Below are 125,059 nucleotides of genomic sequence, written 5' to 3'. Positions count from 1 at the left end.
CTCATCTCCTGAAGTCCTTTTATATTTTCCCATCATGCCGTTCTCTCTGAATCTCTGATGCAACCCTCTATCCTGTGCTCTTTACGCCTGTGCTTCATAGCTTTGTTTTGTTTCTCTCAGTTTTGTTTCCGTTTCTTTTCTCCACTCTGTCATTCTTTTATTATTCCAGCATTTCCCTATGCGTGACAACGTCGGACAGTCTTGTGTGTCTTCTCCTGACTTGTATGTTGTCATTGGTTCAAATTTTTACATTTGTGTTCTCATTTTTTTTTTTTTTTTTTTGGACTTTTGTTTCAGTGTGTTTTGTCACTGTTGTCATCTCATCCTTTATGTGTCTGTTTATTATGATGAGCTTCAAGAAAACATGTTGAGGTGAGACTGTTGGTCTCTCCGTTTATTTTATTTTCAAGACACCTGTATGCGGAATAAATGACGCAAATAACAGTCTAACTGATTTGAGCCTCTTTAATTTTCCACGGCCGGGGCGTATTCCAGAAAGCGGATTTAGTGAAAACTCTGAGTTTGTTAATCCTGAGATGAGGGAGAAACTCTGGGTTTTCCGTTCCAGAAAGATAGATATCATGGTAACTGACTCTGTGAACCTCGCCTGCTCGCTGGCAGGTTTTCTTTAACAAACCCTGAGTTTCTCTCCGTCTCCTCCCTCCTGCTGAGCCTGAAGCAGATGTCGGACATGGGGTGTCCTTTCCTCGGCAACCCGATAGATGTTGAAGCCGAATTGATTCGCATAGCCTTACGTCGGGAGAGGATTTTGAGAGTCCGATTAGATAACAATAATAATAATAATCTTTATTTGTATAGCACCTTTCATACAAGAAATGCAGCTCAAAGTGCTTTACAACAAAGAAATTACATGCACCAAGTGCTTCACATAAAACTTGTTAATATTAAAAATAAGATAAAGATGAGAATATAATACATAGAATGCACCTTCACATGAAATAGACATAGAATGAGCATAAAAACAGGGATAGAATGGCATAATTAATTTAACATAAGATGGAAAACAAAACCCACTGAATAATAGGCTAATAAAAAATAAAGTAGCCTACATAGAATGCATAAAATCAAGTAAAATACAACATTTTAAAAGAAGTGCAGCAGTGCATAAGTGCGATGTACAATCATTTCCTGATCTAATTGGACGTTACCGTTTTTCGTCACACTATCATTTATCTGAACACTGAATCTGATCTGAACACTCTCCGGCCTTACATCTCCAATATTACACACCGCGGACGTGCTTTCAGATCAGAGCAAATTCTTTGTTGTTCTACGTTTTTTTTTTTGCCAACGGGAGTTTCCTTTATAACATTGGCGACGCAGAGCACATCGGGAAACCAACTGTGTGTAGAGCATTAGGAAGTGTCCCTTGCACTTAAACGCCTCCTGCACATGTTAGTGGGCACAAACCTCGAAAGACCATCAAAGAGGAATTCCACAGGATTGCAGGTGATGATGTAGAAATCATTCAGTTGAAGGTTATGACGATATTTTAAATTAGATTCTGTTAATGACGTTCTGCTGCGACCTCAGACTGGGATCAGTAATTAATTGTTATTTTGCAGGGCTTCCCAATCTGATAGGCTGCATCGATGGCACACATAGCCTATCACTGCTCCTTCAGATAATGAAGGAGAGTATGTGAATAGGAAGTCTTTCCACAGCATTAATGTGCAGGTACATTGCCTACTGTCTTACAATAACAGAGACTATAGCCTACATCACAATATACTGCAACTAACATCTCTGTCTGTCAAGGTCATATGTCAATAGTATCAAAAAGTTTGTGCTCTTGACTCAAGGCTTACCAAGGAGTGGGCCAGGTGCGAGAGGCCAGCATAACAGTACAATGTAATCAGAAAAGCCCGCACACTGACAAAAACTATTGAGGCTCATTGGATGCAAAAATAGGTGATTTATTTACATAGTGAAAAAAAGTGACTAAGTGAGAAAAAAAAGGTGAACGTTTCGATCCTCAGACCATCATCAGCACTATTTCCATGTTTTTCATGTTGGCTCTAAATAGGCAACCAGCCTATTAACGGTAGCCAATAGGAATGAGGCTGATGGGTGGAATCAATCAGTCCATCAGCCCATTAGCCATATTGTGGCCTATAAGGAAATACACACAACCCATACAAATATATATATACAGATAATCATAGATTAAGAACAGATCAAACATTGTTATACTATCTGCTAAGAAGAAATAGGTTGGCTTATAGAAGAATGTCAGATACAATTCACATACAGGACTTACTCCATAAATACATATTACAATAGGCAGCTATAGAAGTATACAAAATAATCTATGACAAATCCACAAGGATGGAGGGCACGGCTACAGAATAAGGCCCTATTGAGAGCCAACATGAAAAACATGGAAGTAGTGCTGATGATTTTCACCTTTTTTCTCACTCGGTCACTTTTTTCCACTATGTAAATAAATCACCTATTTTTGCATCCAATGAGCCTCAATAGTTTTTGTCAGTGTGAAGATCATATGTGATGCAGCACACATGATCACGAACGTTGAAGCCAAGTGGCCCGGCTCCGTGCGTGACTCACGAATGTGTCGTGAGTGTAGCCTGAGCAACAGATTTGCACATGGTAAGTAAAGCTTTGTACAAATATCATTCCCTTGTCTTGTCTCCCTCTTTTAACACACTCAAAATGTATCCATTATATAATTACAGGAGAGTTTGATGGCTACCTGCTTGGTGACAGAGGGTACCCATGCCAGCCCTCTCTGTTGACCCCTGACCCTGACCCTGACCCCGACCCCCATCCGCGGTTCAATGTGGCCCACTGCAGGACTACAGCCCGGGTTGAGATGACAATAGGCATGTTCAAAGCCCGGTTCCAGTGCCTACGTAGACTCAGGGTAACCCCAGAGAGGGCATGTGACATTACTGTGGCATGTGTTGTTCTCCATAATATTGCCACAAATTAAAGGAGATCAACACCCTGCTGTACAAATGAACGACCCTGAGGAAGACCATCCCATCCACCCTGCAGATGTCCAGGATGGAAGAGCTGTCCGAGACATAATATGCCGGAATCACTTCACAGATTAAGCTACCACCACCCCGAGCAGTCAAATAAAGACAAATCATTCACATTTCATTTGGTCTTCTTTATTTCCTACAAATACAAATGCAACAGTTAGTATTTTTATATTGTTCCAACACTTAATATATTTCACCTGCACCCACCTCTAACTTGCGTCCCAGTGATTCAATTTCAAGATCTGCCTTTCTAATCTGCCGCCCCAAGTACACCATTTCTTGGTCAGTGTTTGCCGTCTTCTTGATGAGATGCATTTTGTACAACTCCTTTACCGGATGGCATTAAATTCTCCACCTACATGCAGAATTAAGCTGGCATTTACTGAACGTCTCACTGTGTCGATCTGTGCTGTGGAGGTTGATGGACCCTCCTCCTGGTAATGCCCAGCCACGCTCTGTTAAAAAGGATAAGAATGTGCAGGTTATTTGTCCATTCATTATTTATTCTCATCACTTCAGTGTAAATGTCAAACTCCAAATTCCACACAAGAATGTAAAGAAATGTGAATGGGGAGAGAACTATCAGTAGCTACCATACATAATATTAAGATGTATACCTATGTAGGTCTCTCTGAATCCCTCTCTGTGGCAGCAGACAACGTGTCTTCTTCGTCATCATCATCATCATCCTGTGATGAAGACGAGCATTCTGTTTCGGTATACTTTAAACTACTATATGTGGCAAGATCTGTGGAGTATTGAGTACTTACAACTTCAAGGAGTCTATCTCAGGGTTAATCATCTCAGAGTTCAGGGTTAGACTCAGAGTTTGTTGAACCTGCTTTCTGGAATGGACCCCTGGATGCAGATCAGAACATGGGTAAACGTAAACTAATGAGGCAAACGGACACATTCACACACACACACACACACACACACACACACACACACACACACACACACACACACATATATATATAAATATATTTTTAACCATATTTTTATTCAGGGATAGCAAAGTATGCACATACAGTATATAATGGAAGAGATCAGGCATAAACTTACCCCCATATATTTTAACCCATATATTCACACACATATATTCTGTAGGCCTATATAAATATAGTTTAGTTCAGTTGACCCACCATTTATTTGTGGAACAGCGTTTACCTCAAGGCTGACATAAATCTGTTACGTAAATTCATAGCATTCATCATAGCAAGCACACTGATCAAAATTATGGAGTATTTTAAGGGAAAAGGTATAAATAAATGTTTTTTCTGAAAAATATAACTTGTTACTATTGTTTGCCTAGCAATGGTCAGTAACAGGAGGTCAGAGGTTACCCTCGTTTTTTTACCACATGCATTTTCTTTATCAGTACTTACAATAGTAGGCCTGTATGTGTAGCCTAATATGTATAGGCCTCTCTATATTTGAATATTTCTATATTTAAGTGTGATGCAATACAAATAGTAGTAAATGAGAACATTTCCAGCGGACCAAAGAAAGAGTATCCGGTTTTATTCATATACTTTTGGGCGTCATTTGAAAAATAGAGTCCACTCCCCATCCTGAACAACAGACCAATGAAGCAGACAGGGCGGATCCCTCTGCTTTGTTACGAAGACAACTTCTGCTCGTCGCCGTCGGTCGCCATTTTGAGAGGAAGGACGACCTACGTTCGACCAACACCGGAAAAAAACGGCCGCAAGACACACGAGTCTTAACGTTTTTCGTATTTTAATTCGACAGTTCGGTAATTTAAGACATCCTAAATGTCTCGGGATAGGTTTAACAGAGGTCGCGGCGGTGGTATGAATAGTTTCCAGCCACGCAGGGGCGGCCCCGGCGGCCCGATGCGAGGCGGACTGATGGGAAACCCAAATTTCAGGAGTCACCCTTTCCAGAACCAGAACAGAGGAGGACATATGGGCAATAATTTGAACAAGCCCCCCAATCAGGGACCACAGACGACCCCACAAAAGCCACAGCAGCCTCCGTCCTCTGGAATCATCCCCCCGCCGACTCCGGGCCCGGCTCTCACGATGAAAGGCCCGATGCAACAGCAGCAAGAACAGCAACAACGAAAACCGCCGACCCCCGCGCCCCAACCGAAGATCCAGTCTCCCCCGCCGAAACCAAATATATCGTCGCCTCCACCGGGCCAGGCAAACAAGAACCAGAATCAGAATCAGCAGCAGAAACCACCGATGGGAAATGTTAACGGACAGCAGCAGAAGCCGATGCCCCATCAAGGCCAGAAGTCAATGCCCCAACAAGGCCAGAAATCAGTTCCCCAACAAGGCCCGAAGTCGGTACCGATGATTAAACCAGAGCCGAAGCCCACAAATAACGCTTCAGCCACGGCAGTAGACCAGTCAACGGTTTGTTGTGCTTTAATTATATTTTTGTGCTGCGTGGGGTGTCGACATTATTTTTGTTAACAGTGTTTTGGGATAATTACTTTCTTGCAACAAGCTAGCTAGCATCGCTGTTGTACAGTACTCGGGCATGTAGACAAAGCAAGCTAGTGTTGGAAAACCAAGAACACGCAGGTTTGGAGGTCGGAGCAGCCCGAGCGGGCGGAGTTTCACCATAGGGCCACTGAAACGGCTGTAGATGTGTAGTCGCCTCGCTACAGTGTTTGACGGGACTAGACGGAATTGAAAACGTGCGCCCCCAATGTGAGCTAGCTTCGATTATCCGCCATCTTGTGTTAAATCCCTGCAGTCGCAGTCTAGCCACATAGCCCCCGGTTTTTCTGTTGTAAACTCAAGAACACAGCGGTTGTAGTTGTTGATTCTGAATCGTTTTCATCAATTTTGTTGATGCGCATCGTGCTGGCTTGCCAGAGACGGTGTTTAAAAATATCGGTCATGTTTATTGTCCCTATTATCGTATGGGGAATAGGGGGTGGCCCTATTCCCCATACGATAAGGGGACAATAAACTTGACCGATATTTTTAAGGGAGTAGGGGGCATTGTTGTTAAACATGTATGTTTGAGGATCACAGCTGGATTTGGCAATTGTGTGTTGAAACAAATCTGGCTTTGCAGTCTATTGTCTGTTTAATTAACTCTTAAAATGATATAGATAAAAGGAGGCCAGACAATTCAGTGACTTCCAACACGTTTTTCTTTCATTCATCTCCAGTGGACATTTCCTGTTGTATTCAAATTGCCTGTTTTTGTGTTCTTGCTATCTGAGTATGGTGTTGTGTGTTCAAGTCTGGGGATTCATGAGTTGATTCTGAAATAGTTATTTTAATTCATTAGCAGGAACTGAGGGCAACATTGTCCATGCTGCTGAAACCTGGTGAGAAAACATACACACAGCGGTGCCGTCTGTTCATTGGTAACCTGCCCAACGACATCAGTGATGACGAGTTCAAGAGGCTCTTTGCAAAATATGGAGAACCCAGCGAGGTCTTCATCAACAAAGGCAAAGGCTTTGGCTTCATCCGACTGGTAAGACACGTTTAAATTTAGCCTATTGTTGTGATGATACCAAGTGTCATAGCTTTGGTTCTATTAGAATTAAGCTATTACACCAGTATTTACAAGCATGTCTGTTGGTGAGTACAAATTTTACACCACATAACACATAATACCACTACTGGAAATTCATTGTAACATTTCTGAAATCCGGTACTGTAGTGTTTTTATATATAGGGGCCCTGGGTAATGATAATTCTCTATTTAGTTTGTTAATAGTTTTTTTCTTTGTTGCAGGAGTCCCGCGGACTGGCAGAGATCGCAAAGGCAGAATTAGACGATACGCCGATGAAAGGCAGGCCACTGCGCGTTCGCTTTGCCACACACTCTGCAGCTCTGTCTGTGAAGAACCTGTCACCGTTTGTTTCCAACGAGCTCCTGGAAGAGGCCTTCTCACAGTTTGGGATGGTGGAGAGGGCGGTCGTCATCGTAGACGACCGCGGGCGCTCCACGGGGAAGGGCATCGTCGAGTTCGCCTCCAAACCTGCTGCCAGAAAGGCCCTGGACCGCTGCAACGAGGGCGTCTTTCTGCTCACCACGTAAGTGCAGTTGGAATTCGGGAAATATGTGTTTTTGTGTCGCCTATGCCATGAACACGAGACCTGCTAAATCTTTAGATAATTATAATAACTAATATATTTTGTTCCATGGGATTGTGTTTGAAATTATGGCTTTGTGTCTGTAAACTAAAATAGAATTATAGAATCCTTGATCTAAAATGGATCTATAAAAAAAACAATGTAATGTTCAATAGAGCTACAACGATTAATCGATCAGTTGTCAACTGATCGATTAATCGATTATCAAAATAGCAGCTATTTTGATAATCGATTAATCGGTTTGAGTAATTTTTTAAGAAAAATAAGTCACAATTCTCTGATTCCAGCTTCTTAAATGTGAATATTTTCTGGTTTCTTTACTCCTCTATGACAGTAAACTGAATATCTTTGGGTTGTGGACAAAACAAGACATTTGAGGACGTCATCTTGGGCTTTGGGAAACACTGATCAACATTTTTCACCATTTTCTGACATTTTATAGACCAAACAACTAATCGAATAATCGAGAAAATAATCGACAGATTAATCGACAATGAAAATAATCGTTAGTTGCAGCCCTAATGTTCAATGTATCAATCAGTCGACCACACCGTAACACATTTCGTACACGAATAAAAAGATCAAGTAAAATCTTGCTTGATAATGCCTAAAAACCTTGATTAACCATTAACATTTTCTTTGTCTTCACAGGTCGCCCCGGCCGGTTGTCGTCGAGCCTCTAGAACAGTATGACGACGAGGACGGTCTTCCAGAGAAACTGGCACAGAAGAACCCCAGATACCAGAAGTAAGCATATCACTGCCCATTAGTTTCTTGCATGTGCTTAGTGTGTCTTAGTTGTTAGATCATTTTTGTGCTTCTGTTGAGTGTTGTGTGGAGGGGGTTTCACTGTGGCCAGGTGCAGAATGACCCCTTTTTGGTCTTTGTTATGCAAATGATTCAATTCAAATCACTGCTAGGTGACCAGCAGATGGTGCGATGTGGAAGTGGGGGGTTTTGTGGTGGTGGTGGGGGGGTGGTTGGTTTTGCAGCTGTTACAAATCAATACACTCTTCTCTACGGAGCAGCAGATGTTGATCTATGTGGATGAAAGGAAGAATTGATACATGACACTGGCAGAGTTTGGAAGAAATTGACTTCATTGATCCCTGAGGGGAAATAGAGTCATTGCAGCAGAAAAGTGAAGAGATGTAGGTTGGTGACACATCATCTGCTGGTCACCTAACAGTGAAAAAATATGGTTAAAATAAAGGATGGTAAGAGTTAATACTGGCTGAAAGAAGTCTTACGCTGATGGCCAATTACAACGGATTTGCTGCTGTCCCAGGGCTAAAAAAAAAAGTATGCACTTGTGCTACTACATGGTGCTATGTGGTCCGTGAAAATCCTTGAAAGTTTTGGGATTTTAGAAAAATAATATAAGGCCTTCATCCAAATTCATCATTCCTCTCCATCCTAGGATCAACAGGAAACCATCTAATGAATATTTGTGGTGTTTGACAGAAGTTTTAGAATAGATGATTTCGCTATGAGTTCTTGATTTGACAATGTCATGAGTAATAAATTAGGCCTCTGTGATGTTTAATATTGGTCAATATCATGTCTTACCCAAAAACATGCCAATTTTAAGCCCTAGACATATGCCATACAAGACCTTGAAAGTCACTGAATCCTTCTTTATCCCTTATCATAAAGCCCATTTCAGCAGTACCCTGATGTAAAAAAAAAGTCTCATATATGGCTTTTCGACTGTCTGCAGGGAACGAGAGGAGCCGCCCCGCTTCGCCCGTCCAGGCACTTTTGAATACGAGTACTCCAAGCGCTGGAAGTCTCTCGATGAAATGGAGAAGCAGCAGAGGCAGCAGGTGGAGAAGAACATGCGTGAGGCCCGCGAGAAGCTGGAGAGCGAGATGGAGGACGCTTACCACGAGCACCAGGCCAACCTGCTGCGACAAGGCAAGTGTGCTGCTGCAGCTGTCAGGCTGAAAAGAGGAATGACTCAAAAGACTGCAACAGTTACATTTAAAGAATCCGATCCAGTTTTGAACACTGCATGTCAACAAGTTGCGCTATAATGTTTCCCCTTGCTGGTGTGCTTCATAGAAGTCTTGTTGTGCTAGTTATGAAGGTTTTTATGTAGTATTTCTATTTTTGTGAAAAGATAAATTGTCAGTCACCATTGTATCCTTGTATGTGATGGACTGGAGTTTTTTGAAACGCATATTTCCTACTGTCACCATCACCAGGGAGGATGTGTGTTACCGGACACGGGGGCATGTACCGTTCTAGAGCTATAATTAAATTGGTTGGTTTCATGTTTCCGTGCAGATCTACTGAGGCGGCAGGAGGAGCTGCGGCGAATGGAGGAGCTTCACAGTCAGGAGATGCAAAAGAGAAAAGAGATGCAGATCAGGTATTTATGCGTATTTGAATAAAATTCTTATCTGGTTGTGCATTTGGAGAGAAAACAGCCATTTATGGATCTTGTCGTCAACACAATGCTTCTCGTTACCTCAGTGTTAAGGATGCTGTGTAACTCCCATATGCAGGCTTTGCTTCCATAAATTGTAAATTTGTTTGACAAGTCCTCCCTTTTTTTTGATAAGCTTTTTCAAATCCATTATCATTTTTGATGTTCAACCTGGCTTATTTCTAATTGAATATTTCCTGTTGGTAAACAGACAGGAGGAAGAGCGTCGCAGGCGGGAGGAGGAGATGCTTCGCAAGCGGGAGATGGAAGAGCAGATGCGCCGCCAGCGTGAGGAGAACTACAGGATGGGCAACTTCATGGATGTGAGTTAAACTGCACGATGGAAGAAAAAGCACTAAATACATAATGAGTGAGGTGATCTGATACCTTGTTCATATTTGTGTGGTTGAATAATGGTTTTCTTCTGTTTTTTTGTTGCAGAGGGACAGGGAAATGAGGATGAATCCTGGTGGAGCCATGGGCATGGCTGGTAAGTAATCCGTTCAGAGTTATTGTATTCATTTGATGCTTAAAAGGGAAGTTTTATTAGATGCATTTTTTCCAAAGCCATCTTTTATAAATGATTCAGTCTGCTTGCTTTTCACATGCTTACAAGCTTCATGACATTCTCAGGTTGGCTATATTTCCATTAGATGACTTCATTGCATTATGTTATTGATGTCAAAACATAGTTTACATTATCACCATACACCCATACGGTCCTATTGGTTGCACATAATGTTGACAGTGAGAATTTATTTTTCTAATATTGCACTCATAGTAAGTTGCAAGTGGCTAAGATGTACTGCTGTTTTTCATTTTAAATGACACTATAAGGCAAGGCAGCTTTATTTTTATTGCACATTTCATACACGGACGCAATTCAAAGTGCTTTACAGAGTAATAAAAAAACACAGTAAAGGTAAAAAATTTACAATTAAAAAGTGCAAAAGTACAGACAAGATCCACAAGATCAAAGACTTAAAAAGTAAACTAGTGCAGTTCAAATCAAGTGAAATAGAAAGATAAAAGAAAAGACAGTGCAAGAGGATTAGAAAAGTGCATTAAAATCACATTTAATCCCTATTTAATGTCACATAGAGTTAGATCCAAACTTTTTTGACAAAAAGGCCCCATAAGGACTTTCTCTGACATCTTTCTTTCTCTGACATCTGTTTTTTCAAATGTGTGACATGTAGTCATGTTGTCCCTGTTAGACATGTCCTTTGGTACGCCCAACCAGAAGTTCCCCATGGGCGGAATGGGCTTTGAGGGACAGCAGGGAATGGGGGGACCCTCTCCTGGAGGCATGATGCCCAACGAAATGGTAACGTATCCCACTGAAGGGAAGATCAGTAGTTGACTGTAGTAGTTTGTGGTTGGCTTTCCGTCTTGTTGGAAAGGCTGATTTTTAACCGTGAAGGCCAGCTGGCCGAGCGGGAGAGCTGTGAATATGAAGGATTTGTGCTCCCAGCTGTCTTCAGACGGCTTGCTCCTTGTTGAGTCTGACAGATGTGCTGCCTGCCTGATAGGGTTTCAGTGGCGAGCCGAGCCCCCTCAGTCTCCTTCACCAGAATCTTGCTGCTGTCCAGCTAAGAAACCGTCAACCTGCACTAAATCATAGGGAATTGCTCCCTGCGAGCTGTAGACAGACTTCAGTGGCTCTGCTCACTCTTGTAAGACACAGCATTTGTGTAGTGGACCGCTATTGCAAGCCCTGTCTCCTGTGAGCTGGACAGGCACTTCTCCTAGCAAGAGGAAGAATGGCATCTACGTGTGTTTTTTCTTTTTCTTTTTTTAACAATTCGTTGAAAATATGGGTATCTAGCTGTAAAACCACTTTTCCATACTGTGCCAACACCGTCATGCATCAGCTGTCATGAGAAGGAATCAGGTGGTATATGAAGAAGCTATGTGTATGTTAGGGTGGCAATGTGAAATCCTTTGCAAAGCTCCTCTGTGATATGAAACTACTTTTGTGACATGAAGTAGGGATTTAGCTCACCTCCTGCACCTTTTCACAAACTTCTTTTTTGCACCTGAGCAATTAAAATATTTTTAGTGCAGGTTGACAGTTTAAGGCATTACATCTTATATTTGAATAAATTGTTTACAAATTGCAGACCACAACATTTTTAACTGATGGGGGCAGGCATAGCCTTGTGACTGTTCCCGTTGAGGCCTATGTCATTGTATACTGGATATGAATTCTTCTAATTTCATATGCAACCTAAGTCCTGAGTTAAAGATCTGTGCTACTGGCAGGATCGTAGTACTAATCTTGGCTTCATTGCCGGTTTACAGTTGACAGTAAAGATGGCAAGATGTGTGTTTACCTCATAGGTCCTCATTATTTCCACAATTGTGTTTACCTCATAGGTCCTCATTATTTCCACAATAGTTCTGACCTTTTGAACAAACTTTGGACAAAACGGACCAGCTTTTATTTTACTTTGTTTTGTCTTTGAGAAAATAGTCTGCTTCACATTTGTAGCTTTTGACAAATAAAGGCTAATATTTGGTAATATTAGCTTGGTATAATTCTACAGACTTGCTTTGGATTCAAAGCAATATTAACCCATTTAGTGATTTAATTTTAATATTAAGGGGTTTCACCTCAGACTAAAGCCTATAAGAACAAACCTTTTGAATTGATGGAAGCAATGCAACACGTCTACAACCCATGAATTTGCAATATGTGTGGAGCGAGACACACTGTGTAGCCTATATTCACTCTTCTGTGAAGCTCAGAAGTATTTGATTTATTTATCAGGCTAAGCCAGTTGATGTTTGAAGTTCCAGTTCATGACATCCTGTTCTTAGTTTAAAACGTATCTTTAGTTTTACAGTTCCATTTGAATTGTGGCCAAACCTGTTGCCTAGTTGTGTTGTCGAAGTCTGCCGCCTCCAGTGAATTTGGGTGGTTTAAGGGATTCACTTGGACTCAAGCTAATCCGGTTTCACAAAATGTGTGTGTCTGTGAATTAACATACAGTGCACATTCATAAACAAATGACTGTTGGAAAGGGTGTTGTGCTGAATGTCCTGTGTAATGTTAAATTTCGTTTTGCCAAAGTGCCTATATTCTACAGATGTGTTTCTGGCGCAGTCACAGTATTTCCATATTAAAAGATCTCTTGCTGTTATTAAAAACATGAATTCAGCAAAGACCCAGCATTATTTCAGTTAGTCCAATCTAATTGAAGCCTGTCAATTCTTCCTCCCTAAATTATGTTCAGAAAACATTTGAAACCCAACTGCATAAAGTCAGGCTCTAATTTGTTGCAGTGAGACATAATTTATTTTGAACCATTTTTTTTTCATTTTGTAAATCCTAAATGTTAATGTAAATACTTAAATCCTAATGTTAACACAAAGCATAGGGATTTTGTTTTGCTGGGGCTTGATATACTTCACCCACCCAGAAGTTTTGGCATTTAACTGGTTAGCATGCAAAATGCTACACCTGATGCCAGTAGTGGAGGAATATAGACTCATCTTTGGCATGCACTGGAGGCCATGCTAGGGAGGCACTGACTAACGAAAGCATTACCCTTTCTTCCTTCTCCGTATGTAACCTGTGGCACCTGTGGACCTTCATATTGGAACGAACGGTACCTTCGGCTGTGTCTCCTGCTGGTTGTGTTGTAAATCTGCTGACAAACATAAAACAAACCACCTCTCTTGCCATACCTTATACCCCCCTCCCCTGCCTATGGACATGAACTGTGTGCTCACGCACTCGCCCCATCCCACTCATAATTCCCCTCACCAATTTGCCTCCTTGGCAAATCGCGCCCCACAGCGCAACGAGCGCTTCCCCCAGGGCGGTCCTAGGGGAATGGGTCCCGGCAACCCCGGGTTTGGCAGGGTCCGCGAGGAATTTGATGGGCCTGCCAAGAAACCCCGCTTTTAAAAGCAGCTCAGTGTCATTCTCCTAGCAGCGCTATTTGTGTAGATTCTCGGAAACAAACATGTCGAGTCATATTTGTTGTATTTAAGTTTAAATTGTTGCTGCATTTTAGCCTCAAGAGTTACTCATTTTATGGCAAGTTCGATATTTTCCATTTTTATTTTGTTATTTTGAGTAGTGTGGAAAGATAGATCACCCACTTGTGATCGATTAGTTCTTTCTGACCCATGTATATTTTCTTTTCTAGTTGTATCATGCTCTGTGAGTCGTCGTGAAATGATAATTGTAACATTTTTCTCACCTTTCTATCTATGGCTGTGTTTTGTGCCAGAAGTTTGAAGTAAAGGCATGTATTGCAATAAAGACAAATTGGTTCTATTGGAAAAAAACCTTAAACATTTATTCTTAAAACAAGTTAAAACGTTCCTACCACAAGCAATGTACTCTTATCTTCCAACAAGAGGTTATTAAAAGGAAGGGAAGGAATTGTACAAATGAGGATAGCTGACTACATTAGTTTTTGAATGACCTGGAGATAAAGTGTGCGGAGAACTGAACTACACATTCTTTTCACTACGTCACATCACAACCTCGCAGTCAGTCACTTGCACACACGCTGTACAGTTGTGTGTGTGTATATAGACTTTTGGAGACTGGAGTCGGGTATTAACATTGTTAGTCATTCTGATTTGGGATTGGTAGTAGAATTTCAATCAGTTCAGTTAGACTTACTTTTTGGTACAATATAAGTTTACAAAGATAAAAATATAAATGGCAGGAACCAATAAGGGAGTCTTTAAATAATCAAATCTTGACGAAGGAATTATTAAGGAATTGACGTCAGTAAACTGGCATGGCCTGGGGCAAATTCCCAATCCCAATAGGTTGCTGAATAAATTTGCTGTAGTGTGTTTCCAATCGGCAGAGGCCGAATTTGACCACTGCAAAAGGTACTTAGTAAATGGTCATTCATGCAGTATTCAAGGCATTATCAGTCACCAGAAATGGAGCCAAAAAAAATTGGGAGCTGATGAAACCACAAAATCCCAATCCCCCTATTTTTGTTAAAAACACCACTATGGTAGAAAGAAGCATATGTTGCACCTGATTGCGACAAACAGACCATCCCCAAAAATTACGTATTACTTATGTCAAAGTGCCCAATTACTATGCATATGTTTCTACTTGTCGTTGATTGAAAGTATTATGCATTTGAAATTTTACAATGGCATCTTGTAGGCTACATGTTACACCAGTGTAATATTTGGGAGGCAGCTTCCATTATAGCCAGTGTTGGAATTGATATCAGAAAGTGTTATGGGCTTTTTAGACGAAACACAATAGTCGCATGCAGCCTTGCACCACCTGTGTAGAGAAACAACACCTGGTGCTCCACATGTAACCATAGAAACATCCGCTACCCACAGCCGTGTAGTCGCTACAAGATGCTTCTAACCAGCTAACGTTTGCATATGTTTACATAGCCATATATAACTACTAGATTGTAACGTACGTACCTGATAGACCCACTCATACAGTGACACTTTGCCATGCAAAGGCTCTCTTGTTAATGTCCCTTGACTGCTGCTTTACTGCTTTAATGCAAGCAGTCGTTTGGGGAAATCACAGACTGCTGGAATTAACTTTTCCTCCATTTTCCTCCAACACCGTAATGCTGTAACTGCCTGTCATTGAAAACAAATCATTATCAGGCAGCTGTCACGTCTCGTCTAAAAGCCTTTAATCCTAATCTCCTGTAGAGGCAGCACTTCACCACCACAGCATTTATTGTGCTGGAAATGTTAGAAGAAGAACATGGGAATTACAAAGTTTTAAAAATTGTTGGTGCGTAGTGGATTGCCCTGGCTTGCAGATACCTGAGCAGGGAGAAAGGCTTGGAGATGACCCTGTTTGGATTGGAGTGTATTCCTAGTCACTACCGATGAAACTTTTCTTCACCTTTTTTCCATTTTTGTGGTACTTACTGTCAAGAAACACTGTTGGATTTTTTTTTAAGTCACATGGAATGGAGACAAGCCAGATGGGGGAGGGTTTGGATCAAGCTTTAAAAAAGTGGAAATCTGAGCTTGATTTTTGATGAAATGGCTCTGTTAAAAAGGAGTTTTTTGAGTTCAAAGATGGGCTGTGCATTGTCTTGACAAGGGCACTTGCCAAACAATACCGTACCATACAAAGTGTTGGAGAGGGGGCAATAAAATGTAAATACACAGCAATTGCATTGAAATAGAATGGTTATATGCATTTTTTGAATTCACAAGCTTGATGAATTTTGTAGAGAACACGCTTGAAAGAATTTTGTGTACATTTTACCTTGTAAACACAAATCCAGCACAGCACCAAGTCTGGTAACAAATGTCATTCAAGATATAAGAAACTATTATGTTTAGGCTGCAGAACTTATTTTATGGCCTCCTTGTAGTATCTTTACATATACATTTATTAAGTGGTGGAAATCCGCAAAGACCTCACAATTTGATTTCATATTACAGGGCTATGATTTGATTGAAGAATTCTCAAAATTACAATTTTGGATATGATTAAGAACTAAGAGCAATTATTATTTTACTGCATCATTTGACTGCATAATACCTAACGGCATAATTATTACACTTCACAGCAACTTCATCTGACTGAAATCGTAGATTGAATGATGAATATGAAAGATAATTTTGACAGATTTTAGTTTTCAATGAAAATGTTTGCGCTTTAATCTGAGTCCAGTTTTTCCTAGGGCCACTTTTTCTCACTTTCTCAAGATGGACAGTTAGTGGCTCTGTATTAATCAGAGTCAAATTAATTGAAGTCACATTTTTCCTTTGGCCACTTTTTCTCACTTTCTCAAGATGGACAGTTGGTGGCTTTTCAGCTAAAAAAAAAAAAATTGAATCACCTGTATAGTGCTCTTCTATTAACAATGTAGTGCTCTTCTATAAACGATGACTCCAATGGCTAACTTTTTGGACATTTGGATTTATAAGATGATTTCGTTGATAAAATAAAAACATCCCATAGTAGTGATTTCTGTAGAAAACTAGGCAAAAGGCCAAAGACCACCAATACATTGGAGTCTGTATTGCAATTGGATAGGATTTTAAAATGTGTAAATCTGAAAAAGAAATAAGTGGCTATGCATCTAAGAAACTTTTAAATTAGTTATGTATACAGTGAGATAATATACAATGTACAATTTCTGGATAACAGTTGGCTATTTTACGATTTTTACCTGGCTAGAAAAAGCATCCCATAGAAGAGATTTCCTTCTTCACATAGCATCTGAAAACCCTGCAAAACACGGAGGACTACAAATACTTGGATGGATTTGGTAACACAATTGGATACCACGAAGTGTAAATCTGAAAACTTGTTATGTTATGTCTGTGTGTTGGTGTTATGTAAATTTTTTCTTTAACAGGTTTGACCATCTTGAAAGATTTTGGACTATGAGAAGGGAATTTCCAAACCAAGAAATCCTAAGTCAATGGTACCCACAGGTTTAATACGATGACCATTCAACTTAAGTACTGAAAAAGACTCCTGTTGGTGTGGGTTTGTTGATGAATAGCAATCCCTCTAGAAGACTGCATAGGGCCTATGTTTGAAAATTTTACATTTATTGATTGATCGTGGTTTTATAGGTTGGTCTTATGGTAATTTTGGATGTTAGGGACAACATTTGGCCATTCTACTTTTCGCAAATTTCACCAGTTAACAAGAGTCAGCTGGCACTGTGCCAAACATAGAGAAGGACTACAAAGGAACTATTACAGAACTTGAATGGATAGAACGGTCAATCCCATTCAAATCAACGTTCCAGGGCAGTCGGAGCGGCAGACATTGTTATTTGTGCTGTTGTGCTAGCTTCCATACGAAATAACTTGCGGCAAGTTACTGAGGCGAGAGGTTTTGCAGTAAGGACCAAAGGAGCTTCTCCGTCGCCTTGCTGCCATGGATTGCTAATATGCTAATGTTGACTAGAAGAGAAGTACAATCTTTGATAATGCTACATTAGCCTTGTCGCTAACGTCACCTTTCAGTTGAGTTTTGACAGTTTGCTAAGCACTCAAGCAACAGACTTATCTACACAGTTCTCAAGCAAGTGTGACACATGTTACGGCCTTAATGCCCAGACTTGCGTTGTCACTATAGCAACTAACCCTTAAAATTCCATAATCGCCATTTTATGCTGTGCTAGCCAAATTACCATGACAAACAGTGGAAGGACCGTTCTGTCCATTCAAGTTCTGTGGGAACTATATACAGTGGTACGGAACAAGGATGTCCCTTATTGCCAACACATTTTGACCTAGTTTCAGTGGCACACACATGAATGCAAAGGTACAACACTGAGGTTTCTGTAATAGAAACTCCAAACTCAAGATTATGTTTTTTTTTAAATGCAGCCACATGGTATTTATTAACACCCCTGCTCCTTTATATTATGTGAACTATTCTTACATAGATTAAACGCTGCTGGGACAAACTGCATGGGGCGGGGGGGGGGGGGGGGGGTCTCTTCTTTTAGTTGACCTTTTAAATGAATTCTTGCACTGAGCCAGTTTTAAGTGAAGTTGAATTTTGATGCTTTTGGTAGAAAGAAAATAGGTGGCTACTTCCCTGGTATTATCTTACCTACCTCATCTCTTCAGCAACCTACCAAATGCAGGAGTCCCATGCACCTTACCGTTGAGGAGAGAATGGCGTGCTGTGCATGTGTGTTTGTGCGAGTGTGCTACATGTCTTTAGTTACATGAGGGGTGCGGTAGCTGCTGTCAGCCAGCTTGTCACAGACAGGCTGCCCCATTCCACAGTAGAGGCTCTTCCCGGCATTTGGGTTACGTTGACGAGTAGTTCTGCAGAAGTCAGTGGACAGTAAAGCCTGGACTTGTTTGCACTGCAGCCAGAGGTATGCTTACACAGATCAGCTGAACAAGTAAGGTAAGTGTCCCATCCATGTTTACGATTTAAGATGCACAGATCCCCTACAACTTAACTCCTCTCTCTGTCTCTCTCCTTTCAAATACTGTCACAGCTCGAAGTGACACCTACAGGGCTTCTGGCATCACACTTATGAAGAATGGAGTCACAGTGCAGATCTCTGTTCTTCTACCTCGTGTGTGGACTTGTGGCAAATCGATGTGCGTTTTTAGCTCGTATGGTGTGTGTGTGTGATTACAATACTTGGGCTTCCATGTATGTATGAAAAGCATTGTTGTGGACGGCTGAGTCACTGGTTCATCACTGAGTTGTGTAGACAATGGGCCTCATGCAAGAACATTTTCGTATTCTTATACTAAATTTCTCTTACTTTTTTCGTGAGGTGGACTCGTACGAGTGTGCCACGTCAGATTCACCAAATGCTCGTATCTTCGGAAAATGATGATGTCGTAAATGACCTGGGTAAACATTATGAATTCCACCTGTTCTAAATGAACACGTGAAAGGCCCTGCTAAAGCCAAGGAATGGGGAAAAATAACTCTGTGTGTTCCCTTGCGATAAACTATAGCATTCCTATACATTTTAGATGAACACTAAATAAATATGACAACAAAGCTATAATTCCCTATCGGAATATTATAGTGATAGTACAGAAGACAAAAATACCATGATAAGGTCACTCACTCACTATTGAGTACCACAGACACTCTTAAGTCTCTATTGGAGTATTATAGGACTATAGTGATTTGTCGTTAGGGCGCCGTCACAGAAATAAAAAAAGAAATGGCTTAACATGAAATTAGATGCAAAAAGCAAGGCGATCCATGACTGCAACAGGAGGGCCAGGAGGAATTCGGATGAAAGAATAGGCCTATACCTGCCATAATTGGCGATATAGCAGTGTCATGTGTCCAGCGGTGTCGCCCTGGACAGCGACTTGCACCTCAACCTGGTAAGACCTAAATTTAGATTCACTTGCACTTACCCACATTAAAGTTATCAACTGGAGTAAAATAGCCTATAAATCAGATTTATCTCCCTCTATAATGTATTTCCCCCAATATAATCTAACCTTGCCTTTGTCTCATCTGAGTGTTTGTCAAATAACCTGGCAATTATTAGTGTTTTTTGTTTTGTCTTTGTATTGAGCACACTTATAGGCTACTAACCCACATTGATACTTCTGAGATTTTATGTGGCTCAGGTAAAATAAATTACGCACTACCTTCTTTTGAAAAAGCCATCAATGCTCAACATGATTATACATTACTTTACAGTGTCATTTATATATTCAAACTCAAAGTGACAGAGATACAATCCATTAGTCAGCAACAAAGTTGTTTTTTTTGCTTTGGAGAATGGCAGGTTGATTGTACATGACTCATACGACAGGTCTAGACACTCGGACATTTTGTTTGTACCTAAGAGAAAAGTGTAAATAGGAGAAAATTGGTGAATGCGGCAAGTTCTCTTAAATCGCGCGTACGAGTGATTTTAGAACAAATCTGTTCGTACGAGTGGTTCTTGCATGAGGCCCATTGTATTGACCTTGGCAACACAGAACTGCAACATCTGTTGTCAGTACTGTTTTATTCCCTCTATCTTGGGGTGTAAAGTGGCGCTAATCGTGCAAAGACACTGATTTGGTAGTGGGTTGGGATTTCTTTGCAGTTTATAAGTGAAAAATGTCACATACCTTTTGGGTCGGTCTGGGTGGGATTGTGAACATTCATGAAAATCCTTATGACAGGAGTCAGAGATGCATAGTTTTTGAAACGCATGCATCATGCAGTATACCTGTACTTTGGTCCTAACACCACAAGCTCTGCAACCTTTGTGTTTTTTTGTAAATGGGGTTGGGGGTGGGTCTGATGACTCTTGAGTAATGCTTAATTACTTCAAAGGGCTGCTCATTTCACAATCTAAACTGGTTTTCTCAGTTCATAAACTAAACTTTTTCATGCACTTGGAGCAGTACTCAAATCCATGGGTCATTTGATGAGTGCATTTCTTAGGGTTTGAAGGTTGGCAGTTTCACTGCCCTAATAACTATTATCTATAGGCTCTAGGGCTGTCAAATTTGAATTTGCTTGATATTGTGAATCACCTTAAGCATCAACATTGAGCCAGTTCCTTTTCAGGAAGGCCTAGATCCTGGTATTTCATCAATAGATCGGTTACCACAGTCGAGTCTTGTATGGGGGGGGGGCATGATTAACTTGGTTTTCAATATTTTCCTCAACATTTTCCTTTCCTCCATGTGCAAACAGGAAGTTATTTTGAATCGTTTATTTTGTATTTTATGTAGGCCAGTACAAGATATTGGGCACCTATAGGGGATTGACTACAATTTAGTGGGTATTTAGAACAGTTTCATTTTGGTGTGATGGTTGGTGGCCGGGCGAAAACCTTCAGACATAAACCTCCCCAGCAGCCACAGGCTGATGCATCCCAACACTCTGCAGCCACTCTCAATATTTTACCATTCAACTATAACTATACAACTCAGAATCTCTTTTCAAACAGATTAAAAAAGATATTTCGCTGGTGTTAAATTCCCATCCTACTTGGCAGTCAGTGGTTTGTGGGACAAAGGCAATATATTTGTAGTTTTTTCCCTGCAATTACATTTTGTGGGATCAGTCAACTCACTGTATGTAGAGCCATGTGTCAAAAAAGACTTTTCTGCACTTACCAACACTTAATTAGCTCAAAATGGCACTTGGTTTCTTTTCCTCTCTCTTTTTAGTACTTTGTTCATATGTTGATTTTCTACCTGTCACATCTGAATATCCTTGTCATGCCAGTGACCAGCCTGCCATTTTGTAAAGAGTACTCCGCAGTACATCAGGACTGTGGCGATTCCCCTCTGTTGCTTGTACATAGGAACTGTCTTGTAGCTGTAAAGAACAGCTTCCTGGAGTATGTGGTGCTCAGCAGCTCTGTTGGACCTTCTTGTGAAAGAGCGAACTACAGTATATCCAAGCAATGCACTGAATCCAGCCCTCGAGGCTGTCAAGATGTGTCTGTCTGCACTGTGATCCATTTTCCGATTAAATCCTCCGTCCTGATTGGCCAAACTGTTTCTCCATTTGCTGACTCGGAGTGTGATGCCAGAACTACCCTCTCGGCCTCCTGCGGCCTCTTCAGGGACGGCAGTGCCCAAGGTCTGCAAGCCCGACACTGCAGATGACTAAGTCTACTCCTGTAAAAGGTTACTGTCCTGTTAAGGTGCGACTCCCAGCTCACTGGGGGTTTTGCAGTAACATTCCTGACGTGTCGAGTACGAAGTCAAGATTACTTGGCTTTGTCACAGAAGTTCCTTCCCCTGAGGTTTGCAAAAGATTTGAATGTCGCGGTTGTCATGCATTTGTCTTTGTCCCCTCTGCAGTTTCAAAATGGTAAATGCACCTCAGACTGCTAGATGGCTTCTTAAACGACTCCTGTATTTGAACTTTGTCACACTATTCATACCACATACTTCTCTTTACATTGAACTACACATTAACAGTTGCTTACATACATTTAATGCATGTCCATGACATAATCTTATAACCTGAAAGTATTTAGAATTGAAAGTTGTTTTTTTTAATCTCCTTTCTCCACATGATCAAAGGTCACTGCCTACACACACATAGATGCACACACACTGTTAGCCTTCTCAGGATGGCAAACTCACATTAGTAAAAGTACAGAACTGCTGACCAGTGCTCTACCAGGCTCTCATTGTGTGTCTCTCACTACAGGAGCCTCGACCAATAGAGGGAGGCTGAGAAACCGCTTGCAGTGTAACCATGGTAAGATCATTCGCTGTTAAAACGCAATACATAGGCATTGTTCCCAAAATTTGAGTTAAAATGAATAAATTTTAAATGGCATTATTCTGTTAGTAACCTAGTGACCTATTCTCATTTTTTGTAAAGTGCCATAGGTTGCTTTGATTTTCTGTCATCTTGCAAGAACGTGTCACCTTTTTTAATCTAATTTCCAAATGAAGAATTTCTCTTTCTGGAATGAAACAACATATAGAAACCCAAATCCCCCCCACATGTTCTTCTCCCTCATATTAACACCTACTACACTGTTACAGGCCCTGGCAGTGGGGAAAAACATTAACTAACTAACAGCTTCTTCTCTGTTATATTCTCCCTCATGTAGGTAAAATGAAGACTGCTGTCTGACATAAAGCCAGAGCTGCAGGAGCCCGAGGGACCACACTGTGCTGACGCCAGGATGACCTGCATGGTAGTTTCTCTGCAGTTTATCATCCTCATTTGGGTGTGAAAGTGTGTGTGTGTGTGTCTGTGTCTCGTAGAAGTAGGCCGTCACACTTGAGAAAACAGGCCACATTTGCATTATTGCACAAGAAATATGTCAACTAATGCAAAAATATGTCAACTAATGCAAAAAGCTTGCCTTGTAAAGCGGTGTCTTGTAGTGTTAGATTCAGACTAGTTGGAATAGACGGTGTGGCTGTGGCAAAAGTATTTCTCCTAAAAGATACCAATAATTTTTACAAACGAAAGACTCATTTATTTTAATAATCTCCACCTATTAATTTCCTGTCTTGTCTGCTTCTGTCTGACAGAGCTGAAGGTGGCAGTGCAGATGTAATACAGGAGCCGTCCAGCAGAGGACAAGCAGCCGGTCGTCCAGTGGATGGACTGTTTTCTCTTGCTTTTCAGTTTAAAAATAAATGCTTTAAACTTGAGTTTTGTTGTGTTTGGATTGATTACAAACTTGGTGCTGATGATCACCTATTTATGTAGTTCTGAGATAAGTGTCCGTGGGGAACTTGCATTTTAAATCAGTAGATCCATCTTTGTTAATATCAAATTTGAAGTATATTACACTTTATATTTGCATACAATAAGTCAAATTTAATAAAACAGGCATGTCCACAAAGGGCAGTACAGAGCAACAAGGGACAAAGGGGCAGATTGAACAACAAGAACGAACATAAGTTTTAAGATATTTGGCCATATTGACACATGCCATTTCATATGCATTTATTCATAATCCTCTAAAATTATGCAAATGCCCCAGCTTGCCACAGAGCAGTTGATTACCCAGCACCACAGCTGGCCCGCTCACTTCCCTCTCTGCCCTGGGTCGGAAGCTCCTTGAGGACAGTCCAGTTACAATTAAGGGTAAAGGTGCAATGTTTCCACTGCCGGATCACACATGCATCCTGCCGGCTGGCTGTCAACCCTGGAGCAGCTCCAGCCCCGAAGCAGCAAGACGATCCGCTGGAGGCTGGAGGCATGGGCCGGCCAGGGGAGGCTGGATGTTGGTCGGTGGTGTTTTGTCTGATCCGTCCTGGCACTCGATAAACTACAGAAACAACTTTACAGTACAAGTCAAGTTTATTTCTACAGCCCTTCATCACAAATCATATCTTAAAGGACTTTACATGAATGAACCTACCTAGATCTAATGAATCAATCGCAAAACAAAATGATGCAATGCAATATGAGAAAATATGACAAAATTAAACACAAGGAGACAAAACAAAGCACAAGACACAAAACAGCATGTTGAAAAGACTAACGAGCCAACTTAACCTACATAGCCTAACCTAACCAGCACCAGCAACCTTAGACTCTCAGTGAAGACTAGGAAAAACACCCAAGAAAACCTTGGGTGATTGGGTAATTCAAAGAGGGATTCCCCACCAGAACGGCTGAGCGTTCAGTAGGTGCTGGGACAAAACAATAAAATGGACAACAAAGATGAGATAAGAACGCAAATGAGACGAAGAGGAACAACTACCTTCCAAAACAACATGAACATGCCTAGGAGTTTATATTGCTTTTCTTTAGGGGCAGTATGGCTATTTTAGACATTTCCAGTATGAAAATTAATATGAAACACCATGAAATGTAATGAAGAGAATAAAGAATAGGCCTGTAACCCACAACGGTGACTGCACCAAAACCACAAACACATCGAAAAACAAGGCGTGCCAGTGACTCTTTTGTCCCAGTGGCCATAAACAGACTAAATCTTTTAATGTAATGTGAACTGGTTCTCCTTGACACTTGGCACTTTATATTGTAGCTCTTTACTTGGATTGGGACTTACTCATATGCTTTTAATACTTCAGTGTGGTAGGAGTGACTCTTATTTTGGCCTTGATCTGTTGTTTTCTCTGAGTTATGTGTTGGTTTTTATGTCTTTTATTTATAGGATGTCTTTGTTTTTATGTGTTCTTGTGAGTATTTTAAACTCTGGCTGCAAACCGAACTTCCCTCGGGACAGTAAAGTTGAAAGTTGCTGCATATTCAGTTCCATAACTGAGTCGGGACGCTTGCTGGCTAACGCTCACTCAGTATCGTGTCTACATTTCCTGGAGGTTCAACCAATACTCACTTACCCCTGTCCGTTTACCACCTGCTCCCCCAGTCTGTAAGCCGACCTGCGGAAGAGGGAAAGGGAGGTAAAGTAAGGTGCTGTCCTACCTGACCAGCCCCGGCCATGCATCATTAATGGATATGCATCATTGATGGCGTCCGCTGCCCACAGGTAGCGAGGCACCCCCCGGGGCTGTAGCTAGGGACTGTGTGTGCAGACTGAAAGAGCCACTTCTGCGATCAGACCGAGGGCGAGAAAGAGGAAAAAACACTCCATTTACAGCATCCTTGGTGTGATTTTGCTGTCACTTTAGAGGCAGGCCACATGTCTGGGAAGATAAATCAAGAACACCTGTAATAGTTGAACCCTAAGAGGTGATTTTCAGGTGTATTCTCATCCAGGTGTGACTCAGCAGGAGACCCATGAGCGGCACAGCTGGGACCGTTCCCCCGCCGGTCGTCCTGGGCCTGGGCTTGGACACCGGCGGGCCGTGGCACCAGAGGGCCGTGCAGAAGAGCCGGGCGCTGGTCCGGACCTACCTGCTGTCCAGCTCCGTGCCCCCGCTGCCCGCCGCAGGAGGAGGAGGAGGAGGAGGAGGGGGCAGCAGGAGCACCAAGACCCCGCTGAGGCTGCCTTCACTGGCTGCACCCAAAGGCCCATGCAGGCACAGCAGTGTGACTCCTCTGAGGTAAGATGATCGACCCATGGCTCCAGAGGAAACTATACATCAGACAGATATTTGCAGATAGTTCATAGTGTTTGTTTCAGTATCCCTGGTTTTAGCAGAAAGTTTACACAGTCACAGGAAAGACAGTCAATTTAGTCTACTGTTCTGAGATTGACAAGTTGACATCAAGTTGACATGACCCAAATTGTGTTGCAGTAAACCCCCACCCATCCACAACTAGGTTAAAAGAAACAAAGAATTATCATCTTTGTGTTTTTGTTTGCAAGAATCATCACAGATTAGCAGTTCTTTATTTATGAATGTGGTTCAGGATCTTTCACATGGAGCTTTAGGTTTTTGATTTTCTGGAACTCTTTCCCCTCATTTCAATGCCTGACGTGCATAAAATGGCTGGATAACGTAAATCAATCAATTTCAAAAGATGTAAAAAAAAACACACAGTGTGTTCTCTGGCCTACAGTGGATGCCATGTAATTGTGACATGGGTTTTGCTCTCCCGTCCACCCTGTCTCTCCTGTATAATAATTCTAATTCAGCAAAAATGCCTTTCAAAGCCCAGCTTGAGTGGAATTACACTGTAACTGTTTCCTCTCTGGTCTGCCCCAGTTTGATAGCGTTATGTAGGGCGCTTCTCCACTTCCCCCTGGTTTGCTCTGCCTGCAGAAGGCCAAGGACCAGTGTGTCATAAATCTCAGGTGTGGAAGCTGATATCCGTCGCCTGCTGCAGCACCCAGGGGTGCCACACTGGCATCACTCAGTCTGATAGACTTGTTGTTCTCAGAGGAGAGAGAAAGAGAAACCTGAGTGAGATGCCAAGACACGCACTGTGCACATACTTCAGGCTTTGATCTCTATCGCACCCACACACACACACACACACACACACACACACACACACACACACACCACCTCCCTCACTGTCCTTCAGAGTATTTGATGGCATCGCCTCACCTAAGGAGAGCAGGTTTTGAATAACCAGCAAATATCTGAAGAGGGAGAACGAGTTTGTGAACTGTGAAATGTCCTTTCTGTGTCTTGTCTTTACTACTAAGCATCCTGAAGGCGGCCATCTTTAACGCTATACCCCCCCCCCTCTGTCTCTCTCCACAGCCTCAGCGAGCCGTCCCTCCTCACCCCGGGGGAGAAAGCCATGTTTGAGGGCTTCTCCCGCAACCGCCGCCCCAGCATTTTACGAAAGCGACCCCCGGCCCCCCCGCCACTCTGCAGGTCGTCATCCTTGACCCCCTGCTGCGAGGCCTGCCACCCGTCCTGGAATGGCCACACCCATCCGAACCACCACCCGGTCCCGAGCTGCGGCCGGCCCGTCTACATCCACTTCTCCCAGCCCATGCAGCCCGGATCCAGGCCCGCGCCGGCGAAGCCTTACTCGCAAAACCCCAGCCCGAGCGCAGAGGCGGCACAGGGTGACCTCCGACCTTTAGTGCTGCAGCACCGCCGCTCCTCCTATCAGGGAGAGGCTCTGTCTGTCGTGGGGAAGCCGTGTCTTCCAAGCTGCGGTCGGCGGCCCGCTCTGGCCGCTGCCGCCTCCGCTCCGGCTCGCGCTCAGCTCCACGTGTTCCTGCCCACCGAGGGCGAAGGAGAGGAGGTGGACAGTGAGTCTGTGGATGAGGGGTTCATGGACGAGTTGGACAGTAAGATCACTTCTCTGAAGCTGCAGCAGGGGGCGCCGCCTAAGACTGTTATGTACCACTGATGCACAAAAATAAGCGAGCGCAGGCCCTGTTGTTCCTTCGCAGAGCCTGTTTCTGACACAGCAGTGGTGTTATGGGTATTGGAGTCAAGAGCCTGTAGTCAGCTCTGCCAATTAGAAGTAATGTAACACTATTAACGTCAAGCCTGCAGTCAGACGTTCAGGAGTAATGTTTTAACACACAGTCAACCCGACTGGTTTACTCTAACATGGCAGTGAATGATGGGCCACTGCTCTACTTTAAACCATTAGATCATTGAAACAATGAAATGTAAAACTCTAAATAAGATAAAAATCTATGTAGGTAATTATATCCCAGGTGATTAACTCGCTAACTTGTGCTTTTGCCAGCAGTAGATTTGCATTAGTGTGTGTTGGCTATGACTGCTGCTGTCGCCCCTGCTGCAAACTGCTGAGGAGGCTTTTCACACTGGAGGGTGAAGTCGACGAGGCTTCAGAGTGCATTTACACCTGCTTCAAGTCAAGGAAAATGTGCAAAAGTTTGACCCTGGACTTGGACAATATGCACGGCAGGTACAAATGGGACGTTACAGTGACTTTCAGACACACACGTCACCAAATCTAACTATAGTGGGTGTACAGTGGTTCCTAAGACTTTATACTCCATACATCCTGATCCATGCCCCATATATATATATATATTTATACTGTATATATTGGTGTAATACTGTGCAGCATAATCAGGTTAAATGGACAAAAGAGCTAATCTCTCTCAACAGAACTACCAGCACTAAGCTTATTCTACTCCATGCTGAAATTTACTTGTCATTTCTTGTGATGTTGAAAAAAAAATCTCATCTAATGTCTTGCCATTCTGTTTTGCAACTACGATGATGTCATTCAGCATCAAATAAATAAATTGCTCTTCTATGAAAATATTGGTGATGTGATGGTGCACAGTGGATTCCATGTGGTGAGAATAAAGGGACTTGAGAGTAGGTGTGGTTATACACTATGTACAAAGCATTAGAAACACCTGACCAGGTGAATATATGAAAGCTATGATCCCTCATTCATTTCACGCGTGCAGATGTAGATTAAGGGAAGGAGACAGGTTTTAAGCCTTGAGACAGTGTTATTATTGTGAGATTATAACCCAAGTATGTAGAGGAACTGTGGGAAAATGAAGAACTCTGATAGTAAATTATTGCCTGATATCAGACAGAATTGTCAACTCGTTACACTCCATTTCCATCTTCAGTCTGACCTCTACCAGAGACGGTTCAGAGCAGTGATTCTCAACCTTTTTCATATCATGGACCCCTAATTTAGTCCACATTAGGGCCACAGACCCCCATTTGATGAGATTTTGTCTCTCGGATCCAAATCTGAGAATATTTTTATTGTTAGATATGATTTTGTACAGAAGTCCATGACTATCTGTATTGTAGGTAGAGAGATAACAGTGAAACTATGATCAAAATAGTCATTCTTCTACATTCTCTAACTGTGTTAACTTTCTTTAAATGAAATAATGCTGAAGTTTAACAATTCATCAACTTGCTGGGGACCCCCTGGAACCCACTCAAGGACCCCTAGTGGTCCCCGGACCCCACGTTGAGAACCACTGGTTTAGCGTGTATAGAGCAGTGATTCTCAACCTTTTTCATATCAAGGACCCCTAATTTAGTCCACAGTAGAGCCACGGACCCCCAATTTGATTCGATTTTGTCTCTCGGACTCAAATCTGAGAATATTTTTTACTGTTGGATATGATTTTGTCCAGAATTTCATGACTATCTGTATTGCAGGTAGAGAGATAACAGTGAGACTATGATCAAAACAGTCATTCTTCTTGTTATAGATGAAGTAACAGAGAAGTTTAACACCTCATCATTTTGCTGGGGACCCCCTGGATCCCCCTCAAGGACCCCTGGTGGTCCCCAGATCCCACGCTGAGAACCACTGGTTAAGAGCATCTTTGCCTCCACTCTAACCGATTTCCGTGAGGGGAGGGGGTTCGATTTTCCCTAACCAATCACAAGAGACCAACGTATCCGCCTGAATCTAACGTCATTTTAAGTCGACACCGACGCTTAGCCATGACAACACCAGAGAAAGAAAGTATAGAGCATCTTTGACAACACGGAGCGAAGTAAAAACAAAGTACGATGTCGGGCGATATTGAGAAGACATGCCGTCTATGTAAAATAAATCTGTTATACAAGGGGGTCATATCAAATTCAAGATTATTATTCAGCAGCCCAAACGCGAAAGAGAGGCCATTAAGCGAACGTTTCCGAGATGTCGGGGTAATTCTCCCATATAGACCCGGCGTCTATTCTGGGAGGATTTGTGTAAAATGTTTTCGACTACTTGTCAGGGTTGAAGATTCGCAAATGAGTCTAAAGAAATGGCAGTCGGAGCTTGACGTTACGGACACAAACGAGGAAGGCTCGAGAAGAGAAGTGAGGGACCGCGATACGCCGACAAAGACGCCACGGAAAAAGAAGCTGTGCCAGAGTCTCGACCCGGCGTCTCGTAGCAGTACGACAGAGGTAAATTAACACACTGGCACGCTGAAAAGTGGCAAAATAACCCAACTTGTTATACTGTAGTTACGTTACGTTAGCATGTAGTCCCCATAACTTCATGAGTTGTTATGAAAAAAACAAATCTGAGTCACATATGAGCAAAAAAAATAAGATTTGGGCCACTTTTACCTGCTGTCTGTGCGCAGGGACCGTCTAAAAAGTGCAACACCGAAAAGAGGTACTACAAAAATATTCAATAACTTCACTCTTATACAGTGTCTCAGTGTCACCAAAATCACTTCACACATCAATGGTCTCCTGTTGGTTATACTACAACACTTAGTTTGGAAAAAATTTGCTTTTGCATAATTTGGGGGAATTTAAATATTCAATAACTTCACTCTTATAGGCTACAGTGTAGTGTCACCAAAATCACGTCACACATCAATGGTCTCCTGTTGGTTATACTACAACACTTAGTTTGGAAAAATGTGCGTTTGCATAATAATAAAGACCATTGATGTGTGACGTGATTTTGGTGACACTACACTGTATAAGAGTGAAGTTATTGAATATTTTTCCCAATAAAAATTCCCCATAATTATGCAAAAGCACATTTTTCCAAACTAAGTGTTGTAGTATAACCAACAGGAGACCATTGATGTGTGACGTGATTTTGGTGACAAGGTTATGAATTCTGTTGCAAAAAAACACACAAATCCAGGCTCTGTGGGGCCTCTCCATCCTCTCTGTTTCTCCCCTCATTAACTATGCGCTGTTCTGAGTGGGCGGGGATGCCATGATAATGAGGGGCTGCTCTGATTTGCTGCCTGATCGGCTGGGTGAGGGGGGGGAGGGTGCAGACGCGGAAAAACTCCAAAACCAACATGGCAGCTGCTTGTAGAAGAAAACTCTGTGACAGAACATGTAAAACCGTACATGTTTGAGAAGGAATCTGTCAACCGAGCAAGAGGAGGCAGCTGCCGAAGTTTTACAGACACGGTTACAGCAGGATGTCTCTGACTGGTAGGTTGAAATTTCACTGTTTTCGGACTTTCTCACCGTGCGTGTGTATGTGGTTGCGTCGGCTATGTTGTCTTTCTGGACAGCTGTAGTGGACAAATTTGTATCCCATAAAAACGATATCTAACGTTACCTGTGTCTTGCACTGTAACTATACCGTATGGTTTGTTTGGTTCATTTTTAGCCTGACGTTCACCGGTGCCGGTGGTTTGAGGCGGTCTAGTAAGCTCGTCGACACAGTAGGTGTCGGTAGCTTTTCGCTGGCTAATTTGATAGCTGCTGTAATGTTATTCCATGAAGTGTCTTACAATTGCCGTTGTACTGGCTAGCGATAGGAAACAAATCCACACCAGACATTATGTAGTTATTACGTTCAATTACATCAAATTGATGTGAAGACGCAAAAGAAGAACCCATCTGCAGTGGATACAAATATTGTCACGACACCGGCAAACATATGGTTATGTCCCATGCTATCTACCATTTGGACATATGACTGTCATAATTTATGCCAGTGTTATTCAGCTACAGCTCAACAGTTTCAGAACTATAGCTGAAATATTAAAAAATCGCATCTTATGGAGGCCTGCTGGTCATTCACCCTGTACATAAGATCTTACCTCTTTTAGAGTTGACACCTTTATTGTTTATGTCGTATGTTACATTAGTTTGTACAGTACTCACATCTACTCTGCATTGTCTGTGCTAAATGATAAACATATAATATGAACGTGATTGTCAGTGTAATGTTCTTATAAAACTGGAAAAATTCAATAACAGTTACCCTTCCTCATTCCTTAGGTTACCAGAAGAATGAAGCAGCTTCAGGATCCACCTACATGCATGGTGGATCATCCTGGTCTGGAGCCTGTATGTTTGAATGTGTTCTCACTACAGAACGCAATGAACATTTATAAAGCAGACTATGGGCCCTTACAGCTTAGAGGTAGAGAGCAGTAAGTTTATTATATGCATTCTGTGTATGAATTGATTTGCCAAATAATGATATGGCCAACATGTGACTTTGGATAATACTGTACATGAAAATAAATTTGAGTAAAATAACTGTGTGTTGTTATACTTTATTACACATCCATGTAGAGAAACAACTGAAAAGCACACCTAAAAGTCTTTTAGTGACAGGGGCATAGGACAAAAGTTACTGAAAAAGTAATATACACTGTCTACACTTGCATGGTGCTTTATTACATTTCAGTCATTGAAATGTAATAAAGCACCATGTAAGTGTAGACAGTGTGTGTGGGGTTATATATTTTTTTCTTTTCCCTTTACACACCCATGTAAATTAAATGTGAAACTAATAAGTAACCACAACACTGACTGTTCATACAGAATAAAATTTTATTATAGAAAAGGCATAAAAAGGCACATGTAGAAACATAATGTACTGCTTATGCAGGACCATAATGGGGTGCTGTTATGTTATAAAATCTACCCTACCTACCCTAACCCTCTACTGTGTACACAGGGGAGTGTTCCACTGTAGCAGTTACTGAAGTGTAGTAAAGTAGTGCAGTATCAATCACAAAAATGATTTATAATTTGATGTTTTTAGTTATGTTATGTATTCGTGAAACACACCCAACTACAACCTGACCTCATGCCAGATAACCAAAACAACAAAAGAAGAGACTAAGTATTCAAATGAAATATATTGACAGTATGTGTACCTTCCTCTCAGTGTCTAGCCTACAGATCCTTTGTCAGCTAGTGCTGGGGGTTTCTAGGTCGCAGGGTCAGAGTAGTGATACCAGTGTGTGTGTGTGGTGCTGTGCAAATCCTGTGAGCTCCCTGATGCTGCCAGCTGCGGCGGGTTCAGACTGCCTCTTGATTGAACCGAGACACGTGGCTGCAATGATGTCCTCCTTGGCTGGCCTGTCAGACTGGGCGCACGGGTCTTCTGGGACAGGGATCTTCAAAACCTGGCTCACATAAGGTGCAGGGTCCTGGAACACGTGATCAAAGATGAGGTCCATCATTGACGTAATCTGTGGAGTACAGAAACACAGAAATCATCAGTTCCATTAAAAGAGTGTACATCACATACTAGTGTGTAGCAAATTTGCAATTTTCATTTATAGATTATACTATAGTTTATACTTTATGACATTTGTGTATTTATTGAATTTTCATATTTACAAAGTTTTGTGTGTGCAATAAACGTGTGTTGGTAAACATACTGAAAGTTGGCTCAGGGGGTCGGCTAAGCAGACCCAGGGTCCTCCTCATCCTCTTCCTCCTCCATTAGGTCAGGACGGGTCTCCTGGATGGTCTCTTGGTAGGTGGGGAGGTCAGGCTAGGCTGTGGAGGAACAAAGGGGACAGCTGAAGAGCCAACTGAAATCTCTGCATCTCTGCAATCCAAAACTACATTACCACAAACTACAGCCTCAATAATTACTATGTAGTTGATTCTAAATGTCTGCAACACAGTCTCAAGGAAATTGGGCATTATAATCTCAAGAGAGGTAGTATTTCTTGCAGTGTCATTGTTCAGGTTTTCTAGGTTGCCACAACCCCAGCTGATTACAAGACTAGACTTACCAGACTATACTAGGTGCAAAGACAGAACGTGAAATGTTAACATCTCATCAGCCAGTAACTCCCTTCCATTCATTTGGTGTTAGAAGTGAAATATTCATGGTGACAAGAGTCCCTGATCGACAAAGTACTTTTCGAGTTTTGCCATGTTACAGTTGCGGTTGTCTCGTGTAAGATGTCCGCAAAGTGAGCCAGAGGAGCTAACCTTAGCAAGCGCTAACGTTAACGCTAGATTAGCTTGCTGCAAGTGGCACTAGCCCAGCCCCCAGGCGGCAGGTCTAAGCCTTGCTGCCAATTTGGCATGGTGGCCAACGGTGGTACTGCAGCCTAAAATTCACCTGCGGCCCAAAAAGCGTTTTTCCCATAGACGGCCATTGTAAAAGACAGTCCTCTAAAACTGTTCAGAAGATTCCTACAACACCACACAAGACCTTAAAACACTCTTTCAATTATGTATTTTTTAATCATGAAGGCCGATTTCTTTAAAAATCACTCAGAGCCGTATAAAAGGCTGGTTTTTGTGTGTGACGTCACCCCAGGGTACGAGCCAAGCACGCGCCTCTGAGCTCTGCATCGGGGACGAGCGTCCTGCTTCCTCTGCTGCTCCGTCTGTCAGCTGTGTTCCTACAGTCCGGCTTCGCTTTTATTAAGATATTAAGTATTTTACATGAGTAGCCCACCGGTGTTTAATATGTACAGATAACAACTGATCACCGGAAACTGAGGTTTGGGATTAGGTGTGTTTTCTGTGCTTGGTCATGACATGGAGATGTAGACAGCAAGCTAACTGTTAGCCTTGTTTTTAGCCTAGGCTACTTGACATGTACTCCACAGTCTGTCTGGCGAACCCAGCTAGTCTGACATTACATGCTATTCATCACTTTTGTATTTCGTTGTGAATTAACGTTATGTTCTTTTAATTTTTTTTTAAATAAACGATTTTAAATAACTTGCCCTGCACGTGATTTCTAATTCAGTTTCATGGCAGTATTGTATGGTGCTGTGTGGTGAACCTGCTGCATGGTAGTGACTGTGAGTCCAGCTGCCAGTCAGAGTTACACTGTGTTTCTAAACAGAAGCGTCTGTGGCTGCTGTGAACCAGGTCCACATTTAGTTTTGACAGATGAACTAACTGTATGATGACATCTTGTCAAACTACCACGGCAAAGTGCTGTAAATGTTTGTACAAGGATAGCTTACAGGGCCAACTCGTGATTTTCATTACCTAGTTCTGCTCAGTAACTAAAATAGCAAGGAACTGAAGCTGCATTTAAATGTCAGAATGTAATGTATTTTCGATTGGATTGGATGCCTGTTTGAGTCGAAGATAACAACTCCATCTTGTATATAATTTTCTAAATCCTCTTACAAAAATTGAATAGGTTATTTAAACTAAATTAGATCTACATGTTGACGCTGAATGAACATTAAGTATTGAGGGGCAGACGAATATGAACTTTAGGAGATTCCTTCTCTCTCTGCTCTCTCAGCCGCCCCTCCCCCACCAAACTGTCCGTTCCCACGCTCCCACCTGCACCTGCTCGCTCCAAGGAGGTTCTATATTGCTCGCTCCCGACCTGCTCACTTGATGACGAGAGCGCGACTGGGCTCGCTCGTGGTCGCGCCACTCCTGGCGGGAATACGTAAGCAGACGCTACTGCGCAAGTTCCGTGGGCCGCACATCACGGAAGTAAACCAGGAAGTAAAAAACTTTTTTGGCGTATGCGCTGGGTGAGCAGCTTACGTTCAAATGAATGGGCGGCCATTTTTCCGTTCAGCCTCCAGTTAATATAGAACCTCCTTGCACTAGCCCCTAACCTTGATTATAGTACGTGTGTCCTAACGGCACCCGGTTAACGAGACGAGGTGCTCGTTTTGGCCGGCTGAGGTAGCCTACAGTCGACTCTGGCTGCACATGTTTTTGCCCCTATTGCTAACTGTTGTCGTTGTGGCCAACAGGCTTTCTCATATTCACAGGCCCGCATCAAACTCAGTCTCATCGGGACTGGAGCTAAATCGCTACCCGCTGCGAATCGGACTGAAATACCATAAACTACTGTATCCGTTTCTCATTCTCAAGTTACGTTAGCGGACACGTCTCTCCACACAAGGCAGCTGATTTAGCAACAAAGCATCATAGTGTAAAATAAACAAGAACACAATGACGCAAACAAGCAAATGGAACATAACTTTACACACATTAGCAAACCTCGACATGTTCTCAAGCCCAGCTGACTGTACTTGGAATAAACTGTAAATATAATCACAAAGTGGCAACGCTTACCGATTGCACGTTTGCTGTTGGGTCACGTCCAGTTAGGATAGATCCATCTCTCAGGTGAAGTTGATTGTTTTCTGGACATTTTTCTGTGCTACACTGCGCTACAGAGAACAGGGTTTGGTCTTCCGCATTCAGTTGCCAGGCAATGGCGGACGGTGCTGTAGGCGGGCATATCAAATGAATGTACCTTTGTGACGTCACAAATTTACGGAGGTCCAAACGGCTCGTTTAAGGGCATATTTTCCTTACATGGATGGTGCGGATTTAGCTGGGGACCATGTGTTTTGATACTTCCATGATGTTTAGATAGCACATCCAACTCCTTTATAATCAAAGAGACAAGGGAAATCCTGTTTTGCACGTTATGGGACCTTTAAACTGCGCACTGGTGTTCCCTTTGTTCTCTCTTATGCAAATACAGAAATTCTGATTACTTGTGTGTGCTTGCATGCACGCACAATATTTATTATTACATGTAGAAGTTTTAAAGACCTTACATTCCCTATAGTTAACTCAAAAATGAAAACACAGGTTTGTTTGTCCACATAACACACAGGGAGATTGCCAGCACAACTCGTAGCAGCCTTCTCCAAAACAACTAAAGTCAATGGGGACCAGTTCTTTAGAGTTACAAAAAGGGCAAAAATGACCATAAAATTACTCCATACAGCTTGTCTTCTTTTTCTTCTTCTTGTGGGTTTCTGGCAGGCTGTTGGTGTATTGCTGCCTCTGACAGTTTGTTATGAGTATTACACTTTCTTCTTACCTCCATTCCAGACCGGAGAAAACAACATCAGGCACTGCTTTGACAGTTGCGTTGTGCACTGGTCCGCGCAAATGTTCCACGGTGAACGATGATACACCGTCATCCAACAGTTCACCGCTTGCTCCCTTGTCTAACAGAAGAGGGAACCGAATTCCACTTCGTCAGCCATTTTTCATCCTGGGATTCTGGGGATTCCCCCCTTGATTCAAGGGAGACAGAAGAAAGCAATTCAATTCAATTCAAAATAATCTTTTAACTTGATCTTGAAATACCCGAGTACATGTTGCCAAAGCAAAAATATACAATACAGAAAACAAAATATAGAATGATAAATGGCTATGTTACATTTACCCTTAAGCTTTTTACGTGGAACTGAATGCAGCCCGCGCAACCGTGTTCATTGTTTGTCTTCTGGGTTCGATTTTGACAAAATAGCACATGAATGCAACACTGTTTAGGAGCCTTGGACGTGGAAGTCCAGGATGTCAGACTTTCCCACCAGTACTTGAGCCCAAAAGTGCTTCTCTGACCTATTTTGTTTTTTGGCCTGTTACTTGGCTGTTGTGGCTCCTCTCCCAAGCACCGATATATAAAAAATGGTCTGAGTCTGTGCTTTCCTGGATGCTTCAACAGAGAGAAGCCTATCAGACTCCGTGACCGGGCATCATGGTGGGATTCAACGTTGACTTTTCTCAAACTACTGCTGCATGACCCAGAGAGACTAACACGGTGGATGATCGCTCTTCGCCTGGATGTCAACTCTTCCATTGAGTCCCTATCCAGTCCAGGTGTGCAGTGAACATTTCACCTCAGACGATTACCATCCAGAAGTCCCAGGAATAAAAACAGAAGTACTTCTTCTGAGGCAGACCGCTGTTCCAGCCGTGTGTCTCTACCAAGGTCTGAGGTGTGTGAAATAATTTACATAGTGTTAGTGACCACTTGCCTCCGTTTTTGGGAACAGTTTGCAGATTTGGTGCAATGTTCCTGACTGGCACTGTAAATGTCCAGCGTTTCCCACTCTATGGGCGGCGTACATGTATTACTTTATTACTCCCACTACTTACTGAGGGGGCGTATCTTTCCCGTCAGATTTCACAAAGTAGGCAATTAAATTTATAAGTCACATACATGCAACAGTTCTAGAATTGGCAGAGGATGTGGGAGTTCACTGAAAAACTGTATGGGTGTTGCTTGGTAACAGTACTCTCATGAGGACGTGCGCTCTATAATACTCAAATACAGTTGATTGGGAATGACATTGAAATCACTGAATCACTCAAACTACTTTTGCAGACTCTAGTAATACTAATGATGTCTGGACAGGTAGTTTGATCCGGTTGAGCTTTGTTAAAACAGTCCAGGAGCTTTCCAGCACGACTTCGTAGCAGCGTTCTCCAAAACAACTGAAGTTGTTAGGGACCGATCTTTAGAGTTAAGAAAAGAGCATAAAATTACTCCATACAGCTCTTGCAGCATATTCTAATGCTCTCTTGTTTATTGTCCATCCAAACCCAGCAATATTTGAGTATACTTTCCAGTTCCTTCCAGTCTAACCCAATATGTTAATGAAAATGTATTTCTACTTAAATGTAATTCAGTTTCAACAAGTGCATTAATTGTTCTGATAGCACCTGTACATAGTCTTAATGCCCTTGCATTTTGTCCACTTTTTCCAAAGTTGTATTAATGAACATATTAACGGCAGATGTGATAGTTGTGGACTAGAAACACGAAATCATGATATGTAGTTGTTGTAAAGATAACAGAGAAATATTAACATCTAGTCTTCAAAAAGTGGGTTACGGGCTTAATGTAAACAGATTTGAATAAAGAGTAACATATCTGATAGGATTTGAGATTAGGTTTCTTTAGAAATGGAATGTTTAGAAATGTTAGAAATGTTTTAAATCCCCAGTATACACTCTAGATCAGTTGGGGCGGTAGTGCACCCTTTAAGTTGTTTGCCAACACCCACAAAATAAAACTAAAGAAGAAGATGACAGTCAAGAGTGATTGGCCAGGTTGTCCTATGGGTGCCATGTTGCTGCTGTCTCTTAACTCTCTACACCTAACAAGAAATGTTAGTTGCAACTCTGTTGCAATAACCACATTACACTGCCACTGATATCGGCTCTTTATTTTAAAAGTCAGTTTGCACTGAGTCACAGATTACTTCCCCAAATCAAAGGAGCAGGTCTGTGGAGCAAACATGGCGGCTACGGAAACTGGCAATGGACAACAACTTCTGACCACCAATCACTCTTGGTTGCCCAACTCGCTTGCGCGGTAAATTTCTGCATACAGTCACTCCGCTCTTTAGTGTTTGAAAACCTCGACTCGTTTAGCACCAACCAGAAAAGCAATATTTGGGCGTCATGATTAGTTATTACGCCGTGTGTGCATGTTAGCACAGCAGAAGCTAGCTACCAGCAGCAGCAGCTGGCTGTCTGATACTAGAGACAGGCGTGCAGAAGTCTGCTAAATGTGAGCACGTTAGCTTAGCGAGAGCTAACGCCAGTTGCCCTCTTGTTTACTATTGTGTAAGAGGTCGAGTAAATAGTCAACTGATGTCAACAAGTCATGGCTGAAATTAAGGAAACGACTCGGCCAGAGGTAAACCAAACCAAAGTCTTGTTCATTAGCTAGCTTGCAGCTACTAGCTAGACTGAGCTGCGTGCAGCTGTGCAACACTCATTGTGTTTACATTGCAAGTCCAGTGTTGCTAGTTCAGCTACAAGCTAGCTTGTTTTGTTGTGGTTATTTCGTTAGCATTTGTTACAAAATCTCAGAAACACTGAACTGACTCAAGACGACACCAGCGTTAGTTTGGTTTATTCCTCAGAATGCACATGTAAACTTTAGTTAAATGTGATAAGGCAACTAAACCCCTTTTTCCCTAGGATATTCACCTGCCAGCAACTCTCCTATATGCTAGTGTCACTCTGGAAGCAGTGTCAATAGTTTAGATACACAGTGTAACATTTTCAGGATAAATACTACTTATTTCAATATGAGCAATGGGCTGCCCCCGTGGTCTGCATACGATGTGAGGCTGCGGGCTGCTTGGGATTGTGGAAAGCTTTTTTTTTAAATTATGGCATCAACAAAATTCAAACAGGCATTACAAGAAGTAGTCACTGAAAATATGCACCTGCACTTTTTCATCCAAGCAATTATAATTAGAAATGTTTAATCTTGGTATTATCAATGAGTTGGATTGTGGAAGGTGGAAACTCTCTGGTGCTGGGAACCTCACCGCCTCAGACTTCAGCCGCACAGAAAAAAAAGAATGAGATCATTGGAAAGTCTCCATGCAAAACAGGAAAGTGTTAAGCGCTGCAGTAAAACAATAATAAATATAGGCACTTGTTTTACCCAATGGAAAGGCCCCAAGGAGCGGGAAGGCATCAGAACCAATTAGAGATGGATTATTTTTTGATGAAAAGGTAAAAAAAAATCTGATATTTGCAGCTGTTGATTCTGAAAACCATTAGCAATGTGAATATTTGGTCTGCCTCCATCAGTTCAGTTGTATATTGATAAGTCTAGCAGCAGTAGCAAGCATAGTGTTGTTTGTTTCTGTGTTCAGCGTGCAGTTTCATCTAATAAAGTTCCATCTAATATTGGATATTAGGCGGATATTAGTTTTAGTTTTTCCATCTTCAATAAATTATAAAGCAAACAAGTAAAAATACACTGGATATATTTGTGATTACTGAAAGAGGAAGAACAATTTACAACCACTTGTTTCACTATTTGAGAAAATATTTTTCTTATGTATAAACCCATCAATAGCTCTTAGAATAAATTCATTATCATCTTTGACATCCACCCTCTGATTTTAGATTTTTTTTTAATGTATTTATATATTTACAAACGTTTACACAGCATTTTTTTTTTGGATACACAGCATGTAAGCTATAGTTTTTAAGTTGTCACAATAAATTGAATATTTTCTAGGATAGAAACACTTATTTCTCTAAATGTTGGAAGGCAGGCGGTGTCCTGGTGGCTCAGCTGGCTGAGGTGTACCGAGCACCGATCCCCAGTTTGAATCCAGCCTGGGACTCTTGTTGCCTGTCAGCCCCTCTGTCCCGTCTCTCTCTGCTGTACTCTGTCCAACTGAGCAGAAATGCCATAGAAATAATCTTAAAAATTGTTTGGAAGGTAAAATTTTGAAGAAATAATTTCAGGCAGAGGATTTCAATGATGAGAATTAATTTGATGTGAGACCTCCAGTTGAGACACATTTGAATGTGTTTTTACACGAGATAAAAAAAATTCTCACATATTGAAACCAGTAGTTGTGTTTTGGTCTTCCTCTCTCAGTAATTAAAAATATACTCATTAATGTGCTTAAGTTAATGTAGATGGAAAAACGAATTTCCACTGAATGTTCAATATCGAGCTAACTGTACTCCAGTGTTTAAGCATGCAGAAAACAACAACTCCACATAGTGGCACTGACTTCTTTTGTCAGCCACATATCAGGCTGATTAGCAAACCAGCCAGTTAGCATTTATGTCCTGTACTGTACCTCATAACATTTGTAAACTAGTCGTAGCTAGCCAGCAAATACAGGGCTACAGAAATCTTTTGAATTGTTCTCTGAATTTGGGTTCAGATGCTAATTTTAGGGCTTGTAGCCCATATGGGCATTTTAACTTGTCGAGCTAATGGGAGCATGTAAGTTTATGGAGTAGCAGTTCAAAAATAAATTATGCAAGTTTGTTTTTGTTTTTTTGTCTAAAGTTATGTCCTGATTACAACAAGAAGATGAGCACAGTTTGGAGTGGGGCCCTGTCAGATATACTGCTATGTGCACACCAGAGTGAAGGGAAGGGCATTGTTAACTAGAAAGTGTGCTCAGTAGAGCACAGACCGCCATGTCTGACAACACCCTGCAAGGAAGTTATGCACCTTTTGGTGATATGCCACGCCCACTTTTGGCCAATCGACATGAAAAGTTAATCAGTTCTTCCTTGGCCCATAACAAACCTTCGTGTCAAGTTTTGTGCAAATCTGTGCCCAACTTTTTGAGATATCCTGCTAATAGACGGACGGACAAACACACAGCAGGTGAAAACATTAGCCCCTTGGTGGACGTAACAATACTGATTGCTTTGTGAATAGTAATAGGCTATTGTTTGGAGTGCCTGACTTAGTCATTGCCATTGTTTTGTTGAAGTGCCTTTCTAATAAAAGCAGTAAAACTACATCAGAGGGTTTTCTTTTACAAACACTGCAAACATCACCCAGAAACTTTATTGCACAAACAGAAAGTCAATTTCAATGTAAATATCAATCATATACATTGAGATTCTGAAGATTCTGAGAAGTATCTTACGTAGTTTTGCTTCTTAGCAGGTACCAGGCTAGAAGTGAGGTGCAGTGTAAAGTCCACAAGCTCTATGTCTTTCCACTGCTGTGGACATGCAGCCGGACACGCACGGCATAGTGATAGTTACAATGTTAGGCAGATAGCTGCCAGTGTTCCTGAAATAAATAAGTAATACATGTTGTAGCCTTTTGCTGAAATCTACTGGGCTAAACATTGACTTTCCAGCATGGATCATTTGCGATTGGGGTAATGTTTTAATAGAACTGCAGATGCCACCATTGTAGTGTCCAGAAGCATTGGACTGGGGCCAGTATTGGATTCTAGCTATATTGTTTGTGATTAGTAACAGGAAAGTTACCTGCTTAGTAACAGGAAAACCTGATTAGTAACAGGAAAGTTACCTGCTTAGTAACAGGAAAACCTGATTAGTAACAGGAAAGTTACTTGGCTTCATTTCTGTTTCTGTAGATCGTTGACATCACTAAAGCAACGGGGAAGTATTCATGGGAATTGGACACAAAAACAATTGAGCAGTTACCACTCGCAGCCACAGGCACTGCCAAACTGCAAAACTTGGAGTCTGTTTTTAGCCCCGCGACAGCAGGGGCCCTATGGGTGGTTGTCGCTCGCTCTGTTCACCACTTTATGGGTCACGTGGCCCGCAAGGAGTTAGACTGCAGACTCTCAAGCCCGAGACCCGAGTTCGATTCCCGGCAGCTTCCACAAAATTCAACGTTGCGGGGCTGTTAGACTCTTAGTCTTGTTATAAGATGTCTCAATGTTATCTCCAGAGTTATTTCCAAATTTGCAGCCCCCTCTCTTAATCATTCATTCTCTCATTAAAGCAAACAATATTTAGATTTTGCTCCAGGTTAGCCTAGCCTTTTGAAATTCAGAATACCAGCTGTTTTTGGAGATTGCCCTACACCTCTGATATTCAAATTTCAAATTCAAATTCTGATATTATCCTCTATAAATACACAGGTGGGCCCATGATTATGCATTGGCAGAACTTGGATGTAGATTTGAATGCACTGATTTTTTTTGAGTTTGTATGAGTATTCCATGACATCACCACACCGCCATCTTGGTAGACAAACAGATTGTCATTGTCATTGTTTGTAATAAACCACAACCGATGATCAGTGTTTTGGCAATGTATGGTAATTGTTTCTTGTCCTATGCAGATAACAGAACAGCCAGACGGAGAGCCTGTGGACACTCTTTGGGAGCCAGGTACATCAGTACACACAGGAGACCCAGAGCGTCTTCTCAGAGATTCTCCGGGACTTTCTAAACATGGAGCGGAGGGTGACTTTGGTGCAGCTGCTGTTTCGCCTGTAATTCCTCTGAACGTAAAAGAAACTGAACAGGAACAAATGGAGAGGGAAGCACTGAGGACAAATTCTCCCCACCCTGCTCAAAGTTTGATTGCACCGGCAGCAGACGAACCTGGGGATGGAAAAGATGAACAAGAAAGGGAAAGGGGAGAAACTGGGGCAGAGGAGGTCAATTCTCACGTACCTGGATCTCCTCTTGATCCGTCCCCCTCAGAGGATTCTCTCTCTGCGATGGAGTCGGTCAGAACAGTTTTATCTGTGAGTGGAGGCGAGCCAGGCAGGACCACTGACTGTGAAAAAGAGGTAGCCGAGGTGAAGACTGAGAAAGAAGAAGGTGATGAGTTGAAGGCAGATGAGGAAGGAGAGAAGGACAACAGCTTAGAGGAGACGCCTGTGAAAAGTTCTGTCAGTGAGGACGGAAACATGGACACGACTTCTGGCAGCAACGAGGAGACAACAAACATTACTGATGAGCAGATGAACATGGACACAAAGGAGGAAAATGAGGGAGATAGTGACTCAAGCGACTCGGCAGGAGTGCCTGTGGTAACAGTTGTCAAAGATGCGACAGAGGAGGACAAAAGTGACACTAAGGAAGACAGCTCTCCTAATGTGGAGTCTGTTGGCTGTAAATTGATGGATACCACTGCCACTGACCTTGATGAGATGATGGACATCGGTACGGTGGATCAGGTGGAACAAGAAGCTCAGATGAAAGAAGAAGAACAGAAGAATTCAACAGAAATGGATAGCAGCAGTTCCTCTACAGGTAAAACAAGTTTGTATGCTTCACATGAGCATCTTGGCTTTCATCTCATCGCCGATTTAATCACCAGGTACAGTAAATATACAGGGATTTGCTTTGGTGACGCAGTGATGCAGAGAAATATTAACTAGCTAATGAGTTTCCCATTGCATACTGACACACATGATCCATTGGATGTTATTGCTGCTGCTAAATTGGTTTTGGGAAATCGTGGAGCACAGATGAACAGAATAGACACATTCATATGTTTGTTTGAAGTAGAGAGAGACAGGAAAGACTGGGACCGATGGATGCAACTTCAGGATCAATAAATGGTTGATCAAAACGCAGCCAATTAGGATAGGATAGGGGGAGGAGCTTACATGATATCACCAATTGATAGGACACTCTCGAGTCGGACAAACCATCACCCATGTCAGGATCAATAGATAGGTGATGAAAGCTATAGAAACGGGAGAGCACATTACAGTCCAAACTCCCTGCAGTCCGTCCCTTCCACCAATGATCTTCCAATCTTTAATATGTAAAATTTATTTAAAGATTTTGTTGGACTACTGTACTGAACTACTGTAGGACATACTGCTCACAGGCCTGTCAGACCTTCCTGGAGCTGGTAATCTTGCTTATGGACACTATAGCAGGGCAGATGCTTTCCAACACTGAGACTTGAACCTGGGTCCTAAGGTGGCATTGGTCTAAATCAGCGGTTCCCAAACGTTTTAGGCAACGCGCCCCCTTCTACATCCCGACCGGGTTGATGCACCCCCAATCCCCCACACCTTAAAAAAAAAAAAACACAACATAGCCTATTTATAGCCCTATTAAAGGCATCAAGTTTAATCATGCACAAATAATCAGAACACACGTAACAAAATATTCAAGAGATCGCAACAATATGCTCTCACATTCAAATGAAACTGAAACTGCAACAAAGTTTCAATAAATTGCAACAAAGTTACGCACAAGCGTCACTTTTAAAGAGCAAAGAGGACGGGTGAGGGCGAGGACACGCACAGGCTCAGGGGCAGATAGGCCCATCATGAGAGAAGATGGGGAAAAATGCTGTCATATTTTCAGCCGCATTAAAGAAAAATTGCATCAAGTTTAAATTACAATTGACCATACATAACCTAGCGGTTACGGAAATTAGAACACCAGTAATTTGAATCAAATTGCAATAAAGTTACACATGATCCACCACGTAAAGAGAGGATGACACATGCATAGGCTCAGAAACAGATAACATGGATAAAAAGAGGATCCCACAAAGAAAATCCCACTTGAAAAAATTACAGTGTAATGGTGTAAATATTATACCGTTACACCACCATTACATTTTTCCTCTCGCGCACCCTCTAGAGACAGCTTGAGCACCCCAAGGGGTGCACGCACCACACTTTGGGAATGCCTGGTATAAATTATCGCACTAATGATTGTATCAGAATCAGAATCAGAATCAGAATCAGAAATACTTTATTGATCCCCGAGGGGAAATTGGGTTACATTGCAGCTGCTCACATTGTAGAAGTGAATATATATAAGCATAGAGAAATTATAAGAAAAATAGAAATACGAAAGTAAGAAATATGTAAAATATGTGCATTATACTACAATATATAACAATGAGAATAAAAATAATAATAATAATATAGAAATAAGAGAAATAAGAATTCTGTACAATATGCATCATACTCCCAATATATACATACACCAGTGTAAATAATTAAATCATTAATAAGTATTGCACAGTTGAATTATTGCAGTTGAATTATTGCACAAAAAAATTGGTGGCTCACGGAGTAGGGCGCGTACCATAAGGCTCAGTCCTTCCCGCAGCGACCCGGGTTCGAATCCGGCCCGTGGGCCTTTGCTGCATGTCCTCCCCTCGCTTTCTCTCCCATACCTTCCTGTCTCTCTCTTACTATATCTCTCAAATAAAGCATAAAATGCCAAAAATAAATCTTTAAAAAAAATAACTGCTGACAGGGTGAAATAAGTTCAAGAGCTAGTCTACTGACTCAGAGTGTCTGACACTCTGAGGGAGGAGTTGAAAAGTTTGATGGCCACAGGCAGGAATGAGTTCCTGTGGCTCTCTGTGGTGCATCTCGGTGGAATGAGTCTTGCACTGAATGTGCTCCTGTGCTTGACCAGCAAGTCATGGAGCGGGTGGGAGACATTGTCCAAGATGCCACGTAACTTTGACAGCATCCTCCTCTGTGACACTGCCACCAGAGAGTCCAGCTCCACCCCCACAACGTCACTGGCCTTGCGGATCAGTTTGTTGAGTCTGTTGGCGTCTGCTGCCCTCAACCTGCTGCCCCAGCACACCACAGCAAACAGGAGAGCACCGGCCACCACAGACTCATAAAACATCCTCAGCATTGTCCGGCAGATGTTGAAGGACCTCAGCCTCCTCAGAAAGTAGAGACGGCTCTGGCCCTTCTTGTAGAGAGCTTCAGTGTTCTTAGCCCAGTTCAGTTTATTGTATGTTTCCCTCACAGTCTCGGCGACAGACGACATGAGGTCGCCTGCTGTGAGCGACACTGAAGAGAAACCCAGTGTATTTCCACAGCACATGGACGAGGACCAATCAGAGGACAAGAAAGTGCCGGTAGATTTTGTGCGGCTCAGCTCATCTCCATCTTGTGAAGCCACAGGTACAGGTGACGGGTGTCTCCGGGGGAAGGGAAATTAGTTATTTGTCTATCGACCACAAGGTGTGGTAAATCTCAATATTCACCACAAGCTTTTACGATTTTGCCAGTCAACAAGGTTTTTAGAATATAAGCTCAATAAGCTAAGGTGTGTACTACTTAATCAGGACATTGGTGGGAACTGAAGTCACTAATGCTTATGGGAAATTTACTGAACGTTTCAGCTCTATATGTCAATACTGTAATGATTTGTTTGAATAAAGTGGCCTATGGTAAAAGTTGGTCATCAATGTAGTATTAGTACATTACAACATTATAGAAGAGCTGACAATTAGGTTAAGATCAAACAATTGCGTGTGCATGTAAAGATAACCACTGTCAGTGTTTTCTTAATTAATTTCTGGCTGCAAGTCTTGTCTGTTTTGTACACATATTGACAGTTAACCTAATCACGTTCCAATAGGAAGAGATGGTGCATCATCAGCTGTGTTGAATGGGATGAAAGTAGTCAAGCTATCGATACCAAAATTGGACAATGTAAGTATATTTTTTTTTTAGCAATGTTACTGCATTAGTGTCTGCTGATGGGTGATATCACAAAAACAGTAAAGCCGTAGCCAAGTTTTCCACTCTGGCAAGCAAGGAGACTGGTTAAATTTGGGCAATGTTTCTGTGATTGCAGAAAATGAATAGGGTGCCCGTGGGATGTTAAAACTTAAAATAAATTATTAAAATGGTCTTTAAGTAGCTAGATTGTACAGTTACGAATTTCACACCAGAAACGAAAATGCGCATAGTTTGCAGAGGTTTGTGCGAGGTAGAGCGCACGCGTACTACGTCAAGACGAGCCAAGTTGACAGAAGAAGCGGGAACTTGTCATTCATTCTTCTGCAACATGGATTTGAGCCTGAAGCAGAGAGAAGTTCTCGCCATCGCCCTGCTTTATAGTCGGTGGAAAGGGCAAGGCCGGTGGCGGGCAGCGCGCGCTCCTCCGCCGTCTTCAGTCAGTCAGGCAGGCACGGCCGAGAGAAAGGTAACCAAGTGTGGACGTTAGCTAAATTCAACATGAGTAACGTTATATTTAAATCTCCCTTGGTCGACGGCAATATCTATAGTACAGAGAGACGCACTTAAATTGTCATTTGGAAGAAATTGGCATGTCTCTTCCCCCACAAATCTCGCGCTACTTTACTTCAAGTCTTCAGTTGGTTTTGCGAACGTTTAACGTTAGTTTTCAAGAATTGGAAAAGATTAGCTAACGTGATTAGCTATCAGTTACTGATAGCAAGCTTTGTGTAAAACTTAATGTTTGGTAAATTGAAGACTACTGTAGGTCACGTTTCCTCACATTAAACCTTCTTGGCTAAGTCAGATAAAACGGACATCTCCCCACTTAATCTTTCAGATGAGTTCATCGAGGTGTTTCTCAAGGAAGAGAAAGACAGGAGAGGAGGAGAGTCAGCTAAAGTTGGATAAGTTAGATCTGCCTGCTGAAGGTTTAGATTTATATAGCTTAATCATTCTGGGGCGCTATGTCAGAATAGGCTCACATCAGCAATGATGATATCTTGCTAGTTAAATCCTTACTAGGCTAATTTTGTATTTAAGTATAAATTGACACTGAATAATTAGACGCCCCTCTTAACCTTTGCGAATCGCAGAGACAGAGAGAGGGGAAGGAAATGGAAGGATAAGAGAGTAAAGAGGGAGAGGAGATAAAGGCGAGGAAGAGGAAAACAATGATTTTTTATTTTTTTATCTTCCTGCAAGAGGTGGGGGGTACCTGGGTCAGCATCTCACACCACCACATTAAAAAAATGTATAGGTGAAACACTGATCCAGAACATGGCTTGTAGTACAATATACTTTATATCTGCTTTGCTTAACACAATTGGACTTCATGTCCCTCAACAATTAATTTCAGTTGTGCTTTTTCTTGTACCAACTTTTTATTCATAGTATTCTGTTACATCACCACACAGCCATCTTGATAGGAAAATAACAGGTGATTGTAATAAATTAACAGGTGATTATAATCATATGACAGCCACAGCCAATGAGCTGTGCAGATGGTAAGGCACCATATTGGTAGGAAATGCTTATGACATGGGAATACGATGAATAGTTTCAGCTATGTTCAAAACCACCTGTTGGGTTTTTCCAGCTTTGGTTCTTTATTTTGGTCTTTAAGTTGATTTTAACTTCAATTCCAGGAAGCATTAAAAGGGTCTTAAAAAGTCTGAAGTTTGGCTTTCTGAAACCTACAGCTACTCTGAATGAATTGACAGTTTAAACAATACTTTGTCCCTTTTCACATAAAGTGTTGTCATCAAGTTATACATCAATTACAAACACTACAGTATTCCATTCAGACTTGCTTCCTCTTTCTTAGGAGAGGTTGCAGGCTCCATCCCGGACATCGTCTTCATGTAACGCAGTCAACCCATCCGTCTCTCCACCCCTGGTCAAGGTGAAGGACGAGCCCTTGGACGAGGAGTACGACCGGGCTCTAACGTCCTCTACAGCTACAGCGAGCATTAAAGATGAGCCTAACACTGCAAAGGTAGGGCACACACTTCTTTTTCCACAAGGAGCTCTTGCCCTGGGTACTGGTCTTCTGTGGTCCCCATAATCTTAATAAAAAAAAGGGGTCAGGGTCAGAGGGGCTATCAAGCAAATAGGGCACAGGTGCGGGGCCAGGTAAGTTGTCAGTCTCCGGTGTGGGCAGCAGAGGGAGCTAGCGCGCAGGTCAGTAGCAGCCAAACACCACCATTCCCCTCAACACTTCCCTGGATGTGTCACAGCATGTATCCAGTACAGTATACAGCCACATAAGGTTGAGGTATGACATAATGATCTAAGTTGGTCATTGATTTTTTTTCATCATGAAGTTGTTTTTCATGATACTAACATCTGAGCTGAGTATATGCAAATGTTGAGGTAGTGGAGTGACTACTTTCCGGTGTTCAAGTGTGGACTCAAGTCTTGATGAGGTAGAGTCGGACTCCAGTCACAAATTTGATGACTTGGAACATTTGGAAATTACTTGAGACTTGCTTGTGACTCATACGTGATGAATGAAGACCTCCTTGTGACTCGAGGACTCACATTTTTTATATGTATATGTGCAAGAAAATTCTAACATTGTTTATTGCTCATTGTAGCCTGCTCCGTTTCACTCTCTTACTCACCCACACAGCTACAAGCTACTGAGTAGAGCTGCAACGATTAATCGATTAGTTGTCAACTATTACGAATTTATAACCCATCTCGCCTTGAAAATGATGCTTGATTTAAAAAAAAAAAAGAATGTTGATTTCAATTGGAATTGCAGATAAATATGAACGTCTAAACATACTTTTTTTTTTTTTTTTTTTTTTTAGACTGGGTAGAGGAGACACCGTAGCAGAGGTTCTGTCTGGATTTTATCCTAGTCCAGCAGGGTTACATGTAGGTCCAGAAACAGGGTCTTAACCTCTACACTATCACTGTCTCACCGTCTCACCATTCTGCTGTTGACAGGACGACTTAAAGATCGGTTCGGTCTTCTCTGTGACGGGAAACTCCACATCTACAGCGACCGAAATGCAGACCACGCCCCCCCTCCTCCCCCCAGCCTTGCACATGGTCTGCTCCCACTGCAAGAAGAACCTGATGAAAGGACAGACAGCTTACCAGAGGAAGGGCTCCCCAGCCCTCTTCTGCTCCACTTCCTGCCTCTCCGCAACACTGCCTCTGATCAAACCAGTCACCAAGAACTGCCACTACTGCTTTAAGTGAGTTTGGTAGAAAACTGTATTTTTTTTCTTGCGTTTCCAAGCTGTCTGTATCTCATCTTTCCACCTTTTCTTAGGGTGATTTTAAAGAAATACACTTTATTTTAAGTGTGTGAGGGAGAAAGAAGGAAAGGAGAGAGAAAGAACATACACTCACCCAGCACTTTATTAGGAACACCTGTACACCTGCTTATTCATGCAATTATCCATTCAGCCAATCATGTGGCAGCAGTGCAGTGCAGATCATGCAGATACAGGTCAGCAGCTTCAGTTCATGTTCACATCAAACTTCAGAATGAGGAAAAAAAGTGATCTCAGTGACTTTGACCGTGGCGTGGTTGTTGGTGCCAGACGGGCTGGTTTGAGTATTTCTGAAACTGCTGATCTTCTGGGATTTTCACGCACAACAGTGTCTAGAGTTTACACAGAATGGTGCGAAAAACAAAAAACATCCAGTGAGCGGCAGTTATGTGGACGGAAACGCCTTATTGATGCGAGAGGTCAGAGGAGAACGGCCAGACTGGTTCTAGCTGACAGAAAGGCTTCAGTAACTCAGATAACCTCTTTACAGCTGTGGTGAGCAGAAAAGCATCTCAGAATGCAACACGTCCAACCTTGAGGCGGATGTCACTTTGGTAGCCGGTTGACACTGAGCTGAAAGCTGATGCCTACCCAGTATTAGTAAGGTGTTCCTAATAAAGTGCTCGGTGAGTGTATCTGAATCAGCTAAAAATGTACACAGTTAAATGCATTCCAAAATCTCATGTTGGAGGAGAGGCATGCCTTGGAAGTTGTTTGAAGTGATCATAGAGCTATCTGGCTTATAAGTCTCCCTTTCCACAGACATTCAAACGGTAACCCAGGTCTTTCAGATGGATCAAAATTTTATCCTCATTGAGGCTCATCAGGTTACTGTAATCTGACTGAGGTTGTTACTGTAAGGAGCTGGTGCTCAATAAGTCCCACTCACTGAATACCAGCCTGCATGTAAACATGATTGTCACTGATTTTGGATCTTTGCTCGATCTCCTCTCTCCCCGTTCTCTCAGGGTTATACTGCGGCCTCAGGACGTCATCCTGGCTCCGGTGGATGCTAATGGCACTATGAAGGACTTCTGCGGCCAAACCTGCCTGTCCTCCTTCAACTACAAGAGGAACATCTCCACCAACATACCCCTCCAGCAGATCGCATCCAAGTCACTCTGCAGCATTTGCACCAGATACAGCATTGTAAGGAAAATGGAACAGCATCTTAAAAATCTAAATTGCCTTTTTTTTTTCTTTTTTTTTCTTTTTAAGAATGAGCATTAATAAAGTTAGTCATAAACTTTATTAGTAGAGCTGTTTTTGAAAAAGATAAATAAATAAAAGCCTGTATATGTTTGTTTAATGTTGATAAAGATTTTTATGATGGTATGAATTCAAAAGCATACATTTCAAATTGACTGATGAATGTATTCTGGGGTGATGGCCATCAGTTGATATGAGATGACACTTCAAGTTTGTCCTGCCTTGTTAGATAATGTTTGGCTTCTTAAATAAAGTTTCTGTTACAATGTTATGATTGAACATATATACCACATATCAAAGGTTAAAAGGAAAATATTCATGTCAAGATATAAATATAGAGGTTGTACATACAAATGAACAACTTTTTAACTCACTGCCCCTATTACCTTTATTTACATAAAATGAAATGATGTTTTCCTGAAGTAACAGCCACACTGCTCATCCCTCCTGCAGAGCAAACATGAGGTGATCCTGAACGGTGCTGTCCACAAGATTTGCAGTGACGCCTGTTTTGGCCGTTTCCGCACGGTCAACAACCTGTCCATGGCTAGCTGTCAGAACTGTGGCTCCTACTGCCAGAACAAGCCCTTCGTGCTGAAGATGGAGGACGGCAACAAAACCCTGTGCACGGCAGAATGTCTGGCCAAGTTCAAAGAGGTATGGAATTCCCAAATCAAAATTGGCATCATTGGGCAAATAAAAATCAAGATAAGATGCAGCTTTAAAGGAATGGTTCACTCCTGCCCAGTGCCTAAAATGTAAAATGCAATGGGTTGGATTGATTTTGTGATGTGTGTCTTGTATTACTTGGCAGAAAATCAAGACACCCCAGCCATGTAGCATGTGCCATACTTCCCGGCTGGTGTCGGACATGACCGAAAACAAAAACAGCGAGGACGTGGTGGAGCTCTTCTGTACCAGCAGCTGTGTGATGGCATACAAGGTCCAAACTGTCAGTGCATCAGGTACTGGACATTCATTTTGTCAAGAAAGTGTCTCTTCCTCGCTCTGTCCTGCACATGTAGACAATGGATGAATAAAACGTCCCACTCTAAACTTGTGGCCACTGGAACTCAACAGCCTGTAATTCTTGATACCAAAACACTCAACGCACTTGAGGAGGTGCGGATCGAGAACGTTCAGCCTGTGCTACTTTTTCTCCTCTTTGTCTCTCTCTTGCTTACCTCCATCTCTCTGCCACCCTCTCTCCTCACTTCTCATCATATATCAATATTTGGGGAATTAAAGAGAAAAAGTAAAGCCTGTAACTTTGCTTCTGCAGTCTTGGTCATGTCTCTTATTAAACCCCCCTCCCTCCTCACAGGTGCTCCATTGTCTTGTGACAGCTGTGGTAAGACCACAGTACCAGCCTACCACCTAGCCATGTCAGATACCTCCATCAGGAACTTTTGCACTCTACCATGTGTCATGGCTTTTCAGGTAATATGGCCTTCAGACTATACAACTTTTAAAATCCCAACAGACTGTGAAAACAAAGTACTTCATGGGTCTACCCGGACCCTAGGATCCGAGACCGGACCCGGGACCCGTATGGGTTCAGGTCCACGTTTTATTATGGTCAATCGGGTCCGGGTCGGGTCCCATTCTATTACCGCGGGTCCTGGGTCTGTTTATCATTATGTGTAATACCCGAGTGGATCCGAGAAGACCCGTGATCAGCGCTGATCACGTCACAAGACGAGAAACGCATGGAAGGGCTGTGTAACTTGCGTGATGATTAGGCTGACCTAGGATCAGATTACAAGAGCGAAAATAAGGTGAAAAAAACCTTGAGCAGCGCCAGAGAGTTGGAGCGGAGGAAAGGCGCAAGATGGATACCTTCTTCACTGAGGTGAAAAATAAGCTAAAAGAAAATTAATATAAAGAGGTCAAACCTAGCGGCATCTCTTCTGTTGTAGGCTACGTAGCTGCTAGATTCCATTATGGAGTCTCACTGTCATCTACTGGACAAACAGTAGAACGGCACAACTTGGCAAGTCTTTCTGTTATTTTGTTATTTTATTAGGCTACCATATGTTGTATCCGACATGATAAACGTTTTTAGCAGTAGAACAGCATTTTTAGTAGCAATTTTAATTACCAGGTTTGTTGGGTCCATAAAATAGACCCAAGACCTGTCTCGGGTCTCGGGTCTCTCTCCTCTCGGACATGCGTCAGGTCTGTAATATCTGGGGCAAAAATGGGTCGGGATATATATATATTTTTTTAAATAATCGGGTCCAATCGGATCTCAGAATGAATTTCCCGGGTCCATTAGGGTTCAGGCCATCATTTTGGACCCGTGAAGACCTCTATTTCACACTGAACACTCGCAGATTTCTAGTATCTCTGCTGTATGGCCACACAAACTTAAAAATGAGTTGGGGATAGGGATCACACATTTGATGATGAGGAGCATCACATGCTACAAGACTCAAATGTGATGGGGTTTACCAACACTCAAATGTCACAGAGTGCTCATGTAGCTGCAAAATAGTGCAACACTAAACATGAACAGACATTTGCCTTTTTTTTTTTTTTTTTTCTGCATCTCAAGCTCAACTACAACCATGGTTACTTTTCATGCGCAATATCTCAGACACCACTGATCCGATTTAGCCAAGGGGAAATGATGCATCTCACCGCCACATTTAGGCATTCAAAATTACACTGATTGGCCCAAGGGGGAGCTACAATTACAGCTCAAATCAAGGCGACATATTTGTTACTGATTGGCTTAGATGAGGACTACATTATTTGTGGCGGAAGACAAGTTTACTGCAGCCTGGATTTGCTTTGCAGTCTTTGTTTACTCTATACTAGATACTGTATCTTTTTGGCATAGGTTTTCAGTCATTACTTTTCGCTTTTCTGTGCTACAGGAGAAATTCAAGAAGACGCAGAAACAGGTGAATGTTTTCACTAAGATGCCAGTGGCCCCCATCCAGTTTCAGGCCGCCGCCACCCCCAACCAAAACCAGCTCGACGTTCCCAAAGGCCCAGCGAAACTGCCATGCTTCCAGTGCTACCGCCTCATAAGCACTAAACCTGAACTCATCCAGATCAAGGTAACCTGTATGTGGGAGGAATTACTTTTAAGAAAGACATACAAACATGGCGTTCTGCCTTGAGAGCTGAAATTTTGTGGATGTAGAACTCTGACTTAGCTAAAACAAACTCTGTGTGTTTGTGTGCAGGACAAGCTGGTTTTCGTGTGTAGCTTGGCCTGTTGTCAAGAGTATAAGAAGGTCAACTGTGTGACGGGCCTGTGTGAATACTGTAAGATCGAAAAGGTCACCAGAGATGTCAAGAGGATCGACAACAAAGACTGCCACTTCTGCAGTGACGGTAAGAAGACAGGCAAAAATGTCCACAGGGCTAATGCAGGGTTTTGTATTGACATGTAAAAACAGTATGGAAATGCGTAGGGACACTGAGCCTCTCCTGTCTCCCTTCCCAGGCTGTAAGCTGCTGTATAAACACGACCTGGCCAAGAACTGGGGGAAACACTGTCGCTGCTGTGCCTACTGCTTCTCCATCTCCAAGGTGCTGGTGACGGGACAGTATGGAGGAACGACCGAGGAGTTCTGCTCGGACGACTGCAGGTCCAAATACACCATGCTCTTCTGTCATGTAAGCAAGCCTGAATGCTAGAGTTGGTAAAATCATAGTAATAGTAAAATAATGATGATGATGATGTGGATGCCCTGCTCTGCCTACACATTTATTCTCTTCTTTCTCTTAGGTTGCCCAGTGTGACACCTGCGGTCGCAAGAGGAAACTGATGCAGACTCTTCCCATGCTGGGGGAGGTCAAACACTTCTGTGACCTGAGTTGTCTGCTGCACTTCTGCAGCAATAAGATATTCACTCAGGGCCAGATAGTCACCAAAGGTACGTCTTGTTGCTATTTTATATTTGCCTGTTTTGTTCCTTTTAAGATTAATCTCAGAATTCTGACTTTAAACTCAGCTTTCTGAGTTTAAAGTCTCTGAAAGTTCTGACTTTCTTCTGAGAATCTTGGAATTTTGACTTTAATCTCAGGACTCAAATATAAAAATAAAGTCAAAATTCTGATAATCTCAAAACTCAAATACATTTTTCACGTGGCCCTAATCCTCTTCCGTAGAAGATGATTAATACAATGAGATTATTGAGACCCCCCTATTCGCCCCCCTTTTGCTTTTGAAAAATTTCTCACACCAGAGTTTTTATGTTTTTACACATTGGTTTGAGCCTCCTGTTACGATTGTTTTTTTTTAGCAAAGTAAATGGGATATGAACCATTACTCTCAAAATAACATGAGGAAGTTCCTGACTTAATAACCACTGAGGCAAATCTTGATTATCATTCAAATTAGATTTGCATTATCTCTGTTCTTTGTTTGTTCTCTCCCTTCCTGTTTGCTGCCTCCATCTCTTCGTCCCCTGGATCTGCAGGTACATTGGAGGCTACTCCTGTCATCGCTAACGTTGTCTCACTTGCTAGCGCTCCGACTGAGCAGCCCAATGCCTCTGCCAGCACTGCCCGGCAAGGTATACACACACACTCGCCTATGTATTTATTATATATTTGAGATTTACATGAGAGAGAGAGATGGCGCATATACTCTAGATCAGTCTGTCCTAACTCCCAATTTCACCCATGTGGACGTCAGTGTTTATTGTGCAGGTTTGCTCTTTTTTGCTGACTCATACTCTGTCATTGTCTCCACAGGCACTGTCCTTAACGTTGAGACAAAGATCCTTGGACATGTAAGTTGAAGGAATGAAAACAGGCTTATTGCTGCAGTGTCCTTGAGCAAGACACTGAGTCCCTAACAGTGTCTTGGTCAAATGGTTCAGTTTTATCAGTGGTGAAATGATCAGGTCCCAGTCAAAAACAGCACAAGAATTAACCATGTCTGTTCAATACTGCTGAAATGGCCCTGCTGAAGTCGTCCATTTAGAAACACAACCAGCTGTTCACAGCTCCTGTTGCCCAAGAGCTGAGGACCTCCAATATGGCGGCCACAGGGTCATTATTATTACTTTATTATTGTTTGTGGTATTATCATTATTGTTAATATTATTTTTCTGTCCTTCAGGCCAGTACTCAGACAGATGCAGTGAAGGCTCCTCCTCCTCCTCCTCCCAAGGTGCTGAAGAACAAGGCCCTGCTCTGTAGACCGTTAGTCCAGAACAAGGGAGTCTCCTGTAAAATACACACAGTCGACACTGAAGCACAGACAGGTAACACACACACACCCAGACAGGAGTAAACTAGTAAACATACAAATTAAGAAACATAGGATCCAAAACAATTTTTCTTTTTTTCCCCTTTTTTTACAGTTATACATCAATGAAACTGTTTTTTCAGTGTTGATTGACAACTAAAGAGACACCCTGGCTCCCTAACTTGGTCTTTACTTTAGTATCAGAGCCCACATGCATATCCATGGCCACTCATATGCACAACTATGTGCTGGAAGTTTTTAAGTTTATCAGAAAGTGTGCATTCTAGATTTGCACATCCAGATTAAATACTTGCTTTGTTATCATCTTAAAGCTGAAATCCGGGACTTTTTTCCAGTAATAAATAGTTATCTTATCCATCTGAACCATGGAGTCGGGTTGCACAATACCAAATGGTCTGCTATAAACTAACGTTAGCTAACACAGGTTACCTGAGCTGGGTAGCCAAGTGCCACTAGCTAGTTACCATACTAGCCGACCCAAAGAGCTTACATTCAAAATAATTTTTGGCCAACCTGACTGATATGCTAGTGGCACACACTGTAGGCTGCTGTTACTGTCAAGTTGAAATATGTACACTATCAAAAGTGATGTTATTGCCTAATTTCATTACAGAAGTTATAGTTGCTGAAAGTCGAATGACCTGGTCCAGGGAAGCCATTTTTACTAGAGTGGGAATTGATGGCACACGAGCGACACTGGCTGCTAAACCTTCTTTGATAATATAATACTTCTGTGGCTGCTTGGTTATTTACTCCATCGCAAGTACTCGTGTACACACACAAACACATACACTCACACTCTTTTGGACTCAGATCTCTGATATTGTCTCTCTCTGTCTGTTCTCTAAAGATGACCTCTTCCCAAAGGTGATAGTCCTGCCTGTCCCAGTGCCAGTGTTTGTGCCAGTGCCTATGAGCATGTACAGCCAGTACACCCCCAAGCCCATGAGCCTGCCCTTACCGGTATGTCAAATACCCCCAACACCCTAGGGCCAGATTAGGCTAATTCCAGTTATTTTCAATTTAGGCCTTGTCTTGCTAGTTTTTGTGCTTTTACACATGCACTCGTCTTGTCTCCTCTTATTCCTCCGACCCCCATTTATATTACACTACTTCATTTGGTTGGTCTGAAAAAAGACTCTTCTATGTTCGCTGTTCCAGGGAAATACAGAAGTGCAATGAATGGTTTCAATTTATCCACAGACATATCCCACATTTTATGTTCGGGAACTCTGCGCCGCATGAAAAATACTTTTTTCCCAAACTGTCTGTCACAGCTGCCTGTGCCCATGTTCCTTCCTGTGACGCTGGACAGCGCTGAGCGCATCGTGGAAACCATCCAGGAGATCAAGGAGAAGATCCCATCCGACCCCTTCGAGGCAGAGCTCATCCTCATGGCTGAGATGGTGGCCGAGCAGGATGAGGGTGATGACAAGAAGAAGGAGGGGCAGAAGGATCGTTTGGTGGAGAAAGAGAGAGACAGGTCAGAACCTCAAGCCCCAGATGGTAAGAATTTTAATTTGATTACATGAATATTTCAAAGCAAAAGCACAGTTTTGGAAAGTCTGGAAAAAATATTGCTGTCCAGTCCTGATACACATGGCTGCACATTTTATTCAGTTGTGATATTTGTTGATGTGAAGAACAGTCACTCTCTACGGCCTAGTTGATCATTACATTACCCATGCTTTATCAGCATACTTTGTATTCAATGATTGCCTACAAAAATCTTCAAATCCAGTCAAGAAATAATGGTCTGGCAAAAAGGATGTTTTTTTATGGAACTTGCGTATGAATCCTGGATCAAGAGTTCCTCTGATGTCTCCATTTTCCAGATCACACCAGTAACTACAGCGATGACTTGGACACAGATGACCTGGCCAGCTTCCTCAACAACTGGGAGGACCCCCCCTCTGACGCCGGCTTCAGGTCACCCAGTCGACCGTATGCCCACGAGAAGCTCCACCCAATCTTAGACGTTCCTGTGGGCATGCCCAGTGAGCCTTATTCTGAGCCCCCGCCTTCAGTCCCGCCTCCCATGGACATCGAGGCCGACTTTACTATTGGTGAGAGGACGAGCTGTACAGATTTGGTGTTTCCTCACTTATTTTATGTGTTCCAAGTCTGTTCCAAGATGTTTTCTGATGTTTCATGTGGTGTCATTGGCAGAAACTCTGGAGCTGATGGCCCAGCTGAGAGAGCAGCCCCAGCGCCCCCCCAGCCCTCCGCCTGCCGCTTCACGACGACGACAAGCTCACAGGAAAGCCAGGGACAAGAATAAGGTAACAAACCTCCTGGGGAAGGAGTTTAGATGCTGCTCATGTCTCCAAGATTAGAATCTGTTTTATTTGCAAAAGAGAAATTTGGGGCTTAGATACTGCTAATATGTTAAGTTCCGCCTAATGTGCCCAAAATAAAAGTAGATTGGATTTGCACAGTATCAGTATTTGTCTTGCCCTGATCTTACCTGTGGTCTTCTCTATCCTAGGGTCGTAAGTCGAAACAGTCGGCTAAGACAGCTGAGGCAGTGACATCTCAAAAAGGCTGTTCCAACAAGGCCGTGTCCAGGGAGCCCCCCAAACTGAAGAGTCAGTATGGAATTGATGCCTGGAAGAGCTGGATCCAGTGGAGGGAAACCCAGCCCAACGTGGAGAAGCCACGCTTCGGCTGTGAGTCTGAACAAACAACAAATACCACTTGGTTGACACTATAACCTCCTGGTAGACCCTTTTCTCCCACAGACCCAGGCCCTCATAGCTTTAGAACTTATAACTTTGCCATTTGGTGAGCACTTTTGTCCAAAGCACCCAACAGTGGCATGAATGCTTTAATTTTGATCGGCCTCAGTTGAAATCAAACCAAGGGAATGAAACTCCTAATCCTGGCAGTATTAGTGCTATACTGTACCCATTAAGTTAGACAAGAGATGAAACCCCTTACCACCCATGCTTAAAATGTATGTACTCATAGTAATGTAAGCTGGTTAGGATAAAAATCTCCACCAAATGTCCTATGTTACGTTGTCACAGCTGGGGATAGTTTAAAGCCCCTGGAAATTATTGGGCTGTATCAGTTTTTATATATCTTCACAAAGATTCTTGAAAAGTTTGACTTCATATATCAAAAACAAGCTTTTTGCAACTTTCATAACCTTAACTGTACTGTAAGTCACTTGGGATAAAAGTGACCACCCAAAGGAATGTTATGTTTGATAAAATCTGTCCTCGTTTTATCTTTGTCTTAGCTCGTCCCATGGAGTTGAAGGAGGATGTTCTTCGCTGCACCACAGCAGAGCTGAGCTACGGCCTCTGTCGCTTCATCACCGAGGTGAAACGACCCAACGGAGAGCCATACTCACCTGACAGCTTGTTCTACCTCTGTCTCGGCATACAACAGGCAAGACAGACAACACTGTGCCTGTGTACATACACACAGCCTGTTCTACCTCTCACTCGACATATTACAGGGAAGACTTAAAGCACTGTACAACCATGCATATACATGTATGTTTGAAAAACTAGCACACTGCCCAAAATCACACACACACACACGATGGGGAGAGTAGCTGCTAGACCACCGATTGCCCCTGCATTGGTTTTAAAGGCCCTTCTCTTTGCCCAGGAAACTGTAGGCCCTTCAGAGACTGTTTGTACGTTGACAAGTAACACCAAGCATAAATAAAGTCTCCTACACTACCTGACCCTGTACCTACTCTTATCCCTAGTTCCAAACATTACTCAATTTCTAACGTAGCGATTGATTTCAACAACAATCGAATGGGACAAAAGCGAATGGGACAGCTGACATTGCTGACCTGAAACACCCCATTCTGCAGTTCAGAAACCAAACTGCATCAACAATTATAGGTTAAAGGGACGGTTGATTGTGCTGGCTTGAAATGGCCCGCTTGGCAGTTCAGAAGTCGAATCTTACTTTGCTGTTTTCATCTTTATGGCTAAGGCAATCTACAGTGAATACCATCCAAAATCACAATGGGACATCTGTATACACTCACACCATTCTTATTGCTCTGTCTGACTGTAACCTTTTGTCTCTTCGTAGTACCTGTTTGAGAACGGCCGTGTGGAGAACATATTCACTGATCTGTTCTACAGCAAGTTCTCCATGGAGTTCACCAAGATGCTGAAAGATTTCAAACCCAAAATCACAGCCAGTGGTAAGAAATCATCCACATCTGCTTTTGTCTTTCCAGCACCACCTCTCACATACAAATATACCCACATGTACTTTCGTCTGAGCGACTCAGCTTGCTAGATTTTTTTCTCACCCCTTTCTTTTCCCTCTCCCTGTCCCTCCCTCTGCAGGCTACGTCCATTCCCGTGTGGAGGAGGAGTACCTGTGGGACTGCAAACAGCTGGGGGCCTACTCCCCCATCGTCCTCCTCAACACCCTGCTCTTCTTCTGCTGCAAGTACTTTGGCTTCACCACAGTGGAGCAGCACCGCCAGCTGTCCTTCGCCCACGTCATGCGCTGCACCAAGACCAGCGCCAACAACACCAAGACCACCTTCCTGCGCTTCTACCCTCCCATATCCATGGACGAGCAAGAGGAGCAGCCGCAGACAGGTACGATTAGGGCCGGGTGTCAAAAAACATTACCCATTAGTACTGTACCAATGCTTGATGTCAAAATCGATTTCACGGTATGAAAATGCATAAAAAATCTTCTAAAAAAGAAATTTTGTAGTGGATTCTTACAATTGGATTCTTACAGTGACTATTCTAGTATATGGACCTTGCCGATGACTGTGGTCTGATAGTGGCCAGAAAAACATTGTATATACTCTTCAGATGCAGATGGTGTCCCGGCCAAGAAGCGTAAGGAGGAGGAGAGTAAAGAGGAAATCCTGGAGATGATAGAGAACAGTGAGAACCCTCTCCGCTGTCCGGTTAGACTCTACGAGTTCTACCTCTCCAAGTGGTGAGTGCATCACCCCCCTTCTCTTTCTATGGCGGGTCCAAGATTTAAGGTTTATGCTTTTATGCTTCTTCACACACTAAAGTTTAATTTAAAGCTGTTGATTCTATTGATTCTAAGGCTATCTAACGTCCTCCTCACTTCAGCTCCCTTTGGGAATACATCAGGAATTTAACTAGCCACTTCAATTTTCGTGTTTTTTGACTTCACATGTTGCAAATGACTGCTGATGGACACACATTGGCTGTTACACTGACCAGTTGTGTTTAGCAATGATGAGCAGCATTTCATGACAGAAATTCAAACTATTGACTATTGTCCACTATTACCAACTCATGTTTGTCCGCAGGGTATATGTAGTGATTTGTTGGATTTTTGTCTGTTCATCGTTTTTATCGTGTTTCTATGCTAAACCATGTGTGCTAAACAAAATTTTCTCATGGGACACTGCGGATTGAATTGAACCTCACTGATACAGGTCGGTCTCGCTGATCACTAGGCTTCCTCGTTGACGCTAACATCTTCCTGTTCCCTTTTCTCTCTCTCCATCCAGCTCAGAGACGATCAAGCAGCGCACCAACCTGTTCTACCTTCACCCAGAGCGCTCCTGCGTTCCCAACAGCCCCATGTGGTTCTCCTCCACCCCGCTGGACGACAGCACCATGGAGGCCATGCTCATCCGCATCCTCACCGTCCGAGAGCTGCACGTCAAGACGGAGAAAGGGGGAGGGGGGCAGCAGCAGACACCAAATAACCCGCTCTTTATACCTGACAAGAAGGACGAAGAGGAGGATTCAGAGTGATGAAAAGAGAAGTGACCTTTTTGTGCTTGTTTGAGCATCAGTTTATGATGAAAAATATATGGAAATTGACTCAAATGCACATTTAAACGTTCCAATGAACAGAAATTCAAGTCAGACCTCCATTACCACAAGAGGATCCTGTAACGCACATTTTATTGTTTAGCTGTACTGCTGAGACTTTAGGACTCACATGTAAGACTGGGCTCAGCATTCAGACTGTTCTTTTACTACTGCTCAGCAGGACACAGAGCTGTTCTACTGCGTTTTGTCTGCTAAGTGGTAGCTTCTGAAGAGGAATACTACTCTGGTGAAATGTTTTCCAAATATGTTCAGTTCCATTTGTTATGATTCCTTCAATCCCTGTGCAACCTGGACTCAGATTATTTTTTGTTTTATACAAGGTTCATACCAGCCTTCCCCCAAGGCAGGGTAGATCTGTTTGGAGGAGCTACCACCAAAATCGCCCAAAAAAAATAAATATTTCTGTTGGATTCCGTAGAGAATTTTAAAGGAAAAATCCACCGTGAAACACTTTTAACACATATTTTTCTTATTCCTGTGGTCAACTGGCCAAATGTGGATGACATCATGTCACGTCGAGATACTTGTAATGCAGCTACAATGGAGGTCAATAGCAGAAAATTTTCTAAAACATCAACGGTAAATGTCAGGTTTTGGTGTCAGTTCCTGGCGGGGTGTACACGCAAGGACTTCTTTCTAGACCCACCATTTTGCACCGACATTCAACTGTCGTAGAGAGAAATCTGTCTTTGAAAAGGCAGAGAAACCAATTACAGGAGCCTCAATAGACCAGAATGCAATGCAATGAGTAGTGCATTGAGTAAAGGGCACAACTCTCACTTTTTCTCAACTGGAAGAACACACTCATGCTCTTAATATGGTATCATTATTGCTCTCCACCTACATATATAACCCTCAGCTGAATACAAGAAGATACGTACATCAGGCCCGTTCTCTGGAGGTTGAGGAAAGTCATTCTGGGAAATGTAGGAAAGCACTAACTGAAGTAGATTGGAAAAGTGGGTACAGCAAAAAGTAAATTACAACACTTCCTCACAAAATAACTGAAATGCATTGAACATCAGATTGATGATACATAACAGTGTAAGAGTATCTGAGGGTGGATTTTTCCTTCAATATTATGGTTTAATTGCTTTTTAAGCGGCCTTTCCACAGTGTGAGCAACAGACTAGTTTACACACAAACTTCTTAATTGTTTGTGCGTTGAGTCTTTCGTTTCCCACTGTCACTGTTCCCATTGTCAGATCACTTTAGTTCGAAAGGTTTAGTCACTTGAATGTTTATGATTGCAGATGTGACTCAGGATTTGTTGGTCTTCTTATTTTTGTTTTGTTTTTGTAAAATGTAAGTATTAAATAATATTCCTTGTATATTCTTTTTGCCTCGTTATTCAAAATGAGAACGAGACTAATATTGTTGATCTGACCTGTTGCAGTTAGTGGGAGGAAAAATGTGATGATTGGGGTTTTGATTCAGTCCAGAATATGATGCTGTTGAACATTACTGTAAGACACATGACAAGGTTGACAAACTTTTCATGCAGTTTCAAACACCAACTTGACATATTTACCGTTTTATTGGTGACATTCACAACATGAACAGACATCTTGAATTGAGTCTTTATGATCGACATGCTAGCTCACTCAGTTTAAATGCTTCTTCTGAAACACTGACTCTTGTATTTCTGACTTAATTTTTGCATATCCAAGACCCCTGTGTTATGCATTTGAATATAACAAGATAAAACTTTGAAATGCTGCCCCCTACTGTTCCATTAATGTATATCTTGGCTGTATACCTTTACCTTCAGTCTTCAGAGTCTGCCTGGTTGGCAATGTTCTCACAATATTTTTTGTATTGTACATTCTTTTTGAATAAAAAAAGTTCAAAACAAAGTTGTATTGCTGTTGGCTATGCAGGTATATGAAATACTGCAAATGTTCTCTTTGAAAAAGGTGTAGCAAAGTTCAGGTCTCTAATAGGTACAGTCAGATAATATATAATAATATATATAATAATATAATAATATATAAACTGCAAAAAACAGGAGCTCTCTTCATGGAGCAGTCTTACGATGATTTGGTATTTCTTGTTTTCATTCAACAATATTACACCGCAGAATTTATTTAATTTAAATGTAGCGTTAAATATTTAAACACTACATTTTATTGATGCAATATTATATGTTTTATTGATGTGATGTACGTGGAAGTGATGTGTTTTAACTGGCAAGACCAAAGACGATTGTTCTGCTTTGGCTGGACATTATTATATTCTCTTTATTTTTCTGTTCTAACAAATTAAATGGAGGTTTTCAAACTAAACATCAGCATCCCACCGAGTGGTGATGTGATGGATTAACTTTGCTCATTCACTCACATTTACTTTCCTTCTCATTCACCACTTGCTCATTAATTTCTGCACTCATAAATTCATTATTATTCATTATTCATTATTCATTCACTCACTAGCTGGGTTAGAAAGCTGTCGGCTTGTCCTTTGCTTGGGAAGAGTCACAGTTGTAGGTAGATTACGTTCTTCGATGTATGTATGTGTTTCTGTGTGACTGTGTATGTGTGTCTGGCTCTGTGTGCGCGCGTGTGCATTTCACCTGACTGTGTACTGTGAAGTATGTAACGGATATCCTCCCGTTTTTTTCTCTAGGCCTACATGTCCTCATAAAGCATATAAACCAGTAACCGAGTGTGTACGCTCGCTGCTTGTACGCCCCCGCCACTGAATGAGCGCTATTGATTGGCTGAAGATATCCACGATCACCGATTTGATGCTTTTGAAGTCAATCAAGAGAGTTACAATCACTGATTGGCTGCTAAACCAGTCATTCAGCAGAGTGCCGTGACGTCACCGTCGTGTCGGGCGGGCACGAGAGGACAGAAAACATGGCAGCAGTGCAACACTTCTAACATTGTGCTGCTGATTTGGGATAATGAAACAAAGGTGGGTTGTCTGTGTGTTAACAAACTAGCTTGCTAAGTTTATATATTCACTAAAATCAGATGCATTGCACAAGCACCAAGTGTCAAGCACTATTAAGTCATGTTAGTAACTGTTTGGATTGTTAGCGCTTGCTACTAGCTAACATTAGCTTTCTAGCAAGGAATGTGTATCAACAGCAAATAGCTTAGTATTAAAACAAAAGTGTTTCTACTGTCAAGAGATGTGGGTATTAAATGATAAAAATGGTCAATGATGAAAGTGTCAATGATAAAATTTCAAAACCTTCAGAACAGTGAATGTTCTGAATAATTAGCTTATTCATTTGACTTGGAATGGACGTAAGTAGCTACTGCATGTTTTTCAGTTTTAAAGGAAGGGCCATTTACATTTACAAAGTATAAAGTAGCCATAGCCACACTTTCGCCATAAGCAACAGAGGTCTGGAGAAATTTAAATCCAATAGCTGGATAGAAAAGGGCAGCGATGCTGTGGACTGTTGTCATCATTCAAACCAGTCAAAGTTTACTAAGATGGAGCATGGCACTGGTGCTCACTTGTTTACTGTTGTAGGGACCACAAGGAAATTGCTGAAGTTAGCTAGCTTGCAAAAAAACAATAGACAGCAAAAAGCCTAATTGACAGTAAATACACCATCAAATCACTTAGATGTTTGTTGTGTTTGCAGTGAAGCGCATACTGCAGACAAAAAAGCAAGCATTACCTTTTGCAAGGAAAAACATATAATGGACGACCAGACTTCTTCAAGGCTTTAGAAGAAAAATATTGCACCACATCAATTACAAAAGCCTCAAGATGAAGCCTGAGCATCACAGATATGAAATATTTAGCAAAATTTCCCCCTGTACTTTACCCCCCTTTATTTTTTTTAAGATTATTATTTTTTGTAGTAATGATTTTATTATGATTAAAAACGCATTTTTAGCATTACAGTGTGAGTGTGAAAGGTATACAGCTAACATGATGTGGTAAAACAATGGTGGCTCACTGAGTAGAGCGTGTACCATGTAAGGCTCAGTCCTTCCCGCAGCGACCCGGGTTCGAATAATTTGCTGCATGTCCTCCCCTCTCTCTTTCCCATACCTTCCTGTCTCTCTCACACTATCGTTGTCTAATAAAGCATAAAGTGCCTAAAATAAATCTTAAAAAAAAAAAAAAATCTTTAATGACAGAATCGCGACACATCTATCCTCCATCACTGCTCCTTTAGTCAATATGGTGAATGTTAGTCAAATTAGAAATAGTTGTTTCATTAATGATATTTTGCTCCCACCATAGATGCTTCGAAATAGGATGGGACCCTTGGAAGACGTGAATGATGATGACAGCTACTACAAAACTACGAAATAAAGAAAATCTTTTTTTTTCAAGGAAAGCCACACCTGTGATTATTAGCAATGAAAAAAATATCGCCAGGCAACGAGATGACTTCTAACTATGGGGATTCCTCTTGTCCGTGGCGCTCAAGGGTGAGTTTATGCTATATTAATTATATACTTATATAATTAAGTATAAGTATATACTTAAGTATAAGTACTTGGGCTGTTGACATACAAGCTGATGGACACCATATATTATAATCAGTTTTGACATGATTGCTCTGGTCTTTTAGCTTGCTGTGTTTTTCTTATCTATACTTCTAGTAGCTATATTTGCCTATTGTGAAAAATGTCTGTGTGCAACAGGTTACATCCTGAGATGAGATGTGTTTCATGCTTGCTATGAGCTCATAATTGTAGTGAATGTGGCAGTAGATATTTCTTCAGATATTTTTCTGGGATATGTTGGCTATTTGTTCAGAGAGCTGAACAAGCTGCACACGAAGTCAAAGAGGGAGAAAGAGAATGTGTGTAATGGAGGGAAACTGAAAAAAGTGAGCAAGGAATGAAGCTATAGTACATCAAGTAATATAAAAATGTCAACAGTTAACATCAACTTATTAATGGCATACTGGGGCGTACTATCAAGCAATTGTTTCAGCATTTGTGTGTGTGTGTAACATTTGTTGTTCATATTTCCAGCCAGAGGAACTTGCCAGTTCTGAAGAATCCTGCTCCTATGAACCCTACATACCTGACAGTGCACCAAGTAGTGATGGTTGTTTCACCACCATCAATAATCAGAAGCATCCACATTTTAAGAAACAACATGTCACAGAGTCATATTCTTCTAAGGAGAGGACAGTGTCTGTGCCACAACCCAGGGATACTTCCTGCTTCCAGCAGGAGGACAAAGCTGCTTACAACTCTGACGAATCCGGCTCAGATAGAGACAGCATACCAGATGAGATTGTGCCAAAGCCCAAAGGCTCTCGTTGCACCAATAAAAATTACTGTTATGTTTGTGGGAAGGCTCTATCTAAAATTGCTCGTCACCTTTTAAAGCATAAAGATGAGGAGCCTGATATTGCTGAAGCATTCGCATTACCTAAAAATTCTAAGGAACGAAAAATGTTACTTGAGAAGTTACGAAACAAAGGTAATTACCAACATAATCAAGAGGTTTTGCAGTATCACAGTGGACAACTGAAACTGAAGAGAAGACCAGCAAAATCACACACCTCATTGAGCGCCAAACAATTTGTGCACTGTCTGTATTGTAAAGGCATGTTTCTTCGTAAGATACTGTGGCAGCATATGCGCAGATGCCCCTTCAAGACTGCCATGGCCACACAAACAACTGGTAGGACTAAAGTGTTAGCTTTGGCTACTGTTGCAGAGTCAACATTCTCCCAACAAATTACTTCTGGTGTGTGGAAGATGCTCGTAAACATGAAGCAAGATGACATCGCATCTGTAGTTCAAAATGATTTCCTTATATTGCAGCTGGCCCAATCTCTCTACAGCAAGTATGGACAAGATCCAACAAAGTATGAATACATCAGGCAGAAGCTCAGGGAAATGGGAAGGCTCTTGTTAACCTTGAGAAAAAATTCAATATGTAGCTTTGAGGAGGCTATAAAACCTAACAATTTCTCCAAAGTCATTGAGGCTGTCAGAGAGGTTTCCGGTTTCGATGAAGAGATGAACTCCTATCACAAACCAAGTCTTGCACTGAAGTTGGGACATTCACTCAAGAAAATTGGTGACATTGTCCTCTACAGGGCCCGCAAAGATGATAACGAGCAGATGATAGATGAAGCACAGACATTTACAAGACTTTGCTCAGAGGAATGGGCTGAACTAATTTCCCATACTGCTCTTGCTGCTGTGAAAAAATCAAAATTCAACAAACCATCTACCTTACCATTCACACGAGATGTACAGCTTTTCTACCAGTGCATAGAAACAAAATCAGCTAAAGCAGTTGAAAGCCTGACGATGTATGAGTGCCCACCGGTTTATGCAGCACTTGCCAAAGTGACACTCGCAAAAGTAATTATCTTCAACAACAGGCGTGGACAAGACATTTCAAAAATGACACTCAAATCTTTCAAGGAAAGGGACCAGACTGAGCTCCATGAAGACAGAGGTGTTTGCCTGTCACAGTTTGAGCAAAAGCTATCCAAGGTAGAAGTTATGAGCCAAGGTGACAGAAAAGTTGCTGTTTTGTTAACCCCTGAAGTTGTCAAAGCAATAACATTGCTTGTAAACAAAAGGGATGCATGTGGTGTACATGGGGACAATCCCTTCTTATTTGCAAGGCCCAGTTGTCCTACTAGCTTCTACCACGGACAGTCCTGCATCAGGATTCTGACAAATGAGTGTAGTGCACAGAACCCGGAGTATCTCAGGTCTACATGTCTTCGTAAGCACATTGCAACACTGTTCCAGATCCTTCACCTCAAGAATAACGAGCTTGAACGACTAGCAAACTTTTTGGGCCATGATATTCGGATTGACAGAGACTTTTATCAGCTGCCAGAGGCAACTACAGAAATTGCAAAAATCTCAGAGCTACTGCTGGCAGCGGAGAAAGGATCTCTTCCGAAGGTCCAAGGAAAATCTCTTGAGGAAATTGAGATTGAGGGTATGTGCCCGATTTAATATATGTGTTATCTTAGTGTGTGTGTGTGTGCCAGTAAGAGACACAGCATTTGTACACATATTTAGCATATATATATTTGCACATGCATATTTAGCTTTTTGTCAAGATTAATTGGAACCAGATGTGGAAGGGGGCAAAGCTGAAAATGGCATTGATGAGGAGGACAATGAAAAGTCTTATCCCGCTCGATTTAGGGGTATGTAATGAACATGAGCTCTCTCAGTATCCACTGGTCAATAATGCCTATTTCACAGTTTTTCTTTTTTGCTGAAATTCAAACGAAATGTCAACATAGAAAACTTACCCTCTCTACCTTTGAGTAACTTAAAGCCCTTTTCACGCATAGAACCCATAAGATTGCTGTGTTAACTTTCCCGGCAACACTAGCGGTTTCCCCTGTTCACACTGTAGCTACTGTCCGTAAAGTTTCCATGTAGATAGGTGAGACAAGGCGGATTGTGGCGTTTAAGGTATGCGACGTAAAATGTAACTTAGATTACAGGATTACAATTTAGATTACAGATGTTTATTTCTTTCATAGGAAAAAGGAAAAGCAACAAGATAACCAAGGATGAGGCCACCAGCTCCAAAGGTGAGGTATAGACACCATAGGTGGATTGTTTTGTTGTTGCTGATTTACTGGTAGTGGTACTGTTCACATTACTTCAGGAGGCATGTAGAGTGACCTAACTTTCTCCAGTCAGATTGGTGTTAGTCAGAAAGTCATATAGTTCTAATTGTCAAGATAGATTTTGTCCAGCAATAACATACTGTAAAGCTTGCAGGGCAGACTTGGTTGCATAACTAAATTCTCCCCCAAGCTCATTTGGTTCCAAGGTGTGATATCAAACTCTTTTGGTGTATTGACCTATGAATGTTAAAGAAACTGAACTGGAACAAACAGAGAGGGAAAAATTGAGAACAGATTCTCCCCACCCTTCTCAGAGTTTGATTGCACCAGCAGCCGACAAATCTGGGGATCTAAAAAGTGAACAAGTTTGGGAAAATAAAGAAACTGGGGAAGAGGAGGTCCGTTCTCATGTACCTGTATCTCTTCTAGATCCATCCCCCTCAGAGGATTGTCTTTCTGCGATGGAGTCGGTCAGCACAGTTTCATCTGTGAGCGGAGGTGAACCAGGCAGGACCACTGAGTGCGAAAAAGAGGTTGCTGAGATGAAGAATGACAAAGGAGGCGAGGAGTTGAAGGCAGACGAGGAAGGGGAGAAGGACAACAGCTTAGAGGAAACGCCTATGAAAAGTTCTGTCAGTGAGGACACAAACATGGACACAACATGGATGGACATGGACACCGATGAGGACATTGCCACGATGGAAGAAAATGAGGGAGATGGTGACTCTAGTGACTCAGCAGGAATGCCTATGGTAACGGGTCTCGAAGATATGACAAAGCAGCAGGAGGACAATAAGGAGATGACTTCTAACTATGGGGATTCCTCTTGTCCGTGGCGCTCGAAGGTGAGTTTATGCTCTATTAATTGTTTTGTTTTTGTTTTTTTAATTAACAGGGCAGCTGTTTTGCTATTTGTGTTCAAGTACTTGTGCTGTTGAAATAAATGTTGATGGACACCATATATTATAATCAGTTAAGTTTTGACACATGATTGCTCTGGTCTGTTAGCTGTGTTTTTGGCTGGACCGCAACAGCGGGGCCAGCCCTATAAACTCGAATGTCTGTGACTGACTGACTGAGTGATGAAGTTACACCATTGGTAGGCTGTGGCACGTGGCACACCCATACACGGTCCAGTCATATACTAGGTTTTGACCTAGTCTTGTTCTTTTCTATTCTCCTAGTAGCTATATTTGCCTATTGCAAAAAAATGTCTATGTGCAACAGCTTACAACCTGAGATGAGATGTGTTTCATGTTTGCTAAGGGCTCATAATTGTCGTGAATGTGGCAGAGTAGATAGGCCTATTTCTTTATCCTTTCTTCTGGGATATATTGGAATATAGGCTATTTGTTCAGAACAAGCTGCACACAAAGTCAAAGAGGGAGAAAGAGAATGTGTGTAATGGAGGGAAACTGAAAAAAGTGAGCAAGGAATGAAGCTATATAGTACATCAAGTAATATAAAAATGTCAACACTTAACATAAACTTTTTAATGGCATACTGGGGCGTACTATCAAGCAATTGTTTCAGCATTTGTGTGTGTGTGTGTGTAACATTTGTTGTTCATATTTCCAGCCAGAGGACTTGTCAGCTTCCAGTTCTGAAGAATCCTGCTCCTATGACCTCTACGTACCTGACAGTGCACCAAGTAGTGACTCTGATGATTGTTTCACCACCATCAATAATCGGAAGCGTCCACATTTTAAGAAACAGGTCACAGAGTCATATTCTTCTAAGGAGAGGACAGTGTCTGTGCCACAACCCAGAGATACTTCCTGCTTCCAGCAGGAGGACAAAGCTGCTTACAACTCTGATGAATACAGCTCAGATGGAGACAGCATACCAGATGAGATTGTGCCAAAGCCCAAAGGCTCTCGTTGCACCAATAGAAATTACTGTTATGTTTGTGGGAAGGCTAATTCTAAAATTGCTCGTCACCTTTTAAAGCATAAAGATGAAGAGCCTGATATTGCTGAAGCATTCGCATTACCTAAAAATTCTAAGGAACGAAAAATGTTACTTGAGAAGTTACGAAACAAAGGTAATTACCAACATAATCAAGAGGTTTTGCAGTATCACAGTGGACAACTGAAACTGAAGAGAAGACCAGTAAAATCACACATCTCATTGAGCGCCAAACAATTTGTGCACTGTCTGTATTGTAAAGGCATGTTTCTTCGTAAGATACTGTGGCAGCATATGCGCAGATGCCCCTTCAAGACTGCCATGGCCACACAAACAACTGGTAGGACTAAAGTGTTAGCTTTGGCTACTGTTGCAGAGTCAACATTCTCCCAACAAATTACTTCTGGTGTGTGGAAGATGCTCGTAAACATGAAGCAAGATGACATTGCATCTGTAGTTAAAAAAGATTTCCTTATATTGCAGCTGGCCCAGTCTCTCTACAGCAAGCATGGACAAGATCCAACAAAGTATGATTACATCAGGCAGAAGCTCAGGGAAATGGGAAGGCTCTTGTTAACCTTGAGAAAAAATTCAATATGTAGCTTTGAGGAGGCTATAAAACCTAACAATTTCTCCAAAGTCATTGAGGCTGTCAAAGAGGTTTCCGGTTTCGATGAAGAGATGAACTCCTATCACAAACCAAGTCTTGCACTGAAGTTGGGACATTCACTCAAGAAAATTGGTGACATTGTCCTCTGCAGGGCCCTCACAGATGATAACAAGCAGATGATAGATGAAGCACAGACATTTACAAGACTTTGTTCAAAGGAATGGACTGAACTCTTTCCCCATACTGCTCTTGCTACTTTGAAAAAATCAAAATTCAACAAACCATCCACCTTACCATTCACACGAGATGTACAGCTTTTCTACCAGTACATAGAAACAAAATCAGCTAAAGCAGTTGAAAGCCTGACGATGTATGAGTGCCCACCGGTTTATGCAGCACTTGCCAAAGTGACACTCGCAAAAGTAATTATCTTCAACAACAGGTGTGGACAAGACATTTCAAAAATGACACTCAAATCTTTCAAGGAAAGGGACCAGACTGAGCTCCATGAAGACAGAGGTGTTTGCCTGTCACAGTTTGAGCAAAAGCTATCCAAGGTAGAAGTTATGAGCCAAGGTGACAGAAAAGTTGCTGTTTTGTTAACCCCTGAAGTTGTCAAAGCAATAACATTGCTTGTAAACAAAAGAGATGCATGTGGTGTACATGGGGACAATCCCTTCTTATTTGCAAGGCCCAATTGTCCTCCTACTAGCTTCTACCACGGACAGTCCTGCATTAGGATTTTGGCAAATGAGTGTAGTGCACAGAACCCGGAGTATCTCAGGTCTACATGTCTTCGTAAGCACATTGCAACACTGTTCCAGATCCTTCACCTCAAGAATAACGAGCTTGATCGACTAGCAAACTTTTTGGGCCATGACATTCGGATTGACAGAGACTTTTATCAGCTGCCAGAGGCAACTACAGAAATTGCAAAAATCTCAAAGCTACTGCTGGCAGCGGAGAAAGGATCTCTTGCGAGTTTCCAAGGAAAATCTCTTGAGGAAATTGAGATTGAGGGTATGTGCCAAATTTAATGTGTTATCTTAGTGTGTGTGTGTGTGTGTCTCAGTAAGAGACAAAACACTTGCATATTATATATGTATACATATCTTGCTTTTCTTTCAAGATGAATTGGAACCAGATGTGGAGGGGGGCAATGCTGAAAATGGTGTTGATGAGGAGGACAATGAAAAGTCATTTCCCTCCCGATTTCGATTTAGAGGTATGTAATGAACACAAGCTCTCTCAAAATCCATTGTTCAGTAATACCTATTCTTCTCTGTCAAATGTTTTTTATTTGAGCATGTTGACATATATACACATACATGAGCACATATATCCATACAAATATACATGCAATTAGAACGGAATATGCTCTTTCATTTTCTTTGAACAAATGTATATAATACAAATAACAAAATGCAAGAGAAATAGAAATAAATAAAACGCTCTCTGCTCTCTCCTATTCCTGAATCCCCCCCCCCCCCCCCCCCAGTCCTACCCTTCCATCAGAAAAATGCCAATTTCAGTTCATGAGTGTAAGATAATGAGTGAGAGGTGACCACACCTTGTCAAAATATGGGAGCTTGTCCATACGAGTGTACCTTATTCTCTCTAAATGGAGTGTGTTTGTAAGGTCGCTAAGCCACATCTTTCTAGTGGGGGCTTATGTCTTTTTCCAATGCGTGAGAAGCAACTTCCTTGCAATGATGAGACTATAGGATAGGAAACATTGCTGGGCGTTGGTTAATTTTATAGCATCATCAGATACTCCTAGAGTAACAATGAGTGGGTCTGGTTCTAACTCTAACTAATATTAATTTGAAAATATTGATCCAATAGGTCTGAACTCTGGGACACAGAGCGAAGCTGTGGAGTAGTGTGTCGTCTGCTGAAAGGCATCTGTCACATGAAGGGGAAATCTCAGGATATATTCTGTGTAACCTCTCCTTAGAATAATGAAGACGGTGTACAATTTTAAATTGGATTAAACAGTGCCTTGCATTATTAGAGCATCGATGGATGTGCTCCAAGCTTTCTTCCCTTACTCCCTTACTTCTTTCTTCCAAGCTTTCTTCCCTTACTCCAATTTATTCTATATCCAGAGAAGGTCCCAAATGAATTGATTTTTTCTAGTATCTTTGGAATAGTAACTTCTGGCTGAATAATATATAACAGAACATCATCAGTATATAATGATATCTTATTTATAGATTTTTCTGTGTCATAACCATGAATTAGAGGGTCTGAGTGGATACTCTCAGCAAGAGGTTTGCCAGGGTGAAGATCAAGGGAGATAAGGGGCACCCCTGTCTCGTTCCTCTATATAGATTAAAACGGGGGGACAGCGTTGGATTTGTGAGGATTTGTGCACAAGGGTTGTTATAGAGGAGCTTGACCATTGAAATGAATTTTTCCCCAAATTTAAACCTTTTTAAGATTTCAAACAGATAGGGCCATTCGACTTGGTCGAATGCCTTTTCTGCGTCAAGTGACAGAATGGCTAGTTCTTCTCTCGGTCTGTCAGTAGAGTACATGAGTAATACCTATTCTTTTAGGGGTTTTTTTTGGTTTTGTTTTTTTTTTTGCTGAAGTTCAAAGCAAATGTCACTTTAGAAAACCTACCTACTGTATCTCTGAGTAACTTAAAACCCTTTTCACGCATAGAACCCATAAGATTGCCGTGTTAACTTTTCCGGCAGCACTAGCGGTTTCCCCTGTTCACACTGTAGCTACTGTCTGTAAAGTTTCCATGTGGAATGTCTTCACACATGATGGTCCTGGATAGGTGAGACGAGGCGGATTGTTGCGTTTAAGATATGCAACGTAAAATGTAACTTAGATTACAGGATTACAACTTAGATTACAAATGTTTATTTCTTTCATAGGAAAAAGGAAAAGCAACAAGATAACCAAGGATGAGGCCACCAGCTCCAAAGGTGAGGTATAGACACCATAGGTGGATTGTTTTGTTGTTGCTGATTTACTGGTAGTGGTACTGTTCACATTACTTCAGGAGGCCTGTAGAGTGACCTAACTTTCTCCAGTCTGTTCAGATTGGTGTTAGTCAGAAAGTCATATAGTTCTAATTGTCAAGATAGATTTTGTCCAGCAATAACATACTGTAAAGCTTGCAGGGCAGACTTGGTTGCATAACTAAATTCTCACCCAAGCTCATGATATCAAAATCATTTGGTGTATTGACCTATGAACAGGAACAAATAGAGAGGGAAAGATTGAGGACAGATTCTCCCCACCCTTCTCAAAGTTTGATTGCACCAACAGCAGACAAATCTGGGGATCGAGTAAGTGAAAATAAAGAAACTGGGGCAGAGGAGGTCTGTTCTCACGTACCTGTATCTCTTCTAGATCCATCCCCCTCAGAGGATTGTCTTTCTGCGATGGAGTCGGTCAGCACAGTTTTATCTGTGAGCGGAGGTGAACCAGGCAGGACCACTGAGTGCGAAAAAGAGGTTGCCGAGATGAAGAATGACAAAGAAGGCGATGAGTTGAAGGCAGATGAGGAAAGAGAGGACAAAAGCTTAGCGGAAACGCCTGTGAAAAGTTCTGTCAGTGAGGACACAAACATGGACACGACATGGATGGACTTGGAGATGGACATGGACATGGACATTGACACCGATGAGGACTTTGCCACAATGGAAGAAAATGAGGGAGATGGTGACTCAAGCAACTCAGCAGGATTGCCAGGTCTAAAAGATACAACAAAACAGCAGGAGGACAATAATCATATTAAGAAAGACACCACTCATAACATCGAATCTGGTAGATGTAAATTGCTGGATACCAGTGCCAATGACCTTGATGAGACCACAGGCATTGGTACAGAGGAACAAGAAGCTCAGATGAAAGAAGACGAACAGAAGAATTTGATGGACGAGGATAGCAGTGGTTCCTCCAGGCCCTTCATCTTAAATACAGGTAAAATAAAACTGAGTTTAGAATGTTATTATGTTAAATGCTATGCTTCCTAAGTGCATCTTAGTATTGATCTCAACATTTATTTAATCACCTTGTGCAGTAGATATGCAGGGATTTGTCTTGGCGATGATGCAGAGAAATATTGACAACTAATGAGTTGCACATTACATACTGAGACATGGTTCAATATTGATTCCTGATTTGTAATGATTCTTCTTATCTCTAAAAAATAAAACCTACATAACGTCTGATAGGAAAACCATGGTGGTGCGTCGTCAATCACAAATACAGGTTGCTTGCCAACTCATTACTTACTTCTGGTCAGGCTACCAGCCATGCACAACTTGGAGCAGATAACATTTCTGTGGTAACAGTGACATCTTCGATTGGTGGGAGCTCTCTGAAGCTTGTGGGTAGTGTAGTATTTCACATGGAACTCAGGAATCAAACATGGTTTCTCAACAACAAAACTGAAATGAGGTTGACTAATGGCCATGAACATATATAGTCATTTCACAATCTGATAGCTCATGGTTAGTCTACCTTACAACAATAAAAAGTTACATCACATTCCCAATTGGAAAAATGAATATGAAATTTACTTCCAGAATCCAATGTTTCAGCTCTATAAAGAACTGCTCATCTGGGCCTGGTAATGTACATCCTATAATGTCTTTTTAATAAAGTAGCCTATGGTCAAATGTCGGTGTTCCATGGAAAACTGGCAACTCCATTGCACAAACCAATTATTAGTGCCTTCAATAAAATAGTGTACTGCCATTGGAAAAACATGTAACATTGAAATACATAGTATGGAATGCCAATCCTGTAGTTGGTCCGCAGGAGTGGAGAGCAGGGTTTTACTTATTTTGTTTGTTTTGTGCCCATATTCACATGTTGCACATGTTCCTATAGGAAGGTATGACGCATCATCAGCTGTGGTGAATGGGATGAAAGAAGTCAGGCTGTTGATCCCAAAATTGAACATTGTGAGTATTCTATTTTTTGCTGTCCTCCTCCATGTAATAATTGTAAAAACTGCTTCATGGTATGAATTTAAACTAGCTTTACGTTCACACCACTAGCAACCACGTCGCTGAGCCGCTATGTGATGGCTGATTTGAGCTTGTGCATTCCTAGCTGTAGTACCTGTAATTTTGCAGCAATAGACAAGACCAAGCAATGTTACTGCATTTGTGTAAAGTAGTGGCCAAGTTTTCCAGGCTGACAACAAGGAATCAAGGAGACTTGGTGGTTAACAATGGGTAGTGTTTCTGTGATTGTAGAAAACGAATATGCTTCTGGTCACTGGTTTTCCAAGTCGTTTGCTGTGTGAACGCATGGCCAGAGATGAAAAGGGTCAAGAATAGAGAAGTTTAAACAATACTTTATTGTCCGTTTTCACTTAAGTATTGTCATCAAGTTAAACATCAGTTACAAACAGACATTCCAAAACAGACTTGCATTCTCTGTCCTAGGAGAAGTGGCAGGCTGCAAACCGGACATCCCAGGCATCGTCTTTGTGTAGCACAGTCAGTCCATCCATCTCTCCACCCCTGGTCAAGGAGAAGGATCAACCTATGCATGAAGAGTGCGACCAGGCTCTAACATCCTCTACATCCACAGCAAGCAATAAAGACAAGCCTAGTACTGCAAAGGTAGGGAACACACTTTTCCGTTGCACATGTTGTACTTTTACAAGCAAATGCAAAGCATGTACCTAAGGATATGGTATGAGGTAGATATGACGTAATGGTCTAAGTTGGTTGTTGTGTCGTGGTTTCCCCAGGAGACAAAATAATCTTCTCTCAAGGCATAAGAATGGTATAATATGAAGATCTTTATTGGCAACAAAGACCTGAGTTTTTCTGCAGAAGAACTGGCTTCATGCCAGATTACAATAGCTTTTATACACTTTGATCAGTATGACACCCCTTTAAGTTAACCACTTCTTCCCATGGGGTTTGTCCATAAGATCTCTCTCTATTCAGTGTCCCTTCTGGGGGGGGCTGAGCATCATGTGAGGATCGTACCATATTGATAGACAGTCTCCTGACGTTCCTATCAAGGTCTCCTCGTACCCTCCCAGACGTCTAGCGGCCTTGTGGGTTATCTGGGGCCTACTCGGAGCTGTTCATTCTGTTAGTATATGGCTTCTGAGATCTCCTGTTTTACAGGCCTTTAACTTGATCTTATGCGTATTAGGATATATGTTTACTCTATGTATTTATAAGCTATAAGCATGATTTTCTACTACATAATCCCCCCTTTGGGACTTCAAAAAGTCCCAACAAGTTATAATTGAATACAAATATTAACCCATGAGTATATACTAAAAAACAGAATACGCACAAAAAATTTGGTCATGAGTATATACCAAAAAACCGAATACACACAAAAAAATTAGGTCATGAGTATATACGAAAAAACAGAATGCACACAAAAAGTTAGGTCATGAGTATATACCAAAAAACAGAATGCACACAAAAAGTTAGGGCTGGGAGATGATTCAATATTATACACACATTGATGATGACAAGCAAATTCCACTTTTTGTCATCATGAAATTATTTTGAATTATCGCATCATCTGAGCTGAGTACGACAAGAGATGAGATGGGCTACAGCTTGACGTCACTCGCACAATCATTTTCCTGTCTGTTTGAAGTGGCTCTGTACTATAGATCAGTGGTTGTCTTGGTTGAGTACTGCTATGTTTGTTTTTATCATACAAGGTAGGTAATTACATTTACCTGGCACTCCACGTGTAAATCAGGCTCTGATGAGATTGCTAGAATGAAAACCAGCAGGGTGGTGGGTCCTGAGGACTGAGGATCATTCTTGCAGTGAATCTTGGGGCTTCCCATGCGTTCTTGTTGGCCAAGTCAACATCCGGTGCATCCTTGGTTGGCAAGTTAGCCTCCGGGATTTTCATCCCTCCATCCTCCTGTTCTTTGGACATTAGGTTGCATAAAATGCATCATGGAGGACACAAGAATGGAATTTGAGAAGGGACACCTACCTTATATTGGCTACACCTGGGGCACGAAAGGAGAAGGAAAGAGAGCAATGCACAAAGAGAGAGTTTGCAGAGGACCACCTTGAACACCTCAAAAAGGTGAAGATGACACTATTGGAGGTAGCTAACAGCCTGGAAAAAGATTTGAACAGCTTGGCAAAGTAAGCTGAGAGCAAATCAGGGCCACGACAAACATACTCAGGGAGAAAAACTCACAGAGCTGAAAGAGGTTGATGCAGAGTTGGAAAATAACTCTAGCACCTTCCATGATGTCCAGTTTTATCATTTTCTCTTTTTTGCTGTGTCATCGTCTCACTGTTCTGCTGTTGACAGGATGACTTAAAGATCGGTTCGGTCTTCTCTTTGACGGGAAACTCATCATCTCCAGCTACCGAAACGCAGACCACGCCCCCCCTCCTCCCCCCAGCCTTGCACATTGTCTGCTCCCACTGCAAGAAGAACCTGATGAAAGGACAGACGGCTTACCAGAGGAAGGGCTCTTCAGACGTCTTCTGCTCCACTTCCTGCCTCTCCGCAACACTGCCTCTGATCAAACCAGTCACCAAGAACTGCCACTACTGTTTTAAGTGAGTCTGTTTTTTGCCTTTCCATGCTGTCTTTATTTCATCTATCATTTTAAAGAAATGCATTTCATTTTAAGTGCGTATATGAGAAAGAGAGAGAGCAACCCAAAATTTAGACTGTTAAATACATGTTATTGTAATCTAGTTTAATTGTTTATATGGCATTATCATATGGAATTTAGGCTCAGTCAGTCCCTCTAACTGATTACCAGCCTGTGTCTAAACATCGTCACTGTATAAAAGTTCATGCCCCTTTTATATAGAGCTGAATAGTTTTCCAGATTTTGGATGTTTGCTTGATTTCCTCCCTCCCCATTCTCTCAGGGTGATAACGCGGCCTCAGGACATCATCCTGGCTCCGGTGGATGCTACCGGCACTATGAAGGAGTTGTGCAGCCAGGTCTGCCTGTCCTGCGTCAACTCCAAGTGGATTGACTCCACCAAGAAAATGTCACTTTGCAGCATGTGCAACCAATACTGCATTGTAAGGGAAAAGGGAACGGAAGCTAAATTTAATCTTTTTTTTGTTTTGTTTTGCTTAATAATTACATCAATGCAACAGTAATAATACATTTGGTCATTAAAGGTATTTGTTGAGGACTTTTCAAAACAGATAAAAAGTGTGATACAGACAAAACGATAAACAAAAGCCAATATGCTTGTTTGACAGTCAAGATTTTCATGATGTATTAATTCAATAGAACTTTATGGCTTATTCTGGGGTGAAGGCCATCTGTTGATATGATATGACACTGGAATTGAAAGTTTTAATTATAACATATATAAAATATATCTAAAGCTGAAAAAAAAAAATATTTATGTGATGATAAAAATCGAAAGGGTGTCCACTCGCTACGCCTATTATTTATATTTACAGGAATTAAAATGATTTTACCCTGAAGTAGCATACTGCTCCTTTGACATCCCTCCTGCAGGTCAAATGTGAGGTGATCCTGAACGGTGCTGTCCACAAGATCTGCAGCAGCGCCTGCTTTGTCCGCTTCGGCACCATTAAAAGCCCATTCCTGGCTAGCTGTGGGAACTGCGGCTCCTTCTGCCAGAACAAACCCCTCATGCTGAAGATGGAGGACGGCAACAAAACCCTCTGCACTGCAGAATGTCTGGCCAAGTTCAAAGAGGTATGGAAATCCAACTTCAAAATTGCACAGTGATGATGCAGCAGCAGAGTGATGGAAAACGGTGGTGAAATATGATGATAAGCAGAAAATATAGAAGAAATATAATCAACAGTCTGCAGGTGAAACAAAAAATACATCAAGGGTGTTGCACAAACATCACAACAATCAGCAAAACAAAAGGCAGGATAAGCTCTAGATACCACTTTAAGAATAAGTAAGCACTTGAATATTTGACAAAAGATACAGCTCATAAGCAAAAGAGAGAACAAAGTCCTTTATTTTGAAATCCTCCAAAAGGCAACATTGCAGCATCTTGGCCTGGTGATTGACTAACTGAAAGTTCTCAGGTTCAATCACCTCAACAGCCAATGCCTCCTATCAGTAGTTAAACATCCTGTCGAAGTGTCCTTGAGCAAAACACTGAACCCATACCTGCTCACTCATTACAAGTTGCACTGGATGAGACGATCATCTAAATGCCTAAATTGTAAAATGCCTTGGGTTGGACTGATCTTGTAATGTGTGCACATTGTCCCTTTTCTGTTTGTATTACTTGACAGAAAATCAAGACACCCCAGCCATGTACCATGTGCCAAGCTTCCCGGCTGATGTCGGACATGGTCGAAAACAAAAACAGCGAGGACGTGGTGGAACTCTTCTGTGCCACCAGCTGTGTGATGGCATGCAAGAACCAGACTGTCTGTGAATCAGGTATTGCAGTGGCTTTCTGTCTTGTGCCATTGAGGTCTAAGAGTATGCAGGGTTTCATTCCCCAGCTGATATCACTTGTTAGCAGTGCTTCAACCACAGAGAGGGGTGACTTTGTGAGTCCTGTGTAGTGTTTGATTGGTTCATACTGTGACGGCACATGATTAAAAAGGCAGAGGAGGTACTGAGATACAGGAACATTACTTGGTCAGGATAGAATCTCTGTCTATCCATGAATTAGAGCTGAACAATTAATCAAAATGATTAATGATTGTTCATATTGCAAATTGTGATATGACTCATAATATATGAACCATATCCCTGATGGTAGTATTGTGCATTTTTTCCTCATTCTCGGTGACAGGAGACAAGAAGTCCCCTGTTGTGAGTGACACTGAAGAGAAACCCAGTGTATTACCACAGCACACGGACGACTACCAATCAGAGGACAAGAAAGTGCCGGTAGATTTGGTGCAGCTCAGCTCGTCTCCATCTTGTGAAGCCACAGGTACAGGTGAGGGGAGTCTCCAGAGAAGGAAATTGAGTTCTTTGTCTGTTGACCACAAGGTGTGGTAAATCCCAAAATTCACCACACGCTTTTACCAGTTTACCAGCTAAGTAGGCTTTTAGAATAGCATAGGATCCCCAAAGGATGTTTATGTACCTGCTGAAATGGCAGGTACAAAAGACAAACAAAGCATAACCAAATATTTAGGAGCTTTGGCTCTAGGGGGATGAATGTTTCACTTGTTTAGCTTTTGTACCCATATTCATTATTCACAGTAAACCTGATAACATGTTACATTTGTGCTATAGGAACAGATGCCGGATGGAACGGGATAAAAGAAGTCAACCTATCAGTCCCAAAATTGGACATTGTGAGTATCCTGTTTCTTCCTCTGTCCTCTTCCATATAATAACTGCAAAAATCTGCTTCAAATTATGAATTATTAAAGTAAGAAATGTGGATTTCTCTTTGGTGGGGTTTTTGTAAACACTGTTTTTTTGTTTTGCCTCATGTTGTAAAATGGAAAAGTGTGTGATGTAAATATTATAGGTCACATAGCCCTAAAAGGCTTATCTCACAATACGATTTATGGGGTTCACGATTCGATACAACCACGATATAACATAATAAATAAAAGTTCAATGACAACAAAGTCTGACAGAATTAAAGCAGAATTATGCTTTATTTCTTAAAAAATATCATTACAAAGTGAAAATAGTTTGGGTGGAGAGCTTGTGAAGTTGTGATAGGAAAGTCATCTCATTTGTGATTACTACAGTAGCTAATAAAATGTAGCTAATATTGCAATTCATTGCAATCTGTCGTATTGTCACATATTGGTATTGCGATATATTGAATTTCGATGTATTGTCCCATCCCTTATAAACACAATAAACAGAAGAAGTCCCAGGTATGTCTTTTTAGACATCGGGTGTCAGGCCCTGTCTCACTGCAAGAGAGGGCATAAATAGGTTACTGACTCATCCAGCCCGTGCTCCAGCCACACTCCACTGCCACAGAAAGTTTAACATGAATTACAAGACAATTGTCAATTACAAGCATCACAATATTCTAACCAGACTGGCTTCCTCTGTCCTAGGAGAGTTTGCAGGCTCCAACCCAGACGTCCGAGACTTCATCTCCGTGTAACACAGTCGAGCCATCCCCCTCTCCACCCCCAGTTAAGGTGAAGGAAGAAGTCAAGGATGAGGAGTATGACCAGGCTGAGCCTAGTACAGCAAAGGTACGGCACACATTTCTTTTCACAAGGAGGTGGAAAGATGCACTGTTCTCTAAGTAAGCATAAAGCATGTGTCCAAGGATACAGTCAAACAAGGCAGAGATTCGAGATAATGGTCTAAGTTGGTCATATCCTTTGTCATCATACAGTTTATTTTTAATGATAATATCATCGGAGCTGAGTACATGTTTTCCAGCGTTCGAGCTTGATGTAAAAAAGAATGTTGATTTGAATGGGATTGTGGATGAACATGAACAAAGTCCAAACACTGTTTCACTATTCTGTTGTTGACAGGACGACATAAAGATCAGTTCGGTCTTCTCTGTGACGGGAAACTCCACATCTACAGCTACCGAAATGCAGACCGCGACCCCCCTCCTCCCCCCAGCCTTGCACATGGTCTGCTCCCACTGCAAGAAGAACCTGATGAAAGGACAGACGGCTTACCAGAGGAAGAGCTCCCCAGACGTCTTCTGCTCCACTTCCTGTCTCTCCGCAACACGGATCAAACCAGTGACCAACAACTGCCACTACTGCCTTAAGTGAGTCTGATAGAAAACAATTTTTTCCCTGCTTTTTTAGCACAGTTTTGAGGAATATACTGTTTTAAGTGTGTACTGTATACATAATTAGACAGTCAAGAGAAAGAAAGAAAGATTTAGATGGTTAAATAAATCCCAAATGTTGATGTTGGAGGAAAGGCATACCTCAGAGTTATGTGATCATCCATTTACACAGAGCTCATCCTAAAAGAATCCTGTTGCACAGATACTGAAACAGTAACCCAAGTCCTTCATCTGGATCAAAATTTGTTCTATTAATCGATAATCAGCCTGCATGTAAACATCGTCACTGTATCAAAGTTCATGCTCCTCATATAGCCAACTAAAGTTTTCCTGACTATGGATCTTTGCTCCTCCCTCCCCGTTCTCTCAGGGCGATACTGCAGCCTGAGAACATCATCCTGGCTCCGGTGGATGCTGACGGCACTAAGAAGGACTTCTGCAGCCAAACCTGCGTGTCCTCCTTCAACTACAAGAGAATCATCTCCACCAAAATACCCCTCCAGCCAAAAGGACCACAGTCACTCTGCAGCATGTGCTCTAGATACTGCATTGTAAGGAAAAAGGGAAAAAAATGAAAATTATATTTATTTTATATTTTTTTTATGATGACATCAATACCCACAGTAATGATAAACTAATAAAAGTAATGAGCACTTTTCAAAATGGATGAAAAAGTGTGTCACAGGCAATAAAACAATAAATAAACGCCAGTGTATTTGTTTGATGTTAAAGATTTTTTTATAATATATAAATTCAATAGCATATGTTTCAGAATAACTGTATTGTGGGGTAAAGGCCACCTGTTCATACATTACACTAAGAACAGAATTTGACCTTAATTGGCCACCTTGTCAAGTAAAGTTTTAGTTATAACATGCAAAGTATATCTAAAACTAAAAGGGAAATATTCATGTTAAGACGTATATATAAAGGTTGTACACACACACACACACACACACACACGTAAAGAGCCTTGTAACATATTGTCTCTATCATCTATATTATCTTTGTTTACATGAATTGAAATGATTTAACTATGAATTAACATACGCACTGCTCTTTTGTCGCCCATCCTGCAGAGCAAACATGAGGTGATCCTGAAAGGTGCCGTACACAAACTTTGCAGCAGCGTCTGCTTTGACCGCTTCCACAGGATCCACAAGCTGTCCATGGCTAAATGTGGGAACTGTGGCTCTGTCTGCCAGAATGAACCGCTCACGCTGAAGACGGAGGACGGCAACAAAAGCCTCTGCAATGCAGAATGTCTGGCCAAGTTCAAAGAGGTACGGAAATCAAAAATCATAATCAGCATCACTTAAGTCACAAGGACAGTAAATTTATGGGAAAATATACAGGAATTTGTCTTGGTGGGATTGGTACAGAGGCATATCAACATATGACACACATGGTGTAGGGACAACAGGGCCGCACATATAAATTATACAGTACTGGAGACCATACATATTACTCTACAAATATAAAACAAATATAAAGTCGACATCCTGTAACTGAAAGCTCTCAGGTTCAATCACCACAGCAGACAGTGCCTCCTATCAGTAGTTAAATATTCTGTCTTTCAGAAAAACATTGAACCCCTCCCTGCTCCCTCATTACAAGTTGGTCTGGATGAGCCGATCAGCCTAAAATGTAAAATGCAATGGGTTGGACTGATTTTGTGATGTGCCTGTTCTCTCCTCTGTTTGCATTACTTGGCAGAAAATCAAGACACCCCAGCCATGTACTGTGTGCCATACTTCCAAGCTGATGTTTGACATGGTCGAAAACAAAAACAGTGTGGATATAGTGGAGCTCTTCTGTACCAGCAGCTGTGTGATGGCATACAAGATCCAAAATGTCCGTGCATCAGGTACTGGACATTCATTTTGTCAAGACTGTGTCTCTTCTTCTCCCTCCACTTCCCCAACCTCTCTTTCTCTCGTCCTCTTTGTCATGGCTTACAAGATCCCGACTTTCAGTGAATCCGTTACTGCAGTGCTTCTGCCGTCTTGGTCAAGTCTCTGATTAAACCTCCTCCTTCTCCATAGGTGATCTGTTGTCTTGTGACAGCTGTGGTGAGGCCACGGTACCAGCCTACCACGTAGCCATGTCAGATACCTCCATCAAGAACTTTTGCACTCTACAATGTGTCACAGCTTTTCAGGTAATGCGGCCCACAGACTATACAACTCTTTCTAGTCTTTTCTAACTAAAAAGCCCTACAGTAAACTAAGGGATGAAATTTTGAGCAGTCGTCATGATGGCAAAAACTAGGAAAATAAGGTCCAGGTTGAAAACAACCAGAATTATCCATTGAACTACATTGTGAGACAGTATCTAGAATACACTGGATACACTGCCTTACCTGCCTTTTTAGGAGACCAGACCTGTAGGGCCTGGTATTATTCTCAAGTTTGGTGCCAATTCTCCTATGCTATAGCAGTATGCTATAGCAACTGTTTAAAGTTCAAAACTTTTAAAAGTCATTAAAAATCAGCCGTACGTGCTACGGCTTTGAAACTTTGACCAAAATGTAGGCCCAAGTGAGAAAAACCTTTTATATGCTGCAACCTAGTGCAAATTATGAAGTCCATCACTCTGATTTTTTCAAAAACTGTAAAACTAATTAAACCCAATTACTCTCACATTTTTTGTTAAATTTGCACCAAACTTGGTACACAGCATCTTCAGATTTAGGATTCGGATTTTTGATACATCAAAAACTGAGCCCACAGTGCATTGAAATGTTTTACTGTAAATGGTACATTAAATATTTTTCTTAATAAATCTGGCAATTTTTTCTGAATCGTCACAAAAATATTTTGGCAGACAGAGGACATGTTGTAGATTACATGTAAAATTTGTAATTTTGGCAATTTTTTTAATTCTGTGGTTTAAATAGAAATATTTTCAAAATGATTAAGTATGCATGGGAATTTTTTAAATCTTTAATATGCACTAAATCATTCTATTACTTTTTTTCTCCTGACTAAACTGTTTTGCCATTGTTTTAGATTTTATATAGACTTACAAAGAATTCTGAATGAAAACCAAAAAAAAAAAATGTATATACAGGTATATCTATATATCCCAAAAACTAATAAATGGCTAAATTGAGCCCGGTCACCATATTGCTGCTTGCAGCTGTAATCTTGATTATCATTGTATTTCCTTCACAGTCATCATTTAATCTGTGGTCGATACTGTACCTTTTTTGCAGAAGTTTTCAACCATTACACTTTATTTTTTGCTTTTCTGTGCCACAGGAGAAGTTAAAAACGACCCAGATGAACACCCCAGTAGCCCTGACCCAGATCCAGACCCCCACCCCCAACCAAACCCAGCCTGACGTTCCCAAAGCTCCAGCGAAACTGCCGTGCTCCCAGTGCTGCCAACTCATAACCACTAAACCTAACCTCATCCAGATCAAGGTAACCTGTGTGGGGGGTATTTTTTTAAGGAGAGTGGGCAGTCCACTCACCTTCAAAGGTTAGAGAAAATAGGGCTGGGGATTGACAGGAACCCATTGTGGATAGGATGGCTGACTATTAGCAATAATAGCAATAATAGTATCATTATCGTTGTTTTTTTGGCATATTAGCCTCCTGTCTTGAGAGCTGAAAAATTGTGACAGTTGGTGATGTTCTTACACTTGACTAAGTTCAAGCAAACTCTGTCTGTGTGTGCAGGACAAGCTGGTTTTCGTGTGTAGCTTGGCCTGTTGTCAAGAGTATAAGAAGGTCAAGTGTGTGACGGGCCTGTGTGAATACTGTAAGATCGAAAAGGTCAGCAGAGACGTCAAGAGGATCGACAACAAAGACTGCCACTTCTGCAGCGACGGTAAGAAGACTGGCAAAAATGTCCACAGGGCTAATGCAGTTTGCATTGGCGTATCAGAACCAAGGAGGTTCTTGTTGCGGCCCAGATGCAGCACAGCAGTATAAGCTGCTATACCAGCTCCATTATTGTTCTGTCCGCGGTCTGCCTGTTCTGTTGTGCGTATCTAGGATTTTACCTGTGGGTAAGTGAACACAGTTATCTAGTTCTGCTTATTGTTCCATAAACAACTCAAGTTGTACCGTGAGGAACATTAATGTACCATAGAGGAGTACTTATGTCTGTGGATAACGTCATTTCCAACATTTATTTAAGCGACGTCGGTTCATATATCCTCTATTTTGTTAATGACATGGTGATAAATGACTACAATAAGCAAAATATCCGACCCAAATGGACGGAACAGAAATGCAACCGGTGTAGCGGCCACATCACTGTCATGTCAATTGTTGTAAGCTTTGGATAGAAAGTGTTTATGGCCCAGTTTACAGTCATTTTGCCCAAAATTAGCTTTATTGATCCCTGGGGGGAAAGTGGGTCAATGCAGCAGCAAATCAAAGGCTACAGATACAAGGCTAAGTACAAAAGAGATTAAATATGGAGCATCATCATGATAATGATAATACAGAGTTTCTACTGGCTAACTTAAAGATTTACAGATGTATCTGGAATCAGATCAGATGTACATCCTATTGAACATCGACCAAATCCAGTCAAGAGATTAAGATCTAGAAATTGTGGAAATTGGAAATTGTGGAAATTGGAAATGTGAAATGTGTAGGGACCCTGAGCCTCTCCGGTCTCCCTTCCCAGGCTGTAATCTGCTGTATGAACACGACCTGGCCAAGAACTGGGGGAAACACTGTCGCTGCTGTGCCTACTGCTTCTCCATCTCCAAAGAGCTGGTGACGGGACAGTACGGAGGAACGACCGAGGAGTTCTGCTCGGACGACTGCATGTCCAAATACTCCATGCTCTTCTGCCAAGTAAGCAGAGGTGGAACTGAAAGATTTTGTGTGCCTAATCATTTCTTCAGGTCTTTGTTGCCAGGTGATGTCACCTTCTACAGAGATGTCAGGCTTCACCACAAATTTGAGTTTGGGGTTTAGTTACTCTTTAAGTAAATATTGGTGTAGATCTGTTCTGTTGCCCAATTGGACTCACCAGCTGGGCTAGTGCTCACTTTTCTGGACTCACCCGCTCCCTAAATTACTTGCTTGATTGATTGTGTTCAAAATTTAGTCGTTTACTTCACTGTAGAGCTTCACGTACCTCCAGTCGCAGGGAGTGCTGCTCTCCAACACACAACCACAGGACCAAAACAACAACAGTTGAACCCAAAAAGCAATTTAAAACACAACCTTGCAACACAATAACATTCACACTGCAGTTGCACATATCTTTAAATACCTATGATTTAACAATGACATTTCAGTTCTAATGGGTATGTAAAGCTCTACAGGGAAGTAAGTGACAACATTTTGAACACAATCAATCATCATGATGACTAGGAAATTAGGAAAATAAAGCCCAGAATGATGAAAATAACCATAACTATAATAACTTTCGCTCAGGTTGCCCAGTGTGACACCTGTGGTCGCAAGAGGAAACTGACGCAGACTCTTCCCATGCTGGGGGAGGTCAAACACTTCTGTGAGCTGAGTTGTCTGCTGCACTTCTGCAGCAGGAAGACGTTCACTCAGAACCAGGTAGTCACCAAAGGTACGTCTTGTTGCAGTTTTATATTTGGTTCCCCCGTTTTATTCCTTTTAAACCTGTTTGAATTCATGTCTGACTTTTTTAAATGATATCTCATGGGTCTGACCCCCCTCACCCCCCCCAATTTTAAAACATTCAAAAATGTTGTTTGGTCTCTCTCTCCCTTTCTGCTGCCTCTATCTCTTCGTCCCCTGGATCTGCAGGTAAATTGGAGGCCGCTCCTGTCATCACTAACATTGTCTCGCTTGCCAGCGCTCCAACCGGGCAGCCCAGTGCCTCTGCCAGCACTGCCCAGCAAGGTATACACACACATACACACACACACACACACACTCTTATGTATGTATGTATATTATATATTTGAGATATATACGAGAGAGAAAAAGAGAGAGAGATGGCGCATATACTCTAGATCAGTCGCTGTCCTAACTCCCAATTTCCCCCATGTGGACGTCAGTGTTTATTGTGCAGGTTTGCTCTTTTTTGCTGACTCATACTCTGTCATTGTCTCCACAGGCACTGTCCTCAACGTTGAGACAAAGATCCTTGGACACGTAAGTTGAGGGAATGAAAACAGGTTTATTTTGAAGCTTAGTCCCTTTAACCCACAAAGGAGGACTTCTGACCTGATTTGTAAAGTCCCTCCCTCTTTAGAGTCCCACTCGTGATAACTCGGTTAACAACAGTTGCAGTTGTCTATTAGAAATTAACAACTTTATTTAAACTCTGATTCTCTAGACACACCTTGAGCAAGACACTGAATGCTCCAAGGCCGCTGTTTCATAGCTGACCCTCCACTCTGACTGCAGAGGGGGGGAGAGCAGAAAGAGAGTTTCATAAAGAGTCAACTGAGTTACTCTGAGCAAACAGTTGTTTTTTGTTTCGTTAGGTATTTTCGAGCACAAGAGTCATTATTTCTTTTATGATGCTGAAGTGTTAGCCTGGGGGAGTTCAGATGTGCAGGTGCTCCTATCGCTTAGAAACTTGGAGGTTAGGTTATTTCCTTGGAGAATAATGAGTGTGAATGAAAGAGTATGTTCAACAATTGTTACTGGTTGGCATAATGAAGAAGTAACCTTTAACCAATGTTAGTGATATAAATTACCTGAATTATCATAAAACATGAATATTCAACACTAGTTTGTCTTGGCTTCCAATCTGCATCTTGAATAAACTGTCGAACTACCAGCTCTCTTGTTCTTGAGATTTCTTCAACAGTATTATCATTATTGCTGTTATTATCTGTCTGTCCTTCAGGCCAGTACTCAGACAGATGCTCCTCCTCCTCTTTCTCCTCCTCCCAAAGTCCTGAAGAACAAGGCCCTGCTCTGTAGACCGTTGGTCGAGAACAAGGGGGTTTCCTGTACAACAGAGACAGCCGACACCGAAGCACAGACGGGTAACAAACACACACACACACACACACACACACACACACACACACTTTTTTTTACTGCTTTGTTGGGTTCACTTTATTCACCAACTACAAAAATGTAGAAATTTGTTGCAGTTGCGTTGGTGTAGAGACGTATTGGCAACCTGCATAGCAACACAGTACAAACTGACACACATTGTTAACAGTCTGTCTGCTGTGTTGATGGACAACTAAGGAGACAGCAGTATTTTGCCAGCTGTATTTGGTCTTGACTCTTGAATATCAGCAAATATGAGCCTGCATCCCTCTCCATGACCACTGATGTTTAAAACTGTGTGCTACCTTTACATTTTATAAGAACATGTGCATTCTACATTAACACATACATGCAGATTAAATACTTGCTTTGTTATCTTCTTAACTGAGTATAGTATCTTTGCCTGCGGTGAAATATTTACTCCATCGCAAATACTGCACACACGCACACACACTCCTGGTTTCAGCGCTCTGATATTGTCTCTCTCTCTGTCTGTTCTCTAAAGATGACCTCTTCCCCAAAGTCATCGTCCTGCCTGTCCCAGTGCCGGTGTTTGTTCCATTGCCTATGAGCATGTACACCCAGTACATCCCCAAACTCCTGGGCCTGCCCATACCGGTATGTGCAGCACCTCGAACATCCCTGATGTTCTTTGGACCTGGATTTAGCCAAGGGAGATACTGGGGAAAAAAATCTGAAATTAGAATGTGTTATTGCCCTTTATTATAGAACAGTTGAGGGAAAAAATTAAAGATATACTTAAATCAGAGAAATCCTTCTTTCTCAAGCTTTGGGACCCAAGAGGGTGGTGTCCCCGCAAGAGCAGAATTTACATTTATTTTCATCATCCTGAACCCTGGGGTGTCTTCTCAGGTTAGGGTCTCAGACTGTGTTTTTTCCCAATCTATGTCTGTCCCAGCTGCCTGTGCCCATGTTCCTTCCTGCGATGCTGGAGCGCATCATGGAAACCGTCCAGGAGATGAGCGAGAAGATGCCCTCTGACCCCTCTGACCCCTTCGAGGCAGAGCTCATCCTCATGACTGAGATGGCGGCTGGGCAGGACGAGAGGGATGAGAAGAAGAAGGACGGGCAGAAGGATGGAGCAGTGGAGAAAGAGAGAGACAGGCCAGAAGCTCACGCCCCGGATGGTAAGAACTTTAATTTCAAGACATGAATTGATTATGCTGTTATATGACTGTGGACTATATGACAATAGGCTGTCAGGGCCAATGTCACTTTTTCACGTAGTGATGTTGAGGTTTTTCCATCAGTGTAATATTTTGAAATTAGTATTTAGCTTTTGCAATGTAGCCATCAACTAGAACAACAAAATCATTGAATATGAGGCATTGAGAACAAAGCTCAGCCAAGTCAGTGGAGGAAAAGAGACGAGCCTGAAGTGACACACACACACACACACACACACACACACACACACACACAAACACACACACACACAGCCCTACAGCTCACACACCGTTCCCAAGAGGCAGTGAGTGAAGCCCTTTCTCTTCTTTTAAATTGTTTTAAGTTAGTGAAAAGTGTGGCAAGGCTAGTTTGGCCTGTGTTTTTGAGCGCAGTTATAGGGAATTTTTTTTTACCTGAAAACAATGTTGTTCTCCCCAAAATGCGAACCAAATTTCACAGAAAGCCTCTAAGCCAGTGTTCACCAGACATGTTTTCTATCCCGTTTAGACATTAAGACGAGTTGACACAGAGCCATTGTATTCAGTGTTTCTGTGTCCTCTGGGTGTGGACACTTTGACGCTGCATATTGTGTACACTTTATTGTGTATCTATACACAATAAAGAAATAGCAAATTAATATATGATTTCTTATTTATTCAATCTGGGAAAATTTCAGTTTCCCCGATTGAAACCAACGAATGAATGTCGACAGTCTTTTTTCCTGTGAGCAACTAAAGTGAGCAAGTTTAAAAGTTACACAAGTGACTATAAGGACAACAAGGTTTATACGATATGACTTTATTGTCAGATTTCTCTGAAATTTGTCACGCATCATAGCAGCTCATTGATATCATTGATAAAACAGTAAGCAAGTCTGATTCAAGGAAACCCCGCTATCACTTCAGAATCCAGCACTGAGTATGTCACGGATTCAGAGCAAGATGCAATTCAGGATTTTTTAGAAGATGATTCAGGAAGAGAAGAACACCTTGCAGATACAACACACAAGTTTGTACAGTACTTTTTGCACCTTGACCTTTATATTTAGGGCATCTGTGATGAAAAATAAAAAGAAACATATTTTTTTCTATGCCCTTGTGAAAAGGATTTTTTCCTGGAGTTCAGCAGTGTGCGGATTCTTCAAGTCTGGCTACATTTCTTACAACCCACACTTCTTTATATTTACACAGTTACACGAATATAAAGTATCTCTGTGTGAGCACACTGTGCTCTAAGGAATTTGGGAGGTTGTTATTCCGGGATAGAAACAGAGAAGGACTTTTGCTTGTGTCTTTGAGTCAGCCAGAATAATGTCAGCCAGAATAATGAGATTGCTGTTGAAGAAGAAACAGCTGTAACTCAAAGTAGACAGGAGATACACGAGTCCTGTAATTATTGGCTAATGTTAGACTGAGGAGATCACCAGCCAATCAGGATACGATGTGTACTTTGTCTGGTAAATATCTAGTATAAGAGAGAGTGCAGAGAATGTCTTGCTTTGAGACTGTGACGATAAACCTCTTACCCCTCGTCCAGTCATCTCACTCTCAGTTAAAGAACCCAGGATTTCTTTTAAATCCAGCAACTGGTGATGAGGATGGGATAGTTCTAGACTAAAAGACCCAGTAGTTCCCTCAACTGCACACAAAGGTAAGGACTTTGTTTCCTTATTATTTTGTCTGCTTGTGGGTGGGATTGGTCTGATCCCTATTGCCCCAAACTAGCGTCAGGAAGTGGGAGTGGGATTGGGAGTTTGATGAGAACGGGGATTTGGACAGTATTGGGTGGCGTTAGAAAAGGGTTTGCGTGAACCTTTTATGAGAAAACCCCCAACTGGACAAAAGTTGCATCCTGTGTTCAGAAGTCCCATGAATTGGTGGACGACTGGTATGAAAGATTCAGGTTGGTGTGAGATGACTCCTCGGGGTTGAGTGGGCTTGCAGGGAGCGAAGTAAGTAAAATCACTGTGGGGAAATGGGTCACTGAGTTTTCCTAAAAACCATGACTTTAATAGGGAAGCCAAGAAAACAGGGAAAACTATTTTTAAATTTGACCCCAGAAAAGCAATCCCTGCTCCTTGGGATGGTGGTGAGACAGTGACAGACCAAAGGAAACTGCACCCCCAACAGATGTGGAAAGTAACTATGTACATTCACTCAAGTACTGTACTTTAAGTACAGTTTTAAGGTACTGGCACTTTACTTGAGTATTTCCATTTTGTGAGACTTCATACTTTTACTCCACTACATTTCAGAGGGACATATTGAACTTTTTACCCCGCTACAGCAGCTGTAGCTACTAGTTACTTTGCAGAATAAGGTTTTACATGCAAAACATACAATAAGATCATAAAATATGTTGCACTGTTAGAGTTTAAACTCCCCAACAGTATGTGGAGCAGTTAGACCGACAACATCAAAATACTTCTTACAGGTTAATGCATCAATAATTTAACACTCTGAAAGAATGAGTACATTTACTTTTGATACTTAAGTAAATTTTACTGCTAATACTTCTATACATTTGAATGCAGAACTTTTACTTTTAATGAAGTATTTTTCCATTATGGTGTTGCTGCTTTTTACTTAAGTAAAGGATTTGAGGACTTTTTCCACCACTGCCCAACACACACTGACTTGGGGAACCTCAGAGCTATTAAGGCATTTACTACACAGAAGGCCGATGGGTTAATGGGTTCAGTGTCAGTGGCTGAGCACACATGCATTCCCAAGTAGGACTTTCTTTTAGATCCAACACTTCTCATGTCTCCATTTTCCAGACCACACCAGTAACTACAGTGATGACTTGGACACAGACGACCTGGCCAGCTTCCTCAACAACTGGGAGGACCCCCCCTCTGACGCCGGCTTCAGGTCACCCAGTCGACCGTACGCCCACGAGAAGCTCCGCCCAATCTTAGACGTTCCTGTGGGCATGCCCAGTGAGCCTTATTCTGAGCCCCCGCCTTCAGTCCCGCCTCCCATGGACATCGAGGCCGACGTTACTGTTGGTGAGAGGACGAGTTGTACAGATTTGGTGTTTCCTCACTTATTTTATGTGTTCCAAGTCTGTCTGATGTTATTGAATCTTTACCTAAAAAAAAGATATAGAAAGAGATATTCCTTGCCAGTAACGTAAGACACATGTGAGGAAGTAAAAGCATGGATTCCCCCAAAAAACTGTGACCCTGACGAAGACCAGTTCTTATGTGTCTTATGTTACTGGCAAGGAATATCTAATATTTTTTTAAGTATTGTTGCACCTGCTAACCATAGAGCACCTGTTTTTGCTGTCCTCTACTACCTCAGATACAAGAAGCGCTCCTTTCTTATTCTTTTTTCAAGTTATTGAATCTTTGTCTGATGTTTGATCTGGTGTCATTGGCAGAAACTCTGGAGCTGATGGCCCAGCTGAGAGAGCAGCCCCAGCGCCCCCCCAGCCCTCCGCCTGCCGCTTCACGACGACGACAAGCTCACAGGAAAGCCAGGGACAAGAATAAGGTAACAAACCTCCTGGGGAAGGAGTTTAGATGCTGCTCATGTCTCCAAGAGTAGAATCTGTTTTATTTGCAGAAGAGAAATTTGGGGTTTAGATACTGCTAATATGTTAAGTTATGCCTAACGTGCCCAAAATGAAAGTAGATTGGATTTGCACAATATCAGTATTTGTCTTGCCCTGATCTTATCTGTGGTGTAACCTCCTCTCCCCTCTCTCCTCTCTATCCTGGGGTCGTAAGTCGAAACAGTCGGCTAAGACAGCTGAGGCAGTGACATCTCAAAAAGGCTGTTCCAACAAGGCCGTGTCCAGGGAGCCCCCCAAACTGAAGAGTCAGTACGGAATTGATGCCTGGAAGAGCTGGATCCGGTGGAGGGAAACCCAGCCCAACCTGGACCCTGTTCCTGGTACATGAATAACTGAGTTAGCTGGATAAGTTTGTTGACAATTTTACATGAGCCTGGGACTTGTGTTCTTTGAAGCAAGCTTAAGATTTAGTCTTAATTTGTCACCAGAACAACATGCAGAAAAGCAGGCTTAGAGTTAGCCAGGCTTTTTTAAGCACTTTTCCTGAGAGATGTGACAATACATCAAGGCGCTAATATAATTAGACAAACTTTGGGCGCCCCGGTGGCTCACCGAGTAGAGTGCGTACCATCTAAGGCTCAGTCCTTCCTGCAGCGATCCGGGTTCCAATCCGACCCGCGGTCATTTGCTGCATGTCCTCCCCTCTCTCTCTCCCATACCTTCCTGTTTATCTCTCACACTGTCCCTATCTAATAAAGCATAAAAATGCCTAAAAGAAAAAAGAATTAAACATAAACATAATACATAAAAGAATTAGACAAACTTTTTGAAGAAAAGGTGCATGGAGAGATCTTCATGGTCCTTTGGTGTTTGAAAGATACAGGTTTTGTTGAGAAGGGATTATTTACACCTTATCAGTTTGAAGAATAGTTTTATATTTAATTTTGACTTGCTCTCAGATTCTCTTTGGGCCAATGCCACTGGCTCTGAGAATGGAAGTCAAAAGAAATTATAGTCTGTGAGCTCATTACATTTTGAATAATTGTCACAATGAAAAGTATTCAATACCTATATACATTAATGCATTATAGGCTATAGATGCAATTTGAAATCGCCTACTTGCACATTGTATTTATCGGCTATTTTCTGCCACAATTGCTGTAATTTTAGAACATTTGGCAGTGTTGCATTTCATAGATATGTTTTTATTCCTCATTGTCTTCATGAGCTACAGTAAAAAAGGGGCTTCCTTTTTGGCCATGTTGCCTTGCCAGCCAATCATGTGATTGGTGATCATGTTTTTGACTTTCTGCTCATGTTCATGGAAGTTAGCTGGAGGATTAGCAAGATCATTTGAAACACCAGGCATTACATAACCTTTTATCTTTGTCTTAGCTCGTCCCATGGAGTTGAAGGAGGATGTTCTTCGCTGCACCACAGCAGAGCTGAGCTACGGCCTCTGCCGCTTCATCACCGAGGTGAAACGACCCAACGGAGAGCCATACTCACCTGACAGCTTGTTCTACCTCTGTCTCGGCATACAACAGGCAAGACAGACAACACTGTGCACACAGGCATGAACATCCATATGATGCACACTTGCCACATCAGGGTTAGAAATTAACAGGGTTTTTTGTTTGTTTTTCAGAAGGCATTTTTGCCCCCTTGATCTTATTTTTAAGGGCATTTTTATTGATTTATTTATTATCTGTCTGACTGTAACCTCTTGTCTCTCTGTAGTACCTGCTTGACAACGGGTGCATGGAGAACATATTCACTGATCTGTTCTACAGCAAGTTCTCCATGGAGTTCACCAAGATGCTGAAAGATTTCAAACCCAAAATCACAGCCAGTGGTAAGAGATCATCCACCTCTGTTTTCGTCTTTCCAACAATATTTTGACTCTTAATCTTTCAGTCTGTGTCTCTTTCCGTCAATCTCTCACACACAAATGCACCCACAGGTACTTTCCTTGCTAGATTTTTAACAGAACCTCCTCCTCCTCCCCCCTCTCTCTCTTTTCCCTCTCCCTGTCCCTCCCTCTGCAGGCTACGTCCATTCCCGTGTGGAGGAGGAGTACCTGTGGGACTGCAAACAGCTGGGGGCCTACTCCCCCATCGTCCTCCTCAACACCCTGCTCTTCTTCTGCTGCAAGTACTTTGGCTTCACCACAGTGGAGCAGCACCGCCAGCTGTCCTTCGCCCACGTCATGCGCTGCACCAAGACCAGCGCCAACAACACCAAGACCACCTTCCTGCGCTTCTACCCTCCCATATCCATGGAGGAGCAGCCGCAGACAGGTACGATTAGGGCCGGGTGCCAAAAAACATTACCTGTTAGTACTGCATGTCATCCCTCCTCTCTGCCTCACTTTCCTGTCAATCTATACTGAAACTATCAATAAAGCCACAAAAGCCCTAGCTATGACACACTAATGCTGCTGCTACAATCCCTAAATGGTCTAGACTCGACCTGTTCAACTAGTGATATTTCCTGTGAGGCTTCCAGTGAACATAAATACGGACAATATAAGAAAACATTGAATATAGTCTAATGAAAATTCTGGGGTCGTTAATATTTCCTATTTCTCTCTACTGTAAAAAGTAACATAATAAAGGCAAAAGACAAAAAAAACACATATTGATTATTCAGGATTTAAGTGGTATCCAGTTCTCTGTACCTAGAGCAAATAGTTGGCTAGTTCTTTAAAACTCTAGACTCTGCCATTTTTTAATGTATTTACTATTCGCTGAAAAAGGTTGAGCCCACCCACTACAGCAGAGTACTGTGTGTCACAACTGTCAATCATTCAGTCAACTTTACCTCCCTCGTCTATACCTTAGCAGCTGATAGATCCCTGTCCAATAATAATGTAAGGCGATGGTTAGAAACATGTTCCAAAATTTCTCTCGTGGTCAGAAAGGAGGAAAATTGCTGATGAAAATCACTGTTTTCACTGCTTCACTTGCTTACTCTCCCCCCATCTTTCTTGGCTGTTTCCTCTATATCTACCTAATAAAGCAGAAATGCATTAAAAATCTGCATCACACACATGCTTGTGTTATTGTATTACTTCAGATTTAGGGGTATGTGGCAAGGCAAGGCAGCTTTATTTGTATAGCACATTTCATACACTGAGGCAATTCAAAGTGCTTTACAGAGTAATAAAAAATACAGTAAAAGATTACAATTAAAAAGGCAAAAGTACAGACAAGAGATACAAACGATAAAAGACTTAAAAAGTAAACTAGTGCAGTTCAAATCAAGTGAAATAGAAAGATAAAAGAACACAACAAATATTCTCACTTTTAGATGCACATTGTGAGTGAACGCATATGTTTTTCTTTAATTTTCTTATCCCCTGTCCTTCCTGTGATATGTGTGTGTGCTTGTATATGCTCTTCAGATGCAGATGGTGTCCCGGCCAAGAAGCGTAAGGTGGAGAGTAAAGAGGAAATCCTGGAGATGATGGAGGACAGTGAGAACCCTCTCCGCTGTCCGGTCAGACTCTACGAGTTCTACCTTTCCAAGTGGTGAGAGCATCACCCCCCTTCTCTCTCTCTGTGGCCGGTCCAAGTTTTAAGCTTTGCGCTTTTATGCCTCCTTAAGTTTAAAATTGTACTATTGATAAATGTTTTTAGATTGAAGTCGCTGATAGCCAAGATTTTGTGCCGACATTCAATATCTTGAAATTTGATCATTTTTATGCCAAAAAAATCCAAAGTACATAAAAGTATTCAGTGTTCATTTTTTCTTGTCATGGTGGAAAAGCCTCTGAAACAGCATTTAGGCCAGCAGCATGGGACACTAAAACTCTCCATTGAAACCCAGACTAATGAAAACTGCACCTTTTCGATGGTAGAGGAAAAATGTATTTGCAAAAAACTGAATTGAACAATTAATCATTAATTAAATTTGTAAAGGAAATATAATTTTGTTTATAAACGTTTAATGTAGCTGTGGTCTGAGAGAAACCTCCATCATATCAGAAGTTGACAACACCGATTGGCCGATATCTGATACTTAATGAAAGACTAATAACGGGCTGATATATCGGTCTAACCTGGTTTCTGTGCTAAACCATGTGTGCTAAACCAAATTTCCCTTATCGAACCTCACTGATACAGGTCGGTCTCCCTGATCACTAGGCTTCCTCGTTGACGCTAACATCTTCCTGTTCCCTTTTCTCTCTCTCCATCCAGCCCAGAGACGATCAAGCAGCGCACCAACCTGTTCTACCTTCACCCAGAGCGCTCCTGCGTTCCCAACAGCCCCATGTGGTTCTCCTCCTCCCCGCTGGACGACAGCACCATGGAGGCCATGCTCATCCGCATCCTCACCGTCCGAGAGCTGCACGTCAAGACGGGGAAAGAGGGAGGGGGAGGGAGGCAGCAGACGCCAAATAACCCGCTCTTTATACCTGACAAGGAGGACGAAGAGGAGGATTCAGAGTGATGAAAAGAGAAGTGACCTTTTTTGTGTTTGTTTTCGGAAGATTGCGTTTGAATTCGGGCATCAGCTTGTGGTGAAAGGTGTGTGGAAATTGATTCAAATGCACATTTAAACACGTTCCAATTAACAGAAATATACACAACTACAATGTGCTGAAATGCAAAGAAATTCAAATCAAACCTAATTTCCCACATGTTTAGCAGGATTTGAAGACGCACATGTTTATTGTTGTTCTTGAGGACTGACATGTTAAGACTATGCCAACCTTTCCCCAGATCAGGGTGCATCTCCCTGTTACGCTACCTCGCAAATAATTTGACTTCTAGGTTTCAGTAGAGACTTTTCTCATGGTTTCACTGTTGTTTCAGAGGCCTTTCCACTTTGCCACAGAAAAAATATTCTGAGGGTCGGACTAGTTTACGCACACAACTCCTCATTTGTATTATGTGTCAAGTCTTTGGGTTCCCTTTTGTATTGTGAGCTCTCGTCACTTGAATGTTCAGTGACTGCAGATTTGACTCAGGATTTGATGGTCATTTTTTAGTTTTTTTAGTTTTCATATTTCCTTTTTGCCTCATTATTCAAAATGAGAAACAGACCAAGATTGTTGATCAGTTGCATATTAACAGTTAGTGGGAGGAAGAATGAGATGATTGGTTAGTTTGATTTCAATCCAGAACGTAACCCCTCATTGATATTTACTCAATTTGAACCAAAGAGTCTCGAGTCTTGATTTGAATCTTTATGATCGACATGCTGTGTTATGTATTTGAAAATGAGATTTAAAAAAAAGAAATGTAGAAATGCTGCCCCCTACTGTTCTGTTAACGTACATCTTGGCTGTACACCTTTACTTTGAGTCTTCAGAGTCTGCCTGGAAATGTTCTCAGAATATTTTTCTACTTCTTTTTGAATAAAAAGTTTTATGGTTTTATTGTGGATGTCTTATTAGCGATGAGATGTGAAACGCGGAAAAATTTTCTCTGAAACGTTTAGCGAAGTTCAGATCAGGAGAAGAACAGGAGCCGTCTGACTATAAAAAGTATCTGTTTTTATTCAGCAGTATTACACTGTATAATGACTAAATATAAATATGACGTTATTAAACTTACCATCAGCATTCCTCTCAGAGGTTTGATGCACAGCTGAAGTCATTTTCAGAGGAAGACATTTTTGATTTACTTCCTCTTGGCTGGTAATAATTTCAGAGTGCTGATGGCCCAAGGTTCGACAAAACACTTTAAAAATAAGAACAGTTTTCACACATTACCCTGTGATGGCTGAGCATCACATTTTAGGTTTAAACTTCTTTATTCTATTTTTGACATAAGTCTATCTGTGTATCTGCGACAGTCAAACAACAGGATATATCAACAGTTTAATCATTTAGATTGAAGAACTTCAGAAATTGTCCAGTGTTCCTCTGTTAGTTTCACTAAATAAAAAATGATTTAGAGGTGTATGATGGTGTGAAATCTGCTGCGACACAAACTCAGTCATGCTTTTTGAATTCAAAAAGTGTGAGAAAGTATTTTTATTTATTATAAATTCACCTGATAAATCAAACACTACATATTGCATTGACCCGATTTATATTGTAATACAAAGTAAGAAAACAGAAGTGACGAGCCGGGCTCAGTCTGGCTAATCTTACATGATCACTGAACATAAGAAGAGTTTCCTTTCAGATCATTACAGTGTTCTCAACATCAGTCTTCAGTATTTCTAATCTCTTCCTGAAGTGTCAGTAACCACTAAGAAACTTCATATTGAACTTCACTGCTCCTTCTCTGTGAATGTCAGCAAACTATCAATTCTTTGTTTTGAATCTAAGTTTTGGGGATAATTTCCAGTTTGTTAAAATAGGCTCTCGAACTGAACTGGATTTCAGACGCATCTAGACAAAAGTATTCCTTCTTCTGCTTGTTTCTCACATATACTTTTGTGAGGCACTTTGCAGGATTTGTCAAACCAACACTTCAAGTTTTCAGCACCACCTTTCTCCCCCATCCTCACACAGTCTTCTCCTTCAGGATTCTCCCCGTTGTTCGTCCAGTTATCAGGCTCCATTTTGTAATCTGTGCCACTCCAAAAACTAGAACCAAGAGATGGGGAAATAAAATAAAAATTTAAGTTTTGATAATGGAAGAGGAAGAGAAATGTTTGTTCATAAAAACAACCGAACCTCATTCCCAAACGTGAGTCATCCACCCATAACCAATCAGACTCTGTCTTTGAATCCGTCAGTCCAATCCAGAACTTGTCTTCATTAGCTTCCATTTTCCCTCTGAGTGTCCCCTCCAAGAATCTCTGGACAGGAAGAGTTGATGGAAATGACGATAGGGTTTACACTAAGAGTTTGAGCTGTGTTTAAGTGCAGATGAAACACATTTGAAGCCGTAAAAATGTATTGATTGAAACGCAGGACAGCAAAGCCAGTCTACCACACAACACTATTTCAGTCCCACCTGTTCGTCTTCACTGTCTATCTTGACGAGGTCTCCTCCTAGACCTTTGCAGTTTTTCCTGCTCTCATCCCAGGTTAACGTCTTGTTGTAGAAATGGTAGCACATTCTTCCATGAGACTCCCAGCCATGTTGACATTTTGAACATCTGTTACCTTTGAAGAGATCACAGTAATCAATCATCAAACGCTATGGAACCAAACCCACTTAATTTTATCCCTGAAATGTCCTTAATTTTTCATTACATAAACACTAATTATCCATTAAAAATAACATAGCTTTAAAAAAAAAAAAAAAGTAAGATTGGTATAATGGGTTTTTAAGAGCTTTATTCATGGGTTGATTTGTGGAGACACTAGTAATTAAGGGATTTTTCATGCCTTTTGTGCATGGTTTAGAGGGTTATTCATGAGATATTAAGGGAAAGTGCCTGTCTCCCTGAATTTTACATTAAATTAAAAAGTAAGGAGTCAAAAATGAAGGGGTGTTTACAGTAAGATGGTTTTGATGGGGTCTCCTGCATGAATAACTCCCTTAACTAATTTTTAAGGGGATTTTGCATGAATTAAGGGGTGAATTCATGTAAATATAAGGTTATATTAAGGGATTACAGGTTGGTAGAGATAAGAGATATGGAGGCGGCAGTAGCCTTGAGGAGACTGGAGGGTTGTGGGTTTGAATCCTAGACAGCTGCAACTTTTACAGAATAGTAAGTCAGTATGAAAGTAACATCTTATCTGTCAGTCTGTTACTGTTACCATCATATTAGTGATTAGTAAAGGCTGTAACTACATCAGGATCTGCATCAAACAATACAATAATAATAATAATGATAATAAATTTTATTTATAGAGCACTTTTCTTAACACAAGTCACAAAGTGCTTTACAGGAATAAAACAAATAACAATAGAAAATGGAATGAGAATAAAAGAAACAAGTTGAAAGCACACAGCACAAAGATATAAATGTGTGAAGAGCAAAATCCGTCATTTACCTGCAGGAGGTGGTTTGCAGGAGGAAGGATTGGTCTGCACCTTGCTGCAAGATCTCATGTGAGAAATCCGGTCTGTAATGAAAAAGGACAAAAGGATTTTACTGCTCTCCGTTTATCTCATCTTTATCTTTTCTTACATATCATACTAATACAGAAAAAGTAACAAGTTTCACAGATGTGCCGCCTGGCTGAGATCTTAGATTCTTCTTGACAGCGTTGTGCTCAGTCTCTGAAGCTGTTCCTTGATTTTTACAAAGTCTAAATAAATGCACTTTTACTGCTCTTTTATTAATTATCTGTTTAGTCAAAAGGTAGCAAGAGGTTTGGCAGAAACATACAGTAAGATCACTCCAAAATACACCAATCAATCAATATCAGAGATCAGTTGCCTGTTGAAATTCATTTGAGGAGGGATGCAAGGGATGCATGTGGTGGACTAAACATTTTACAGAGTTTCAGGCTCTTACCAGTGAGATTCTTCCTCACAGTGTCGTGCTCGGCTTCCAGCGCTTGGAGGCTTTTCTTGGTTTGCACGTTGTCATTATCTGTTTTTTTTAAAAACACAAAGCAGTCAATCAGGGTTAAACCTTCCTCTGCTGTTTTTACATTCCTTTGGCAATTCAATTAGTGCTTGATAACGACCGTGAGAGGGACTGTCAAAAAAAAAACTCCTTCCCAGATTATCAGAGTGATTACGTTTGTGTTAATATGTTCACTAAACCGGAGAGAGATGTGAACAAAAACGTGACATTTGTGAATTCTGACGGATTTTTATGTTTCAGAAAAAAACATCCATAACAGATATTTTGGCTTGGCAGTGTTTTTCTGCATTATTAAAGAATTAATAATAGAAGAACCTGAAATGAAGTGAGTCTCAACATTATTTTCTCGGTACAAGCTGTTATTTCGTTTGCTTGATTTGTCATGCTCTTACTGGGAAACAGTGTCTCAACACTTTTTTCTGAGCGCAAATCATTTCTTCACGCTGATGTATTTCAAAACAGCCGTCTCAGCAGAACAAGGTATTTGAAGAAACACATTTCACAGGAACCCAGTGTCGACTCACAGAGAAGGCCGAGAGCGACGGCAGCCGCTGCCAAGAGAACACAGAGGAACGCCAAGGCCGCTCTCTCTGGCTTACAGCCGCCTGCCGTGACCTTTGACCCCGCCGTTGAACCCGCTGCTTGCTGGGAAGCATCTGTTGAACAGTTAGAACAGGATGAGTTAGAGGAATTGGAAATTGTTTTTTTTTGTTTTCTTTAGTGAGTGGGTACTGTGCATCTTATATTTTTAGATTTTTCTTCTTCGTTGGTCAACAGCAAACAGGAAGTTTGAAGCAGTGTTCCTCTTTAGTAAACTGGATATTTGAACAGATGAATAGGAGTTAAAACACTGAATGCAACTATTCATAAGCCATATAATCACTATACTTATTCCACAGATGTTTTAAGTCACAATGAAACTGCATTCTGAGAGCATCTTGAGTCGTTAATGAGATGTATTTCCTGTTGAAACAGGATGTGGGGGGGGGGGGGGGGGGCATAATGTGGCGAGGAATAATACAAAAGAGATATCACAAATACAAATACATAACAGTTTTATTGGTTGGAATTTTTCTTTACACCTCCTGGTACATGATGATGTCACCACTGAAGATTTTGTTTTCAGGGAAGTAAAATGAGTCAAATAGGTGTAATGGTGCGATAGTAAGAATGAGCTAAAAAGGCGAAAACGTCATTTTTCATTTCAGAGTGGCTTTAAAGAGTTGACTTCAAGGACACTTCCTCATTCTTGTTTTTTTTTGTCCTGGCTGACTTGCCTTCTGACCACTTCTCTAATATTCACTGCTTAACCTGCAAGTAACTTGAAACTCCACACCACAAGCCGAACCACATGCCCATAACATACATCTCATTATAACCTCTAATTCTCAATAGAAATGGGGTAACGCTTTATGGATTTTTCCTCAATATCAATATATATATAATATAATTTCCCTCAGTAATATGTAACACTAGCACCTTATAAGCCCCATACTGAGCAAAGCACACTAAGAGCCCAATTATGTTAACAACTTCTTTACTGACTGCAATAAGCAGTAATGAGGCTATTGAGGGAAAACCCATATAAAGGGGTTTACTTGTGTATACTTGATTATGACTTGTTAATAGTGCAAAATAAGGTGCTAGTAAGTGGTTTGGAATGACTAATAATGAACCAATACACTACTAATATGCATGTCAATAAGCAATTTATTGATAGTTAATATGTGTTGCCTAATCTAAAGTGTTACAGGAAATGGTTGCCTAATTTCTGCGTTTTCTATTTTTGTGGGGACTTTCGGATCCAACAAGAGCGCTTCCTAACCGCTAACACCAACCCCTGAAACACTTTGTACTTCATCTTTTTCCTCATCTTCCCATCCTTCTCGGAGCGTTTTGGTCGACACTTGGTAGTTACCTGAGATGTAGTGGAGGGGAAACCCACCTAAACAACAGAGTTCACCCTCCTTTTAAGACTGATGTAAATCTTTATAATGTAAATTCCTAATATACGTCATTGTAGGTAGTTTCAGACTTAAACGTTATATGAAGATTTGGTCTTTTAAGGAGAAAAAAACACACACAAATGAATGCTTTTCTGAAAATAAAGTTGATTTTTGTTGTTATTGGTGGTTGTTTTCCTCATGGTGATCACCGACTGGAGGTCAAAGTTCACCCACCTTGTTTACCGAGCCGGGCGGTGGACGGGACGTCATGCTGAGCTATCCGGACTTCAGAATATGTGGTTTCGTTCTCTGAGGAAACTTTCCCTGGAACACAAAGCACCGAACCAAACTACTGACGGAGAAAACTTTTCTTTTGAAAATAACCTGTGTGGCTGTGGAGATTATATTTTACATTTATCCTCAGCATTCACATTTGACTTAACAGTTTGTTACAAGCATTTCTCATTACTGAGTTCACACTCCATGTATTTGGCACCAACAGTGTTCTGTTTTGGACCAAACCGTGAATGGGTTTTCATTGCTTTGACACAAAATTTTCTAATTCCATGAATTGTCACTCAAAATCAACCAGCACCAAAACTCTACACATCTACAGCCCACTTTGTATATACTCTTTGAGAATCTGATAACTGTATGGTCAAAACCTAACATAAAATTCTAGCTAATAGATAGATAGATAGATAGATAGATAGATAGATGGATAGATAGATAGATAGATAGATAGATAGATAGATAGATAGATAGATAGACTAAAAATCAACCAGTCCTATAAGAATAAATCGTTAAGAAACATGATGTAAACAGAGATGTCCTGGATCAGATTTGAGACTCACCCCCAGATTTGCCCTCGGCCCTTTTGGGGCTCTTGAACTTCACGTCAGCATACACCACAGCAGACATTATCACACAGCTGTGAGAACATCGTAGACGTTACTCAGACTAAGACACAGTCCCCCAAAATAAACTTCCCTGCTCGACACAAGGAAGAAATGCTTCTTCCCCAAAATCACCTTTTTTTTTTTGCTTCTTTTTTTGATTGCTGTTTTGATTGCAGGCGTGAACTTCCCTTTTGTCTCGGCAAACAAATGGTTTATAATCTGCAAGGGCGACCAGGGCTGTACAGATGAAATGTTGGCCTATTTTGAATGTAGTTTGAATTTAGGAAAAGGTGAAAACCCTCAAATGATTCACCAAACTTTACCATGTAATGTAACCACTATTTTATTGACATGATGAGGAAGTAGTATTTTTTGTTTTAAAAATGTGTAGAATTGTCAAGCTGTCTAAACCAAAATGTGAATTGTCTGAAGTGGAGAGTGTGAAACATTGAATTAAAATCACCATTTATTATAGTCTACTAACCCCTGGTACATCATAAAGATTATTTTATTATTTTATTATACTATAAAATTCCCCTGCACCTCGTCTTATGAACTGACCTGTGCTTTTGATCATGCATTTGATTGACATTTGAAAAGAACACTTGAATTTTTACATAATTATCCTGTACTGTTATCATTCATGAATATTTTGGAAGCTGAATTACTTAATTTAAATTGTATTGTTTTTGTATAACTTGGAATTGTATGTATTGTATGTATGTATATTGGAATTGTAATCACAATTGTATAACTTTTCCTGGCTCTTTTCCAGTTTTCACAACGCAGGTCAATCCGGATGTCGATCGAGAGGCGTTCCTCTCATTTCAGCCAATCAGCGTAGAGAATAACTGACCGAGCTGTCTGGCGACTAATCAAACGGTCGTATTGTCCAGCAAGGGGCGGGTTTTAGTCGCTGATAACGAAAAGGAGGCGAGGGCGCTTCCTTTCCTAGCCGAGTTGGCAGTTAAGCAAACTGTCACAAGGACGGTACAGACTTTGCTAAAGTTTCTGCCCTCCGGTTTCCTGCCGCAGACATGGCCCCTACCGCGCAGCTGAAAGAGGCAGTGGCCGAGGTGCACGAGGGGATCCGGGCGATCCTGCTCGGACCTCCCGGGGCCGGGAAGGGAACCCAGGTGAGCTAACCTAGCTAACGTTAGCCTTAGCTGCGGAAAGGCGCATGGCCGACAGTAGTACGAGCTAATGCTAATGCTAATGCTAACCTACCTGTTTCAACCTGCTGCCATTGGTCATCGCAGCTACCTGCAGCTTGGACCGCTCTGTGAAAAAGTTAACTAGCTTGGAGTGCATGATGGATGTCATTCATTCATTCATTCATTCACTTGTGTGTTTGTTAGCTTCAAGGTGAAGTTACAACAACTTCATCAATATTAAACTCACTGCGGACAAGTGATACACTATCAGAGGAAAAGGTACTGGGCTGTGTGGGTACAGCCAAGCCACAGTAGTGCCACTGCCACATCATACACTGTGAGAATTAAAGCCCAGTGACAGGATGCAGCTGTGTGCCTTTATTCTGCCTGTGTGTCATATGGCATTAACACTGCAGGCCAGACTTGTCTAGCTGATAAGATGCCACTTAATGTGTCACTGAAGCCAGCTTATCTCTGTCTCACACGCAAACAAACACACACACACACACACACCACTCTAAAGCCACATGATGTACTGTCATGAAGAGAAGGTAGAGCCCCTGTGACAGAATGTGCATCGGTGTATATGATGTGGCATCAGAGTGGCATGGCAGAGGATTTCAGACAACCTAGCATCAAGTGACAGTTCATCAGCTAGGCCACTTCCCATTCTGGCCAAACCAGTGTTTCAGGAATTTCAACCAGTCTTGAAATAATAGGACAAACCTTATTATTTACAGCTGCTAGGCATGGATGAAAGCATATTGCCTCACTCAGATATAGACCTACTTTTTTTTGCCAAGAGGCTATGACATGAAAGAGTGAAACCTGTACGTCTGACTGAAGAGAGTGATGTAAACTTCGTCACAATCAGAAGTCTTAATCGTGCCCTCACCTGCACATTGTAGTAAAGCTGCACAATTAATTGCGTATAATCATGTTCTGTCCTGATTTTAATTTCAGTCAGGTGTAGCATTGGGCGCTCTTTATGCTTGCAGTTTATTAACACCTGTGTATAAACAGCACCAGTAGCAGTTGCAGCTGCAGCTCTAATTACACTGTTAAACCCCCTCAGCCACACTGGGGGAACATGAGGGAAATTAAAAAATGATGCCAGTGCGCCTGTTTGCTCTTCAGGTTCAAGTTGAATGATTCTTGTTTCATTCAAGCTTATTTTTGCCTTTTTAGAGAGTTCACAGCAGAGAGAGACACAGGAAATATTTGGGAAAAGAGAGCGGGAGATGACATGTGACAAAGGTCCCAGGCCTGATCTGAACCCGGGACATTGTGGTTACACAGTATGTGTCTTAGCCAGCTGAGATGTTCCAACCCAGCTTGTTTTGGCTGACTGTCCTGTTCTCATTCAAATATTTAGTGGTCAAGATGTTGATATAACATATAATTAATGTGGTAAAATTATTTTGTTCCTCAAATCAAGACGATAACCATGATTTAATAATTGCAATCAAACTGCCTAGCCAAATAAATGGGATGGTCATTTTAGCCATAATGATGCAGCTGTACACACTGTACCAAAGTCAAAGTATTTTAGGGACAGCGATCCCTCCCAGAGGCACATAGTTGTGGTCTGATTGCAAGACCACACTTGCACAATTCCCATAATTCAAAATTATTTGTGTTGTAACTTTGTAGAAGACAGAAACCCAGATGTCAGTGAAGTTTTCCTTATCACTAAAAATTGTCAAAATGGCGTTGTTAGGTCTGTGTATGTATTTCCTGGTCCACTCTTATCCACTCACACACGTGCACACTCTGGGATTATTTCTGGGCATTATATATCTGCTGCTTCTGTCATCGTTGTTGTAATCTGTTTTTTCTTCTTTGTAAAGCACTTTGTGACACTCCTGTGTAAGTGTCCTGTAAACAAAAGGTAGTATGTTGTATCCTGGTATGTAGATGACTGTAGATGTGTGGTCTGAAGTTAATGTTCAGCACGACTTTCCTAAACAGTCTCACTTCTCACCACAGCAGTCTTCTCTCTGGCACGTTGTCCCCAAAATATTAGGGAGACCCTTCTTGCTACTGAGTTGCACTTTCGTTTCCACAACCTGTATCTCATCTGTCGAAAGGCTCTTTATCTTCATCTCCCTGATGTGACTGCATTAAATTTACAAGGCAAAATCAATAAAGGATCCCAACTTTCACCCGGACAGTCCGCTTCATGTGAAGAGTAGGTGTTCCTAATAATTTTGTACATTCATAAGTTGGGTTATATGCCTGTGACAACTAATTATGCTAGAAATCTAGGGTGGCTTGGCCAGTTCAACTTGTTTGAGATTACAGAGCTGTAACCAAATAAAGGTACATAATTACCACTACTGAAAACTGCCTCACAGCCGCAGCCCATCTCAAAATACGTAAGCCACTTTCACTGTTTTCCCAGTCGACCTCCAAATCATGGTTGTCTATTTCCCAGCATAGCGGCTAGAATAGTTCACCAGTATTTGGCTGGTAGGTGTTGATAACTTCCAACTGTAATAATAATCACTGGTATCATGGTTGCTCTCTCCCTGCAGGCCCCTCGGCTAGCGGAGCAGTACTGTGTTTGCCACCTGGCCACAGGAGACATGCTGAGGGCCATGGTGGCGTCAGGCTCCCCGCTCGGCAAGAAGCTCAAGGAGACCATGGACTCTGGAAAACTGGTAAGATTTATGTAAGATTTCGGCTCATCTGTTTCTGTCTATCCGTGTGCGTGTCTCTTTTCTCTCTGCCCTCTTCCAGTGTCTCTGAGGCTGCGTTCACATCACAGTCCTTCATGCTCAATTGCTGCTCACATAATTTTTTATTTCTTTTATGACAGCTCATATTTATTCTACAGTAGAACTGTGACCTACATCTGATACCAAGATGAACTGACAGCAATGTTCAAAAGACATGCATGTGTGCAGAGCAACAAACAAAAGATGTCACATCTGTTTTTGTTTCCAACCCGTCTCACTTGCGCTATGCGCCTTTTGAGTTCTGATTGAATTGTGGCGTCTCCTCAAATACCAACCACGTCGGACATTTGGCTTTCTTTATATTGTCGGCGGCAAAATGTGACACCAGAAGTATGACAGTTGTCTCAGATGAATTGAAAATATTCAACTCAAGCCAGTTCACGCTGATTAGAAAACATCAGATCTGTCACGTGTGAGGATCTCAGTTTTTTTTGTCATATACCTCCCATTCATTTCTAACAGGGGCTTTTTTTTCGCCTGACCTTTCCATCCTTTTTGCATTCCCGACAGCATCCCTGATCATTAATTATCTGTTTCTATGCACCTGTTGCGTAACTCTTTGTCTCTGACCTTTTCACAGTCTCAGCATGTGACTGTTGCTCATTGTGATTTCTCAGAACCTGTGTGTGTATATCCATGACATGTCTATTTGCCATCTGTTAGTCTGTATCTATATCCACAGTACAAACAAGTCTCTTTTCTGTCTTCATACAAAACGGCTCCATTTATTGTCATGAGGGGAAATTCAGTTTGCGAGGCCAGTACAGGAAATGGCGCTCATCAAACACACAAATGAACAACACACGACACGTTGTTGACTCACAGCTCATGTGGATCTTAGACAGAGCTGCCGCTGTGTTGGAAGCAGCAAATATGGATGTGAACGGTATGAGAAAGTCTTTTTCTTTCACCTGCAGGTCAGCGATGAGATGGTGGTGGAGCTCATAGAGAAGAACCTGGACACGCCCCCCTGCAGGAACGGCTTCCTATTGGACGGATTCCCCCGCACAGTCAAACAAGCAGAGATGGTTAGGATTTGATTCAGCGTCACTTTTCCATACTGCTGTCTCACAATGTGAAACAAAACTTCCTGGAGTGCAGAAGTAATGATATAAACAAATAGCCACACACACGGGTCAGCTGTGTTGTTTTCACCTCTTTTCTAAAGCTTGTTGTCAAATTTGGCCCGAGTCGTAGCTCCTCCCGACCCATTCAGTAGCTTTTCTTTTTTTTTTTAAACTAGCTCATCTCCTCCCTCGCTGTTTGAAAGCAGTGCTCTCCCCTTCCCATCCCTGAAAACAATTCTGGTAATGGCGGAATCGATGAAGCAAGCGAGTAAACTTGTTACTCTTCACTTGTCATTGTGGGACATGTAACCTTCAGCGAGAGAAAAATCTGGCAAAGCGAGACTGGTAACCGGAGAAATTTCTCCGTTGGTACGTTTATTTTAGCCATTAGCCTTTATGCACATGTCCTTAAGGGCTGCCGTCACCCAGTAGCTTTGCTGTGTGTTTGCAAAGTGTGTTTGCAAAATGTGTTTCGGTTTCTGTCACCCTCTAGTGGTCGGACAATCACTTAGTGTAGCTTTAATCACAATCACAGTTTCTGCACCAATGTCACAGAGAGATATCAACACCTTACTGAGTGACAATACAGTGTAAGGAGACAGTAGAAGATATATTCTGGACTGTGGTATGAACATATCACTCTACATGTTGTTGATGTCGGGTGAAAACCTCATAACTCCAGGTTTGGTGTTTCAACCAAAACTAGTGCAGTGCCCGTTCGGTTTGAGCCCCGCTGCTGCACAGAGCGCTGTTCGCTTGTTTATTCAAAGTTTATTAATATTGAACGTGTCACGTGTCCAAATTGCACCAAATCCGACACTGCACGTCCTCGGGTCCCCAGCAATACACACGCCAAGTGTGAAGTCGATCGGATGAACGGTTCTTGAGATATGCGACGGACACACACACACACACAGCTCTGTCTGTGTGTGTGTGTGTGTGTTCCTTGGTTTATAGTATGATGACTCCATGTTCTTCTGTGGGATCAGAAAATCATACGATCCTTGGTGTTACGAAACCTTTTCAAAACCAATTAGATGAGCTAAAAAATAAATGGAGCTGAAAACAAGGTGGTTTTTCTTAGTTATCAAAAAAAAAAAGAAAAGATTTTCACTTGATGACAGCAATATGTTCTTATGCCTTTTTACATTTTAGGCATTTAGCTGATACTCTTATCCAGAGTGACATGAGTCGTCGTCATGTAAGAGACGAGTGCTAGGAAAAGAAGTAAGAGCCAAGGAGAGGGAAGGGATTTTTTTTTTTGCCAAGCACCATTAATCGAATCAATATCGGCCATATTTTATATTTACCTCCCTCTGTTTCTGTCTTCCAGCTGGACGACTTGTTGGACAAGAGACGTGAGAACCTGGACTCTGTGATCGAGTTTGCAGTTGATGACTCCCTGCTGGTCCGCAGGATCTGTGGCAGGTACGAGCCGGAGGGAGCGGGAATTAATTATTTAAGACGAGAGCAAGAATGCCGTTTGATTTATTTCCCAGGTACGTACCCGGCAGACACTGATAGCGTATTATTTGCCAGCTTGGTGCTTCTCCTCGGACTGAGAAGCTCCTCATTCTGTAAGTCCAGCCAGGCAACTCCATTGATTAATGTGAAAAGAAGAGTCTGGGACAGTGAGATAATGTTGGAGGGAAATGAAGCGTGAAAGCATGCGATTAATGGGGAAGGCGGCCTGGGGGTTTGAGAGAGAGCGCCCCGGGGACTGGAAGGTCGCAGGTTGAATCCTTCCAGAAGTCGGCGTGTCGCTTCCTGCTGAAATGTGTTTGAACAGAACGCCGAACCCCCGCCTGCTCATTGTCCGGCTTTTCTGTAAACTCCTGCGGTGAAATGCTGCATGTGTATTGTGGATAAGTGAAGAGGCAAAAATCCAAATTACAAAAAATCCAAGTGTTTAATACGGCCTTTGAGTGCTTTGCAAATCCTTAACAGCTGTAACCTGATTTTGTACGTCCATGTCGAAACTTTGTGTTACAAAACAATTTAAAAACTGTTTAACAGAACTCACTGTACTTGAAAACTGACTCTGTTCAGAAAACAGGCGGCAGTGTTTTCAGAGACCTTCATCTGCGCGCGTGTCAGTGGTTTAGGAACCGCAAAGACCTTTTGTTGCCGTGTTTTTGCCATTACCGCACCTTTTTTGTCCCCTTTAATTCACAATAACCGCCCTATTATGTGTGCCAAGCTGAATAGAGAACACTTCTAGTCGGTCTTTAGAGAGCCATCTCTCTGTCCATGGGGGTCCTTTGTGAGGAAGTGGCTGTCTGCAGTCTTTTGAAGCCCAAGTAGGACAAGGGCAGCATGTGGGATGTGAACAGGAGTGTTAAACTGCCGGTGAGTCACTGTGGCTGTCTGACCCTCATCTGTCCTCCTCCTCCTCTCTTCTGCTCCCTGTTCTTTCCCGACCTTGTGCCGTCCTCCACCTCCTCTTCATCGTCTCCCAGACTAATTCATCAGCCAAGTGGCCGCTCCTACCACGAGGAGTTCAACCCCCCCAAAGAGCACATGAAGGATGACGTAAGTCGTTTTCACCATCAGCCCACTTACAGCCACTTCTGGCCAAACTGCCTCCTACCTAAAATGACAGCCAGACTTCAAATTGGCGAAGATGAGAACGTTTACAGCTAAGTGTTGTGACTTGCTCTGAATGTACAAAATAACAGGGACACTTAACTCTTTTCATGAAGCACACTGATGATGAGGTGAATCCAAGTAAAAGCCATTTTCCCGTATTGATTTTTCGGATTAAATCTATACCAATCAGAAAGAAGGAGATGCCAATAAAGAGAAGCAGACGAGTTGGAGAAGTATTTTTAACCTTTGATACAATTGAGATGTTGATTGTGCAAAAGGTTGCTGCAGTTCAAATATCAGGAAGATGTCCCTAATATTTTGAACATTTGGTGTATTTCTCCATTTGCATCAGTGGTTTATTGAGAGGGGGAAAAGTTTTTACAAGGTGCTGACAGATTACCATTTCTTTTTTTAATTAAAACTATGTGGGGGAAAAAGTGTGTCTGCGCTCAAAGATGATACATATGGTTACCAAGGAGTGGGATTTGAAGGAGTAAGGTAAGTCTGTGCAGGACACTACTTTAGAAACTCTGATAGGCATTGCACTGCATGATGCTAGACAGAATGAGAGTGAATTTGTCTTGATGGCATTGGTGCAGAGACATAACAAACAGTACCAACTAACACACATGGTGCAAACAAACAGCACCTGGATCTGTTCCCCAGCTCCCACAGTTGGTACTTTTGATCCCCATTTTACTTCATTTAAATAGGTTACTTTAAACAACGCCGTGTTTCTGGGGGATTGTGCATCAGACGGACTGTGTGTGTTTTTCTCTCTGTATACATGTGTAACGCGTGAAACCCGGCGGCTCATCTGCAAACAAAGCACCATTCACAGCGACACACAATCCCCTGGCTTAGAAAGGAGGGCTGCCAGTTGCATGAGTTCCAGTTTTTATATTGATGCAACAGAAAAGGATTTCAGCACAGCAACAAGTTGTGTGTGTGTGTTTGTGTGAGGGAGAGAGAGAGAGAGAGAGAGAGAGAGAGAGAGAGTGAGTGAGTGAGGCTTGGTTGGGTTGCGATGCGAAACCAAGACGAGATCAATGTGGAGAAACTAAAGAGCACTGGCCTAATTTTAGACAAGAATTGAAACAGTGTGTGCTATTATACAGGCTTTTACAAAACTCAATCATGTCATCTGTTTTTCTCTTTTCATCTCTCTTCATTTCCTCTCTTTTATCCATCTCCACCCCGCCTGCACATCTCTCTTCTTTCTCTCTCTCATCCCATTTCCTACCACCTCGTTTTTCCACTTTTTTCCCCTCAATTCTGATTTCTGATTTTATCCTGCTGTATCCTCTCTTCCCCTTCTCTCTCCTTCACAACTCACCTCTCCTTTCTTTCTCTCTCTCTCTCTCTCTCTCTCTCTCTCTCTCTCTCTCTCTCTCTCTCTCTCTCTCTCTCTCTCTCTCTCTCTCTCTCTCTCTCTCTCTCTCTCTCCTCTCTCTCTCTCTCTCTCTCTCTCTCTCTCTCCCAGGTGACGGGCGAGCCCCTGATGCGCGTAGCGACGACAACGCCTCGACGCTGCGCTCTCGCCTGGACGCCTACCACCGGCAGACGGTCCCTCTGGTGCAGTACTACAGAGCCAGGGGGCTGCACACCGCCATCGACGCCGCCCAGGCGCCCAACGTCGTGTCTTCGCCTCCATCGTAGCCGCCTTCTCTGCCGCCACGGAAACCGCCGCCCGAGCCTGTAAAGACCAAGTGTTCTTCATTTAAAAACTCTCCTCTTCCTCCCCGTGTCCCCTCTCTCCCAAAGCTGCACACACCTGTTTCTTTCTTTCTTTCTTTCTTTCGGGGTTTGGAGATTATGCAAGAGTCGATCAAGTGGCAACAAAATGTAGCGAAGGTGCATGCGTCACCCAGATGTAAACATGGAAGATGGAGACATTAGCAATTTTGGAAATATATTCCAGTTTATTTCTGTAACCATCATAAAAGCATGTCTCAAAAGACTTTATGTAGAACAAACGTACCTACACTCACGAGCACTTTATTAGGAACACCTGTACACCTGCTTATTCATGCAATTATCCATTCAGTCAATCATGTGGCAGCAGTGCAATGCATAAGATCATGCAGATACAGGTCAGCAGCTTCAGTTCATGTTCACATCAAACATCAGAATGGGGGAAAAAATGTGATCTCAGTGACTTTGACCGTGGCATGGCTGTTGGTGCCAGACGGGCTGGTTTGAGTATTTCTGAAACTGCTGATCTCCTGGGATTTTCACGCACAACAGTGTCTAGAGTTTACACAGAATGGTGCGAAAAACAAAAAAACATCCAGTGAGCGGCGGTTCTGGGGACGGAAATGCCTTGTTGATGCGAGAGGTCAGAGGGGAACGGCCAGACTGGTTCTAGCTGACAGAAAGGCTTCAGTAACTCAGATAACTTCTTTACAGCTGTGGAGAGCAGAAAAGCATCTCAGAATGCAACACGTCCAACCTTGAGGTGGATGTCACTTTGGTAGCCGGTTGACATTGAGCTGAAAGCTGATACCCACCCAGTATTGGTGTTCCTAATAAAGTGCTCGGTGAGTGTAGATCGAACTAATCAACAATCAATCACAAAACAAAATGAAGCAGTACAGTATGTTGTTGCTGTTACCTCTGCCTTTCACAAATATAGAAATGAGACTTAACAATTTGACATTTGGCATAACAGAATGCCTCTATAACAGAATGCATCAATACTTCTCCGAAATATTGATGTTCGTTGCATATTGTTTGCCTTCACTGGACTTTGTTTTGCTCTTGAATAATCTGTTTCTCTGCCCTTTCCTCTTCTCTTTCTGTACTTCCCTAAAGGCAGAAACGCATTGGAAGCGTCAGACGCACGCGTTTTCAAACTTGCCGGACATTCTGAAAACGCAGTTGGACACCACTGCCCCCCAAAGCAGGTGTTTTGCATGAGGTGTCACTGTAACGCTGTAACTATTGAGCTGTTCTGAGGCAAAGGGACATGATGCAACTCTCTAATCAGGGTGTTATTGCTGAGAAGTAAGCTACAGGAAGCCAGAACAAAGATGAAACCCAAAAAAACACCTCCGAACTAAGTGGGTAATTTTGCTAGCAACATACATTTATTGAAGTATATGGAGAAAACGTGAACTCTGTGTAGTCTAGCAGAAGCAGACTGTAGAACAAGGAACTTCTTCCCTGTCGCTCTAAAGAAAATGACACGCTCATGTTTCCCATCACAGATGCAGGTTCCAGTGCGTTTGGGCCTTTGTCTTTTCCTCTACCTCTCACCCAGGACATTCCTCCTTTTTTCCCCCTTTTTTTTCTCCTTCCTTCTCTTCGTCCATCAGCGTAATCTACTGTCTCCTCTTCTTCTTCTTCGTGGCTCCTGGCCCCAGCACTCCTCTTCTTCCTCCTCTTCCTCCTCCTCCTCCTCTCCACTTGACTCCTGGCTGCTCTCAGTATCTTGGACTCTATGGATTACCTTTTGGACATAAGAGAGACTGTACTGGTTAAATTGTAATTGAAAATGTGATTGATGGCAATTGATAATGCAGTGTGCCTTTTACTGTGAAATAGACTGTACAGTACTTGTACTATAGAAAATATATTATAGCCCTTGATAGTCAGTGGTGTGACATCAGCGCAGAGTGGTCTCTGTCTGGACCAGGTTTACAGACTGGGTTTTGTTAGCAGCATGCCGCTGTCAGCTTCTTCCTGGCCATGCACGTGTTTTCCAGCCTGTTTCTTTTCTCTGATTAGACCAGAGCAGATTTCTGAGCTTAGTACATGTATCTGAATCTGTCAATCGGGAGTGTTGATTTGTGGTCAGACCTGGGCCAAATACGATATGTGGGCTTTGCCAAAAGTTTAAACAATCACAGGAATATAAACAGAAGCGCCAAGTGCTCAAAGATATCACAAACTAAAAGGTGCACTTGAAAAAAAAATCTGAAATTGTCAAAATTCGAAGAGAGCCGTACAAGACTTACTTCAGGCACTGTTGTGCAGAGGAGGAGGGTAAAGTCAAAAAGCCTTTATTTCAAATTAGGGCAAATCTAGGGCAATAAAAAACACCAGGGCAATAAAAGGTTTGGGAGAGAACCAGCCACACCCTGAGGAAGACCCTGCACGTGTTTTTTTTGTTTTGTTTTTTTATTGCCCTAGATGTGCCCTAATTTGAAATAAAGGTTTTCTAACTTTATCCTCGTTTTCTATGCAAGAGTGCCTTAAGTAAGCCTCTCTTTCAATTTTGACAATCTCAGGAATATATGCAAAAGTCAGCTGAGTAAACCTTTCTGCGGTTGACAAATGACCTGACACAATACAGTAATGTAAGAAAGTGAAACTCTATCGATGCCCGTAGGTAAATGAATTATCCTGGCAGGGTAAACTCCAACCATCTGCTACGCCAAGCAGGTCAAAACAAACACAAAACTATTTGCTCGCAAACAGTATTTCATCCAGGTCTCGTCCGGTCACATGACCGTGTGAACGCCACTGTGGCTCAACAGGCAAACTGTGTGTCGTAGAATATTTTAAGCAGACAGGCGCAGCACTTTTATTCTAGGAAGCCTAATGCATACGGGACTAGCTGCACCTACACATTCCCCGAGTCTCTCCTTAATTGTTAATGTTAGTGGTAATGGATGTTTTATGAGGCGTTGAAACTGTCCAGAGCGTTTTCCCTGCTGTTCGCTCTAATGTCGTCTAGTGTTTGGTTCCTGGATACGGATGGCTGAGACCAAACAAACTGTAGGGAATACTGGGGGGATTTAAACGCAGATAGGTTTCACAGTAGATATAAATAGAACCAACTTTTTGGCAAATAAGCTTTCTGGTCAACTAACCTTTCTGCAGTGACCTCTGAGTCCAGTGTTTAGTGTGCTGCGGTGCATGCTAGTGCTTTTGAAACCGCAAGCTAGTTTGTACTGACCTTCACTAAACACAGACCTTACTAAATTACCATGCACTGTAGTGAACAAAATCTATCATCTATTTTTGCATCCAATGAGCCTCTATAGTTTTTGTCAGTGTGCAGGCTTTTTCTGATTTATATTGGACTGTAGGGAACTACAGAAGTACCAGATACAAAAAAACAGGAAAGTTGATCAAAGAGCTTATTTGCCCAAAAAAGTGTTTCTTTAACATCAAAATAGTCTTGTTTTGTTGTGAAGATGCTTTAGGAAAACCGCACCCAGGCCATTCTCACTTGTTAACTGAGTTTAATCCAAATATGTGAGTGAAGATGGCATAGTAAAACAAAACAAGTAATTTCAGGGATACTATTGGAAATGTAGAGTAATCTCAACGTCGGCACTTTCGGACCAAGAATGTAGAAGTTTTAGAAGTTGAACTCCCCGTTTTTTTCCCCCTGAAGTCTCTTATCAAGTCTGTATTTAAAATTTAGGAAAATGCGTTCTCTCTCTCTCATCAGTGTCCAGAGTTCAGGGGCCAGTTGGACGAAGTTAGTTTAAGACTGATCTGAAGTTTAAATGTTGTTGGAAGTGAAGTCGGTGTCTTTGTGTGCGGAGCCTCTGGGCCCGTTCTCACAAAGCCTCCCACAGCAGGAGCGCCGCTCTGAGATCACAGTTTATGTGAAAGGAATCAGATCAAAGAGACGAGGTGACGGATGTTGGTCACTCAGCCTCGAGCAATAAGTCCGTCTAGGAAATGTTTTGACTCTGGGCCTTTTGTTGGCCCAGACGGTGTTCCCAAAGGCGTCTTTTTACCAGTTTTACCTTTGTTCCACTGGTTTGAGCTTTTTTTCCAAAATGGCAAATCCACCATTTGTGAAAAACTCACACCTACTCTTGAATTGATTGTACAAAATTAAAACAAATTATGATACTTTGAGAAAAACTGCAAAATGAGAGTAGTAGAAAAAGTGATCTTCTGAAGTTTAGCTATCTTGAATGATCAACTTTACGTGTTTTTTTCCTCCCAAAATGGATAAATGGCATTGTTCAATTAGACAAAGACGGCTGGGTCTCAGCTCGGCTCGGGGTTCGTCTCCCCTCTGAACCTGGTGTTTGTGTTTCTGGGTATGAACACAATCTTGCATGCAGACTGTGTCACCTTCAGTTTCCCCCGAACGCCAATGCTTCTCTATTCTCTGGGGGTTGTTGTGAGGAAAAACAATAGCAGATGTTCAGCGGCCCCACTAGGCCGTTTTCAGTCGTATATTTAGCTCGACTAGACAACTTCATGCTGAATTTCCCCCCCAACAGTGTTTCACTGTGCTCAGTGATGCCTTTGTTCCCTTTTTTTTAATTCATTTTTGAAAGCTGTGAATGTATAAAGTTTACGTTGAAGGTTAATTTAGTAAACAGAAAGCCTGGCTGTTTTTTATGAACTGTAGATGACTGTTACTTTTGAATGTGTTACTTTAAAGCGGATGAACGCTGGAACCCTAATTGCACTCAAAGATGGACAGTAGTAATTTACAATGTTCCTACATGTCCAAGAAGACACTGTAATGCTAACTAATGTCCATTCCTCTTCATAATTCCAGCATTTGAATGTCTAATGTTTGATGTCTGTAATTCACCCAAGACTTTTTCTTCCCCTTTCTCTCCCTTTGTTTTCCAGCTGGTTGAATCCTGTGCTGCTCCATTCCCACCATGGCGAAGGATTTGGAGGGAGGGAGGGAGGGAGGGAGGGAGGGGGGACGGAGGGATGTTTGGAGGGAGGGAATACAAACTAGAGGGAGTCCCGATACCATACAACTTAACGTTAATTTTGCAGTGCTGCTGGACTGTGTGTTGTCGGTGCATTACTGTTTCCGCTGCATTCTGATAGGAACGAGCAAAGCCATCTTATTCTAATATTCCCCATGTTTCCCCTTCTAATAAAACTCAAGATGCTTTTCTACAATCACCACATTTTGTGCAGAGTGTTTGTTTTGCTCACCAGGCTCTCTCACTTTGCTATTGAGAAGCTTTACTCCCTAAATATGATGTCCACAGAAGGATTTATTAAACATTAGAAAGACTGTACTGCTTAAATGTTAACTGATTATGTGATTTACAGTATGCCCTTTACTGTAAATTAGACAAATCACATGTTGTTTTGTTCACCAGGCTCTCTCACTTTGCACTTGAAGTTTTATTCCCGAAATGAGATGCATTAATGGACACAATAACAGATGGATAGATACGGTTGGGTTGGAAAGTAAGCACATTATGAGTTACTGTTGAAGTTATGAATCATCTCTAACTCTTTGTTTCCAAAATAGTGATGATTGGAAGATAGAATCATGTGTGGGTTTGAAATACTGACATACATTTCCGGTAGCAGGTTTTTTTTTTCCCCCTCCAAAATTATATCCAATCCATATATGTATTTAAATGGATTTTACATTAATATTTCAATTTATTTCAGTAATATCCATTCCTATATTTTGGAATAAAACCCCTCACTCCCTGTATCAAAAGGTAATAGAGCTCATGGATGAAAACACTGCACACAATTGCTCTTGGTGGTTGAAGGTTGGAACTTTTTTGCCAATTTGCTGTCAACACATCTAGGCTCAGACAGTTGTGATTACAGTGGATTACTAACTGTGGAAAAGATACTGTAGCTGTGGCACTACTGATTGGGCCTTTTGTTTGTTATTGTTAACTGATAGGCTATCTGCTGTTCCTTGGAACTGGGCACGATGCCGGGATCTGGTATCTGTGTTTGTATAATTCGCCTTACCGCAAGAACCACAACCACCGTTTCCCTTGGTTTTCCTATGTATACACACACACACACATACGTGGCTCGGCTTTACAGTAAAACGCGACCTGAGGTTTGAGGGGAGGTGACGTCACGGGGTGGGGTTTCCGTGTTATCGGCGGCGTGACGTCACCGCGCGGGGCTTTCCTCCAGGACGTCAGAGAGGCAGAGAGAGAGAGCGAAGCGAGCTGCGGAGATTATAGACTTTGCCGCTGCGCTCCCGGGGCGCAGGGAAGACTTTAGGCCGCTGAGAGCCACCTGGAAGCCCCGCAGAGGAGAGCCGAGAGGCGGACACGGCAACGGGAGTGTCCACCGGAAAGGTTTAAACGCGTTTTACGGCCTCTTGACACGGAGCGAGACAGCCGAGGGGAACCCGACATAACGCCCCGAAAGCGGCCGCTGCGCATCGCTCCTAACGGAAGAAATCCGGTGCTGAAAAGCCGTCTCACACCCACCGAAAGGCAGGGTAAGTCCTCTGCTGTGAAGCCTTCTGCTGGCTGTACGGTTAGGTTTCGATTATTTCACCACATTGACATGTCATGGGTTCAAACCTGGACTACATGGAAAAAGGGGCCGTCTCAGAGGGGGGTGTAACAGTTTGCCACAGTAAACCCCATAGCGCTGGTTTCTATATGATGAATCACTGGCATGACAGTCATGTGGCAGTCTGAAGGGTCAACACAGAGCAAAGCGACCCGAATTACCACCACAGAGGAAGAATCTAATACAACATGTCTTAAAGCTGTAATTTCCAGTCAGAGTGCTGCATGTCCGGACATAAACACATGCATTATTTTCAGTAATAAACTCCCCAAGCTTGTCTGCATGTCTATACACGGCCTGTCTATGTCCATGCAGGATGCCGAAGAGTTACCTCACTCTCCTCTTCCTTTCCCTTGAAGCTCTGCCCTCCTGTCTGCCCAGGCTGCCACTCCCCTGGTACTGGTACTGTTTGGTCTGAGGACATTGTGTTTCCTTATGAGGAACAGCAACAGTAAATATTTTAAAAGGTTACTGGACAGATATCACAGCCAAACTCCTATTGGAGGGATAATACAGTGATACCCAAGGAGGAGGTGTGATAAGGCCCCTATTGAGTACCACAAACACTCTTACTGGCCTTACAGGAATATTATAGCAATATTGTGGTGATTTTTTGTTAGGGTTGAGGCCAAAGTATCATTATCATGTCAATAAAGGGGGGAAAGGGTGATGACATTGTCTAAACACATGCAAAACAGAAGCACAGCTTTGACTTTTGAACTTACAGTAGGCCTATCTTACTGTATATGAGTAACTGGTACAACAGTAAGCAGCTATCAGCTATTAGAGATTATTATGTTATAGTTTGAGTCATTAAATGGTCATAACATGGCTTGCAGTGAAGTAAATTGGACATTGCATCTGTTGTGATTTTATCTGGTTATTTATACAGGACAATATGAGCTACTGTGTTACTACACTCATACTGCAGTATAAATATTTGCTTAAGTAAAGGATTAAGCAACTGAATGTCTCCATAATTACCATGTAAGGTTCGGTGAATGTTGGCTACTGAAGTTGTGACCTCGGAAAATCTGTGGTGGGAGATTTGTTCAGATTTGGCGAAGGCGGATGGCAGCTGTGTAAATTGTTGTTTTGCCCGCACATTTTGACTTAACTCTAGGCTTAACAATGGGGACACAGCTAATAATTTTTCCTAACAACGGGGATTCAGTCCTCCTCCGCCCCCCCCCCCCCTCAGATTGCAGACCTGGGCCAAACAGTAATTGCCAATAATTGTTTGCATTTGTTGTGTTGTGCTTGGTGTACCAAGTGGGTGGGACTGGTCATACTGAGCCAAACAGTGAGTGCCAGAAAGTTTTGACTATTTGAAAATGAATTGAAAATACTTATTCTGTGATTGATGCCTCACCTGATACTAGGGCTGCAACTAGCGATTATTTTCATTGTCGATTAATCTGTCGATTATTTTCTCGATTAATCGATTAGTTGTTTGGTCTATAAAATGTCAGAAAATGGTGAAAAATGTCGATCAATGTTTCCCAAAGCCCAAGATGACGTCCTCAAATGTCTTGTTTTGTCCACAACCCAAAGATATTCAGTTTACTGTCATAGAGGAGTAAAGAAACCAGAAAAAAGGAAAAAACCCTAATCTGAGTGAACGTAACCTGAACTAGTGTGGGAGCAGCTGAGGGGTTTGTTTCAAAATGTGATATCATCGCATACTATTTAAAGAAAGTGACGTCTACTTCTACAAAATGAATCATAGCACAAAATAATGATCCACAGTTATCAAAATATCATGTTCACTGGCTGTGCTTTGGAGTTATTGATTGATAAACTTGAAGTCATGATATTTTCTTTTCCCAAAATGGACACTGTACGCAGTGTTTTGGAAACGAAAACCTTCATATGATTACAGCAAAACATATTAATACATCATATGTTGTTATTAGCACACGCTTTGTTGAATCAATCAATCAATAATTTATTTGTATCACATTGTGACACATTTCATACACAGAAT

At 41.8% G+C, this 125,059-nt stretch overlaps 5 protein-coding genes and 2 long non-coding RNA genes across 9 annotated transcripts; 5 read left to right on the top strand and 2 right to left on the bottom strand.

Moving 5' to 3' along the window:
- The first annotated feature begins 4,689 nt into the window (after positions 1-4,689).
- LOC139639469 (splicing factor, proline- and glutamine-rich-like) lies at positions 4,690-23,127 on the top strand. Of its 3 annotated transcripts, XR_011694871.1 has the most exons (12): positions 4,690-5,416; positions 6,309-6,500; positions 6,765-7,066; positions 7,778-7,873; positions 8,847-9,043; positions 9,416-9,500; positions 9,769-9,880; positions 9,999-10,047; positions 10,775-10,884; positions 22,174-22,224; positions 22,586-22,672; positions 23,016-23,127. XR_011694871.1 is itself a non-coding variant. In XM_071513570.1 (10 exons), the coding sequence occupies exons 1-10, from the start codon at positions 4,808-4,810 to the stop codon at positions 13,471-13,473; spliced, it is 1,860 nt and encodes a 619-aa protein (XP_071369671.1). In that variant the 5' UTR covers positions 4,690-4,807; the 3' UTR covers positions 13,474-16,609. The 3 variants fall into 3 exon arrangements, 2 of the variants coding, with proteins under 2 accessions (XP_071369671.1, XP_071369670.1); XM_071513570.1 differs by lacking the exons at positions 22,174-22,224; positions 22,586-22,672; positions 23,016-23,127 and adding an exon at positions 13,363-16,609 and having other exon boundaries at positions 6,312-6,500; XM_071513569.1 differs by lacking the exons at positions 22,174-22,224; positions 22,586-22,672; positions 23,016-23,127 and adding an exon at positions 13,363-16,609.
- Positions 23,128-32,089: 8,962 nt separating this feature from the next.
- On the bottom strand, positions 32,090-33,432 carry LOC139639467 (uncharacterized). The gene is made up of 3 exons (XR_011694870.1): positions 33,263-33,432; positions 32,900-33,020; positions 32,090-32,707 (listed from the first exon to the last, which is right to left on the bottom strand). It is a non-coding gene; the product is annotated as an uncharacterized lncRNA (long non-coding RNA).
- Positions 33,433-34,847: 1,415 nt separating this feature from the next.
- LOC139639472 (zinc finger MYM-type protein 4-like) lies at positions 34,848-64,333 on the top strand. Its single transcript, XM_071513573.1, has 28 exons — positions 34,848-34,949; positions 42,838-42,886; positions 43,205-43,759; positions 46,258-46,413; positions 46,874-46,947; positions 48,803-48,973; positions 49,933-50,186; positions 51,236-51,416; positions 51,930-52,133; positions 52,291-52,441; positions 52,801-52,916; positions 54,359-54,544; positions 54,674-54,824; positions 54,937-55,109; positions 55,222-55,369; positions 55,916-56,011; positions 56,193-56,230; positions 56,563-56,707; positions 57,563-57,675; positions 57,990-58,218; positions 58,548-58,778; positions 58,882-58,994; positions 59,201-59,381; positions 59,957-60,108; positions 60,775-60,889; positions 61,038-61,298; positions 61,530-61,653; positions 62,204-64,333. The coding sequence occupies exons 1-28, from the start codon at positions 34,848-34,850 to the stop codon at positions 62,451-62,453; spliced, it is 4,719 nt and encodes a 1,572-aa protein (XP_071369674.1). The 3' UTR covers positions 62,454-64,333.
- A 5,019-nt stretch (positions 64,334-69,352) lies between these two features.
- LOC139639471 (uncharacterized) lies at positions 69,353-70,652 on the top strand. The gene is made up of 3 exons (XR_011694872.1): positions 69,353-69,440; positions 70,000-70,050; positions 70,519-70,652. It is a non-coding gene; the product is annotated as an uncharacterized lncRNA (long non-coding RNA).
- A 5,434-nt stretch (positions 70,653-76,086) lies between these two features.
- LOC139639470 (zinc finger MYM-type protein 4-like) lies at positions 76,087-101,364 on the top strand. Its single transcript, XM_071513571.1, has 25 exons — positions 76,087-76,552; positions 77,468-77,541; positions 78,031-78,210; positions 79,904-80,157; positions 84,686-84,866; positions 85,395-85,598; positions 86,032-86,182; positions 86,361-86,476; positions 87,579-87,743; positions 88,002-88,152; positions 88,963-89,135; positions 89,724-89,871; positions 90,072-90,167; positions 90,385-90,422; positions 91,126-91,267; positions 91,786-91,898; positions 92,200-92,428; positions 95,248-95,478; positions 95,856-95,968; positions 96,205-96,370; positions 97,386-97,537; positions 97,731-97,845; positions 98,039-98,290; positions 99,397-99,523; positions 100,193-101,364. The coding sequence occupies exons 1-25, from the start codon at positions 76,093-76,095 to the stop codon at positions 100,443-100,445; spliced, it is 4,284 nt and encodes a 1,427-aa protein (XP_071369672.1). The 5' UTR covers positions 76,087-76,092; the 3' UTR covers positions 100,446-101,364.
- A 668-nt stretch (positions 101,365-102,032) lies between these two features.
- LOC139639474 (C-type lectin domain family 4 member E-like) lies at positions 102,033-105,058 on the bottom strand. The gene is made up of 6 exons (XM_071513575.1): positions 104,969-105,058; positions 104,370-104,447; positions 103,903-103,974; positions 102,911-103,062; positions 102,628-102,752; positions 102,033-102,537 (listed from the first exon to the last, which is right to left on the bottom strand). Exons 3-6 carry the CDS (start codon positions 103,958-103,960, stop codon positions 102,330-102,332), a joined length of 543 nt encoding a protein of 180 aa, XP_071369676.1. The 5' UTR covers positions 103,961-103,974; positions 104,370-104,447; positions 104,969-105,058; the 3' UTR covers positions 102,033-102,329.
- A 3,165-nt stretch (positions 105,059-108,223) lies between these two features.
- Positions 108,224-116,564, top strand: ak2 (adenylate kinase 2). The gene is given in 8 exon segments (XM_071513574.1): positions 108,224-108,425; positions 110,981-111,106; positions 112,102-112,212; positions 113,585-113,679; positions 114,711-114,783; positions 116,324-116,342; positions 116,345-116,478; positions 116,481-116,564. Coding segments are annotated over 8 exon segments (741 nt in total). The 5' UTR covers positions 108,224-108,326.
- The last annotated feature ends 8,495 nt before the right edge of the window (positions 116,565-125,059 follow it).

The sequence above is a fragment of the Centroberyx affinis genome, unplaced genomic scaffold (genome assembly GCF_046629955.1).
Source record: "Centroberyx affinis isolate AG114_WGS23_722 - 3 ecotype Tasmania unplaced genomic scaffold, CSIRO-AGI_Caff_v1 ptg007322l_1, whole genome shotgun sequence".
Classification (NCBI taxonomy): domain Eukaryota; kingdom Metazoa; phylum Chordata; class Actinopteri; order Beryciformes; family Berycidae; genus Centroberyx; species Centroberyx affinis.
Note: the sequence above shows the minus strand (reverse complement) of the source record. Positions and strands in the feature narration are given on the sequence as shown.

Bases quoted from the DNA above. Each gene is read 5' to 3' on its own strand.
- LOC139639469 (XM_071513569.1), top strand. From the start codon at position 4,808: ATGTCTCGGGATAGGTTTAACAGAGGTCGCGGCGGTGGTATGAATAGT. The intron at 9,881-9,998 runs GTGAGTTAAACT...TTTTTGTTGCAG, and splicing joins GGATGGGCAACTTCATGGAT to AGGGACAGGGAAATGAGGAT. The intron at 10,048-10,774 runs GTAAGTAATCCG...TGTCCCTGTTAG, and splicing joins TGGAGCCATGGGCATGGCTG to ACATGTCCTTTGGTACGCCC.
- LOC139639474 (XM_071513575.1), bottom strand. From the start codon at position 103,960: ATGAGATCTTGCAGCAAGGTGCAGACCAATCCTTCCTCCTGCAAACCA. The intron at 103,063-103,902 runs GTAAATGACGGA...ATCTCTTCAAAG, and splicing joins CTGCAAACCACCTCCTGCAG to GTAACAGATGTTCAAAATGT. The intron at 102,753-102,910 runs GTGGGACTGAAA...CTTCCTGTCCAG, and splicing joins TAGACAGTGAAGACGAACAG to AGATTCTTGGAGGGGACACT.
- LOC139639472 (XM_071513573.1), top strand. From the start codon at position 34,848: ATGACGAGAGCGCGACTGGGCTCGCTCGTGGTCGCGCCACTCCTGGCG. The intron at 52,442-52,800 runs GTACTGGACATT...CCCTCCTCACAG, and splicing joins CCAAACTGTCAGTGCATCAG to GTGCTCCATTGTCTTGTGAC. The intron at 54,545-54,673 runs GTAACCTGTATG...GTTTGTGTGCAG, and splicing joins CTGAACTCATCCAGATCAAG to GACAAGCTGGTTTTCGTGTG.
- LOC139639470 (XM_071513571.1), top strand. From the start codon at position 76,093: ATGAAGAATGACAAAGAAGGCGATGAGTTGAAGGCAGATGAGGAAAGA. The intron at 86,183-86,360 runs GTACTGGACATT...CCTTCTCCATAG, and splicing joins CCAAAATGTCCGTGCATCAG to GTGATCTGTTGTCTTGTGAC. The intron at 97,538-97,730 runs GCAAGACAGACA...GTCTCTCTGTAG, and splicing joins TCTGTCTCGGCATACAACAG to TACCTGCTTGACAACGGGTG.